This window comes from Barbus barbus (assembly GCF_936440315.1).
Source record: "Barbus barbus genome assembly, chromosome: 45".
In the NCBI taxonomy this organism is placed as follows: domain Eukaryota; kingdom Metazoa; phylum Chordata; class Actinopteri; order Cypriniformes; family Cyprinidae; genus Barbus; species Barbus barbus.
Genome location: NC_136723.1, coordinates 3461128 through 3574172, shown reverse-complemented (window position 1 = coordinate 3574172; position 113045 = coordinate 3461128). Strand labels below are relative to the sequence as shown.

The window sequence follows — 113045 nt, the reverse complement described above, 5'->3', positions numbered from 1 at the left end:
TAGGGGTGGGGATGAGTTGGTTTAGGGGTGGAGATGAGTTGGTTTAGGGGTGGGGATGGGTGGGTTTAGGGATTAGGGGGTGGAGACTGGTAGGTTTAGGGGTGGATATGAGTAGGTTTAGGGGTGGAGACTGGTAGGTTTAGGGGTGGGGATGAGTAGGTTTAGGGGTGGGGATGAGTTGGTTTAGGGGTGGGGATGAGTAGGTTTAGGGGTGGAGATGAGTTGGTTTAGGGATTAGGGGGTGGAGACTGGTAGGTTTAGGGGTGGATATGAGTAGGTTTAGGGGTGGAGACTGGTAGGTTTAGGGGTGGGGATGAGTAGGTTTAGGGGTGGGGATGAGTAGGTTTAGGGGTGGAGATGAGTTGGTTTAGGGATTAGGGGGTGGAGACTGGTAGGTTTAGGTCTATGTAAGGGGGGAGGAGTTTCATCTAGATCCAGCCACGCCCCCTGGATCTTGTGTTCTGCAGTGAGAACCATCTCGGTTTTGTGGTCCATGTTAGTGTACATTCACAGATAATAAAAAGCCCAGTATGTTTCAGACTCACACTGAAAGTTATTTTCAAGTGTCAATATTAATTGCTCATTTATTTATTTAAACACATTTAAAAATGTATAAATAGTAAAAAAAAAAACACCCCCGAACAAGAAGACTGCACTGACGCTGATCTTCCACGGGATGGCGCCTCGCGTTAATTAGGGACGCGCACGCACGGTCACGTGACTCAGTCAAAATGGCGTCGGGGCAACAGTGGGTGCTGGTAGAGATGGTGCAAGCTTTTTACGAGGTAACTACAACTTTCTTCTTTTGTTTTTTTGATTTTTCAGTTAGTCGAAATATCGACATGTTTTGTCAAGTTCATTCATTTAAACAGCACCGGGCTGTGTGAGTGTTTCACATATAATCGTAAGTATTCTCTGCTAATGTAACTCCAGGAAGTGAACAGTAATAACTCATTAATGAGCATTTACTGCATTAACCTCACAATACTACACTCTGTTACTGTTATTGTGAAACCGTGATGATTATTAGAGCTCTCCTTAAAACTGTAGCTCAAGCTTTCAAGATCCGTGTTTCATTCTGTGGCCGATTCCAAGTCATTGTAGTAACTACAGCTGTATTAATATTTCGATATAAATGGATGAAATAGTTTTTTTGGGCTGTGTGCTGTTTATTCTTAATGCTGTAACTCCATTTATTTTCTCTTTGTGTGTTAGGATGAGTGATTAAACTGTCAACAAAGATTTATACGAGAAATAAATCAATAAGCCACAACACACTTTCCTTTCAGTGATCTAACAGTGTTACAATACTCAGCTTACTGCAAAGTATGTGAAACAACTGCTGTAACACCATTATAATACGAGACAGTAAACAAGATGATCAACCTCTTAAAAAGAGCAGATTCACACACACTAGGGCTTTATATTAGTGCTGTCATATTACATAATTATGTATATATAAATACACACACATACATGTATATATTTCAGAAAGATGTTATGTGTATATATTTATTATAAAAATATTAAATATTTTCAAACTATATACTGTATGTGTGTATTTATATATACATAATAGATATGCACAGAGCACACACATATATAAACAAAAACCTTTATTTTGGATGCGATTAATCATTTGACAGCACTAATATAAATGTTACAAATGTCCAGTTAAAACATTGATGTTCGTTTATTGAGCTGATGCAGTTTGTGATGTAATACTCTTGTTATTTTCTCCTCTAGGCACCAGCATATCATTTGATTTTAGAAGGTATCCTCATTTTATGGATTATCAGACTGCTGTTTTCCAAAACATATAAACTTCAGGAGAGATCGGACCTCACAGAAAAGGTGATTGCATATCACTTGTTTATAAGTTTGTGTGTTTGGTGATTCAAGCAACCTTATTGTATACCGCTGTTCAAACGTTTGGGGGTCTGAATAATTTTGTAATGTTTTTTAAAGTCTCTTCTGCTCCATTTATTTGGTCAGAAGTATAGTAAAACAGTAATATATTACTGTTTTATAATATAACATGATGCACTGTATTTCCAGCATCATTACTCCAGTCTTCAGTGTCGCATGATCCTTCAGAAATCAGTCTAATATGCTGATTTACTGCTCATGAAACTTATTATTATTATTATCAGTGCTCAAAATGTGCTGCTTCATATTTTTGTGGAAAGGTGACGCATGTTTTTCAGGATTCTTTGATGAATAAAAAGTATAAAAGAACAACATTTATTTGAAATAGAAATCTTTTGTAGCACTACGAGTATATATACTCTCACTTTTAATCAATTCAATCCATCCTTTCTAAATAAACATATTACTTTCTTAGTCTTACTGACCGCAGACATCTGAATGCTGAAATATGTGTCATATTCTGCATATTTTGTATCCAAGTAAAGCAACAAACTGAACTTTTTTCATTCTCATTAATAAAACACTACGCATTTGTGACCCAGGACCACAAAACCAGTCTTAAGCGTCAATTTTGAGATTTACATAAATAATCTTTCCATTGATTTGTTATGATAGGACAATATTTGATACAACTATTTGAAAATCATCTTTAAAGTTGTCCAAATGAAGTTCTTAGCAATGCATATTATTAATCAGAAATTAAGTTTTGATATATTTACGGTAGGAAATGTACATGGAACATGATCTTTACTTAATATCCTAATGATTTTTAGGATAAAAGAACACAACTCATTCACAACTTAAGGTCCCATTAGTTAACAGTAGTTAATGCATTAACTAAAACTGACCAACAACGAGCAATACATTTGTGACGGTATTTATTAGTCTTTTCTAATGTAAGAAAAATACTGTTGATTGTCAGTGATTTTGATTAAATAATATGAACAGATCCAACTTTTGATTAAAATAATGTATTGGTAGATGTTGAAATCAACACTAAATAAGATGAATAATATTTTTCATTGGTAGCTCATGTTCAGTAATGCAGTTGCCTAGTATAACCCTGTAAAGTGTCCTTTATTGCTGTGTATTTCAGGAGAAGGAGGAGTTGATTGAGGAGTGGCAGCCTGAGCCGCTGGTTCCTCCCGTGTCAAAAGACCATCCTTCCCTTAATTATGATGTGGTCACGGGGTACGTCTTGTGTACCATTAGCAAGTCCTGAATAAACCTCTCATTTGAATCCATCACAGCTCTGTCTGCTGCGTATGGTATAATAATGGCTGTGTGCTGTGGAAACCATGCTGACTGAAGGCCGTGTTTTTCTTTTACAGGCCTCCAAGCCACAAAATCATTGTAAATGGGAAAGAGTGCATTAACTTTGCCTCGTTTAACTTCCTGGGTCTGCTCGACAATGAGCGCGTAAAGGTTTGTAGCATTATGAGCGCTTTTCCATTCGTCGCATTTACGTACATCACAGCTGCTCCTGATTGTAATGTGCAGTTTGCTCTTTAATGCTAAAAACAGCTTGATGAATAAAAATATCAGTGGCGGATTTCATTTGAAAGGTCTAATTTAAATGGCACTTACACTTACCAGCTGTACGAGTTTTTTAAATATTTACCAAGGCTGTATTTATGTGATTAAAAACTGTAAAATTGTGAAATATTTTTACAATTTAAAATAGCTTTTTTTAATGTAAATCTATGTTATAATGTAATTTATTTCTGTGACGCAGCGCTGAATTTTCAGCGTCATTACTCCAGTCTTCAGTGTCACATGATCCTTCAGAAATCAGTCTAAAGCCCGGTACACACCAAGCCGACGCCGACGAACTAGTGGCGACGAGAGCAGACTGCGGGGTCTGGGTCCAGAGTTGCCCTGACACACCAAGCCCACGCTCGACACACGACGGCCAAGTAGCACGTCTGTTCTGAGCTTTTCTCATGCACTGGTTCACCAGCTGAACAGCCAATCAGAATGATCAGATGGCCCGACGGACCGACGAGCTCCGACGCCGATTCAACATGTCGAATCGGCCGAAAAAAGCCGATGAGGACCAACTTCAGCCGACGTCACAGAACACACTGAGAAAACCTAGTCGGCCGACCGTCGGCTTGGTGTGTACCGGGCTTAATATGCTGATTTGCTGCTCAAGAAATATTTCTAATTATTTTCAGTGTTTCTAATTATTAAAAAAAATAGAAAAAAAACAAAACAATAGAATTTACAATCTTTTCTTACAATTTAAATGCTTGTCCCGTCAATTTTGATCAATTGAATGCATCTTTGTTTAAAGTAAAATCTTTCTTTCAAAAAAAGAAAAACTATGAATGGTAGATAAATAATAGTGCTATCAAATGATTAATTGCAACCAAAACTAAAAGTTTTTGTTTACATAATATATGAGTGTTTACTGTGTATATGTATTATGTATATATAAATACAAACACATGCATGTATATATTTAATAAAAATATGTTCTGTTTATATAGTAAATATTTATATATATAATATAAAATATAAGGATATAAATTTATAAATATATTAACATCTATAATATTAATATATTAATATTTTCAAAATATAAACTGTGTGTATTTATACATAATAAACACAGTAAACATACACGATATAGGTACGACATTTGATAGCACTAATAAATAAATGTTTTGTTTTGTTTTAAAATGTTCAACTAATATAATGACAGAGAATCAAATTCATTCTCTTCTGTTGAACTCAGACTTCTCAAGGTAACATTAAATCTCAGTTGTCTCTATTATCACCATAACCTTTGAACAAAATGTAATAATTGTTCTGTTTCCAAACCAGCTTAACGTTTTAGTTATTGCCACTAAGCCTGGCTCGAGCAATGCCAAGGTTGTGGGTTCAGTTCCCCGGGAGTATATCAACTATGCATTTGGATAAAAGCCTAAATAGAAATATAAACTCGGCACTGCTACATACCACATATACCTTTAAGACAACATGAAATGGCTTTCACAGTAGTTTTCCCTATTTTTACTGCTGTGTTGTGACGTTATAAACATTGAAAACATATGTTTTATTGGAATAGCGTACACTTTGAGTCAAGAACAATGTGATGTGAAACATGCATTAAGCGAAGTAAATGATGACAATTGTGATTAACTCAATGAGGCATGTCAAAGGTGATTAAAGTCCATTATGAAATTCTGTTCCTGATTAAAATCTCTCTGTACCTTAACAAAAGCATTAATCCACAGAGCCTCATTTGTTTTCAGTTGAAGGCTTTGTCGTCGCTAAAAAAGTATGGTGTGGGAACGTGTGGGCCGAGAGGCTTCTACGGGACCTTCGGTTGGTAGATTTATCATCTCAAGTATTTGTCTGTCTCGTGTTGCTGCGTCAGTTTACACACTGAAATATTCCACAGATGTTCATCTGGAGTTAGAGGAGCGATTGGCGAGGTTCATGAGAACAGAGGAGGCCATTATCTACTCGTATGGCTTCGCCACCATCGCCAGCGCTATTCCAGCGTACTCCAAGAGAGGAGACATCATCTTTGTGTAAGATCCGTTTCCACAGAGGACTGCCTCCTCACCCGGGACGTCCTGAGATGATAAAGCGTCCTGATCTGTTCGTCTCTCTTGTTTTCTCAGCGACGAGGCAGCGTGTTTCTCCATTCAGAAAGGCCTGCAGGCTTCACGCAGCTTCGTCAAATACTTCAAACACAACGATATGGAGGATCTTGAGCGCCTTCTGAAGGAGCAGGAGATTGAAGACCAGAAGGTGAGGAGGATTTGACCAGCTGACACTGAAGAGAAATTCACAAACAACATGTAGTTGATGCATATTTCCTGGTGAAACATGGAAGGCCAATTCAGTCAAAATTAAATCAATGTTGAAATATAAAAATAAATCGTCAAATGCATAATTAAAGACATAAAGAAATGCATAAATAAATATTTATTATTTAATGATTTATTTATATATTTCAACATTTAATTTTGAGTAATTTGGCCCTCCATAGAAGCATAGTGTATAAATATTAAAGTAAATAATACAGACTTGATTTTAAGGTAGCATTAATTTTACAGTGTCCTTCTTACATGTTACATTTACTTATATATAGTCAATAAATTATGTACAATTGCAAACAACAAACCCTAACCCTGTATTTAGTATATTTTGTTAATTAATATTACTCAGTACTTATTTGTGTACACTGCAACAACAGCACATTAAAATAAAGCATCGCAGATTTGACTGCAGTGAAAAGTGACTTTATCAGTTATAGTATTTTTCTCTGTCCATGTGGCCTTTTTGTCAACAGAAATGTTTTTGAAGTAGAGAAAATTGTTCCTTTTTGATGCAAGAATACAAAAACTTTACTTCTTTAGTAAAGCATGCACAGATGAATAATGTGCAGTAAGATTGACATGATCTATCCACGCTAACAACCACTCAAAAGACTTTAGCAGCGACAAGCATTCACTGAGCACAACAGAACAAGTAGAGCTGTTGCACAGCAGCTGTTTATCTGATGTTTCACTATACAGGTTTACACGCTTGTTCATGCGTTCTTATTATTTCTGTGTGTTTCTTTAGAATCCACGTAAGGCGAAAGTAATCCGGCGGTTCATCGTCGTTGAGGGACTCTATATCAACACTGCAGATCTCTGTCCACTACCGGAACTGGTAAGCTTTTAAAAATGCTTTCAAGTTATCACAAATAATTTTTTCGCTTTATCATTAGATGTGACCTTGGAGCACAAAAGCAGTCTTCAGTCGCTGGGGTATGTTTGTAGTAATAGCCAACAATACATTGTATGGGTCAAAATTATTGATTTTTCTTTTATGCCAAAAATCATGAGGATATTTTGTACATTTCTTACCGTAAATATATCAAAACTTCATTTTTGATTATTAATATGCATTGATAAGGACTTCATTTGAACAACTTTAAAGGAGATTTTCTCAATATTTAGATTTTTTTGCTCCCTCAGATTCCAGATTTTCAAATATTCAGCCAAATATTGTCCAAACCATACATCAATGGAAATATGATTTATTCAGCTTTCAGATGATGTATAAATCAACTCAAAATATTGACCCTTATGACTGGTTTTGTGGTCCAGGGTCACAGAAAAGCTGAATAAAGCTGAAACAACAAAATATGAGGAAAAAAAGCACTGTTTGTGTCATCTGACTCTGTGGTGTTTGCTAAGGAAAGCATCACTAATACTATACTAAAAAGATTTACTTTGAAACAAGTTTAACTCACAAATTGAGAGTATATTTTACAAATAATTTCAAAGAAACATTGAATTAAAGGGATAGTTCACCCCAAAATTAAAGTCCTGTCACCCTCGTGTCATTCCAAACCCGTTATACTTTTGTTCATCTTTGAAACACAAATGAAGATTTTTTTTTTTTTTATGAAATCTGAGAGATTTCTGTTCCTTCGTTAAAAATCTATTCACCCAAAACTTCAAAACACTCGTTAAGAGATTTAAATAAATCCATATGAACTGACCTGTTTAATCTATGTCTTCTGAAGAGACACGATCACTTTATATGATGAACAGTTTTAGATGAAATGAGAGTTTAAAGATGAACGAATGGGTTTGGAACGACATAAGGATGAGTAAACAGTGACAGAATTTCCATTTTTGGGTGAAGTGTCCCTTTAAAAGTGAAAAGAGAAAGATTGAATGCTATTTTCTTGTAAAACAGGCTTCAATCATATTTGTGGGTTTTTGTTTCGATAATATTGTTTTAACTTTGAAAAATCATATTATTGTGTGTAAGTTTAACGGGATTTGAACGAACAGCTAACCCTAAATGTTACATTTCCGCACTTTTGTCCTACGGAGATAATTGATGCCTCAAATTGTAAAACAGGTGTTATTACTTTTCTAAAGGATATAATTTCCATCTTTTTGAGAATGGAAACTTACATAGACCTACATCTCATCCACCAAGAACACATTAAAAACAGTCAGAACAGTATAATTTATGTTTATGTCTGAAGTGCTGCTATTGCAATATTGCACTGGTTATGACTTCCACATAGACTCATGTTTTAATGGCTGCGTCTTCTTTTCCAGGTGAAACTGAAGTACAAATATAAAGTGCGAATCTTTCTGGAGGAGAGCATGTCTTTCGGAGTGCTTGGAGAACACGGAAGAGGAGTCACGGAGCATTTTGGGGTCAACGTACGTAATATAATCTTCTCTACCGTTTCAGGAACTCAGGTGTAAAATAATGATTCGGCAAAAACTGCATGTGTGTTTTAAAAGTCCCATATTGTACACCTTTCTGGAGTTTTATTTTAGGTTTTGATGTCCTTAAGAATATATATTTGTGGTATAAGTACCAAAAACCATCTCATTATATTTTTATAGCTCTGCTTTCAGGAGCTCTGCTAAGAACAGGTCGATTTTGGCCTGTCTAATTAATATTCATGAGCCTCTCTTTTGATTGGCCTGTTGTTTTCTGAGTGACGCACAGCTAGGCCAACCACAGGTAACTAGTTAGGGCCGACGTCACAATTACGTCACCGCGCTAGCTGGAAGCAAAACAAAGGTAGAACTGGAGGCGGCTGCATAAGGAGCTTAAAATATCATCTTGTTGTGATGTCGGGTGCCAGATTCAATGAAATACAGCCTCAAATTAGAAATTTTATCACATACCTGCTGCCACTGCAAGACAAAAAACCAATGACAGCTGCGATAAAACAAGTGGACTGGACAGAAACGATCGTCAAAAATGCTCGCGTTTACAGCGGTTTAGAAACGGTTCAATAAAGTATTGTCTTTTGTTGTTATGGGCGTGTCTGAAGATTTCTTGCATCTCACGACTATATCGTGTATGAAATAAAGTCTGTGTGCATGTGTGTAAAACAACAAACTGACGGTTTATAATCATTTGTAATTGTATATACATTGTCGTGATTAATTGTGGCTGGAGGATGGATGGGACGGTGGGCGGTGCTCGGGGCGGTGACTGAGTAGTTCGGACGTCACATGTTTACGGAAGTCACAAGGGCTCGTGAAAAAGCACAGCTACTTTATGCAGGCTGTGTGCATTTTACTGTGGACTGACTGTTACATAGCCCCTAGACCTCATGAAAAAAGCCAGGAAATTTCAGTTTTGACAATATGGGACCTTTCATTTCAGATTGATGATATTGACCTCATCAGTGCCAACATGGAGAACGCACTGGCGTCCATCGGAGGGTTCTGCTGTGGACGATCGTTCGTTATTGATCATCAGGTATGACTACAAAACAGCAATAACTGATCTGCACCATTGTGCATACTTTATTAAAGGTATATTCAGTCTACTATAGCGATCCATTCAACTCAGAAAGACTGCAAAGCTAATGGCAGTGTCCTGTCTTTATGCGTCATCAGCTTGACGTATCTTGAGCAACTTTATGATCTGAAGTCAGAGATATTGCATATCCTACATCCGACTTTGAATGGAAGCCAGAAAGCAGAAATCCTAATTTTTATTTACATCATCTGTGGCTCGCGGTTCATTTTTCCACAGACAGTCATTTTGACTCACTGTATGTCCATCTGTAAATAGAGGATGTGTTTACAGCAAATAATCTGAAATATCTTAATATTTGATGTCGGGTTTGACTTTGTATTCAGTAAGCAAAGGATTTTATTAGTGTGTATTTTACATACTCTCAAAAGGTTTTTCTTTCTGGTTATTGTTTAAATGATCAAAATAAGTTTTCTTTGATGTATATTTCTATGCATATGGTTTCTATATTCTGAAGATATAACTGTAATTATATACATATGCATTTTTAAATCTGGACCTAAGAGCACAATTATCCTCATGTGACCTATAGTGGCTGAAATGTGATCCAGATCCCTAGAAAAGCCGAAGCTCTTGCATCAGTAACCCTGTCAGTTTCTTTAGACTATCTAAGGGTTGCTAATCGACAGGAATCCTCTGATATGACACATTATGGATTATGCCATCCTCTCTACATATGAGTTTTGATACACTAAGTGCTGTGACGAGAGATTTATTATTTTCCGTGCCTGTTTGACTTTCATATAACTTCTCTTGCGAATCACACGGATCGTGTCAGATCCATTCTTCCCTTTAATGATGTGAAGGAAGTGAATCCACACGCTCTGTTTAAATGCATATGGAGCGTCAGTAATCTGAGCAGCTCGTGCAGCGTTTGCAGTCGCTTTCACTGATGAGAAAACGGTTGCTCTAGAAAACGTACGAAAATCAAAGTTGAAATGCATAATAAGCATAGCAGCAGGCTGCAGCAATTACAAGATTAACTTCAGTTGAATATCAATATAACATTAAAATAAAAACATTTAAATTCCTTATTGTAAAGAAATATTTGTAATATGCCAGTGGATTAATGTTCTTGTTTCTTGTTTGGTATTGACATTAATTACTTTGAAAAATGCCCCTTGATAAGAATTCCAAATTTTGGTGAAGATTTGACAATTTGTGCTAATTATTTTTTCCGCCAAAGATACGTTTCAAAGTGTTCCATTGGTTTATGATGTTATTCAAATGGATATCGCTGACCTTGATGAATGTGGTATTGTTACTATAATCACTTTATATCATTCTCCAAGTTTTTTTTTTTTTTTTTTTTTTTATGGAAGCCCATCTCCACTTTTTGTTTTTTAATTAAAAAGGTAATTGCGACTGTTTATCTAAAAATTCTTGAAAAATTTAGAAAAAAAATTATAAAATTCTGACTTCATAACACACAACTGAATCTTTATATCTTGCAAATTTTAGAAGAAAAGTCAGAATTGTGTAATAACTTGCAATTCCCAATAAAAAGGTCAGAATTGTGAGATTTAAAGTTACAGTTGTTTTTTATTCAGTGGCTTGCATATTTTTTCCACCAGGAACCACTGTATCCAAACTTCTCATGTACAAATCATTGTGGCCCACCAAGCTTTGTTTAAATATGTGTTATATAGCCTTTATGAAAATCACAAATCCAGAAGGATCCTTCACTGCTTGCCTTCTAAAGAAGATTTCCCATAGTTATTGTACTCAGAAATGAACATCAGTATCTTACAGTGTGAGTTGGTAATTGAATATGAATGTGTTTTGTCATGTTGTCAGCGTCTGTCAGGTCAGGGTTACTGTTTCTCAGCGTCTCTTCCACCCATGCTGGCCTCTGCTGCTATTGAAGCCCTCAACATCATGGAGGAAGATCCAGGTAACAACACTTACATTAACAAAAACAAATGCATTATTTTATTTTTTCCAGTAATTTAGTATATTATTACCTTTTTCATTTGCTAAATCTGCCTCCTCATATATACACGTGGAATATGAGTGTTTTCCTCCTGTAATATAACACGACTGAGCATTTGTTTTCTGTTTCCGCTAACTGAACTGGCTGGACTTTAAAGAGACCCTCTGATAGTCAGCTGATCCAAACCTTTTGCAGCGACACTCAAAACATACTTTCATATAGAAAATGGACATTATTTTTAACCGTATTTGCTAGGCTAGCATTACTTTTATTATTAGTCGCATTAAGTTAAGCAAATAGTAGTCCTTGTGTTCACTTTTGAATGCAACAGCACTGAAATTGAGTTGAATTAAACTACATATATTCACTTTCTTGTGTAGAGCATGTATTAGGCAAAACATCACATTAATTGCTGTACTTTTTCATTTTCTCTCACAGGCATTTTCAGGGTGTTAGAGCATAAGTGCAAACACGTCCACAAAGCACTACAAGGGCGAGTCCATTTTACCACCTTTTTTTTTTCATGAAAACAAAAAAATTCAACAATCTGTAAAGAAAAATCAATGTTATCTTAGTTTACATGAGCAATAATAATAATCTAAATGCCAGATATCTTGTGTCCGTGAATTAGAAGTCATTCCTGACCTCGTATACTTGGCTGGTTGTGTTTGTTGTGGACATTAGTGATGATTTCAGTGGTGTTTTTTGCAGGACTCCAGGGCTGAAGGTGGTCGGAGAGCCTTTAGCTCCTGCTCTTCATCTGCAGCTGGAAAACAGCACCGGATCCAGAACAGATGACCTGAAGCTGCTCCGAGCGATTGTCGATTACGTACGTTACAACAGCAGATCAGCTGTCTTAGTGTGGTTATCATGGCATTTGGTTGAATCTGTTACTCATGTAATAATGAAAATAACATTGCCGTAAACAACATACTTTCGTAATATGAAGTATTTACCAGTTCTAAAAGACAACGAAGGGCAAAAAACTTTCATCAATTGGGTATTACCTGGATTAGGGATGGGCGATAAGGACTATATCACAATATTTTCTGGTATTTATTGCAATAACTATATCAATTACGATCATTTGTAATGTAATGTCTGTTTCATTCATACTGGAAGCTAGAGGGCGCCCTCGCGCTGAAACTGCACATACATCACAGAAGTAATAACTGATGACGGTCCAGGAAAAAGACATCCAGCTATCGCTGAGTAAAAAGAAGATAGAAACGCTTAAACTGATCAAACGTGAAGACAATAAACACATGACTGTGACATTATGATTTATCTGTGTTTTTCAAGCCATCTAGGGTATCTTTATAAGAATAAAGTATAATAATAATGCAAAGCTAATCGACATAGGATTGAAACCAGGTCTAGTCACAAAAGTAAGTTATTTCAAACATTTGACTGATGTTATAAAGCATGTCAATAAATCTCTTTGTTGGACAAAAGGTTTGTAAACAGGCTCATGCGAAACTTTATCGCACATGTGCTTCTATAGTAACGGGACATTTATTCATTGTACAGCCCTGACCAATCCAGACTGTAGAAGAAGCTCCTCGTTTAGCGATATATTTATCCTCGGTTTCACGACCGGTCGCACACAGAAATATATCAACAACTAGGTTTTATCGTTATTATCGCGGCGAGAATTTTTACCGGTATATCGCAAACGATAAGATATCGCCCATCCCTAACCTGGATCATGAAAAGTGAACATTAAAGACCAAAATGAAGCTACACTACCATCCAAAAGTTTGGGTTCAGTAAGATTTGTATTTTTATGTAATTTTTAGTTTAAAAAAAAAAAAGTAATACTTTAATTCCACAAGGATGCATCACAAGAAATTATATTTGTCAATATTGCTGTATTTATGTTCTTTGTGAACACTTTTCAATACCTTTAAAAATCTCATCAACCCCAAGCTTTTAAATGGTAGTGTATAGTTGAAGAAAAATGGTTTTCAGAGATATTTCTGTCTACAGAGCATTGTCGTCACTATGCATAAAAAGAAATGCACACAATATTTAAATAGCTGAAAACATTGCTACACAACATTACCTCCAAATTAAATTTTTATAAAAATCTGGCGGTGTGATTTTCTCAATATATCAGCCTGCTCAATATAGTTACAGTGGCATGCAAAAGTTTGTGAACCCCTTGCAGAATCTGTGAAAATGTGAATAATTTTAACAAAATAAGAGAGATCATACAAAATGCATGTTATTTTTTATTTAGTACTGTCCTGAGTAAGATATTTTACATAAAAGATGTTTACATATAGTCCACAAGACAAAAAAATAGCTGAAATTATTAAAATAACCACATTCAAAAGTTTGGGAACCCTTGGTTCTTAATACTGTGTGTGGTTACCTGGATGATCTACGACTGTTTTTTTGTTTTGTGATGGTTGTTCATGAGTCCCTTGTTTGTTCTGAACAGTTCAACTGAGCTCTGTTCTTCAGAAAAATCCTCCAGGTCCTGCAGAATCTTCAGTTTTCCAGCATCTTTTGCATATTTGAACCCTTTCCAGCAGTGACTGTATGATTTTGAGATCCATCTTTTCACGCTGAGGATGATTGAGGGACTCAAACACAACAATTAAAAAAGGTTCAAACATTCACTGATGCTCCTGAAGGAAACACGATGCATTAAGAGCCGGGGGTGAAAACTTTTGAACAGAATGAAGATGTCCAGATTTTTCTTATTTTGTTGAAATATCATATCTTTCCATTTAGTACTGGCCTTCTGACCCGACAGAAGATAATTGCATGTTTCCTGGAAGACAAATGAAGTACAATTTACCTTGATCTTCAAATTCAAAAAGTTTTCACCCCCGGCTCTTAATGCATCGTGTTTCCTTCAGGAACATCAGTGAATGTTTGAACCTTTTTTAATTGTTGTGTTTGAGTCCCTCAATCATCCTCAGCGTGAAAAGATGGATCTCAAAATCATACAGTTACTGCTGGAAAGGGTTCAAATATGCAAAAGATGCTGGAAAACTGAAGATTCTGCAGGACCTGGAGGATTTTTCTGAAGAACAGTGCTCAGTTTAACTGTTCAGAACAAACAAGGGACTCATGAACAACATCACAAAACAAAAAAACAGTCGTAGATCATCCAGGTAACCACACACAGTATTAAGAACCAAGGGTTCCCAAACTTTTGAATGTGGTTATTTTAATAATTTCAGCTGTTTGTTTATCTTGTAGACTATATGTAAACAAATTTTATGTAAAATATCTTACTCAGGACGGTACTAAATAAAACATAACATGCATTTTGTATGATCTCTCTTATTTTGTTAAAATTATTCACATTTTCACAGATTCTGCAAGGGGTTCACAAACTTTCGCATGCCACTGTATAATCACAGTGCAAAGAATAAAAAACCAATATAAGATGCTCCAGTGTTCTATAAATAATTAAATGTATTTTTATTAATAACTAGAATAAACTATTATTTCATCAAGTTTGATTTTAGGCTGTTTTTGGGTGGCAAGTAAAAATAGCAACTTAACTATTCAATATAGAATGTGCTATCAGCATTTATGACAATTTAAACATGGCTCATCCAATCACAATTTAGAGTTGGAATTGCCAATTTTATAACATTAATAACCCTTGGTTATGTAACCAGAAAAAGAAAGTCATTTCAAAAGCATAGAAAGTTTAAAAAAAAAAAAAAATTCTGTAGAGAAATGTATCAGAAATGTATTAAAGGTACATTGTGAATTCCAGTATAGAGTAGTAAATGCTTTGGAAATAATCTCTTATTTTTGGTCATTTCTGTAGAGTTTGGACAAACAGATCGCACTCACTTTGGCTCGATACCTGGACAAAGAAGAGCGTTTTCTTCCACTGCCAAGGTGATTAGCTGAGCTATAAAACCTGTATGAAAGCATGCTTTGCTGTGAAGCTGATGTTTTTGAGCATGTGTGTCCTCAGCATCAGAGTAGTCGTGACTGTTGAGCAGACGCTGGAGGAGATGGAGAAAGCAGCGCAGTGCATTCGAGAAGCAGCAGTTAGGATCCTAAAATGATGACGTGAGATCAGCAGAGACGTGACTGTGAGAGCCATCCTGCCTGATGGCTCGGTGACCTTTGACCCTGAAGACCTCGACTGCACACAACTCAAATGGATGAATACACTGATCGAACCTGCTTGTATTATATTTATGTTTTCCAAACCTTCTGTACAGATAATGTTGATTATTTTAGTCTTCATTTCACATTAAAATAAATGCAGCGCTGGTTGGTGTGCACCATCAAACCTATTTATGTTGTGTTTAGAGTCTTGAATAATGATGGGACATCTGGACTAATCAACAATAAATATACCATTAAAAAAGAATAAGTATTTTATATATGAAGTCATTTTTATATACACTAATATTTGCATTCCTTTGACCAAAGAGTTGCTTCTTTACCCAATCAAATCATTTCACCGTGTTTATGCAGTTGTTTCTGATCCATACGGTCTGAATAATGCACTTATTCTTATTTGGACTCTCTTGGTAACTCGATGCATTGTGAGTGCTCTGGGCCACACATAGCGAATTTGATCTGCTTTTGAATCTTGTCAAAATGTAAATAAATTTCAAGAATAAATGCATTTCAGCCTTTAAATAGTATTGTTGCATTAGTTTTTATAATCTTTCTCCCATAATAAATTGCCTACTGAATCATATTTGAAACCTGCGATGCTTTCCGTCATCAAAGGACTTTAGTGTAACTACAAACGTCCACCTTCAGATTAAGATTCATGCCTGTTTTTGCTGTAAAATCTGATGTTTCTAAAGTAAATATGAGAATAACTTTTATATTGTTGGTAATATTTCCAGATGAACATGTACTGGATTGAAGCAGCTTAGCTTTACTTGATCATCCAGACATTATTATTATTTATTTTTTAATTATGTTTAACTCAAATATCATCAAAGCTTTCAAGTTTTAAGTATGTTTATTTGTTCACTTCTCAATCATCCCAGTGATAAATTATATTTATATCCATGTTATGTAAGTATCCACTATACTTTAATAAAGATCTCATTACAAGCTGTCAGAATTGAATCTTAATTTTTGGGAAATTTTTGATCATTTAAAATAACTCTGAATATCCTCCATAAAATCCTGAATTATAACAAATATGATATTCACCAAAACCCTTTATTATAAGGTTTTCTAAACTATTAAAACTAGATTTTGACTAACTGTTTTAAATGACAGATGTCTGGTCAGGTTTTAAATGTTGAAAACGAGCATGGAACGTCTTTTTATTTATTATTGGATTTTATTAATTTCTAATGTTAAAAACACTTGCACTGCTTAAAGTTTTGTGAAGATTTTTTCTGGATTCTTTAATTAATAAAAAGTTCAAAGCAACAGCATTTATTTGAAATAAAAATCTGTTATAACAACCTAAACCTCTTGACTATAAATTTCGATTAAATTAATGCATCCTTGCTAAATATTTTTTTTTTCTTTTAATTAAAAAAATGAATAAAATTTCACCACTAGGTGTCGTATTGTTTCGAATCCCATTCCCAATCCACTAATCCTACTATGGCTAGAAATTCCTGGTAACCTTCTTGCCGTGACACGTGACCTGTTTAATATTCATTAGCCAATCAACATTTGCTTTTCAGCAAATCGAGCGGGCCTGTGGATTGAGGCTCATGAATATTAATGAGCTGCGCCTGTGCTGTATCAGGATTCGCTGGATGCGTCCTGCGTCACGAGGAGCTGGAGTTACTCGTTCACTTTTCTATTAGGAGACTTTGGGACACTTGAACACCTCTCGATTGAGCGGGATGAGACGCGTTATTCTTTTGCAAACGAACCATCAAAAAGAGTTTGATTCACTGCACACCTGAGACGCGCTTTGTTCGCACGCGCAAGCTCACCTGGAGAGTTTAAAGGCACTGATTCCCAAACCCAGCTGCATCAGAGGAACGCTCCCAGTAAGGATGCACATACTGAGGATTACAGCCAGAACTCATCTGTTGCTCCTATCCATCCTCCTCACAGCATTCACGCGCGCAGGTAACACTTCCCACCTTTATTACGAGCTTTCCTTCAGTTTTTGTGCTTGGAGAAAAAAAAAAAAGAAAGTATTTATTTGAAGAGTTAATGCAAAAATAGTGTTTTTGCTGTTCAACACGCTTTTCATGAAGTTTATTCAAACCTAAAAAAGTTGAAACTGAAGTAGCCTTTAAAGTCTTGAAGACTTTACTACTATATGAATTTCGTCATATTACTTGAGCAGATCCAGATCATTTTATGTAATGCACCTTTGCTTGACTTTGATGCATGTTTCTGGTTGTAGCACTTCAAGTTCAATCAGTGTTACACCAGAGCCATCGGCTTTGTTTGTTGAAACTGGCTGTTGATAATCAGATGCATATTTTGGGAGTGATTTCTTGTTAATTCATTTCCCTCCCTGCAGGAGGAGGTGACAGATGTTGAGATTTCCTGTTTTGAATTTGCCCTCTTTTTTTGGCCATTTGGCTGGAGTTTAAAGGGGGGTGTCTCCTACTAACTTTATCACCCTGTGCTAAAACGGTGCCAGCAGCTCTTGAGATTGTGGGCCTGGAGCAGTGCAAGAGTCGAGCACATTATTGATTAGGTCTGCAGTTGTGAATGTGTGCGTTTGCAGTGTAGACGGCTTCGGGGCGTTCACACTGAATGCGTTTATAAACACGAGAAGTAGGACTGTGGAACAAAAAACAAAAGATGTATCTATGCTTTTTTAATTAATTGATTTATTTATTAAAGCAACTGTGTGAACGGCTCAGTTTGCAAAAGGTTTTTATTTAAAAATTGGTTGTAAACTGACAAATATAGATTAAAAGAACCTAAATAAAATGAAAACAAAGTTAGACAAAACAATACAGTATTTAAAAATGTTAACATTTCACCGTTTTCTTATTTTTCCAACTTTATCTTGTTTTTAGGTGTTATGCCTTCAAAACGGTCTGCGCTTAATGCACATTATTACATCATGACATTAATGTTTATAATTTCTGAAAAGAGTATTACTGTTAACTACAGCCCAGCTGGTTTAAGCTGGAAGTAGCTGGTTTCACCTGGTCTCCAAGCCTAAAGAGGTGGTCAGAACCCCTTTAAAACCAGCTGAACAATCTGCATCGGTTACGTTCTGTTGAGTCTTCCCCTGGATTGTCTTCAGTCTTGATGTGTTTCTGCCTGTCCGCAGGAGGTTCAGCTCTTCTGACTCACACTTTCAACCATCAAAAAGGTGTAGGAGATCTCCAACAAGCCCATTGACATGCTAATTGATTCACTTGCTAATAAAAGTCCCTGAAGCACAGACAACTGAATCAGCTTCAAACAATGCAGAGCCTTGACTGAGTAGTGGGCTTGTGCTTTCAGACAGTCAAGTCTTTATTTGCAGATCCTTCACTGTAATGCCTGCTCCTTTGAGCTTAATGCCTGCTCCTTTCAGCCGTTTGCATATTTACACTTTCCAGTTTTTGGAGGTTAATGCTGAATTAATGTGCTAATCATTAAAAAACAAAAGGGGTTGGTGTAAGGCAGGGGTTCTAGGCGATATTCAACCCCCCTCCAAATATCATGATCCACTTTAGAAGGAACCCTTTTCTAAAATATAAAGAGAGGAGAAATTTCTAGAAAGACAACAAAGGTACAAACCATTTTTTTTGATGCTTTCAGAGATTATTTATTTTTGAGATCAAGGAGAAATGAGCACATCAAATAATTTAATTTAATTTGTTGATTTTTTTTATTATTATTAATTTAATGTTTTAAATGAATGAAAATTTTCAAAATTTCCACAGACCTTACAGTTCCTTAAGGGGTCCCTGACAGTTAATATTAATTGTAGGAAGTATTGTTTTAGTATCACTGAGTTTGTAGTTTAGTTTTTACTTTTTCATATTGTAATAGCTTTCATTTTTGTATTTTTCAGTTTTATTAGCTTGTATTTTATCATTTTTGTTAGTTTTTAAAAATGTTTTAAGTATTGTTATATATCTAAACTATATTTGTCAATATAGTTTTTATTATATTTATTTCCGTTTTAGTTATTTTATTACAACATGGAAAATGAAAACAAGAAATTTTGACTAGTATTAATAAAACCAAGCTCAAGTTTTAGTAATAAGTAATTAATAAGGACTATGATTTCTGGCATCGTGACAATATGAGACTGTTTAAAATGTTATTTAATAACTATAATAATAAAATAATAAAGTGCAGATGCATTATGATAACGGAAATCCAGGAGTATGGTAAAACGCGCAACTGTTAGAAAATAAACAAACAACAAAAACAACTTTTTTTTAATATGATAGATGCCCTGAACATGTTTTTATGAGACCCACCCTGCTATACCTTGATGGTCTTCCATCAGAAAAGTCCTGACTCAAAGAAAGCCGGTTGTCCAGCCGGTTTGCCTTGATTTTTGAAACAGAAGCGTGATCGGTTGTCCTGTATAAAGGCCGTCTGTGGACCCCCGTGAGCAGCGCTGCTGTTGAGCTGTGAAATGAGCTGGACATGATTGTAGAGTTCAGTCAGTTAATCCAGAGTTGACCAGGGCAAGAGGAAAATCTTCAAAGCACCCATCATAAAAAAAGAGCGGCAAGACAGCTGATCCTTTTAATACTTTTGGAAAGAGCCAGTTTAGCCATGGCCCATGGGAAAGACCTCGTCACATACCCGTGTTGGACGCCTTGATGTTAGTCATTCTGGTTCTGCAGCATCTCTGTACTAATATCAAGGAGGTATTTACCAAGAGTTTATTTGAAAAAACGGATAACTCCGTTTTTATTTATTTTCACAAATCAAGTTTTTGTTTGTTGTATTGTTTTGTTATTATTTAATCAAAACAACCCAAATGCTGTTTGATTGATATTAATTGGAATGCAGAATAAAAAACATGATTTTTGAATATTTTTAAAAACTGAGTTTTTGCAAATGAACTCTTCTTACATTAAAAAGGGTTTGCATTAAACAAAGTTTGGGGTCGGTGAGATTTTTCTCATGTGTTTGAAAGAAGGTTCTCCTGCTTCCCAAAGCTGCATTTATTAGCTCAAAAATACAGTAAAAATTGTAATATTGTGAAAAATTATTACTGTTTAAAGTAACTGTTTTATATTGTAATATATGTTTTAAAATGTAATTTATTTCTGTGATAAAAGCTGAATTTTCTGCATCATTACTCCAGTCTTCAGTGTCACATGATCCTTCAGAAATATTCTGATATGCAGCTGATTTTCCATTTTGAGTTGTTTATTATTTTTGTGGACACTGAGATTTTTTCCAGGCTTTTTTTCATGAGTAGAAAGTTCAGAAAAACAGCATTTACTTAAAATATTTTTTGTAACAATGTAAAAGTATTTACTGTCACCTTTGATCATTTAAATGCATCCTTGCTGAATAAAAGTATTAATTTCTTAAACAAAAAAAAAAAGCTTACTACATTTTTGAATGCAGTGTAAACTTAAAAGTTGAAACAATATTTTAATGAATTGTTGTTTGATATGTTTTAATTAAATAAAGGAACAAATGCGGAAACATACTTATAAATCTAAATAATTGTAAATATTACTAATATACAGTGGTGTGAACAAGTGTTGGCCCCCTTCCTGATTTTAATTTTTTTTTTTGCATGTTTGTCACACTTTCATGTTTCAGATCAAAGAAATTTAAAAAATGAATCAAAGATAACACAAGTAAACACAACATGCAGTTTTTAAATGAAGGGTTTTATATTTTTTTTTATAAAGGGAAAACAAAATCCAAACCCACATGGCCCTGTGTGAAAAAGTGTTTGCCCCCCCTCCCCTATTAAAACCTAACTGTGGTTTATCACACCTGAGTTCAGTTTCTCCAGCCACACCCAGGCCTGATTACTGCCACATCTGTTCACAATCAAGAAATCATTTAAATAGGGCCTGCCTGACAAAGTGAAGTAGACCAAAAGATCCTCAAAAGCTACGCATCATGTTGAGATCCAAAGAAATTCAGGAACAAATGAGAAAGTAATTCAGATCTATCAGTCTGGACAAGGTTATAAAGCCATTTCTAAAGCTTTGGGACTCCAGCGAACCACAGTGAGAGCCATTATCCACAAATGGAGAAAACATGGAACAGGAGTGAACCTTCCCAGGAGTGGCCGGCCGACCAAAATTACCCCAAGAGCACAGCGATGACTCATCCAAGAGGCCACAAAAGACCCCACAACAACATCTAAAGAACTGCAGGCCTCACTTGCCTCAGTTAAGGTCAGTGTTCATGACTCCACCATAAGAAAGAGACGGGGCAAACATGGCCTGCATGGCAGAAATCCAAGACGAAAACCGCTGCTGAGCAAAAAGAGCATAAAGACTCGTCTCAGTTTGGCCAGAAAACATCTTGATGATCCCCAAGACTTTTGGGAAAATACCCACCCCAAAGACTTTTGGGGTGGTGATGGCGCAGTGGATAAGACACATGCCTTTGGTGTGAGAGACCCGCGTTCAAATCCACTGTGAGACACCAATGTGTCCCTGAGCAAGACACTTAACCCCTAGTTGCTCCAGAGGCGTGCGACCTCTGACATGTATAGCAATTGTAAGTCGCTTTGGATAAAAACGTCAGCTAAATGAATAAATGTAAATGTAAAATAATCTGTGGACTGATGAGACAAAAGCTGAACTTTTTGGAAGGTGTGTGTCCCATTACATCTGGCGTAAAAGTAACACAGCATTTCAGAAAAAGAACATCATACCAGCAGTAAAATATGGTGGTGGTAGTGTGATGGTCTGGGGCTGTTCTGCTGCTTCAGGACCTGGAAGACTTGCTGTGATAAATGAACCATGAATTCAGCTGTCTACCAAAAAATCCTGAAGAACAATGTCCGGCCATCTGTTCGTGACCTCAAGCTGAAGCGAACTTGGGTTCTGCAGCAGGACAATGATCCAAAACACACCAGCAAATCCACCTCTGAATGGCTGAAGAAAAACAAAATGAAGACTTTGGAGTGGCCTAGTCAAAGTCCTGACCTGAATCCTATTGAGATGCTGTGGCATGACCTTAAAAAGGCGGTTCCTGCTCGAAAACCCTCCAATGTGGCTGAATTACAACAATCCTGCCAAGATGAGTGGGCCAAAACTCCTCCACAGCGCTGTAACCGACTCACTGCAAGTTATCACAAACGCTTGATTGCAGTTGTTGCTGCTAAGGGTGGCCCAACCAGTTATTAGGTTTAGGGGGCAAGCACTTTTTCACACAGGGCCATGTGGGTTTGGATTTAGTTTTCCCTTCATAATAAAAAACTTCATTCAAAAACTGCATGTTGTGTTTACTTGTGTTATCTTTGATTAATATTTAAATTTGTTTGATCTGAAACATTAAAGTGTGACGAACATGCAAATAAATCAGGAAGGGGGCCTACACTTTTTCACACCACTGTATAATATATATGTATTTACCTCTAAATAAAATGCATTGAATTGTTGCTATGCTTTGGTTAGGATTCATACCATGCACTTTGGGGCTTTATTCTGTATATTTAGCTATATAACTGACTAGTAAAAAAAGACAGATCACGACTAGTATTAAAAATGCCATTTTAAGGTAATTGCAAGATGGAAACAAATGTGGAAAACTGAAATGGAAATGAGTTTTGGTGGACTGATGAATGCAAAGCAGATGATTAACGCAGTGGAGCTGATTCAGTACAGCATCGGCTGCAGCAGATGAAAACGCTTTCGCTGCTGTCCATAGAGACATCAGAAAGAGGAAATATGTCCCTGACTGCCAAGCCAGTTAAGAGCACTGCGGTCCGCGCACGTGCTTGTGGAATGGAAATGTTTTTGTAACATTATTGAACCCTTGCATCCCTAATCCAAAGCATCTCTAACCAAAACATGGCAACAGAGGTCAGCACCATCACTGTCCTTCCTGAAGAAGACGAGGAGTTTGGTGGAAAACAGCACCGCTGTGGATCATAAGCCCATGCAGGCAGAAGATCTCAGCGGTGCGTCATCAGGAAACCTCATCAAAACATGTAACGGTGGAATGATGCTGGAATAAAGCAGTGCAGACTGATGAGATCGCAGCAAATGAATGCGCTCTTACAGAGCTTGTTTTGCTCAAAAGTTTGAGATTAATGAGGTTTTTTTTTAAATTAAATACTTATATCCATGAAGGATTCATAAATTCATCAAAAGTAACTGTAAAGACGTTATATTTAAATAAGTTATATTTCAAATAAATGCTGTTGTTTTGAACTTTGCATTTATTAAAGATATAGATATAGTTACACTGATAGTAATAAATGTTTCTTGGGCAGCAAATCAGTATATTATAATGATTTCTGAAGGATCATGTGACTGAAGACTGGAGTAATGATGCTGAAAATACAGCGCTGCATCACAGAAATAAATTACATTTTCACATATAAAAGTGATTTTAAATTGTAATATTTCACAATTTTTACTGTTTTAACGTTATCAAATAAATGCAGCCTTGGTGAACATAAGAGATTTCTTTCAAAAACATCAACCCCAATCTTTTAAATGGTTATATGCAATCGAAGTTGCTTAGTAATGTAATGCAATGTCAAGTTCTTTGAAGTATAATGGAGGTGGACACGTTTATTGCAAAGAAGTTATTAGCTTTGTATAAATTATAGAAACATAATGCAATAGCAAAGTGATTTATTTTTTATGTTTGCCATAACATATATTACTCTGGGCAAGTGTTGTGATGACAGATTTCTCTTGCATGCTATATTGCGGTTTTATGCATTAGTACATTAAGGGCGTGACTTTACAGTCGGCTCCACGTTGGTCCTCTTAGCAGCATGAAAACAAAACTCTTTCATATTTTGATTCAGGTCAATGACTTACACGAACAAGACGTTTATGGCTTTTCCTGTAATCTTTAACATATTACTGCACTCTTCCTTCTTCCTCGGTCTAGAATGCTTGTATTTTTGAAAAAGAATCACCCGTGAGCCATTTATTTGATACTGATTATTTAACCACATTAAATCAAAAGGCTTTTTTGTGCTACTTTCATACATTTTGATCTAATGTGTTTGAAAATATGACCAAGCAGTTTGTTGTTATCCTAATTTTGCTGAGTCAGATTTTTGGCATAAAATAACCAGACATTTTAAAGCCTATTCTGTAAGTGCTAACCTACACTGTAAAAAAAAAAAAGAATCTGTAAAATTTACGGTAAAAATACGGCAGCTGTGGTTGCCAGAATGTTACTGTAAAAAATATGGTAGCAACATTTTAGGTTTTTACGGTTTTAACTTAAATTTCATTTCAATACCATAATTTCATTAACTGATATAATGTTAATATACAAACCTAGTGAAGTGTGGAAATCTGTTTAGTGCCTTTGTAATGCACTGATAACCACCAAAAGCAGGTGGTGATTTGATTGATTCTTTTTCACTTCCAAAAATGGTATACTACCGTAAAATTACATGTAATGTCCAATTCAGTTTTTCACTGTATATAGTGGCACTTACCGTTAAAGGTGCACCAAGTGATTTTTGAAAAACACTTTTGACCGCAGTGTCGGACCAAGTCCCAAAACAAACTTGCAGCCAATCAGCAGCAAGGGGGCGTGTCTTGCAATGACTGAGAAGAGAGCGCTCAATTTGAGTGTACAGGACGGATATTAGTAGATCGACTATAGATAGAAAGAGGAAAATATCAGAAACAAATTTTTAAAAATTTCAAAATAGGGGCGAGGTCCTGTCGGGTCCTGTCGTGTTTGTTTGGTGCTTTCAAATGTCAACATCTTTTGGCATAAATCGCTTCGTGCACCTTTAAACATTTAACAGGTTTTTACTGTAACATTTTACAGTCTTTTACCGTTAAAATCACGGTAATTTTTTACAGTGTAGACAAGAAGCGGATGGTCTAGTGGTCAGACTGACAATCAGATTAAATGGTAATCGCAATTTCTCACATTTGACTTTATATCTTATACTACTGAGGAAAAAAGTCAGAATTGCGAGAGAAACTTTATAATTCTGAGACTATTTTTTGTTGCAAGATGTAAACTCAAAATTGCTGACTTTTGCGACTCTTTTGTTTTTTTTCTCAGAAATGCAAGTTTGTATCTCACAGTTCTGACTTGCGAGAAATACAGTCTGAATTATGAGAGAAAAAATCTCAATTACCTTTCCTGGTTGAAACAGGCTTCCGTAGATAATGGCCTCATTGTCAAGTAATAAAAAAATAAAAAAACTAGGTTTGATTTTATAAATTTTCCATTTTGTTCCTTTTATTTTTGTGGCCATCAGTGGTCTATATATCTGCTCATATTTTACGTTCATATATCTGCTCATATTTTACGTTCAGCGGTGTGATAAACAGCCTCTCCGCTGTGCGCCAAACATGTCCTGGGATTGTTCTTTAAGTGCCTGTTGTTGGACATCTTTAGTCGGTAGACTCCCACAGCTATGATTGTCCTTGACACCTTAAGGACCCTGATTCGTCGAAGCGCCACATTACACCAACAAGGTGAAATTTTTCCAGAGGCCACCCAGAGTTAGATTAGAAATAAACTTTAACGTTGAGCAGAGCCTCAGTACTTCAGCACTAATCTCTCCTTGGAGGAGAAGGACATTAATGTGGTTGCCTTCTGTTGGAAAATTGGCCTGAGTCTCTGTCTTTGGTGCCACTCCGCTGCTTATGTTGGAGTTATGTTTTTCCACTTTGCATGACAGATAAAAATACAAATCAGACAAAAAGCAAAATGCTTATTCATGCTTATGTCATATTCATATGGCAGCATTGAGCTGTGTCTTTCATTAGAGATATTAGCTCAGCCAGATGCTTTTGAGAAGACTGGAGCTGAAGAAGCGCACATACTCAGATTTATCAATGCTGGAGAATTGAATTTCATGCAATTTAAAAAGATATATTACAAATTTCAACTTGCAAACAAACAGGTGTGGTAAAAATCTACTTGCATAAATATCACATTTAAAATACATTTTTGGGAGATAAAAACTGACTTTAATGGAAGTATTCAGTCATACTGTTTTCACTTGATTTGCATTACAAGCTATCACAATCTTACTTTTTGCCATATAAATATCATTATCTGTACTAAATTGTGTATGTTTTGCTCAGTTTGGGCTTCTGAGCTCATGCTGGAGCACTGTATCATACGAGCCATAACTGCTTGATATCAAATGATACTAAAAAACACATGCAATTTCATTTTTTTTTTAATATTTTGTCTTAAGGTTCCGTAAACTGTTCAATAAAAATGTTATTTCATATGTCAGGCGTTACAGGGTTAAACACCATTGAGCTGCCATGGGTCCTTAATGAAATGGGTTAGTGTGATCGTCAGGTTAAGTTGTTCAGATACAAAAAGAAAAAGTGCAGCATTGAAATGCTCATAAACATAATTTCTCAGCTATTGAGCTTCTCAGAGTGTATCAGAGCCTCGGTGATGACAGAGCATTGTTCAGTTCTTATGGAGCTGTAAGCCGCTTCATTCAGTAACTGTTTAAGTGCAAGTTCTGGCAGGAACTTCTGTCTGTGCTTTGGACACTTCAGTCTGAGGAATGAAACCGTACCTGTAAAACATCAGCACGTTTTGTTTAGTCCAAATTTGAATGGAACAAACATATTTCATGAGGTGTCAATCCTGCTGGGCAAAGCACAGGAAAAAGCAGCTGTCCGCCTCCATAAATACCACTTGATGTGTTTAGATGAGGAAATGGCCGATCCTCTAGCTGATGTGTGTTCAGAAACTGCAAGAAACTGCCTTTAATCTAGTGCCTTGTAAGATGTTAATCAACAGTACTTGTTTGTGCATGAGCATTGCTGTGTGTGTGCGTGTGCGTGCGCGTGCGCGTGTGCGTGTGTGTGTGTGTGTGTGTGTGTGTGCATGCCTGCAGGCAATGTTGGCAGTCTTTCCCAAAGAGAAAGAGGGTCAGAAAGCTGTGTGTTCAGAAGGGAGGGTTGTGGGTGTAACTTGCAAATATGGATAAAAGGAAGATTGTGGAATAAAGATGACTTTCAAGATATGACATTGAACAAACATCCACTGAACTAGATGTTCAAATCAAGACATGTCAAAAAAGCAGGTGTTACTGTTATCTCAGATATTTTGTGGAGTCCCACTACAGCAGCATTTATGGAAAGCGTTTCTAACGCCAACCTGAACTATGACTTGTTAGTTACGGTCATGAACTGCAAGTATGCATGCTTGTGGACTTTTGAGAGTAATGTGTCCTAATCCGGCACAATGCATTAATAGCCCCGATAAACTCATGGTAAAGTTTTTCATATTTTTTCCCCACTTTCATTATCCAGGATTAGAAAGAAATGTGAAATTGCTGTGAGGTGGTATACTGTTTTCGACACTCCAATGTATTGATTTTTTTTTTTTGTCTAACCTCAACAGACTGAAGTAAAGAACCAAAAAAAATCCATGATTAACAACGTAGAATACCGCCATCTATTACATGAACCAATGGCAGTTTGATTGTTTTTAAAGCAATAGTTCACCTAAAAATGAAAAAAATCTTGAAAGATACTTGCCCACAGCTCATCCAAGATGTAGATGAGTGTGTTTCTTCATCTGATTTGGAGAAATGTATCATTGCATCACTTGCTCACCAATGGATGCTCTGCAGTGAATGGGTGCCGTCAGAACGAGAGACCAAACACTGATAAAAACATCACAATAATCCACACCACTCCAGTCCATCAGTTAATGTCTTAAGAAGAGCAAAGCTGCATGTTTGAAAGAAACAAATACATCATTAAGATGTTTTTAGTTTCAAGTCTTCACTTCTAGGCAAAATATGAGTCCATAATGCGTAATAATGCTTCCTCCAGTGAAAATCTCCTGTTGTCTCTCACATCAAAATCACCCACAAGTTAAAAACACTATAATGATGGATTTGTTTCTTACAAACACGCAGCTTTTCTCTTCTCGAGATCTTAACTGATGGACTGGAGTGGTGTGGATTATTTAGAGGTTTTTATCAATGTTTGGACTCTCATTCTGACGGCACCCATTCACTCCAGAGCATCCATTGCTGAACAAGTGATGCAATGCTACATTTCTCAAAATCTAATGAAGAAACAAACTGGGATGGTCTGAGGGTAGGTAATCTTTCAATATTTATTATTTTTGGGTGAAGTCTTCCAGAAGTTTTGAACCACTGACTCAAACTCCAAAGCACCTTTTGTTTTCACCAGATTTAGTCTGAAGTATATTGAGGCCTTGGCTAATGCACTGTCAGGTGAAATCTCATTTAACCATAATCCTGCTTCATTATATCATTAACCATCATATTTTTTCATGGTTGTATAAAGACAGAACAATAACATATATATATAACTGAAACAATCAAAAACGTAATGGGTCATAAACTGGAAGCCAATGTTTCATTGTGCATTTTGACAGTTTCATAGTGCAAAAACATCAATTTTTATGAATGGCACTTAAATAAGACATTTGTAATTCCTGTAGATCTTTCATTCTAACAGGAATTTACGAAACATCCTTCCCTCGACCGCTCCCACAGAAAAAGAAACAAACGTCTAGCTCGCCTGTCCAGATAAAGTTTGCTTTTGCAATCCTTCCGCCGTCATGAATCAAGGATCTGTAGAGAAGCTTGCGTGGAAGCTGCTGGAGAAATGAAATGTGTTATGGCCGTCAGCCAGCGATAGATCTGTGCGTTCATCACCCATCCGTCATCTCCAGCGAGGCCTGATTCATGTCTGCGGCGGCAGGTGTTCACCGCGGATCACTGCACTCCATCAGGTGACGGAGACGACAGATACTTATCCTCAGAGCCTCTCAGCGGGATAAGCCAATTGTGACAAAAAAGTTGCAATTACCCAATTTACCTGATATCAACTCAGATATCAACTTGCAATGGCAGGAAAAAAGTCAAAATTGCAAGAAAAATGACACAATTACCTTTTCTGACTTTCTGACTTTATTTCTCAGAATTAAAAGTTTAGGCCTATATCCCACAATTCTGAGAAATTGCGACCTTTTTTCTTGCAATATTGTATTGTTCTCAGAATTGCAAGATATACACTCGTGATTCTGAGAAATTAAGTCACAATTCTGGGTTTTAAAGTCCGAATTTTGAGGGGAAAAAAGTTGCAATTACCTTTTTCTGATTTATTTTGAGAGTTTGTCTCAATTCTGAGAAAAAATTCAGAATTGTGACTTTTTTTTAAAATTCATTTTAATAAATTATTATTATTATTTAAAAAATCAGTCATCATGGAAATAGGCTTCCATATCACTCCCCAAAATGGTATTTAATTTGAAGGGGTCATCAGATGCCCATTTTACACAAGTTGATATGATTCTTTAGGGTCTTAATGAAAAGTCTATAACATACTTAGGTTTAAAAATGTGTTTTTTACACTACCATTGAGAAATTTTAACCTATCAAAATCAGCTCTGTTATCTAGTCCATGTTTCTTTAAATCTTAGTGAGCTCTGCTGACTCCGGCCCTGTCATCCGTGGAGTGATGAGCAGACCATAGATGTGTAGAGTCCCTATTCGACCGCTCCAGATCCGTTGACGCGTCAGCCATCTCGCATTCATCATAAAATCAATAGGGATGCACGATATTATCGGACTGATATCGAAATCGGCCGATAATGACTTTAAATGTAAATATCGGCATCTGCCTGATATGCAAAATTATGCCGATATGTCTTGCCGATAAGAAGAAGGGGTTAACTCGCATGTGCTCAGGGTGTGCTAGCGATTAGATCACGTCAGCAATGTGGCTCATTCTTGAAGCAAAGTTTTGTCTGAATGATGAATAGATTGACTGTTTTGGATCGCTGCATTTAATGTGTGAAGGCATGTACAGAAAGACGCGTTCGGTGTGGGATAGAGTAAACCGTTATAGCACAAGCAGGGGCAGCAGTGACAGCCTCCCCCAGGTCCTAATGCCCGTTCGGTAAGGAGTTTTAATAGTAGGGGCGCTGTTGGCCTACTTCTAATTAAATTAAAAGTAAAATAGCCTACACAAATAACATTTAGACTGTGTTTCTGATTAAATAAAGCAGTAATTGATGTAATAAAATAAGTATGTTTTGATTTAATGGTCAGAAGCTATAGCTTACATGAAAAAAAAATCACAAACATGACACTTGTAAATTAAATAATTTTATATATACTGATTTATTCATTAATGTGTAACGTTTTATTTTTTAAACAAATCATGAGCTCTAAAAGATTTTCAGAATTTTTACAACTTTTGTTTTTGACCATCTACAAATGTTAAATCTTAAAATAAAATATTAGGGTTAACACTGCATCTTTCTGGGGGGAAAAATGCAGCGATTGATATAGTTGATTTATATTTATTTTCAAAGCTTCAATGTACTGTTAAAAAACCTTTATTTTTTATTTAATTCTAATAAATAAGTTAACCAAAATGAATAATATTTTGCTTATAATTTCTGCACAGGAGAGACTTGGTGTTGTTTCCAAACAAAAGGAAATATATCGGTATCGGCATCGATATCGGCCAAAATGAGTTGAAAAATATCGGCATATCGAATATCGGCAGAATTCCAATATCGTGCATCCCTAATATTCAAAGATATACAAGCCTATAACTTGCTGTTGTAGACGCACACAGTCAATGCGCTCAAAGATTCGCAGACCATTCCAAAAATGGCGGATGGCTTGCGTATCGCGGCCTATAGAAACAGTTGATAATGAGGCATCTATGTATCTATAGAGCATACCAAACTTCAGCCACGAAACTGGCTAAGTTGCACATTATCAGGAAAGGGGATTTGCAAAGATTCATAAAAACCCTTATGCTCACTTCTTCTGTAGAAGAAGCTGGATCACAAATGATTCGGGCGAACATAGATGCATTTATGTAGATCGGGATCGGCGCATTCACTTCAAAACGAAAGTAACGCTAATCCTCTGCGTCTTCAGCGGCTCAGATGTCAGGAGTAAATGATGACTGCTATGTTCATTATTACTTCCAACAACTAAACACTTCAATCGCTTAATCTGAGGCATTTTGTCTTCCCCTGCGCCGGAGGTGGACCGCTCTCAGCTCACTCAGGGCGGTCTAAGGTAAGACTCTAGTGTCAATCAACTCTCGTGGGGGCGGCCTGTACAGAACTACGTCATTCTGACAGGAATCTCAGGACAGCCTGATTTGAGAGAGAGGATTTTAAAATAGGAACTTAAAAAGAAAAACACTGGGTGGATTTTTATCATTATAGGATGGATGTTCACACACTTCCAACACGCATTAGTTCAAACAACTTGAAAAGAGAATTTTGCATCCGACGACCCCTTTAAGCATTTATTTAATTTTTTTTACAAACTATGGCCGAATATATAGCAGAAAGTATACATTGTAAACTGATTGGCTGCAAATTCTTCAAATCAAAGAACGATTCATTTGTGTAGTTTAGATTCTTGCAGAGACATTATAGCTGTTTTCCAATTGATGTAACTGATATAAACCCGTTCCTCTTGTAAGTTCGAGGACGAGTGTGTGGCTTTTATGTTGCATAGTGATGTGATTTGTTTCAGTCTTTCCACCTTTTCTTCCCTGCAGTTGTCTGAAAGCAGTATTGAGCCATTGATTTTGATTAATACCTGCTCTGATAGAGATGGAAGTGTGTTTTCAGCAAACTGCTGTTTCATGTGGAGCTGCTGAGATGCCGGGCTCTTTAATGATACGCTAGGAAATCTGTTTTTAATTTGCCTCATGAACAGTCACAGGACATTGCCTCATGTTTAATACTGCATACTTCCACAAGTATGTAACGGTCTACCATCGCCTGCCTCTTTTGGATTGGGATGTATATTTTCTTCTTGGACTCTGGACTCATTTTAGCTTCTCTTTATCATAAACCTGTGCAGTTCAGTCTCACATTGTGATTGTCGTCTGCAGCTGTAGAAAAAACCGGTCGACTCATTTTCCTTTGAGCTGTTTTTGTTCAAACTCTTAATAGAATTGTTGTTTCAAATGAACTGCACAACAAAACAGTTTCATATGAAGAGACCAAGATTTTCTTAGATAAGCCTTGAAAGTTAGCTCTGTTCCAAAACCGTAGACCATAATCCCTCATGTTTGGGCCGTAGGATATGTTTGTTCTCAATATTTAGAAGAGAAGGAACTTTCAAAAATAATAACCGTAAAGGGAACAGGTTGTGAGGGAGGCCGATTGGCTTTCGGGGAGGTGTGTGTGTGTGTGTGTGTGTCAGTCAGATCTCAGCAATATCATCTTATTAGGTGAGAAACAATTGGAAACGATTACACCTATTACATTAAGAGAATTTTTGTGTTTTATGTCTCTTTATGTTGTAAAACCTTAATATGTCATGACTGGGTTGTGAAAAGAGTGTTTCATAAAAGAATAAAGCTGGGTGGGATCAAATGTTAGAGGGATTCATGCTGAAAAGGAAAGTCATTTTAGAGGTTATTGCATTTTGATGAAAGACACTTTTTTTTTTTTTTTTTTTTTTGTAATAAAGTGCACAAATGAATCTCTCTCTCACACACACACACACACAGAACATGCAGTAAGTTTTGATTTAATGTTGACCTTTTTTTTTTTTTTTTTTTTTTTTGTAATAAAGTGCACAAATGAATCTCTCTCACACACACACACACACACACACAGAACATGCAGTAAGTTTTGATTTAATGTTGACCTTTAATATTGACCCGGTTATGATGGACAGTTTTGTTAACCCAGCCATTGGGATAAAATGACCATCTGTGAGCTACCTTGATGATAAGGTTGATGCTTTAGCCGTCTGTTGATAGCATCTGAGTTTGTATTTGGAGGAAAATACCAAGAGTGTGCAGACAAGTCAGTATTATGTGATGAAACCTTTGTGTTGCCCTGCCGTTGGTTCTTTGTGTGTTTGCTTACTGGCTCAACTCATGTCTGATTTGCTAGCATTCAAAAAAATATTTGTTAAAGAAATTAATACTTTTTAAATTGATCAAAAGTGTCCGTAAACACATTTATAATTGTACATAAGATTTCCATTTCAAACTTTATATTCATCAATAAAAAAAATAAAAACTCAAGAAAAATTTAGTATTAACAATTAAAATGTTTGAATGAACTTCAGGAAGCATAATGAATGATGTGATTAAATAAAATTAATGACTTGCATTTTTTTTGTGGCAATCTTAATATATAAATATATATTTTATACATAAATTGTATATACACTACAGTTTTTTTTTCAGCAAGGACAAAAATGAATTGATAGAAATCTGTAATATTATATATTTTATTTCAAATAAATGCTGTTCTTTTTAACTTTTTATTAAAGGTGCCATAGAATGCATTGATACAATATTTTAAATTGTTCTCTGATATCTACATTAGTAGGTATGTGGCTTAGGTAAGGGCAAAAATGATCCAGAAATAGTTTTACATGTCCATTTACAACCCTAAAAATTCTCCCCAGAAAGAAACGGTCTGTTATTAGCTTATTTGGAAAGGTTATGAATAATAATGTTGAGCTCTGGTCTGATTGGCGGGTCATTTCAGTAGCTCACAGGGAAAATATATATTTCAATACTTTCTTGTGCAGTTATATCGTTGGGTAATTATACTGCAAATAAAATGCGGGCATCAGTGAGCCGTTATTAATATGCGGGGCACTGAAACTGCTTTGGAATGCACGATCGCTTTTACTTTCACTTTCGAGATTCGCGATCTCTACTATGGAGTATAAACTCCTTACTCTGTTTATGTGGTAAGTGAAATCTTATGTACTGTAACAGGCTACCGCTAGCAAGGAGCTAACCATGTCCCTTTAGTGACTCGCTTTATTTTATTAGAACGCGTTATTTGCTTTCCGTGCCTTTCTGAATACAGACACCAACCCATTCCTGCACTTCACACCCCCTGCACAGCCTGGAACATCCCAGCGGGTGTTTGGTTAAATTTTGGCTGCGACGTCGGGTGACCAAAATTCAATGTAAATTCAACGTCTAATGTCAATGCTAAATTGATGTCCAATACTGACGTCCGCTGACGTTGAGATTTTGTTGTTTTTAGGTTGTGTAACCAAAATCCAACGTTGTCAACATCAAATTGATGTCAAATGTTGACGTCAACCCGATTTTAATTTTCAACCAAAATACAACATCTGTTCGACGTCAAGTCCAACGTCAACCTGACGTTACATAGACGTCTGGTGCCTGCTGGGATAACATTTATTTCCATGATCTGCCATTTTCTCTGTTGTCCTTGCTCTTATTTCTTCACAATACCTGCAGATCTTCTGATGATTTGGCCCGGCGGCTGGCATAGAATATGGGCGGGTATATGCAAATGTTGGGGGCGTAACTATTAGTGATCCGACTGTTACGCAACAGTCGGTGTTATGTTCTGATTTGCCTGTTTTTCAGTGGTCTTTTTTATTCACGAGATTTATGTAAGTAGGAAACAATGGTGTTTGAGGCTCACTGTATATCATTTCCATGTACAGAACTCTTATTATTCAACTGTGCCAAGGTAAAGACAGTTTTCCATTGTATGGCACCTTTAATCAAAAATATTGTAAAAATATATCACTGTTTCCACTAAAAATATTAAGCAGCTCAACTCTTTTCAACATTTATAGTAAATGCATATCAGTATATAAGAATGATTTCTGAAGATCATGTGACACTGAAGACTGGAGTAATGATGCTGAAAATTCAGCTTTGCATCACAGTAATATTGTGAAATGTTTTATATTTAAATATTTTAAAATGTAATTTATTTCCAGTTATACTGTATTTTTCCTTAAATACCGCTTTGGTGAGCATAAGAGACTTTAAAACATTTAAGAACATTTTAAAAAATATTCCTGACCCCAAACGTTTTAAAGGTATGCAATTAGGTCTCTATTTTTTTTTTTATTCGTTTATTTATTTTTATTTCTTTATTTTGGAGGTTTCAGTTTCTGCCAGACAAAAATCATAAATCTGATCACTTACAAAAGTAATAGCACTCTTCTCAACCAGTTGTATATTAGAGGTATTATTCATGTCTGTAGCACAAATAGTGCAAAATATACAAGTTAGAAGTCAATGTTGGTTCAAAATCTTGTGCGTTTACACTAGCACCACTAATGAGAACCTTCTAGAAAGCCAAGCGATGTTGGTCATTTTATCAATAAGATGGCCTCAAGCATTTGGGCCTTAATGGAACCCAGACAGTGAAACTAGATGTGCCTCTATTTATTGAAAGTGTACACAATGACATCTGCGTTTCATTTCTCGGCCAGTGCAATCATTCGTGGCTTATGTTATGAGCTCTCTCTCGTTCACTTTCTCTCTCATGTATTTGATCTCGTGATGTTTACCTTTCCCTTTTCTCTGATTGAAATCAGCACAAACACACACAAATGCACACATCTCCCTCAAACCTTCCCAGGGTGGAGTTTAAACCTGAAGATCGGTGGTCAAACAGTTGTAAATTTATCTTTTTGCCCGGTTTAGACACACAAGCCGCCTCACACCGTGTTCTTTGAGCACTGTTGGAGGCTTTACCGTAGTAATAAAGACCAGATGATGCCGGAGAGAGAGAGTCCGTAAGTAGCTTTGGCTCCAGCTGCCTGTCCCAGTAACTGTAGTGACTCATGTTAGACGTTTAAAGAACTATATTACCCAAAAAATGAAGAACATCATCCTTGGTATTCTGTCTCCCAATATTATTTTCTTTATTCAGTAAAATCTGAATGCCCAAGCTGTTATTTTCCATTCACCAAAAGTGGATGTTGATTTATACTGCCAAGCTCCGCAAAGGAGGAAGAAACATTTCTTTCTTTCTTTTGAACACAAAAGCCCTATTTTGAAGAATGCTGATAACCAGACAGTTGATGGTTGCCATTGACTTTCTTTTTGTTTCCATATTATGGAAGTCAATGGGGACCAGAAACTGTTTGGTTACCAACATTATTCAAAATATCATCTTTTGTGTTTAACAGAAGAAAGAAACTCATTCAGGTTTGGAGCAACTTGAGGTTGAGTAAATGATGACAGAATTTTCATTTTTGGGTGGTTTCTCTTTAGTATATTTATACCATGGTCTGTCTGAATACTGGATTCTGATTGGCTGGCAGGTATGCAGTAAAACCGTTTAATGAATAGGTAGTTCCAAGTCAGTTTAATCACCGTTCTGTATTAATGCACTGCTTTAATTGATGCACACTAACCAACACACACACAGAGAGAGAAAGAGAGAGAGAGGTCGGAGATTGTCAACGCTTCCTTGCGATTTTTAATAAAATAGCCTAGATACTAGATTGCAACATTATATTCCTCATCGCTGTTTTGTAGTACCACAGCTTCATTGTTTGTAGAGAGACTCGCAGACACAGCACACGCAACTGTCATCTCTCTCTCTCTCTCTCCCTCTCTCCCTCTCTCTCTCTCTCTCTCTCTCTATATATATATATATATATATGTATATGTGTGTGTGTGTGTGTGTGTGTGTATATATCTCTCTCTATCTATCTCAATCAATAATTCATTGACAAATGCTATAATTCATTCAAATAAATGTGATCTTATCGCATTATTTAATCCGTGTCTGATTTGAAGCGAGCAGAATGCTAGCGCTAACAAGCCGTAATTGATGAAAATAACCATTATTTTTACCCTTCTGGTCAAATGTTGCACTGAAAACATCATTAACAGCTTTAACTTGTCAGTGCTGACAAATGGCCATGGTATAAGCGGGATAATGCACGGCTAGCTGTGCATTAAAGGTTAATGCACTTTGTGGAGACAACCACCGTGTCGTGCATTAAAATGGTTTAATGCACAGCTAGCCTTATATAAAAAAAAAAAAAAGTTTATGCTAAAAATACGAATTTATTTCTTTAAAATCTTTTGAATGGTGTATTTTAAAGATTCTGGTGAACCTGTTATTTCCTTCAAAACAAAAAAGTAACCTTAATTTTACAACCCGAATTCCGGAAATGTTGGCACATTTTTTAAATTTTGAATAAAATGAAAACAAAGACTTTCAAATCGCATGAGACAATATTTTATTCACAAAAAGAACATAACAAATGTTTAAACTGCGAAAATTTTACACTTTTATCCACTAAATTAGTTAATTTCAAATTTGATGCCTGCTAAAGTTCTCAAAGTTGTCACGGGGGAAACAAAGGGCTGAAAAAGCAAGACATTTTGAAAAGATTATGTAACACTTTAGAATAGGTAACACTTGATAGCTATTAACTACGACTTTTCCCTCAATAAATTATTAATTTGCTGCTTAGTTAGTAAGGTAGTTGTTAAGTTTAGGTATTGGGTAGGATTAGGGATGTAGAATAAGGTCATGTAGAATAAAGCATTAATATGTGCTTAATTAGTACTAATAAATGGCTAAAATTCTAGTAATATGCATGCTAATAAGAAACTAATAGATGTAATCTTAAAATAAAGTGTTACCAAAGATTCAGCTGGGAGAACATCTAGCAACTAATTAAGTTAATTGACATCAGGTCTGTAACATAAAATGGATGTCTTAGAGAGGCAGAGTCTCTCAGAAGTAAAGTTGGGCAGAGGCTCTCTAATCTGTGAAAGAGTGCGTAAAAAGACTGTGGAATACTTTAAAAACAACGTTCCTCAACGTCAAATTGTAAAGGCTTTGCAAATCTCATCATCTACAGTGTATAACATCATCAAAAGATTCAGAGAAACTGCAGAAATCTCTGCGTAAGGGACAAGGCCAAAAACCTTTGTTGGATGCCCCGTAGTCTTCGGGCCCTCAGACGACACTGCATCACTCATCGGCATGATTCTATCATTGACATTACTAAATGGGCCCAGGAATACTTCCAGAAACCACTGTCGGTAAACACAATCTGCCGTGCCATCTGCAGATGCCAACTAAAGCTATATCATGCAAAAAGGAAGCCATATGTGAACATGGTCCAGAAGCGCCGTTGTGTCCTGTGGGCCAAGGCTCATTTAAAATGGAAATCAAAGTTTCAAAGTGGAAAACTGCTCTATGGTCAGACTAGTCCAAATTTGACATTCTTGTTGGAAATCACGGACGCCGTGTCCTCTGGGTTAAAGAGGAGGGAGACCTTCCAGCGTGTTATCAGCACTCGGTTCAAAAGCCAGCATCTCTGATGGTATGGAGGAGCATAAGTGCATATGGTATGGGCAGCTTGCATGTTTTGGAAGGCACTATGAATGCTGAGAGGTGTATATAAAGGTTTTAGAGCAACATATGCTCCCCTCCAGATGATGTCTATTTCAGGGAAGGCCTTGTTTATTTCAGCAGGACAATACAAAACCACATACTGCAGCTATTACAACAGCACGGCTTCGTAGTAGAAGAGTCCGGGTGCTGAATTGGCCTGCCTGCAGTCCAGATCTTTCACCTATAGAGAACATTTGTCCCATCATTAAACGAAAGATGCGTCAAAGACGGCCACAAACTCTTCAGCAGCTGGAAACCTATATCAGGCAAGAATGGGACCAAATTCCAACACCAAAACTTCAGAAACTCATAACCTTGATGCCCAGACATCTTCAAACTGTTTTGAAAAGAAGAGATGCTACACCATGGTAAACATGCCTCCATCCCAACTATTTTGAGACCTGTAGCAGGCATCAAATTTGAAAAACTCATTTTGTGCATAAAATTGTAAAATTACTTAAGTTTAAACTTAAGTTTGTTATCTATCTTCTATTGTGAATAAAATATTGGCTCATGTGATTTGAAAGTCTTTTAGTTTTAATTTTATTAAAATTTAATTTTATTAACATTTCCAGAATTTGGGTTGTAATTAATTTAAAAAATAAGTTAATGTTAGTGCCCCAAACTTTAAAAAGCATAAATCACTGTCTACTTTTGTAAAATGGAAAACAGAAGCTTTGACATTCTGTGACTTTTGAACGTCTCCTTTTGCGCTCTACAGATAATTTTTTTTTTTTTTTATATTCTCTTGTTTCCTTTCAAATATGTTTAGATTATTCTTTTCAAATGTTTGAGTTCAAATATTTTATATTGTGTATGTTCAGCTTTCTGGTTCTGTTAATGTCCCGATGTCTTGATCTTATCAAGGCTTTGACAGCAAGCAGATCAGCTTATATGAATGCTCTTTTAAGTGGAAAGCCCTCATCTGATCAGGATCATGATACGGGATTGTGTACAAGCAGGGATGACAAGCCATGTCAACTGAGAGGTCTTTGCCCCTCTCCAAGTAAGGTAGGAAGAGTCTTCAAGCATTTATAAGTAACCCTTTTTAGTTATCATTATCAGACCGTCATCCCGGACGGTGGCAATTAAAGTGGAGTCTGAGTCTGTTTGCGTCAGACAGCGACTCTGGCTAATTACAGGCTTGTCTTTGTGCAGATATGCATGACAGAGATGCTCTGTTAAAGCATTAGTGTACAGTCAGTGTGACTCAGATACTGAGGAGCCTCATTAGTCCCCCTCCTCACTTCCTGTGCCCATGTTTCACCTCGCTTTTGCTCTTTAAGCACTCTGTGTGTGTCATACACACCTGTCCAGAGCACCACAGGTTAATGACATCTAATAGTTTTGTATTTTTTAGGCTCCATTGAGGTCATCTATTTGCTTTTGGGAATACACTAGTACACTGGTTCTCACTTCTAGTCCTGGCGACTCACTGCTCTGCACGTTTTGTATGTTTCTCTCATCTGACACACTCAATTCAGTTCATGGATCTCTCTCCTAAAGAGCTGATGATCTGAATCAGGTGTGTTAAATAAGAAAGGCATGCAAAATATGCAGAGCAGTGGACTGGAATTGAGAACCAGTTTATTAGTGAATTCCCAAAAGTTGACCAAAAAACATCTGCTACGCAGCCAATAGAAAGTAGCAAATCAAATGCATTACGCGTTTTTTATTTCTTTTGTTTGTTTGTTTAATGTGAGGGGAAACAAAATAAAACTCTAAAATAGCAATAAAAAATACTGCTATTTTACAGTAAAACAATATTGTGATATATTACAATTAGAAAAATGATTTCCTATTTGAATGTTTTAAAATGCATTTTTTTCCTGAGATCTAAGCTGTATTTTCAGCATCATTACCCAGTCTTCAGTGTCACATGATCCTTCAGAAATCACTCTAATATACTGATTTGCTGCTCAAGAAACATCATATTTTCAAATAAAAACATTCTGGAAAAAAATATGATAAAGGAATTTATCTGGATTTTTAAAAATATATATTATTAGTGTCTTAACTGTCTTTTATTTTTACTGTCAATTTAATGCACCTTCTAAATACGTGTTAATTTCTTTAAAAAACAAACAACAAAAACCACAAAAGATTGCTCAATACATGCAATCTTGTACAGAAATCCATGCAGATGACGTTCCATCTTCCTCTTGCAAAAACAGCTGAACCACTTTAATGTGATTGTTTAACATCAATGAATGCATGTAAGCGTAACAGGATTGAATGGCAGATGCGACTGTTTAGTCTTACAACAGAAATCTCCAAGTTCAGAACAAATCGATCGTTACTGTCCTGGCCCTCTCAACCAGCATCATGCTCTCAAGGACGCTTCGAGGTGAATATAACGTCTGAGGGGTACATTTCTTTGGCGACGGAACAGGGTCCTGGAATGATTTTTCCAGACTCTGTTAGTTTTGTGCTCTCCAGGACACCTCGTGTCTGCTGGTTTAATCGTTCAGGGTGTTAACGGAGAGCTGCACTTCACACATGATAAATTTGAGCTGCTCTTTCGGAGAGCACCGGTCCAAAGGGACTCCCTGGCTCTCCATGTTCTCCAATTCTGACTCTGTTTTTATACGGCAGCCTACAACTATCTTGACTCCTTGCACTTTCTGTGCCCCTTTTTCCTAAAATAACACATTTGGAGTCTCTCGCTTCACCTCACGCGATGTTTTTGTTCCGACATCATTTTTCCACTACCCAATATTTTGTCTGCTCATGCACTTTTTACATTTCCCAAAATAAACCGGTTATTATGGAGGGATTTTGGAGTAGTTGAGTGTGCAGATCTATGAACTGCTCACTCACACAGAGAGCTTGACATGGATTTTACAAATCTGGTCTCTGCAGGTTTTCTCCTTGGTTTTACACAATTGCTGGTTGTCAGAGATTGCTAGTTTTTATCAGTATGCCTGGAAAATGTTTTATTTTATATTCAAGAATCCTGGAAAAAAGTAACACACAAATATGAAGCAATCCTCCTCGCTCTCTGTGCTTATATTGTAGACTCCAATACCTTTCTATTGTGCTTCCCTAGAAACACGTGTAGTGTCCTCTAAACTTCTGTCAGCTGACGTATAGATTTTGTTTAGTTACAATATTACAATAATAATTTTGTTAATATTTTTATTTGGTAACAATAACAGCTATTATTATTATTGTGGTAACACTTAACACTTACTAACAATTAAAAATACTTCTGAAGCATTTATTAAAGTTATTTTTAAAATATAATTTTTTAACATTTGCTAATACATTATTAAAATTAAAGGTTGTGTTTGTCAATATTATTTAATGGACCTGAGCCAAAATGACCAACAATGAATAGTTGTGTGTATTAATGAACAATAACTCACAATTAACAATACATATTTACAGTATTATATATCTTTTTAATGTTAATTAATGCATTAACTAAAATGATTATTAATAATAATGCAAACAAGCACCGTACATCTGGAACTTCTTTTTTTTTTTAAATCACAATAAATTGCTGTAAGAGATTTTTTTTTAAATTATTATTAGAATCAGAACCCGATTACTTTCTTTTTAAAAATCTGTAATTCAAATTTAAATCAAGTGTGTTTCTTGCGAATAATGCAGAAAAGACCTTGATTTAGAACTTATTTGTAAGTATAATTTATTAAGTTAATGTTTTTCTTTTCTAAATTAATATCCTGAAATCAACAATATCACAACATTTAACTTTCTGGATTTTTAAAAAAAATGAATTATTGCTATAAATGTGTATTACATCTCATAAATGAAAGTAATTGTTAAAATGCCCTAGGAACCCTTTCAATTCTTGGAGGCAAGCAAGCTGGATTCAATGCGTTTAGTCTCTGTATTCAGTCTTCAGTGCTTTATTTGCATATCATTTTGCCAGCTTTTAACTGGTCCTGAAGCATATTGGGAGTTTGATAGAAGCAGGATGGATTCACACACACATTTCTAGAATCTAGTTTGTTCCTTCTAGCACAAGTGGTGCGTTGTTCCCTTACAGTCCTCATGAATTTGGAGCTGTGTGCGTGTAATGAGGCATAGATCAGAGCAGATGTTGACGAGGGGTTTCTGAGCAGCTCCTCTCAGACCGAGCTCTTGTCCTGAGGGCCGCTGGTCTGTCTACATGCACTTTGACATCTTGACAAAATATGTTTCCTACTCATGAAAGATCTTTCAGTTCTGTTACTGAACCGAGAAATCGGTTTTACTTTTGCTATGCTAGACATTTATGGTGTATTAAGAGAAACTAATGTCTTGTGTTAAAGACACAGAGCTTTGTATCTAGAACCATGTGATTACTAGGTTAAATTATTTATTTTTTAATAACTGTCAGATGATAAAATGTGAAAATCTATCCCATTCCGATCCCGTCCACACCTGTGGCAATTATTTTAATCTGATGCAGGTGTGAGGCATAAGCCAATATTTTATCCCTCCCACTTTGTTTCCTGAGTGCAGTGATTGGCTGCCTCTGCTGTGAAGTAACACAAGGCAGCTGTGCTCTTTGTCCAACTTGCCAGCCTGCAAACAATTTGAAGTCTGTGACCGCCGGGAGTCCTCGCTCTGAGCGTGTAGAAGTTAAGCTGCTGGGAAGCTCAGCAAACCCAGGGAATCGGTCTGAATCCCCTCAAGAAAACACCAGAGCATGCTGAATATCCTGTTTCAGTCCAATAGGAGGTGCTGTGGAAGATGAAGACGAGTTATGGTTTCTGTGAAATATGAAAATTAGAAAGTAGAAGAGTGGTACTAGTGATGACATCAGTGATTCCCAGGGGGAGGGGCCTCTGATGACATTGGCTGTTTGCTTGTAGTGGATGTGGTTTATGGTAGGCATGGTTTGTGTTTGTGATGGGTGTGGTTTATAGTGAGTGTGCTTTGTAGTGATTGTGGTTTTTAGTGAGTGTGGTTGTTGTGGGTGTGGTTTACAGGAGTGTGGTGGGTGTGGTTTTGTGGCAGGTGTGGTTTGTGATGGTGTGGTGGGCGTCATTTATGAGGGCGTGATTTGTAGTATCGCAGGACATTGTCAGATACACTTGGCCAGGGCTTCTCGCTTAGAAAAAATGACTTACCCTGTTAAAAAAAAAAGTACAGGAGGAATCAGTTTGGCATCTTGTTGCACAGAAATGAGTGTTTATGTGTTCCCTGGGTCACTATTACTCTCTGTGTAACCTGAAGGCCTCGGTTGTGTGGCTCACGGTCTGTTTATTTTGCAGGTATGTAGAAAGTATGTCTCACGGGTGAAGTGGAGCCGCTGTAAGTTCTGGCAGCCCTTGCGGAGTTCGCACCCGGTAAAAAGGCCACAGTAAATCAGATGGGCCCCAGCGAACCATATTGTAGGTCTCATGCAGATTTATTCTGATCCCTTATTTCCTACAGAATGTCATGGTTTCTCCATTTGAAGTTGTTATTAGACAGACGCACCTGGGCTGTCAGAGAGATAATAAGCACAAGACAGCAGTGTCTTTAACTGAAGACTTATTTGGGGAAGGAGTGTTAAGCATTAATTTATAGATCATTACATGGTGATTTTTTTTTTTTTTTTTTTTTTTTTTATATGAATTTAATTGTTCAGATTATTAGGACAGTCAGAATCTGTGAAGAATCCAAATTCTGAAAAATAAATTAAAAGACAAAAATTAGCAAAGCATATTTTTAGGGCTGCAATAACTAATCAATTAAATTGGTAGTAATCTGTAATGAAAATAATTGGAAACCAAATTGATGAATCGCTACACACTTCGAGTCACGTCATTTTACAGCAGTAAATAATGCATTTCTTCATGCTCTTTGTTTTTGCTAGAGCTCTAACTGACTTCCTCTTTTCTTTTAGCATCCAAATCACTTGCGTTTCTCTCAAAGTCAGCTCCCTCATCTTCATCCTGGTTTGTGTGTGTCATTATCGAATGCAAGATTCAGAATACAGAAGTAATGGATATAACTGATACGACTAGGGATGTAACGATTACCGGTTTAACGATAAATCATGATAAAATTCCCTACGGTTAGTATTACCGTTTAATATTTTAATTATCATTAAAACCATATTCAATTACCACGATTTGAACAACTCAACTGTCCTGCATAAAGCACAGTTTTAAGGTTAACAGTCTCACGAGCGCACCGCAGCAGAGTAGTTTCGTTTTGAGTGAAAATAGGGCGGAAAAGCTGGGAGGTTTTAAAAGACTGCTGAGGGAATTATGTAAATTAATTTATGAATGAATTAATTAGATGAATGTACCTCTGAAGGTTCTGAATGTCTTCAGAAACTATTCGATGGCATTTTGTTTTCATCTCAGCTCCATGTAATGCCTAAAGAAGTGTTCTTAATCTGCTTTGTTCACGGAGGTTACTGGAAACAGCTATATTCAGCTTTTCCATATAAAGCGCTACCTGCTGTCAGAGAGTGGACTTACAGACACTTATATTTACATTCAGCTTCTGTGCAGTTTCTATCTGGCCAAAAACGGACCAAATCTGTATGCCCTGCTGTAAATTTTGACCGACTGATGAAAAACAAGCTTATGTGGATTCTACGCATTTAAACAATTCAGATGAGTTATCTAGAATTACTTTTGGAGTAGATAAAATACATATAATCATGTATTAATCAATTATCATTTTGACTTAATCCTTTTCTTTATTTAAAGGCTGAAATGTGAGGTTTACATTTTTTATGAAACTTTTTCAAAGCTTTATTTGAACATTTACATTAGATATTTGAACATGCTATGAAACTGGTGTCAGTCAAGTTGTCATTTAAAATCCGAACATCATTGGTCATGTTATTGTTTTAGTGATTATGCAAACAAAAAGTCATTTTATTTGTTGTTTGTTGATTTTTAAATAAAACTTGAAGTGATTTATGTGTCTGTACTTTTTGAATATCTCCAGCACATTTACATTTAGTCATTTGGCAGACTTACAATTGGGGAATACAAGAAGCGATTCATCTTGAAGAGGCAATCAGACAGAGGAAGTGCTCGTAACACCAAGTCTCAGTCATTGTTCAAATAAGTACAAGCTAGCAAGGGAAGGAGAGAAAGATAGAGGGAAAGATTTTTTTTTTTTTTTTTGAGTTTAGGATGAAGTCAAGTACTGCCGAAAGAGATGAGTTTTCAGTTGTTGCTTGAAGATTGACAGGGATCCAGCGTTCCGGATAGGGGTGGGAAGATTATTCCACCAGCCAGGAATGGTGAACGAGAATGTTCTGGAGAGTGATTTTGAGCCTCTCTGTGATGGTACCACAAGGCGTCGCTCACTAGCAGATCTCAGACCTCTGGAGGGGATGTAGATTCGTAATAGTGAGTGGAAGTAGGAGGGTGCTGAGCCTGTGGTCGTTCTGTATGCAAGCATCAGTGTCTTGAACTTGATGCGCGCTTCCACTGGTAGCCAGTGCAAGGAGATGAAGAGAGGTGTAAAATGCGCTCTTTTGGGCTCGTTGAAGATCAGTCGTGCCGCTGCATTCTGAATCATTTGTAGAGGTTTGATTGTGTTTGATGGCAGTCCAGCCAGAAGAGCATTGCAGTAGTCCAGCCTGGAAACGACAAGGGCCTGGACAAGAAGTTGTGCAGCATGCTCTGTCAGAAAGGGCCTGATCTTTCTGATGTTGTGTAGTGCAAACCTGCAGGATCGAGCAGTCTTTGCAATGTGCTCTTTGAAGGTCAGCTGGTCATCAAAGATTACACCAAGATTTCTGACCGAAGTTGATGGGGTAATCATTGATGAGCCTAACTGAATCGTGAAGTCATGCTGTAGAGTCGGAGTGGCAGGGAAGACGAGAAGCTCCGTCTTTTCCAGGTTGAGCTGTAGGTGATGTTCTTTCATCCATGCCGAGATGTCCGCCAGGCAGCCTGAGATCCATTCAGCTACCATTGGGTCATTACATTTACATTTTACATTTATTCATTTAGCTGACGCTTTTATCCAAAGCGACTTACAATTGCTATATATGTCAGAGGTCGCACGCCTCTGGAGCAACTAGGGGTTAAGTGTCTTGCTCAGGGACACATTGGTGTCTCACAGTGGATTCGAACCCGGGTCTCTCACACCAAAGGCATGTGTCTTATCCACTGCGCCATCACCACCCGGGTCATCTGGTCGAAAAGAGAGAGCTGTGTGTCATCGGCGTAGCAGGGATAGGAGAAGCCATGTGCATGTATGATGGGACCCAGCGATGTAGTGTATGTGGAGAAGAGGAGGGGTCCAAGAACCGATCCCTGAGGAACTCCAGTGACCAGTTGATGTGGTTTGGATACCTCCCCTCCCCAGGCCACCCTGAAAGACCTACCGGTGAGATAGGATTCTAACCAGCGAAGTGGAATCCCAGTGATGAGAGGGTAGACAGGAGGATCTGATGATTGACAGTGTCAAAAGCAGCAGAGAGATCCAGCAGAATGAGGACTGATGATTTGGAATCGGCCTTTGCAATTCGCAGGGCTTCAGTGACTGAGAGTAGCGCAGTCTCTGTTGAATGGCCACTCCTGAAACCTGACCGTTTACCATCCAGAAGACAGATCTATATTAAGACCTACTGTAATGCATGGATCAAATATAATGTTACACATCAGATTTTCCCCCAACTATTAACTAAACGTTCATGTCAGTCATAACAGATTATGATGCGACTCTCGCCAATACATATTTCTGAATAATGTACTTTATAAGGGAGATAGGGCGCTCACGGAAAGGCGTGTCTTAGGCACTTATGCTTTGCAAATGTCAGTCAGCACGATCGTCATCAGCATGGGTTTGAAAATCATATTTCACTGGTTTGGAATCATGTCATTGAGAATTCAATATGAATATTAACAAAGCTGGAATGCTGAGCTTTGCAACAATAGACTTACAACTTGTGGTGAGAAGCAGCAGCAGTCGTCCAGAAGTGCGCAGAGAAAAAGGTACTCAGAAAACGTACAAATAAAGATCATTTTAGATGTTTAATTACCATTTGGAGCATTGGGATCGCTAGAAGAGGGCTTAATGAACTCATTTTTGTGAAAACCTCAAATTCGACCAAAACTCATTGGTCATTGAAAAAAATAATTTTTCACTTCTTTTGCCTGTAGCTCAAAATTAGCCCGTGCGACTTCCGACTCATTTCGCCAGAACCATCAGTTGCAGCCCTATGATTTATTTGTTGCAGCCATATATTGCATATATTTGAGATGACAGGTTCTCTCTCTTGAAAAGAAGACATCTAATTGCTTTATTAACACAGTACTGGCCACGTTAGTTAGTTTTAAGCCTTTCTTACCTGAAAGCTTGATTGCAGACAAGTGTTAGCCTAATCCTATAAACACCTTGTTTAATGACTGTTAGAATGGCGTGTTGGACAACTGATTAATGCTGTGATTTAAAGCAGTTTTTATATTTTTAAGTGTGAAATGGTGTCCAGATGTCTTGCGACGAAGAACCAGAGGCTTGTGTCATTCACTGGTGACAATTGAGTGTGTACACAAATGATCAGTGGAACAAGATTTAGTCCACAGGAAGTTACGGTTCATTATCTGCAAGCCTGAACGTTCACCCTATATTTTACTTGATTAATGCACGTTTCTGTTCTTATAGGGCATGACCAATCTGTGCATGTTATTTTAAGTAAATGCAATGTCTGTTTTCAGAATATAATTAAAATGTAATAACCTTCCGGACCTCTGAAACAGCTTTTCATCAGATGTCACAAATCCCTCTTACTTTTTCCCTCTAAACACCTGGCTCTGGAATGTAACACCCGCTTTTCTAAACATGAAAGTATGAAGCTGACCATTTTCTGCATCAAGATTATTCACAGTTTCCACAAAGTTGTCTGCCAAAGTAGTTTTTCTTGTATTTATTTTATTTTTTTTTCAGCATCCAAACAATTAATCAGCTTTGCTTCCAAAAAGGCATATTACTGCTGTATGATATTTCAGATAAGGGTTATTGCAAGAGTCTGAAATGTGTTTAGGTTTAAAAGTTGACATGCCTGTGTTTTGCGCCAAGCATTCGGACCTAAAGCTAAATTGTGATTTTTATTTATTTATTTTTTTTCTTCTGTGATTTATTGTTAAAATGTTAACATTTTATGAGTTTTAATAGATTAGACATGCCATTTAAAACAGAATCCAGAAATTTTTTTACGGAAAACACAGTAAAAAAAAAAAAAATTAAATTTAAATAGAATTTAAGAAAAAAGCAAAACTGATTTCATAGGGCTGTAATCATGTCTGAAAACAATGGCTAATTGAATGGGACTGTTTGCTTGTGCAGTGACATAATGAAAGGAAGCTTCTGTGATGATGCTCTATCCACACAAACAAATTACTTTAGAATATGCCGTACCTCAAAATCACACCATTGGTTAAGATAGAAAGTGACGTGCTAGGCTGAGCGGGTCACTCAAAACCAGTGTTGGGGTAATGCATTACTAGTAAGTTGAGTTACATAATCAATTACTGTTTTTACAAGTAGCTAATAAAATAATGCATTACTTTTTAAATTTACAAGAAAATATCCGAGTTACCTTTTCAAATAAGTAACTGCAGTTACTTTGTTTTCCCGTGTATTGACTAACAGCTCTCCTGAGATATTAGGAGTAAGTTCAGAGGCATTGTGTGTGCTGTGTGAACACATTACTGTAATTCCAGACTAAATGTTAACATGCATTTACTCACTTGCACAAAAAGAGATTTAGTATTCCTCAAAATGAATAAAAACAAGCATTACTTTCCATAAAAAGTAACTAATGCAATTAGTTAATTTTTTGGAAAGTAAAACACTATTGTAATGCATTACTTTTAAAAGTAACTTCCCCCAAAACATCATAAAGAACTAAAACATAAAATTGAGGAAAAAAGGCTTTAATGTGAAGAGGCCTAGTGAGTCTTGAACGCAATGTCCCAATATGATGCTTTCCCAATCTCATTCCTCCCTCTCCACTCGTTTCAAACTGTGCAGTCTAAAGAAAGCCAGAAAATACCTAACTTGCAACAAGTGTTCATTGTCACTTTACAGCAAACACTAACATGCATAGATGTCCTAACAAATCATGATGCAATAGTGACTAACAATTTGTCTGTATACTGAATGGAGTTTTTGCACGATAATAGACCATCACTAATTTAATATATACAGTATAGCTAAAATATGTGACCCTGGACCACAAAATCAGTCATAATGTACAATCATACATAATCTGAATAAATAAGCTTTCCATTGATGTGTGGTTTGTTAGGATAGGGAAATATTTGGCCGAGATATAACTATTTGAAAATCTGGAGTTCTGGAGTACATCTGAGGATGCAAAAAAATCTAAATATTAAGAAAATCACCTTTTTAAAGTTGTCCAAATGAAGTTCTTAGCAATGCATATCTTCATGGAACATGATCTCTACTTAATTTCCTAATGATTTTTGGCATAAAAGTAAAATCAATAATTTTGACCCATACAATGTATTTTTGGCTATTGCTACAAATATACCCCAGCGACTTCAGACTGGTTTTGTGCTCCAGGGCCACATATAGTTATATGTGGCAGGATTTTGAACCAGTGGGATTTGACAATGGATGTGACTTCCAAGTACAATGCTGCAGAAACTTTGGCTGCATAGGATAAAAACTTGACATTTTATCTCTGTCATACCTTAATTTGCAAACACTTGTTTTTGATCATTCTGCCACTAAATATCAGTCTGAAAAAGTTATTTCATGGTGTATCCAGTATACGTCAGAGACAAGGCCATCACTATAGGTGTTTGCTTAAAAAATGTTGATCTTGGCATATTTCTGCAGGCTACTCTTTTAATCTGTAATATTGTAAAGCAGAGATGGCAGCAGCTTTTGACACGTCTAGGCGGGTGAGATTGGCTCTTAATCCCGAGCACACTGATCCGTTTGGGCTGTGTTTATGTAGAGAAACTGTAAACTTTGCGTGAGGTGATGAAATATGCACCATTGAAGCCCTATAAGCTGGGAGAGGCACGCTTTATGAAAACAACAGGGTGAAGAAGAAAACCCAAGCGCTGGCCGACCACAGAGCTCTGTGTATATGGAAACTCGAGTCATGATGATGTTATACGTGGAGAATAACGAGGGTCCCAGGACGGTTTATCATCAAAGTCCTGCGAGGCAGTATAGGACGCACATCAGCAGTGATGGATTTATCACAATAGTGTGTGTGTGGTCTGCTCTGAACAAGAGTGTCCTGGGTCACGTCTTCTGTCCATATTTGGGAACTGCTTTAAAAAAAAAAAGCTTCTGGTGGGTTGTGACCCAATAATAGGCTAATGGACAAAGAGTTGCTGACATTAAAGTCCGTTCTCGGTGTCATTTTAGCACACAATTTATATTCAAAACAATAAAAACATTTCAAACATTTTTAAAATTCAGTTTTTATTTAGCTTGTTAATAATTTTACATGCTGTGCATATACAGTAGGGCTGAACATTTAATAAAAAAAAAACTGAAATTGCGATTTTATTAGATTATCATGTATTTTCAGAGCGAAGCGCGGCACTGTGTTCTTTTACATGTGAGCAGCTCATGATTCAGCGTTGTTCGTAGTAAATGCTGCTCCACACGAATGCATTTCTGCATCCGCTCTGAGTTTAGGTCACTTATAATGTGCATTTGGAGAGCAATATGTGCCAACATCTTCCCAAACTTGCCAAACCTGTAATGAGAAGCATTTACAAGTTTGGGAAGATATTGGTGCAAAATTTTATCTGTTCAGCCAAAATAAAACATTGATGGTTAAATGCTTGTAAATGAAGAAGTTAATACATAAATAGTAGGATTTTTAGTTGAATTTTAAAATAAAATTAATTAATTTTTTTTACAGTAGTAATATTTCAATTTTTAAATAAGAAATTAATAATTTATTATTATTATTATCATTATTATTATTATTATTATTATTATAGTCATATATAGAACCACAATATTTTTGGCCTAATTGTTTAGACTTAAAAACAAGCTCATTTTAAATCTCATTTTAAATTTATCAAAAAAAGCGGTTTACTGATATATTAATATATTTTCCTCAGTGAAAGGACATTTTTGTTTACTTTTGTTAAATAAACACTTTTGGCCCTGTGAATCGCCACTTGATGTTCGTGTAAATCACGGTCCTGAGAAGCAGTGGTTTATATCCTGCACCAACAATTTATTTGCCTAAGCCGGGGCGTTATTTAGGCCAAAAGGCTCTCATTGTGACTGAAAGTAAATGGTGCTTTGTTAAGGGTCGTTAACAGTGCTTTGACATGAAGGAAGGTGAGGGCTGACACACAACAAAGAGATGTACAGAGAGGGAAAGTGGGGGAGATCCAGAGAGAAAACAGCTTGAGCGAGGATAAGGATGGCAGTAGATGGGCCGGTCAGATGCCGTCAGTCTCAAAAGGCTCTTTCATGACCACAGTCAGTGATCGCAGGAGCATTGCTCTTAAACTCATGCCTACCTTTCTATTCATTTAGAGAGAGAACATTTCTCATTTATCTGCTAGATCAATACTAGAAAACTGCTCGGGTGTAAGCCGGTACAAAAAGACAGAGATTGGTACAGGTTTTACTGAATAGGAGTGAGCAGTATGACCAAAACCTTGTGTATGATAACAGTTTAGAAAAAAAAATCCAACTTTTATTTCTGAGTGCTCAAATTGTGCATAACTTTTCATATGTAAATTTAAAACACTTATCCCAGAAACCGTTTAACCACAATGTGCATGCATACATTTGAAATCTGAATTAAGCATTGAGTCCACTGTCAACTCTAGCACTTTCAGCAAATTTGTGAATCTCACTTCACGCTGTCGATCTTACAATACCAACATTGCCACAATTTTTTTTTTAATTAATAATAATAATAATAACAATTAATCAATTTCATATAACTGCTGTTCTTTTGAACTTTGTATTCTTCTGAGAATCCTGAAAAATAAAGTATCACGCTTTCTACAACTTTTCCAACATTAATAATTATAAATGTTTCTTGAGCAGCAAATCAACATATTAGAAATATTTCTGAAGGATCATGTGACACTGAAGACTTTGCTCATCCAGATATATTACATTTTACAATATTCACATTGATGGCATACATTTAAATTGAAGTGATATTTGACAATATTACCTTGGTTAGCGTAACAGACTTTGTTACATTCATATCACTTACATATTTAAGTATTCTCTTTATGAAGAACTTAACAGGCACAAATCAAAAGATTTATGAAATTAAAAAGTGTCAAATTATATAACATGCTCAGAGTTTACTTGTTAAATGCAAATGGGAGCATTTGAAAATGAATTGAGCTGGTGCTGTATATTACTGTTACTGCAGGTTGATGGTGTTACATTTTAACTATTTCAGTATTGCCTTGATACTGAGGAACAGGTACTTTTGACATACGCTGTCATTACATTCAGTCTATATGGTATCACAATGGCATATGGAAAAAAATAGACTAAACTTACAAAACACTCAACTTTTTGTTTGTGGGTGCTAATGGGTAGCACAGTGATTTATTTCATGATGTTTTTTTTAATGCAGAATTAAAGCATACATAAGGAGCTGCACTCAGTTTGAATGAATGAATGAATGAACGAATGTTGTTGACCTGTGTTGTTTGCTGGTTTGGGCTCTTTTAAGTTTAATTGCGGTTGTTCACAGACAGTAAAGACTTCCTCTAGTGGCTTCTAAACCATAAATGCTTCCTCTGAGCCTGTCCTGAATTTTGTTTTTCATTCGTAATTCAGTAACTTTTGGTCAGAAATGTGGTCTATGGCGTTCCAATGGAGTCAGGATAAAATCAAAGGAAATTGGACTTATCTGATCTTCGTCTGGGGGCCATTAAAAGGATATGAGAGAGGGGGATATGAAAAGAGCTGCAGCACACACTGGGGGTAACACAACACATCTATACTGCTTGCTGAATATTCCTCCTGAAAATTTGCTTTTTCGTTGCACAATGTAGCGTAATTTTCATTTTATGTTGACTTTGTGTTAATGGCGTTAATCCGTAGCATTAAAGAGAAGAAACTCTCTCTCACCCAGAGATGGTATGTGAAGGGTCAGGAAAAAGAGCGGCTCTGTCTGTGAGCCGTGCGTCTGTTCATAAGAGGCTGTTTGTTTTGGGCTCCTCTAAACCCTCCTGTGGTATATGGAGTGCCCTGCTGGTGTGTCCACGCTCGTAGATCTACAAGCCCTCACACCACTTTTATTCCCAGCCAAAAGCTGAAGCGACCGACCTGAAGTCAAGATGCAATTCTGTTTGCCCTTAAAGTTGGTTCTAATTTGATTGAAGGTGGTATTTGGCCTAAAAGGTCACTAAGCAATTTGGAGAAAACTTGTCAACCTTGTGTTTGACATGGTTCCTGAGTGGATTTAAGTCGTTTAAACGACCTAGGCTCATTGAAAAAATGTGCTTCTACCTACATTTCACAAAACTCCAAAAACATACATTAAAATAAATTGTGATTTTTAGGGCCAGATTGTCGATAAATAAAGAATAATTTTCTTGTGCTTCCATGCTCAATACTATGTTATGACCTCAAAACACTATTATTATAATGCAGGATTTGTAAACTAACACATTTTGATGTTTGGATCACATAACCAGCTCCGTATGTATGTTTTTTATTTTTGGCATAGTAAACTTGCTCGGTAGCACACCTGGTACAACATAGCACTTGTGATGAAAAGGGCTCACAAGTCATGGTAAAAGAGCTCATAGACTTCCAAGTGAGCTAAAAGGGCATGGTTGTCTCAGCAGCCATGGTTTTTATCTCATGTTAACACTATTGGTTAAGTTTACCGTAAGGTTTGTGCCATGTTGTTATTTTCAAAAGCACTATCCTTTTAGCATCACTCACCACACATTTTATTTCCAAACTGATACAATACATACAACTGCCAACATAATAAAACCTTGCCTGAGTCACATTAATATGTTTGGGATAAAAATTGAACACACTCACTGGACTTTTTACTTGCAAAACATGCAAGAAGCAACATAATATCATTTTGCCAAAATGCCACCACAGGCACGTTTTTCTGGCACGTTGGGTTGAATTTAAAGTAAAACATTTAGTTTAGTCTATTTAGTGTGAAATATATGAACTCTGATGGAGGCTAGCGCTGTATTTGGGACAAACCATTATCATTTATTTAAATCTGACATGAAGGAAAACAGATTTCTGGAGTTGTGAGAGGAGCTTCCTGGCTTTGAGAAGTGGGGTCAGACTTTTATTAATGAGCGTTGAGGTTGTACGCCGGATATTGTCAAGCCACTATACAGAACATGTTTGAGTTACGAAAGGAAAGCCCTTGTTTTCCCACATCTGCTGAGCACATGGCACTGCCGCTGGAGAGACAAAGAGACAAAATTCTAGCTAACAAATGTACCGTGTTATGTGGCCTAATGGCCATGTTTCATGTTGTTGATGTTGTTTTTTTTTCTTCTTTTTTGGTGCTGCATTAATATCATAGCATACGCTCTTTAAAAAAATGGTGCTATACAGCACTAAAAGTGGTTCTTTGGCTCGTAATCCTAGTGGAACCACTTTTGGTGCTGTATAGGGCCAAATCTTGGTGCTTCAGCGGTTCTTCATCGGTTCTTTGGCATGACCGAGGGGCTATATAGCGCCGCTACCATATATACAGAACCTGTTAAGCTCCTGTATGGTTCTTCAGCAGTTCCTCAGTGGTTCTTTGGGGTTTTTAAGGTGCTATATAACACCACTGCCATACAAAGAGCCTGTTAACCCTTTAAAGGTTCTTTACGAGCCAAAGAACCACTGTTGGTGCTGTTTAGCACCATTTTTGTTGAAGAAATACAATGCAATATATGGTTCTACATGGCATCAATTGACAAAGGTGCTGTAATATACTGTCATAGTAAGGCTTCACAAAACTGTACTTTTATGTCTGTATGTGTGTTTTATGTAGTTTTGTATTGTTTTTTTCTGACTTGAACAAACAGCATATTGAGCATTGTGTCTTTGTCAAAAATACGATTGGCTCTGCCTGTCTATTGTGTTCTGATGACATCGGTTCTACATTATCATTTTGTAAACTATTTGTGTTTATTGCAAATGTGTTGAATGAGATTGCTGACAAAGATTTGTGGCTCCTGTCTGCCTCTTGACTAAAATAAAAAAGTGAAAGTGACGTGACATGACATGTGGCCAAGTATGGTAACACATACTCTGAATTCGTGCTCTGCATTTATCCAAAGTGCGCGCACACAGCAGTGAACACACACACACCGTGAACATACACACGGAGCAGTGGGCAGCCATTTATGCTGCGGCGCCCGGGGAGCAGTTGGGGGTTCGGTGCCTTGCTCAAGGGCACCTCAGTCGTGGTATTGAGGGTGGAGAGAGTGCTGGACATTCACTCCCCCCACCTACAATCCCTGCCGGACCTGAGACTCGAACCCGCAACCTTTGAGTTATGAGTCCGTCTCTCTAACCATTAGGCCACGACTTCCCCAGAAAATACTTTCTGTCTGTAGCATAACCCAATAGGTTGTTTGCACATGACGTCGTTGCTGTGGCGCGAAATACAGCTGGAGGACAGGAAGTAATATTTTCTCCATAGGAATCAGTACCAGAAACTCAAGATGCCTGTGTTTTGCATTGTTTATGAATGCTCAAATCGGTGAAATGGAGAAAACACAAGGAGTTTTCATCGTGTACGAAAATGTGTTATTCATAAGGGGAGAAAAGTCAAGAAATTGACTGAAAAACGCAGGAAAAAGTGGCTTGTAAACCTGCGTCTGCAGTCAGGAGGAGCGATCGGATAATGCTCGTGTGTGCAAATGGTTAATATAAGATATAATATTAAGATATTAATACAGATATAAATAGATAATCCAAGGCTGCCACCTCAAGCATTCAGCGTTAGACAGAAGTCACACATAGACGATGTAAATAAGATATTTGCAGTTCAGAGAGCTTCATTGATTATAACGGAGCATTGTGAGATTTCCATAAACTGAAGTGAGTGACAGCTTTTTTGTGATTTTATATAGAAGCGCTATTTACTCTCTGTCTAGGCTGTAAACAATTCAGAATAGGAGTAAGTTTTGCTTTACTTGCTGCTAGGACCAACGTACACAAACCGTCAGGAGTGACTGAAAAAAAAGAGAATGGATGAGATCTCGGTAGAAGTCCGTACTGTACTGGTTTAGATGATATAACAATAGAAAGGTATAAACAATAAAACACAATGTTACGTGATCCTTATGTTTTTAACAGGAGCGATTTTTGGCCGTGGGTGCTGTTAGCAGCATGTAAAACAACTTTTATTTAAATTCTGATTTGATTATAGCCTAGAAAACGAGCAAAAACGATAAAATCTCCTTTTGTTTTCTCCGTTTGACCAGTTTGAGCATTCATAAACAACGCAAAACACAGGCATCTTGAGTTAGCTGCTACTGATTCCTATGGAGAAAAATTACTTCCTGCCCTCCAGCTGCATTTCGTGCGTCATCAGAATCACGTGTTTGCAAACAACCTATAATTGTTGCACTTCTAATGAATCTGATTTGGCTCAATCTTTGAGATTTGATAAATGGAGTAAACTAGTTGAAGGTGATATTGGTTAGATTCTCAGATTAAAGTTCAATCCATTGTTTTAAAGAGTTAGGTTCATTTTATTTACAAATTTTGCTGGCTTAAACGTAATGAAATTAAGTTGTACCAATGTCTAAGAATAGCATTGCTTTAGCTCATTTTAATTAAGTTCAACGGGTAGAAAAATCTTTTTTTGAGTGTTGACCAGGGATCATATTGAATCTGTCTGGATGTTGGGCAGCTTCAGGTCTGTTTGCAGGTGGTTTTGCTTATGAGGATAAACTTAATATCAGATTGTTTATGTTGTATGCAGTATAAATGGAGCATTTGTTCTGGTCTTCATTGTCTCTTCATTTGTTCTCTAGAGGAAAAATGATACTTGTGTCTAAAGCGCCAAGAAGAACTAAAAGACCAAAGTATTTAAATCTCAGTGCCTCTGAGAGCTGATTTGGCCATTTCACAAGCCAGAATATTAATGGTTGTTTAAAAATGACTTGTAGCCATTAACCAATGAAGTGCTGGCTCGTAACCACTAGAGTAACCCTAATATATGAGAACCGAAGCTCGGACTTGGAAAAACCTTCATGAAGCACATAAAAGTTCATGGAGGTCTGGAATTATTTGCTGAATCAAAACACTGCAGAATTTGATTTAAAGCAAAACTGAAAATGGGAGGAAAAGAGAGAGGTACTTGAGGAAATGAACTACTCATGCCATGAAGTATTGGTGTAGATAAAATACTGATAAAATATATAAATCTAATTACAAGCAATAATTTGTGTGCATGTGTAAATGCTCTTTTTGTGATGCAATAATGCTTCTAAATGTAAAAGTATTGCAATATTTAATATAAAAAGTGAAATGAAACGAATCTCAGGTAAATAGTCCATTAAATAAATTGTCGAGCAAAATCGTTCACGTGTAACTAAAAGCAATTTTACATTAGTACAATGGTGCAATGCATCTTTAAGCTGCTCTGCCAATATAATTACATTTTTCAGGTTTCTGTAGAGTTCATTGATTGTATTTCCTTGAATATTTTGAGTTATTTCGAGAAATAACAAATCTTTGTGAGAGAGTCAGACAATATATGCAGTGGTTTTAGAAATGCAAAACGAAGCTCAAATGAAATTGGCTTGTTATCACTGGACTGTTGTCAGCTGCTCCATAGATATTGTTTTTATATTGAAAATCTTGTTACTGCTGAAAATGTGGTATGAAAAGGCCTTTAGCCACAGTTTTTTACAGCACAGTTGTTTTCAGGCAGAGCTCGACCAGCGAAGCACCAGTGCAGTTATGACTGAACTTATTTGGCAAGACTGAGTTGATTATCTCATTACAGGCCAAGTGTAAGAAATCCACAGCGGTTTACACTAAACCACAGAAAACAAACCATAAATTCAGAGAGAAGAACAATGCGCAGTAATTGTGTGATTCGGGGGATTTAGCAGATTGATGTGGATGATGAACATGTTCCACAATCTAGCTTTTTGTTAGCTTTAAAGGCGAGTTAATACAAGATTCAAAACTATTCACAAATCCAATAGTTGAAAAGTTTAATGCCTGAAACCTGTCAGGTGTTTTTGAATTAATGTTGTTTTGAATCTTGTACTCTGTGTTTTTTATGACGCCACATTTTTTTGTAGGTTTGTTTATGGTCTTTGTAGTTCTCTTTCAGTTTGTCCTAATTGTGTTTAGGTGTTCCCTGTTTTCCTGTGCTCGGTTATTTTTAGACTTGTGTTTGCCATTGTCCTTAGTGAATTATTGTTTATGTTCATGCACTGCGTGCCGTTTCCCAGGTTTCTCTGTCCATGTCATGGGTTGTTTCACGTCCTCGCTTTGTTTTTCACAGCACTTTACAAAACCCCTGCTCACCTTTCCAATTATGCTAAAGCTGGAGGTTGTTCAAAGGAACTCAAACGAGTGGTCTGCCTAACTAAAACTAGATAAGCTACTTTAATATAATCTTGTAACACAGTTCGTAGATTGGGAAGGAGGAGGCGGTAACCGGCAAACATTTAACGACTTTAATAATAACAGAACGGCAGCCCCTCATAGACGACTGCCGCACACACTACACAAAATAAAGTCCAGGCCTGGTCCTCTCTCGTCTTCCACTGTCGTCACTACTCCTTTTATCCTTCCGGAGCTCCTCCGTGGGACTCGAGACCGGTGAGTGTCGCAGGTGTCGCTCATTATCATCAACTCCACCGGCATCGCTCCGTTCCCACGGCTCTCGGCCCCGCCCACTCACTACAAATATTTATCGTGTCCTATTTCTGAAAACACTTTTTTTTAATTTTATGTTTATAGAAGTTGTTCATCTGCAAAATTAACGTTGGTTTTTGTCTGAAAACAGTAGTGTTGTTGTACGACCGTTTGTTTATTTTGGCTACCAAATTACCTTTGGCTTTTGTCTGCAACATTTTGTTGGTTTTTGTCTACAACACTTGTTTTCAGAGTGGCAGATGGATGATTGTGTCAACAATTTGTACATTTGCAAGTTTCAGTGCATTTTTTCCTCTTTTCCAATGGAAATCCCGTATGTTTCTGTGCGTCAGTGTATGTCTACTGTATAGGGCATTTAAGGCCATTCTCAGACTGTTATAGACCGTTTTATGCAAATCTATGCCTCTGCTTGTAATTAACTTTATAGATATTTGTGTAAACAACAATAAAGCTAGTCTGTTTAAATGCAAAAGCTAGACATTATGCAACTGTCCATGAATCATTACTGTCAATCTTCAAATGGATTTGTGAATATCCATTATAAAATTATGAATTATAACTTTGTTGCAGATTTAAAAAATGTTCATGTATAATAAAACACTAATATTTCAATGTAATTTCCGAACTGTAATATTGTCAAATTATCCAAAATGTTCATAAATATTTATTTGTGTGTAGATTTTAAATATCCATTGCATCTAGCAACTGTACAGTTTCATGTCTCCTAAAGACAGGGTGTCTTTACTCTGCTAAAGTGGTGAAGAAACTGCTTCGGAAGCAGCATAAATACCACGGAAAGCTGTGTTTATACCATTGTTTCCTAGGGAGCTCTGATTTTGCAACAAGGGAGCCATAATTGGTCCTAACTACATGAAAGTGTATATTTAACTACACATTGTCTCATAAACGTCCAGTGAATCTTTTTGGCCAATTCATTTAATGAATGGACTTATAAGAGTTGTTTGGGAATCTGGTTACACTGAACACACTTTTTGTGTACAGATCAAATATGATATTCTGTCCACATTTACAGAAGAACAGTTTACAGATTACAGTTCTGATAATGGAACCGAACATAATAAATTAAGAAATGCATAGAACGAGTACAAAGACATTTTAACACTCATAATATCTGGAGAGAAATAGCGCAGATGTTGGACAAGGATGAAACTTTCTAGTGTGCATGTGTTGTCTGCAACTATTATGCCTATTTTTACAATATGTTATACAAGTCTCAGGTGTCCCCAGAATGGGTCTGTGAGGTTTTTTCACAAGCTTTCAGAGAAAGGCTTTCAAAAAATATATACTGGGTTAAACCTTTTAACGTTTCTGGGTTGGTAGATGCACCGGGGACCCAATTATAGCACCTAAACATGGAAAAAGACAAAAAAAAAAAACTTGAAATATAGGCTCTTCCTATAGAGCTTCTTAGAGCCTCCATGTTAGTTGGACATTCCTGGCAACACTTTGAAATGTTGGCTTGCATGTAGTTAATCATGCAAAAGCATAACAGACATACACAAGCTTGCACAGTCTTTCCTTTTGGGATATTCTGGTTTCACAACAAGTTCTGAAAGATGCACTCAAAGCATGTGTTCGCCAAACTGTGAACAAAAGGTTTATTAGCGCTGTTGGATGCACATGAAAAAGGAAGGTTTTGAAACTCTGGTTTCCGCATCTGTTTGAATGCTTGTGTGGGAGTTGTGAGGGTCTGTCCCCAGAGGCGTGTAGTGTGCTATTGACAGGCTGGAGGTGATGAAAACCAGAAGATGTCTCAATAAAGGCCCAGTGCTTCTCAGACCTGCTCCAGCAAGTCCAGCAATGCACGACCAAGCATAACATCCTCCCATTTATCCTTCACTGCTGTTAATGAACAGGTGGCATTCATCTCTTTATGAGCTCTAAAAGAGAGTTTCTTCTACAATAAGGCATCTATGTTTTGAATATGTTATACAGCACCTCCTCTGTTATATGTAAACTATATGACCAAAAGTATGTGTACCCCCCCTTCTAATGATCTAATTATGGTTTCCTATTCCAGTATTTTCTTTAAGGACAAACCTTAAATGGATATTTCACCCACAAATGAAAATTCATTATTTTTGGAATAACATTATCTTTTTTTCTCCATCCATTGGAGGTCCACACTAACAAAATTGTCAAACTCAATATGAATCAAACAGTTTAATTCAAGTCTTCTGATAAGAAATGAACAGATTTAGGCTTTTATTCATGTATAAACATTGAGCAACACACATAATTAGAGCACATGGATTACTTTTGAATTTTTAAAAATTAGTTTGGACACTATATTTATATTTACAGTCATTTACATTTAGTCATTTAGCAGATGCTTTTATCCAAAGCTACTTACAAATGAGGACAATGGAAGCAATCAAAATCCACAAAAGCGCAACGAGTGCTATATACTTACAAACATTCAAATATAACACAAAATTATAAAAATGGGAGACATTTACTTGCAGATTTCCTGATTTACTTATTTTTTTAAAGGATGGTGATGTCATTGAATAGTGCAACATTTTATTTTATGGAGAGTTTGAGATGGTAACAGATGTTTTAATAAACCCAGACGTTTCTGCAACAAGACAATTGTATGATTTTATTTAATTTTTTTTAATTAAAGGGGGCATAACACACACTGTTTCACCAAATCTCATGTTAATCTTGAGTACCTATATATAGAGTAGTATTGCATCCTTCATATCTCCAAAAAGTTTTATCATATTTATAAAAGAAAGATACAGCTTTACGATTTTCGTCTCTGAGCTCCTGGAGGCACGCCGTGGGTGGAGCTAAAGATTGACGAGCACTTGAGCGCAGATCATGAACAAAACAGACATTTGATGCCGTTTCACTTACCATCTGCAGTTCTGAATCATGACCGGGATCTTTTATAGCTGGGACTGCTCCATCTTTCAGTATTAAACGCTGCGCAAATCCAGCATCGAACTGGGCCTTGTTTATAAAACGCTCGTCAACAAACACACTTGAGAAACTCTGTTGCTGCCCCAAAAAAAACAAACTGCATCCACTGTTTACGTAACGCTGGGTTCTTCGGGAAGCTGAACAAGGTTATCTTTTCCTCACAACCAAAAACACACTTCTTTAGAGACGTTCTTCCCGAGCGAGTCCCGTGCAGCCAAATGAAGCGCGTTGATGAATGAAGCTCTTGCGCTCGTTCTGGTCGATGCAGGCGCGTTCTTCCGGGAGAAATGCCCATATAAGGAGTTCCACCCTCGTTTACGTCATGAAGAGCCACTCCGAAAAAATCTCTCTGAAACTTGTATTCGGGTATTGAAATGCTGTTAGGGGAAGTCATGGCCTAATGGTTAGAGTCGGACTCGTAATCGAAAGGTTGCGGGTTCGAGTCCCCGGCCGGCAGGGATTGTAGGTGGGGGGAGTGAATGCCCAGCGCTCTCTCCACCCTCAATACCACGACTGAGGTGACCTTGAGCAAGGCACCGAACCCCCAACTGCTCCCCGGGCGCCGCAGCATAAATGGCTGCCCACTGCTCCGGGGGTGTGTTCACGGTGTGTGTGTGTGTGTGCATTTGTTCACTACTCACTGCTGTGTGTGTGCACTTGGATGGGTTAAACGCAGAGCACCAATTTCGAGTATGGGTCACCATACTTGACAATACGTCACGACTTTTTTTATACGTTTTTTATACGCTTGGCATGAGAATCCTAAACTCTTTAAGTGTAAACGACTCTGAATGCATGAAACTGCACTGTACCCCCCTTTAAAGAAGTATTCTATGGCATCTGCTATATTTGAAAGGTTACATCTTTTTTTAGGACCAACGATAAGAACTGCTTTCAAAAGTAAAGGTCCTTTTATTTGGCATCTGTGGCTCCATAAACAACCTTTAACATCCACACTATCTTTCCATTGCACAAAAGGTTCTTTATAGTGGAAAAAGATTCTTAAACTGATCTCCACATTCTGTTAAGATCTCTTCATTGACAGGATGGTTCTTCTGTGGCTTCGCTGTGAACACCCACTCTTGGAGAGCAGAGTGTTTTTATTTGAGGATGGCACACAGAATAGTGCGACTCAGTGGCCACCTCATGCGAATGGAATTTATTGCTTTGCTCTAATAACAGGATGGTTTCTAAAATAAACTATGTTGGCAGACGGTCCACAAATCTGGTCTGCAACATGTCAGACGAAGCACTCTGTAAGTTTTCTCACTGTCCTCGCTGCAGAATATTGCCCGCGGCCCTATTTTGGGGGGCGATTTTGCCAACGTCGTCATAGCCATATGAGCGTGGCAGAGTTATAGACTTTGGAGACGGCTCTCCGGGGTGGAAAGTTTAAGTTATCCTTGTGTCAGCGGATGTAAATTGCAGCATGCTGTCTGACACGAGCCAGTGAGGTGGGCTGTAATTGCCTGACGTTTTGTTAATGTAAGTTTTGTCAGCTTTCCAGCTGGAGTGTTAAACACTAGTCATTCCTGAATGTGAGAGCGCCTAGGCAGGTTGACACAGTCATGTTTACATTACCATGTAAAGCTCAGCTTTACTTACAAACCTGACCATGCCTACTTTGTGACAAGTGAATTTTTCTGCCAGCCAGCAATTTTAGCACAATTTTAGATGTTTATTTTATTGTATTTTATCATTTTTTATTTATTACTCTACTTTAAGTGACAAGTGAATTTTTCTTCCAACCAACATTATTTTTATTTTATTTTATTTAAAGGATAAGTCCACTTACAGAATAACAATTTCCTGATAATTTACTCACCCCCTTGTCATCCAAGATGTTCATGTCTTTCTTCAAACGCAAAGAAATTAAGGTTTTTGAGGAAAACGTTCCAGGAATTTTCTCCATCTAGTGGACTTCAATGGTGGTCAACGATTTAAAGGTCCAAAATGCAGTTTCAGTGCAGCTTCAAAGGACTCTACATGATCCCAGCCGAAGAATAAGGGTCTTATCTAGTGAAACGATCGGTCATTGAAAAATTAATAAATAAATATATATAGCGACATGGGGGTGAGTAAATTATCAGGAAATTTTTATTCTGGAAGTGAACTTATCCTTTATTTATTTGTTTATTTTTTTTATTACTCTAAATCAGGGTTTACCAAAGTGGGGTTCGCGAACTCCCGGTGGTTCGTGAGTGAATTGCAGGGCGTTCGTGAGCTGGTATAGGGTGTGCCTACGAGTGTATACCATTTAGCGAATTAATAATAATAATTAAAAAAACTTTAAAACGTTTTTGCAAACAAATGTTACAGGTTAATACAGTTGTAATGTAAATGTTAAATCTTAAATGTATACAAATAATTCTCTTTTTGGAAAACCCTGTATTATTATTATTATTATTATTATTGTTATTATTATTATTATGCAGTTATTATAAATAAATATTGCTGAAATTTAAAAATGAATCCTAAAAATGAAATGTTTTTAAAATTAAACATGCAAATTTGCCATTAAATTATTGAAATTTATAAATTATTATTTACTTAAAATATCAGGGGGTACTTTAAGTAAATAATTTGTCAAAGGGGTTCGGCTGACAAAAAAGTTTGAGAACACCTGCTTTAATTGACAAGTGAATTTTTCTGCCAACCAACAATTTTAGCACAATTTTAGATGTTTATTTATTTATAGTTTTTTGTTGTTGTTGTTGTTTTTTGCTTATTGTATTGTATTTATGGCATGAAATCAAAATTGGTTGTTGGTAAGAAATCGAAATTAATCCCTTTTTTTTTTTTTTTTTTTTTGAAGTTGTTCGAATTTTGGCAGCCACTTTAGTAACGCTCAGCGTTATTCTATAGAGTTGAATGCATTGGGCAGTGCTGTGGTCTGCATTACATGATCTCTTTTACACTATACTCCTCATTTTAAGTGATGACCTATTACGCTTTTTATATATTTAGTCTTGTTATGACTACCAGCATTCCTGCAGATAAACACAGTGCCCAGAGGGAGTTTGTCTGTGGAGAGAGCTGTTATTATCCCATCATTTGTGTGGAAGATCTGAGCAAAGCTCGTACGATGCCATGTAATTACACTTTTGTCCTGAAAAATACACTGCTCTGTTGGAATCACATCTCTGCTGAATGAGTTTGTAGTGTGAAAGACTGTTTCATGTTCTGCACTTCCCTTCTCTAAGACCGGACTTATGGCATTTCACATGTACATGCATCACACTGGCTATTCTTTGCATTGGGTAGGTGGATGAATGGAAACATCTCTCTCAAATTTACATCTTTTTGGCAAATTATTAAATTTACATTTTCCTGTAGAATTGATTTAAAGATCAGAATTGCCTTTGTCATAGCAGCATTACATTTGTCAGATTTGGATTTTTTATATCTGGCAGGGTCTCCTCAATATCTCTGAATGCTGCAGGCCTACAAACAAATGCTTGCTCTTACCGTCTCTTTTGAAGTCTGTTTCCAGTGGCCCGGCCAACGCTGAGTTTACTGAGGGTGGTCCTCAAATTCTTTCATTAAAAACACATTTGATTGATTTTCTATGTAAGAAGCCCTTGTGAACACTTCCGTGTTTTTCTGAAACTGAGTAACTGAGTTTGTTTTGGAAATTTCTTGTTTGATTTGATGGCTACTGAAGGACAGATCAATTAAAACGGTTGCTGGATGTTCTCTTTTAGGCATTCTCCAGGAATGAAGTCCTGGACACTCTTGTTAAATAATCAGCAAAAACTTTCAATCATTTGCCGATTTGTTTGAAAGATTGAGAATTATTACATAGCATCATGGTGAAAAGTTCGATCGATTTGCATTTTGCCTGTGTCGAGTAACCGGCAAAAGTGGCGCATTCCACGGACGAGAATCCATGAAATGCGTTATTAGTAGTGCTGTCAAACACTTAATCGTGATTAATCACAACCAAAATAAATGTTTTTGTTTACATAATGTGTGTACTTTTTATATTTATTATGTATGTATAAATACACACACATACAGTTTATATTTAGAAAATATTTACATGTTTTTACATATTTATATTAATATATTTATATATAAATATATTTAATAGGGATGCACCGATACCACTTTTTCCAGTACTCGCCCGATGCCGATACTTTTATTTTTGGTACTTGCCGATACCGAGTACCGATACTGATATTTTCATTGCATTTATACATTTTTTAAATATTGGGTACAGAAACCAAAAGAGTATGTATAGTGTTAATTGGTTAACTTTATTTATCAAATAAATAGTCTAACCAAAATTTATTCAAACACCTTTAAAATTTCTCACATTATCACGGTTTATTCGCTATAGTTTAGAAAATTGTAATAAAATATGACAAGAACTCAAAGTAAATCTGTGTCTGAACAAATTCAGCTTGATAATGTCAGATAACTTTGATAGAAAGGTACATAATGGATTACAATCAACCAAAAATTATTCAGACAGCTGCTAGTATGACAATATTTACACAACTATCAATACTCTGTCGGGCCACCCTTAGCCTTAATGACAGCCTGTAATCTCCTGGGAATGCTGTAAACCAGCTTCATGCAAACCAGAACTTCAGTTTTTTTCCCAGACTCGGTCTGAATAATTTTTTGTCCCAAATTTGTATTAATTTTACTGGTAGTCCACTGTATGAAGAATTTTTGGTTATAATATGTCACAGCTTTATTTTAATTTGACTGTATAATATCTTCGGTTATTTTCACACTTAATTATGGCCATTAAAATGTATTTTACAAGTTTTTGTTACTTTCACTGTTCATTTTTTTGCTCTATGGTACATCATCTTTAATTTAATAATATTAGAGCTGCTCCATTGCAGCGGCTCAGTACTGTAATTACGCGTTTTGCTGTAATAATGCAGGGAACCACTCGTTATAAATCTCCTAACTGTGATATTTTCAGAAATAAAAGTTGCTTTTTTTCATCTGAAACGTGCTGCAATTTATATTCCAAAGCCACTCATATAATGCATAATCTTAGCCCATCAGCTCGCGCACATCCGCTATACAGGCATCAATACTGAATGTTTAACATTAATTTCATTGCATGCATATACTTCGTAGACATCCTCAATCTCTAATAACTCCATTCTGCTGTCTGTTGTTCTGTTGTCTGTATTTCTTTGTCTGAATATGGCACTTATCACATGCTGTGTTGTATCGGCGTTTGGTATCGGGACATTTTAACGAGTACGGGTACGAGTACAGGAGCTCAGTATCGGGACCGATACCAGTATCCGTATCGGTGCATCCTTAATATTTAATATACAAACATAACATTTTTCTGAAATATATACATGCATGTGTGTCTATTTATATGTATATATAATAAATATACACAGTTAGGGGTGGGCGATATGGCAAAAATACCATATCACGTTTTTTTTTTTATATCACGAATCACGATTCTTTTTCATGTTGGTTTCTTTATTTTGCAAGTTGTCTGAGCATTACAGCCGAACTAATTTCCCTATGATAAAGACAAAGCCTTTCAAGGTAACAAAATATAAAAAAGAATGGTGTATATTTAGGCCAAAGTGGGCAAAGATAAAAAAAATCTTTGTCATTTTTATCTTTTGTTATTAAAAAATTAGAACAAAGATACACATTACAAATACACATAATATTCAAATAAAGCAAACAGTGCTTTATTTTCAGGTACAATAGGTGTATTTAGCAGGAGCAGGTGCATGTTTGACGGCACTAGTTATTAGACCCATTTCCAAGGCTGCATGATATATTAAACGCATTTAAAAATCACAAAGCACAATGCTATTGTGAAATCTCAAGTGCTATGATTGAATTGAATAAAAATGTGATGCAGGTTTAATATGCGCTTTAATTACAGTAGTCAACATTTGAAGTGGATCAAAAAAGTTAATCAGTTGTTCGAAGACAAGAATGCATTTTGGTTTAAGGTTTTAGGACATCTTTGAAAGGTTTTGATCCACTTCAAATGTTGACTAGTGTATTTACATGCATGAAGGTTACATATGTGCGTTGTCAGTCAGAGCGGCTCCGCTCACAGTAAATGCTGCTCCACACAAACTCTTATCATTTATTTACATGTGTGGAGTGTCTCAAACTCCATCTCTGCATATTGTTGTGGGTTTATTGACATTTATCTGGGAATGCAGCGTGCGCCATTTCATCAAGGCAAATCATTTCTAAACCTACGTAAATACAGGAGAATACATCAATATCTTTCTCAATATGCTAACTGTTCATTGCGATTTCAAAAAAAGCTCAATCTCGCTCTGAGTTTACACGTTTTGATGTCCACATATTCAGGAAATTACAGTGGCTGTAGCATTTCTGTCATAAAGAAATGGCCAGATATTAAAGATTAAGTGGACATTTGAAATAAATGTTATTTAGTCAATATTAAACAAGGATTAGATTGTGCAGTAAAGTGTAAAAACAATCGTCAGGCCGCTGGCGCCCTCTGTAGTCATTTGTTATAATGCATAATGTACATTAGCTCTATTGTTTATAATACATTATAGCAGGGATCCTCAAATATGGCCCACGGAATCCACTTTCCTGCAGAGTTTAGCTGTAACCCTAATCAAACACACCTGACCATGCTAATCAATGTCTTCAGGATCATTAGAAAATCACAGAGAGGTGAGTTTGATCAGGCTTGGAGCTAAACTCTGCAGTGGATTGGCCCTCCATGGTAAGATTTGAGGAACCCTGCATTATAGTATATTTAACAGTCTTGTTCAATAAAACCATATAATTGCTCGCTTTTGATACTTTATTTGAAAAAATTATTATTGCCTCATTACTATATGTATTAAGTAATTTTAAAAGCTATTGTTCGCTTAGGTCTTTTTTTTTTATCACCAAAAAATTTATTATAATTATGTGATTACTTGATTAATCGGCAGAATAATCGACTGATTACTCGATTACCAAAATAATCGTTAATGACAGCCCTATCTACTGGTGTATCCAAATACTGTGTCCAAATACAGGACAAGTGGATTGATGGATGGATACGTTTGATGTGGTCAGGAATTGCAGGACTTGATTTGATGTTGTCACATGATATTGTGAGATTGGATGATGAGCTTTAGCGAATTGACGGCATTGGTGACTGTTCTGTATTAGATGGCAGTTTAGAACAATGCCGGCTTTGATCCACTTCTCAGAAGTATTGGAACAAGTACATTTCAAACTAATGAGCCACCGCTGGCCTCACTAACCATATCAACCAGCTGTTCTGTAACTGTCAGAGAATGAAAAACCCCAAAACAAGTTTCCTTAGATCCAGAGTCGTAAAGGAAACAAACTGTTCAGGAATGCTGTGACGCTCCCTTAACCAGGTCATTGCTTATGTGGCCTGTGCCTGTTAGGAATCACCACGAGCTGTTTTCCATGCTTGTCACCTCATGATAAGTACATCTGCAGATGTGCTGGTGAACCAGGTCTGGAAGTGGATCATCTTGGTGTCTTTTTGCAGATCCATGATTGCAGGCCAGAACTGACGATTGAGCAAATGAACGAATGAACAAGTAAAGCCAGGAATGTGCCCAGTCAGACCTGAAACACAAAACGTACTGATCCCTCTTTCAAAGCTAACACAGTTGCTCGTATATGGTCAGGGCCAGAGCTGGGTAGTAACTGATTGCATGTAATCTGTATTACGTGATCAGACTCCAAAAACTCACTACTTGTTATTCGGTTATGAGTATTTTAAAATGTAATGTAATTAGACTACAGTTACTTTTTTATTGATTACATGATTACATTTTATTCACACAATAGCTATAAATGATTCATAATTTGATTTCATCTTTTAAATTGTCCTTTCTAAAACAGCCTACTCTTTATATACATTCAGAAAGTTGTGCTGGTTTGTGGACATTCACACAAAGACCAGTCACTAGTCAGATGGCTATAATTACACAGAAAATTGAGAGGCCACACTCAATTTTAGCACTGGATTTAGAAAAATCATTTAATGCTCTTGATGATGTTAATAATAACAAATAAAATATTTTCTTTATCTTTGTATTTTTATATTAGTACGGTACAAGTTTATCCTGTTTAAATCAATGTGATAAATGAGTTGGGTCAGACGTAATCTAAAAGAAATCAAAAAGTCGTCTGATCATATTACCTAAAGTGTGTAATGTATTGGATTATGCTACGAACTACATTTTTTTTTGTCAGGTAGTTTGGAATCAGTAGCAGATTACAATTTGTAAGTAAATCTACCCAGCTCTGGTCAGAGCGTAAACAAAACATCTCATCCGTGGAAGAGAATGCAATGTTCTTCTCAATTTACTTCATGGGAAGCTACAATTTATCTATATGGGTTTTTAGCGGTGTTGTTTTTCCCAACGAGTTCAGCTCTTCCAAAGTTTCTCCCCTTTATCCCGCTCCTTTATTTTATGAATCTGGCAACCAGTTCCGGACTAAACGGTTCTCCAGAGAACGAGATGGAGTGTTAACAAGCTTCTACATTCTCAGTCTGGCCGAGGGTGTGCTGCCCCCATCCTGGAGCCGGACTCTCCCACGGGGGTGGCTCGGCGCGCTGCAGCCATCACCTCTTTATGAGAGCTCCGAGCGGCCTGCTTGCCGACAGTTGCCAAGCGAGTAACTCGCTGAAAAAGGAGAATCCGCTGTGAAAGGTGGTGATTCAGAGGCTTGAGTGCTCGCAGGCACCCTGAGCCAAAATAATTAGATCAGCGTCTTTTCCCAGGTCCCTACACTGGCCCTTTTGTTGGCCAGCCTCCAGTGCAGTGGCAGCAGCCTGCTGATTACTGCTGTTGGCCGCTAACACGGGGGTTGAAGGTTCAGTCCTAAGTAGAGGTGACTTGGGAACTGATAAGATGCATGATCATGGACGTTACAAGAAATTACAGAAGAAAAAAAAAGCATTTACGAACATGACTCGCTTGAAGATGATTCTTTTTTTTAATGAATCCAGTCTTTAATAAGAGGCAGTGTTGGGAAGGTTCGAGATTACAAGTCATTTTATTAAAAATTTTACAATTTATTAAAAACAACAGTGTAAGTACACATTGGTACATAGTATCTACAGCTGTAATATTTCTGTAACTACATACATGTAACAACCCTCAGAATGGTATGTGTAAGTACAAATGTGTAAAAGGACATTGGTAACAACACTTTTTTTTCACTTCACTAAGTACTCGTGTAACAGGAATTATATAACTACATTTTGTAACAACAGTATGTATAAGAGTAATTGGAACAATTTGATCCAGGGGGTGGAGATGGGTAGGTTTAGGGATATGTAAAGTGGGAGGAGTTGGATCTTGGAGTCGGTGGACCACTGTAATACCAGTGTACTTGCATGGTAAATCCATAGGAATTGTCTACTTAATATAAAGTGTAACACTTACCAAGAACTGATGTTAGTCCTGTTACACATTTGTACTTTCATTACCAAAAGTGTCGTTACCGGGTGTCTCTTTGATCGCCCCCTGGTGGCTGGCTACAGTACAGGTCATAAACCCCGCCCTCTCCATATAAACGAATGGGACTTCAGTCAAAATAAAAAAATAAATTACACTTCCAATACAATTTTCCGAAATATGGTTTTGGTCATTTAATGTAGTTATCACGCTGATATATGTTCAATTGTTCATTTTTGTGATGTTTGATTTTAGCTAGTAATTTGAAGCTATAAAAATGGGGTGTGTCGTTATGGTTGATTGGGTCTGCGGGAGTTTGGGCGGGAGTTTGATTCCGCTGCTCCAGCTCACGACTCTACTGACTCTGGCTCCAAACGAATCTCTACTGCGCAGACTCGGGCTCCAAACGAATCTCTACTGCACAGACTCTGGCTCCAAACGAATCTCTACTGCGCAGACTCGGGCTTCAAACGAATCTCTACTGCGCAGACTCGGGCTTCAAACGAATCTCTACTGCGCAGACTCGGGCTCCAAACGAATCTCTACTGCGCAGACTCGGGCTCCAAACGAATCTCTACTGCGCAGACTCGGGCTCCAAACGAATCTCTACTGCGCAGACTCGGGCTCCAAACGAATCTCTACTGCGCAGACTCGGGCTCCAAACGAATCTCTACTGCGCAGACTCGGGCTCCAAACGAATCTCTACTGCGCAGACTCGGGCTCCAAACGAATCTCTACTGCGCAGACTCGGGCTCCAAACGAATCTCTACTGCGCAGACTCGGGCTCCAAACGAATCTCTACTGCGCAGACTCGGGCTCCAAACGAATCTCTACACATTTGTACTTACACAAACCATTCAGTGGGTTGTTACATGTGTGTAGTAACACAAACATTAGAGCTGTAGATACTATGTACCAATGTGTACTTACACTGTGGTTACATACTACATACACTTATACTATGTAAGTACACAGGTATTAAGTACACAATATAAAGTGGGACCCTCTTTTTACTTTGAGGTCATTCTGAGGTTAAATACTGATTTAAATTCATAAGAAACGGTTTAATAGCTATGAGGCTGTTTTTAAAAATCAAATCTTTGCGTAGCTATGACAGGATACACTGGCATCTAACAATGCTTTGGAAAAAAACCCCAGTTAATCGCATTCGTGGCCTAATGGTTAGAGAATGGTTAGCTTTTAGTAGCTAACTGTAACGGATTACAGGTACATTTATTTTGTAATTAATGTAATTCCCTTACATGCAACTAATTACTCCTCAACACTAAATATAGGAGATGTCTCAGAGACGTTCAAAATGTGTGTTGTTGAGGCCTCCAGGAACAGAGTTGAGAACCGTAATTTGTATATTAAGCGGAGATTAGGGTTGGGAATCGAAATCAATTCCAATTCCAGAATTGGATACGTAAGGTCAGGAATCGGATACTTGTACAATTCAAATTTCAATTCCACCTATCAATTCCTGTGTGTGCATCTTTTATTTAGTTGGTGAAAAAGGCTGCTAAAAATGTATTTGTCTTTTGAATCATTAATTCAAGAGATTCATTCAAAAACACTGATTCATCCAGTAATGAAGCAAGTAAATCTTGAGTAAGTCATTGAATCATTCCATCCGTAAATTCCGTAATATTTTGTTTAGTTTAATATTTTTTCTTCAGAATTGTGAGAGAACTAAAACCTACATTAAAATAAATAAATAAATACATTTATCTTAATTTATCCAGAATCGTGCAGCTCTGTTTTGCACACAAACGGCTCTTAATCGAGTCCAGTTTTTATGTAGCCTGCTGATTTTTGTTCATGGTATTCAGCAGCAATTAAATATTTAGCAAAAAGAGACACAGAATAAATATGTTTGATATCTAAATGTTTGACCTTTTTTTTAACCACGTTGGAATCGACACTGGGAAACGATAAGAATCTGAATCAATAAGCAGAATCGGAAGTGGAATTGATCAAATTCAAACAATACCCAACCCTAGCTGAGATTGGAGAAAGTAGTTTAACAAAAAAATGACTGTAATGTTTTTAGTAGCATGATTGTTGTAGTGTGTGCAGAGCTAATTCAAGCGAGCTCAAAACCAGTTTGTGAACAGTATGTGTCAGTGTCCATGTAAATTTCCTTGTTTTCCAGACAAACAACATATGCTTTTTCATCTCGGGTTTGCGTCCACAACTCATTGGCAAAGTCAGCCTACTTATTCACTTTGCCTTTGGCTTTTCCTTTTGCACATGATTTGAGAGTGGAAACACCTGTTCATGGCTCAGAGGTGCTAAACTACATGTGTTTTTAATTTTAATTTTTTTGTTAAAATTAAACAACCTTAATTGTGGTTCTACAGAACATGGCAGATGGGCCTTAGCTTTCCCCATAATCTGACTCAATTTTTACATTTGCTATACAAATCTGCTTTATTTGTATTGACTTAATGACTTCAGACTCATTAACGGCAAGAACATTAATTATATTAGCGTCCACACCAATGAACGATAACTTTCTGTTTGTTATAAGCATGCATGCAGTTCTGGTCTGCCGCTTTAAATGCTCAAGTAGTTTTGGGTGTCAGTGTTTTCATCGTTCATCACCTGGAAGAAAGTGTTCTAATAGCGTATTAGCTGTAGTATGACTTCTCTGTTCGCATTTAATTAGCGCGATTACAATAGAGCGCATTTAAACGTTTTGAATTTCACATCTGTAGAGCAGGTATTATGTTCTTTTGCAACTTTCCAGTTCTGCTGTGATTTTCTATGGCGCTGATTCCATTAGGATACCATTAATAATCCACAAATGGATTCATGTAAAATGTGTGCATTCAAAAGCATCCTCTGCTTTTCTGTGTGACTCATGTTTTTGGATTGTGCATTAGTTTCAGGCGCTGGAATGTTTGAGATATTTCATATGCCAATTAAACTTCACCACCATAAGAGAAATGTGTCTGTAAGCCTAGTGTATGTGGGTTCTGCCACGGCCTTGCCGGCTCTGAAAGACACCATCTGTGTGTGTTATGGCAGATAATCATTCAATAGGCAGTGAGGCGGCATAAAATAAACCTACACAACCAATGTTTGATTAGCGGAATCACCAACTTCATCAAGATCCTCCTAATCTTTGCAGTTCTTTGTTTTTAGCTCAGATGAATGTTAAATAGTGTATATTTTGTGTAAATAGTTGGCTGAATTGTCTTTTGGAGAGCCAATCTGATTTGTTACACAATAATGATTTGTATATACGTTTAATCTTTCAAATGTAAAGTTGTGGTAGTAATATAATCATTTTATTTAAAAAAAACAGGATCATTTTCATTACCGTATTTCAGTGCGTATGGGGTAACGAGCCATGTGGTGTGTTTGTTAGGACTGTGTGGATGAGTCCTAATCACTCACTAATGCTTCAGCTGGCAGCGCGTTATGGAATATTGCTTGAATACAGCACTGTAATTATGTGGAAGACCTGGACCTGCTGTTTATAGCATGTCAAATGTGGTTTTTGACACGCACATTCCCAACTTACTTTAATTTGAGGATAATGTGCCTAAAAAAATTTAATTTAATGGAACAGATGAAACAAAGAAATAATTGCAACAACATATTAAGCAAGCATAATTTATGTCCCATATGTCATGGTTCTCACGCCGTTTTCAGTCTTAGAAGGAAATCACTCCACACGGTTAAACAAAGATGTAATTTGCCTTTAACCACATACAGTGAGCTTGTTAAACACCAGCCCAGTTACCATCTGATGATTATATTAAAAAACTCCACTCACACTGTGATTAACTCAATTTAGGGTATTTATGGAGCATCTCAGAAACCACACTGTCAGCAGTAATGTATTTTATGATAAATGAGATGCTCTTTTTGTAACAGATGAAGGACGAACTAAACGCCGTTTCAGATCAAACACTCTGAAGCCTGAAGCTGCTTTTTCCTTGCATCACAATTAATGCTCATTTTCCAGTGAAGAGAGCCCTTAGTCGTGATTTTCTTTATTTTGCTGTTGGTGCAAAATAATATAATCCAAGAAGATAAACAGAAGAATTCTTAATATTTAAATAAAAAAAATGTAGCTTTAATAATGCACATGTATCTCATTGTGATTTCATGTGAAAAATGACAATTTTCTGCCTTTTGTTTTTTTTTTTTTTTTTTGTATGAGTTGACACCGATTCCCTACAGAAACATTTGATTTTAAATGCCTTACAGGAATATTGAATTAATATTCACTGTTCACAGTAGAAAAGTTATATTCAAGTCACTGTATGAATTGCATGTTTGTGTATTTCTATAAATGACCTGTTAGTAACACTTTAGAATAAGGAACACATTTTGACTATAAACTTTTTAGTTTTCCCTCAATAAACTCCTAATTTGCTACTTCTAAATGGTTAGTAATGTTGTTGTTAAAGTTTAGGCATGGGGTGGATTAAGGGATCTAGAATAAATGCAGAGTAATATACAAGTATATATGCTAGTAATATGCATGCTAATAAGCAACTATTTATTAGTGAGAATTGATCCTTAAAACAAAGTGTTACTGACCTGTTTAACCTGTCTTTGAATTTTAATATGGGTTTAAAGCTGCTGTTGTTGCATATGTGTTGCGTATACTCTAGAATTACAAGTTATCAGTTTTACAAGTTACTTTTACCAATGCTAAGGTTCAGTTATTCCATTATAATAATTTGATAAGAGCACATCTTGCTTGTTAGCCCTAGTTTATTTGAGCACAGGTCTTGACTAACGGCGTACTAACAGTCTCCTGTCTGTTGTGCAGCGGCTGAAGTGACCCTGTCGGAGTCTGGAGAGATCGAGGCTGTAGCTGAGGCCCAGAGCGGAGGACTGCCAACAGCTGAAGGTACAGGAACACAAGGCCTGATTAAACTCTATCCAGAAAGAATCATCCTAACACTGTGTATTCGTATGACCTTATATCATGCAGTTTCATTTTACTCAACTTTGGCATTTTTATCACAATCTCACAAACCACCAGTTTGGAAAATCCTGGTATACAGCTTCTAAAAGAAAAGTTCAATCAAAAATGCAAACTCTTGTTTTTTGATAATGCTCAATTGCTTTTTTTTTTCTAGTGGCATCATCAGTTAGCATCACATACAATGGGTCCAAAATCCTACTCCACATAGCTGCATATTAAACATTTAAATATGTTCTTTTTGGCCTTTAAGGGCTGTTCGCACCAAGAACTAGAACTAGAACTTTTATTTTTGCCCCCATTTTTTCATGAGCTGAACTCAAAGATCTAAGATTTTTTCTATGTACACAAAAGGCCTATTTCTCTCAAATATTGTTCACAAATCTGTCTAAATCTGTGTTAGTGAGCACTTCTCCTTTGCTGAGATAATCCATCCACCTCACAGGTGTGGTATATCAAGATGCTGATTAGACAGCATGATTATTGCACAGGTGTGCCTTAGGCTGGCCACAATAAAAGGCCACTCTAAAATGTGCAGTTTTATCACGCAGCACAATGCCACAGGTGTTGCAAGTTTTGAGAGAGCGTGCAATTGGCATGCTGACTGCAGGAATGTCCACCAGAGCTGATGCCTGTGAATTGAATGTTCATTTCTCTACCATAAGCCGTCTCCAAAGGCGTTTTGGAGAATTTGGCAGTACATCCAACCGGCCTCACAACCGCAACTCTATTAAAAAAATAAAACAATGAACATGTTTCTTGTAAGTGTGCACTAGAGTTATGTCATCTGCTGCTTTATATGCTCAAGTTGTGTTTTTAAGCTGTTTTTAATCGCAGTGCCATTTAACTGTAAAATTATGCAATTTTTGTTAATAGGCTTTCATTCTGTTGGCAAGGCTTCAAAATTATTTGTTTTACTGTTTCTTACCAGATGGTGCCACTTTTTTCAGGTTTGGTCTACAAAGCAAATACTAGCTTAATTCCTGTTTTCTGCTTCTTTATATTATAGAGCCAACTAGATAAAAATTGCAGCTATAATTGTGTGGGTGTGTTGGTATGGATGTCAGAGTGTGGTTTGTATGCGTTTCATAAAAGAATTGTGTGTGTGCTTGTAATATTTGAGAGAGAAACTCTACTGTAAATCATAAATCCAACCACTGTGTGCACCAGCGGACTTTTGCTTGCATATAATGGGGAAAATTTGGTACTGCGCCCAAACAAAATCTTACTGAAAGCTCATTTTTTGAGATATCAACCTCCAATTTGGAACACAACTTGTTTAGATTTATGGCTTTGATTTTCTAGCAGGTATAGAGTTCAACATGTTTAATAAAATAAATATACCGTGTGTACGGAAAGTATTCAGACCCCCTTAAATTTTTCACTCTTTGTTATATTGCAGCCATTTGCTAAAATCATTTGTTATTTTTTTTCCCTCATTAATGTACACAGCACCCAATATTGACAGAAAAACACAGAATTGTTGACATTTTTGAAGATTTATTAAAAAGGAAAAACTGAAATATCACATGGTCCTAAGTATTCAGACCCCTTGCTCAGTATTTAGTAGAAGCACCCTTTTGATCTAATACAGCCATGAGTCTTTTTAGGAAAGATGCAACAACTTTTTCACACCTGGATTTGGGGATCCTCTGCCATTTCTCCTTGCAGATCCTCTCCAGTTCTGTCAGGTTGGTTGGTAAACGTTGGTGGACAGCCATTTTTAGGTCTCTCCAGAGATGCTCAATTGGGTTTAAGTCAGAGCTCTGGCTGGGCCATTCAAGAACAGTCACGGAGTTGTTGTGAAGCCACTCCTTCGTTATTTTAGCTGTGTGCTTAGGCTCATTGTCTTGTTGGAAGGTAAACCTTCGGCCCAGTCTGAGGTCCTGAGCACTCTGGAGAAGGTTTTTGTCCAGGATATCCCTGTACTTGGCCGCATTCATCTTTCCTTCGATTGCAACCAGTCGTCCTGTCCCTGCAGCTGAAAAACACCCCCACAGCATGATGCTGCCACCACCATGCTTCACTGTTGGGACTGTATTGTACAGGTGATGAGCAGTGCCTGGTTTTCTCCACACATACATACCGCTTAGAATTAAGGCCAAAAAGTTCTATCTTGGTCTCATCAGACCAGAGAATCTTATTTCTCACCATCTTGTGGCCCTTCAGGTGTTTTTTTGTGTCTTGCACTGAGGAGAGGCTTCCGTCGGGCCACTCTGCCATAAAGCCCCGACTGGTGGAGGGCTGCAGTGATGGTTGACTTTCTACAACTTTCTCCCATCTCCCGACTGCATCTCTGGAGCTCAGCCACAGTGATCTTTGGGTTCTTCTTTACCTCTCTCACCAAGGCTCTTCTCCCCCGATAGCTCAGTTTGGCCGGACGGCCAGCTCTAGGAAGGGTTCTGGTTGTCCCAAACGTCATCCATTTAAGGATTATGGAGGCCACTGTGCTCTTAGGAACCTTAAGTACAGCAGAAATGTTTTTGTAACCTTGGCCAGATCTGTGCCTTTCCACAATTCTGTCTCTGAGCTCTTCAGGCAGTTCCTTTGACCTCATATTCTCATTTGCACTGACATGCACTGTGAGCTGTAAGGTCTTATATAGACGGGTGTGTGGCTTTCCTAATCAAGTCCAGTCAGTATAATCAAACACAGCTGGACTCAAATGAAGTGTAGAACCATCTCAGGGATGATCCGAAGAAATGGACAGCACCTGAGTTAAATATATGAGTGTCACAGCAAAGGGTCTGAATACTTAGGACCATGTGATATTTCAGTTTTTCTTTTTTAATAAATCTTCAAAAATGTCAACAATTCTGTGTTTTTCTGTCAATATTGGGTGCTGTGTACATTAATGAGGAAAAAAAATGAACTTAAATGATTTTAGCAAATGGCTGCAATATAACAAAGAGTGAAAAATTTAAGGGGGTCTGAATACTTTCCGTACCCACTGTATATTTTTATATTTTTCATAAAGCGTTTTTAAAAACTTGTTTTTTTTTTTCTTCACTTTTTTCACTTTTTTTTACTTCAAAAATAATCTGCCATGGGTCTTCTTTAAAATGAGACCAATGAGCTCTGTGCTCCCAAGCTTCAGATTTTTATGATAGTTTTTTGACATGGACATTTTTGTCCACTATGGACCAGTGTGTAACTTTTTTTTTTTAATCGATGCACAAGGGTTAATATATATGGTTTAGAAACATTATTTTAAACATTATGCACTTTTTTCAAAGATAGTCGTATTATTTTATTACTTTGAAGAGAATTGCATTAGTAATATTTTGCTTGATGCACCCACTTGTGGCCTCAGGAGAGAAGCCAAAAGCTTTTCCCCCCAACAGAAATTATGCCTTTTTAAATTTGAATATAATTTGAATATTGATATTTTAGTACAAAATTCGAATTTAGTTTTTCAGCCAATTTGACAGCCCTAGTGGTAACCCTTTAGTGGTAACCCTTGGGAAGTCGTAGCCTAATGGTTAGAGAGTCAGACTCGTAATCCAAAGGTTGTGGGTTCGAGTCTCGGGTCCGGCAGGGATTGTAGGTGGGGGGAGTGAATGTCCAGCGCTCTCTCCACCCTCAATACCACGACTGAGGTGCCCTTGAGCAAGGCACTGAACCCCCAACTGCTCCCCGGGCGCCGCAACATAAAAGCCTGCCCACTGCTCCGGGTGTGTGTTCACGGTGTGTGTGTTCACTGCTGTGTGTGTGCACTTTGGATGGGTTAAAAGCAGAGCACAAATTCCGAGTATGGGTCACCATACTTGGTCGTCCTTCACTTCTTCACTTCTTTATTTCAAGGACCAATTCTCACTATTAACCAGCATGCATATTGGCTGTTTATTATAAAGCACATATTAATACCATATTTTACCATATTTTAGATCTCATAATATTACACCATACCGAAACTTAACTACCTTACTATTAATAAGCAATTAGGCGTTTGATGCAAGTCGAAGTTAATGGTTTGATGGTTTTAAAAAGTGTGACCAAGAATCAGTGAATAACTGCATGATACGTGTTCACGGTAAGGTTTGGATCATGAAATGCGGCCTGCTGTGTCTGTCAGGAGTGCATCTGCGTTTCTGCTTTCCGTGTGCATAAATCAACAGTTTCAGGAAAAGCCACCACTTTGCTCTGGCTGGCCTGTTTAATAGCAGCTCCGAATATGAGCACTGCAGATACTATTTGTGTTGGCCACGGGACCAAGGGGTCTGGGACCGAGAGGAAGCCATAATAGTTTTCAGGAGAGTGAATGAACGTGTGAAGGGCAGCGTTTCTAAACCATGCATTGCCAATATGAACTTGAAGCAAGAGAAAATCTCACAGTGGCTGTGGAACACGTTGTAAGCGAAATGTAGAAGAAACAGTCAGAAGTTAATTCCTTTATCTAACCAGGTGCATGATAAAGCATTGTTCAGTAAATAATGTCTCCATATTCAAAACCAGTTGTGACAGTCAACTGTGTTCTGCAACAAGACATTTTAATAGATTTTTGGTTTCTGTTTTATGGCTTTAGGCTAATTAGCTTCACCCACAGAAACCTTCTGAGGGAGTTACAGCGATCAGTCGTATTACATTAAAGAGCATTAAAACATTTATTTTTTGGAGTTTTTATTTAAAATTGGCAATTTGAAAGCTGAGACTTTTCTCAAAAATAACAAAACGCAAAATATGTTGCAATGTTGATCAGCAAATGAATATATCAACTGTTAACTTTGGCTCTCCTTGTAAAAAGTGTGCTTAATTGTATTGAATGTGTAGTATACAGTCGTGGTCAGAATTATTGGCACCCTTGGTAAATATGATCAAGAAGGCTCTGAAAATAAACCTGCATTAATTCTTTTGATCTTTTATTTAAAAAATCGAACCTTTAGATCTAACCTTTCGTTGAACTAAAACAATTGAAAATGGGGGGAAATATCATTATGAAATATGTTTTTCTCAAATACACGTTGGACACAATTATTGGCAACCCTAGAAATTATCTCTGAAGTATAATATCTCTGATAATATCTCTGAAGAATATTCCCATTCATATTCACAATTTTGAGCACTCCAGGGGGATTAAGAACATGAAATTATCCAGCCATGGCTTCCTGTTTCACTGAAATATAAATAAGAGGGAAAACAAAGCCCAAATTCCCTTAATCATCAAATCTTAAATATGTATTAAAAAAGTACTTGCAGATAATAATGAAATAAAAGGCCACTTAAAGTACACATTTATATGCATATTCCTCCGTTTGAACAATGAAATATGATGGTATGTTTGACCAGCAATAACTTTGCAAGATCTGGTACAAATGATGTTCATTGAACTTATATTTACATATCAACTGAAAACAACCGTAGACTAAAAGATTGCTCTTGGGATTGAAGAATTGTTTACTGTTAAAATGGTGATTGTGAAGCATTGTAAAATCATTAGTTTTATCCACCTATCTTATAATCTACTTAAAGTTATTTTAGCATTAAGTGTTGCGTTTGAATGCTAGAGGTTGGTTATATGGCGAGTTATAATGGCTTGTCAGCAGTGCTTGTGTTGTTTATCGTTCCAATCATGGATCACCACTTAACCTCGCATGCCAGCTGCACTCGCCAATCCTGGGCTACAGAGAGATCTCGCTGACTGTGTTTTAGTTTTTTTGCATAAGTGGCTGCATGATGGTCCATTGTTGTCTTCATCTTCATTTTTCTGCAATATTCTTCTGCATTCTGAATCATAGGACTAATAGGACTCTATCTAATTTGGCCCATTGATTTACCTCAACTTGCTCTTTTTTCTTTCAGTAGTTAATGCTTTAGTTTGTGCTGTTCACAGTATGTTGTGCTTTAGTGAAGTGACGAGTACCGCTTGGCATGTTGGAGTGGGGGCAGCTTTATACTTTGTCTTGTTTGCTCTTTCAGTTGCACTGGCATCTATGCATGAGTAATAATGGATTAGTGTAGTATTAATTTCACATTCTGCCTGTTCTAGCACGCTGACTATACCTGACTGTAAGTCTAGCCGCAGACAGTCACTGATGTTGAACATGTTGATGTACAGTAGTGGCTGTCTCATGTCACGTCTTCAGAGCGTCAGCTGAGCATGATCACAACACCCTCGCTCATGTTTACAGATAGCAAAGGGCCTGTAACAGCTTGCCTTTATCACAGTGAGGTTGTATGGACTCATGTGTTTTCACGGCTTCACTTTCTCAATCATTCACAGTTTGGCTTTGTGGCACAATTGGGCTTTTCATGCATCAGCGTCTTCGCAAATCTTCTGTGATGTGATGCAGATCTTGTCAACTCTGCCTTGTTTTGACGGTGCTCATTTTTCTTTGTGCTGTTTCAGTCTTTTGCTGTCGTCTTTTGTTGACTGTAGCATTATCTGCTGCTAGGGATTATTACTGTTTCATGTTGTTCCTAACTGAACAATGTGTTTCAACTTAAACCCAAGAGTATACTTTAGTTTTATCTCCAGAGCTGCTCTGAAAGTCACTTCAGCTTTACACGGTTTCATTTTGAGAAAAAAACTACCGTCAGATACTGAAACACAAGAAAATAAAATAAAAGTTTGGTTTAACTTGAAGAAATTATGATAGAAATATGTGACTACCGTATACTAAAATGTACTTCTGAAAGTAGTAGTAGTAATAATATCATTTTAAGGAATATCATACAACCAAGATATTTGTATCCATGTCTGTTGTGCAGCATCTTATTTGACAAAAAATACAAATACAATGTTTTGTTGGAAATTATTTCAATTTGATTACATTTTAAAAGATTGGTGAAAAAAAACTGATGTGAGATAAACGCAACTCTAGTTAAAGTGTACACCATTATCTTTATCAGCAGTTCAAACTTCAGGAGAGAAATAGTGCAGACACCAGCCAAAGATGAAACTGTTGTGTGCATGTGTCGAGTGCGTTCACGTGTTAATGGAGGGTCCATTGAGAGGCTACGTGTTTGGCTGTGTTTGTGTAAAAAAAAAAATTAAGTATACTTTGCAAATGCTAGTCTGTGGCAAAAAGCTGCTTGTAGCAAACTAACACATTTCACACTTGTTTGAAACTGATGTGACCGACCAGCATTTAGGACAATGATTTAATCTATGCCTAGTTTGTGTTTAGTTGTGTAAAATGGTCTCCAGCACAACAGAAAACAATAAACTGTGAGGATTAAATGTGCACAAGGGGCGTCTTTCTGCCTTGCATGCGCTTGTAATCATTCAAGAGTAGGTTGGACAACTTGGCAACTGCGTGTCAACCCATTTAAGGCTACATACCACCCTTATGATGGCTGTGGGTTGGGAGATATGATCTCAGATCAGGTTGGAGAGCGCAGGGGATTTCATGTCTGCTCGATAAGGCTGAGGCCTGTTCGGCTGTGTTTATTTGAGCTCCGTCTGGCTCTCTACTTACTATGAGCTCACTCTTCTCAGGCTGATCTTAGCCAGGCCCGACGCCTCTTCTATTTGCACTCTTGCTGTCACTTTCTCTGTTTTCCCATCATGCAGTCCTGTTGCATTTCTCACCTCCGCAGCATCGCGTCATCTCTCATGTTTCTGTGAAGAGCCTCAGACTCAACACACTGGGGCCAGACACTCTTTTTAAAACTAAGAGTAATCCTCTATGGACAAAACTTTAGTAATTTGAACTAAAATGTGGCAACTTGGTCTTAAAATGTATGAATGTGTATTTGTCATGATAAACAAAACTTGAGACATAACTGGTCATTCAGTATTAAAACATAAAACTCATTTGTAGTAGTAAATTTTTGATTTAAGTTTTTCTGAACACTTTTGTACAGATGATTACAGATTTGTCCGTTTCCCTGCACTCATATTTCGAGTGATTTTGTATTTGAGTTTTATTTATTTATTTGTGAGCACAAAATATACAAATTTTAAATAAAAAATTGACTAACATTTTTTTTCCCCCAAAAAATAACCAGAATAATAGTGTATTGAAAATCTGATATTGTGAAAGCCCTACTTCGAAAGAAAGTTCAAGTGTTTTGTTAGCACAGTCACCTTGTGTGCATTTGGATTGAACATGTTTTAGTTGTGGGGGCGTTATGGGTCTGGAGTTTGGAAAGCTCTGCCTTACCATTTTTTTTTTTCTGTTTTTTCTTGGTTTGTTTGCTACATTGCAGAGGTCTACAAATCATAGGTTTGCCAAAACAAACAAATCCCCTCCTGAGACTTTTCTTTCATCCGCAGTTGTCAGGATGGGACCACTCGACGGAAGATGTTTGTTTTGATCTGAAGCTTGAGTTACTTAATCCAGATGTGCTTTCCCAGAGTTGAGTAATTCTGCTGGCAAACGCAGGGGTCAGTGCTGTGGCATTTTGACCTTGATCAGTCGGCTCGTGTTTATCTTGTCCCATCTGAAAATCAGACAAAAACTTGCTGGAACCAAGCATTCTGAAGCAGCTTCAAACATGGCTCATTCATTGAATTTTGATGTTAATAAAGCGATATAACACGAGCCAGTGTTTTAGAATGGTTCATAGAACAAGTATGTAAACAGGACAAGTATTTAAATAAGAAAAAGATGAAGATCCGCTTGTGGGAACGACTGTCTTGCGCCACAGATTTAGGATCTGCCAACTAAGTTCAAAATTGTCCCAGTTTCTGTTACCACATTGAAAGTCACATTAGAACTGACAACAAGTGTTTAGTAACAAGGAGACAGCACAATTGTAATCTTGCTTTTATGCAACAGTTCAATAAATAAGTTGAAATTGTTGAAATTGAGTAACTTGCATTTTTAGAAACAATGGACCCTTTTAATACTGGCAATGCAAAGTTTTGCTATCCATCCATCCAATAAATACATCCATCCATCCATCCAATAAATACATCCATCCATCCATCCAATAAATACATCCAATGAATCCATCCATCCATCCAATAAATACATCCATACATCCAATAAATACATCCATCCATCCATCCATCCAATAAATACATCCATCCATCCAATAAATACATCCAATGAATCCATCCATCCATCCATCCATCCAATAAATACATCCATACATCCAATAAATACATCCATCCATCCAATAAATACATCCAATGAATCCATCCATCCATCCATCCAATAAATACATCCATACATCCAATAAATCCATCCATCCATCCAATAAATACATCCAATGAATCCATCCATCCAATAAATACATCAATCCATCCAATAAATACATCCATCCAATAAATCCATCCATCCATCCAATAAATACATCCAATGAATCCATCCATCCATCCAATGAATCCATCCATCCATCCAATAAATCCATCCATCCATCCAATAAATACATCCAATGAATCCATCCATCCATCCAATGAATCCATCCATCCATCCATCCAATAAATCCATCCATCCATCCATCCAATAAATCCATCCATCCAATAAATCCATCCATCCATCCATCCATCCATCCAATAAATCCATCCATCCGTCCGTCCGTCCGTCATTAAACTACAAAACTAATAAATAAATAAAATCGTTACCACTGCTGCAAGTGTGTTTCTAATACAATGGCTGATTGCCGTAATCAATCTCTTTTATAATTTTTCCATCTCTTCATCTTTTCTTTTGCTATTGGATTAAACTATAATGTAAAAATCACATTTGCTGTAGTTTCCTCATTTCAAATTCCACATCTGACACCCTAAGTGATCCACCTTGACTTGATTCAGTGACTTTGGACAAATTGGTTGAGTGAATAATTCAGTGACTAATAAAGGCAGAGCAGCTTTACTGCAAACTGAGACCCAAAAATACAATCCTGAGCTGTTCCCTTGTAAATGAATACTTGGCCATGTTTCACTCTGAAATGCATTGGAAATGTATTTGTTTTATTGTATTTATAGCAGCCTTTCAATTTGATAATCACGTTGTCATAATCACATTGGTAACACTTTATTTTAAGGTCTCCATAATAGAGTAATTACCTAGTTAAGTTCTTAGTAGTAACCATTGTACTTACATGAAACAAAATGTACTTGCCATGTAACTAAGCTATGGAACGGCCTGTAATTACAGTTTGTAATTATGTAGATGTAATGGGCAGCTACTGTTACACATATGTAACAAACCGAGTCTGTTACACGGCTACTTGTGTAACCAAAAGATTGTTACATATGTGTTGCAGACTTTATACAACGTAATTATAAATGTAAGTACACAGACATAAGCTACTTTAAATAAAGTGTATCAAGATTGTACTTAAGTGCACTAGTAGCTGTGTAACAGACTCGGTTTGTTACATATGTGTAACAGTAGCTGCCTATTACATCTACATAATTACAAACTGTAATTACAGGCTGTTCCATAACTGAGTTACATGGTAAGTACATTTTGTTTCATGTAAGTACAACGGCTACTACTAAGCACTTAATTAGGTAATTACTATGTATTATGACACCTAATAATAAAGTGTCACCTTTACATTTTCTCGATTTGTTCAGCCCTTGATTTAATCAATTCTAAAAAAACTTTAGTATGTGAATGTATGATGTAAAATTGATATTTAATTTGTTTCCATTTTTCTTTGTGATTTTGAGTCCTGATGTGTGCAGAAACCCACACAGCAGTCAAACCTTTAAATGGTTTCAGTGTCTCAAGCTGCTAGTATCCATCACAGCCATTTCAGCGAGGATGGGGGGTCGATTTCTTCTCAAGCCTGCATTGATGCTCAGGGTCCTCACCTTTGACCCCTCTAACAACCTTCCTTGCCCTTTTCCCTCAGGTTATTTCCTGGAGTTTGTGGAGCCACCAAACAATATGACTATAGTGCAGGGCCAGACGGTTACTCTACACTGCAAAGTGGCGGGCTACCCGTGGCCCAGCATCCGCTGGCTTAAGAACGACGCCCCGGTGGTGCAGGAGCAGGGCCGAGTCTCCATCCGCAAGACAGAGGCTGGATCCAAGCTCCGCATTCAAGACCTGGACACCACCGACACCGGATACTACCAGTGTGTGGCTTCAAACTCCATCAAGGTCATTTCGGCTACAGGAGTGCTGTATGTGCGACTGGGGAGTGGAGGTAAATGATTGCTTTTTTAATCTCATTTTAATTATTTTTTGAAGACTCCAAACCAACTCCAAACCAACATTACATTTAAAGCAAAATGTTATATTAACATTGGAAAAAAGGTCAAGACAAGATTGTCTGGTAACACTTTAGTATAGGGACCAATTCTCACTATTAACTAGTTGCTTATTAGCATGACTATTATTAACATATTGTCTGTTTATTAGTAATTATAAAGCACATATTCTGCATGAGCATATTCTACATCACTAATCCCACCCAGTACCTAAACTTCACAACTACTGCACTAAATATTAATAAGCATCAAACTAGAAGTATATTGAAGCAGAAGTTATAGTTAATGGTTTGGTAATAGTGAAAATTGGACCTTTAAAATAAAGTGTGACCAGTTGTATATTTAACATATTATTTAAGGAGAAATTACTGGATGTGATCAAATAATGAATGAATGAATGACTTGATGAAAGACAAAATATGTAAATATATACCAATTTATTTGTATACTTATATGCACTGTTTTTTTTTTCAGCGAAGACAGATTAAATTGATCAAAGGCATTTATAATATTACAAAATTATTGCTGTTCTTTTGAACTTTTTATTCATCAAAAAATATAGAAAAATGCTTCACTGTTTGCACAAAACTTAAGCAGCACAACACTGACAAAAGAAAATGTTTCTTGAGCACATGTTAGAGTGGTTTCTGAAGGATCATGTGACACTGCACAGCAAAATTCAGCTTTGATCACAGCATTAAATTACATTTTTTAATATACTGTAAAAGAAACCCGTTTTTCTAAACTGGACAATATATGGTGTTTTGCTTTCTGATTGGTTGAGCTCTCTTCAGAATTATGGGTAGTGTAGTTCTTCAGGAATTCTTCAGAAACATTATATTAAAATCACATCGACTTATAGCTTGAGCATATTTCATTCTTCAACTTCGTAGGTCTCTCCTGAAAGCTTTATACACTGTCATTAAAAATCAATTTCTTTATGGATAAAACGAATGGGATTTTTACTTCCAGTACCCTGCTGTTGCACTCCATGGGAAGACGGTACAAATTTCCATTTATTTCTGTCAGGCCAGAGATTTGTTGGCCAAGTTTGTGCTTTTAATGCATAGTTATTTCTGGAAATGATTGCCGTCACATGAAACCCAGCTCAATTAAATATACCTGTGTGGCATCCCAATATAAACCCCTCTCAGACTTTTAGTTGCTCACATCGGGGACTACAATCAATGCGTTCTCTTTCTGTCATAGCTCTAGTGTTTTCTTTCCTGTTCACCTATTTTGGGAGTCTGCTGATTTACAGACAGACTAAAGCAGCAGTGTTTTACAACCATATGCACCAAATCTCACCCTGGCATCCCTGTATATTTCTAGGAAAGCATGCATAAATCTCAGTGTTCCTGCATTAGGACTCTACTTAAGAAACAACTTCCCACTGTTAACTTCTGGGGGGAAAAATCCCTTTTATGTGCGTATGGTAAATTCTCTACAAGGAGCGTGTCCGATGTGAAATACATTATGATTTTGACAGGTTTAGGAGCTTGCTTGCGCCATGCGTCCTGCTTCTCTGAAAAGTCATCTTGGCTTAATAACATTGCAGCTTCCCTTGAACTGAAACGGCAAATTAGGGTTTGTGAAAACAGCTGCCCCCGAAGGGAAGGTCGTGTTAAGACGCTTGTCTGTAATTCCTCCTATCTGTGTTTTACAGGACAGTCCCCGGCCCATGGAGGAGAAGACTCGTAAGTACTGCTTTTGTCAGTTTGTGTCCATGTGCATTCGCATCTTTATGCTGTTTGTGTTTCTGTAAATAAATGTTTCATCATTTCCACACAGTAAATTGTTTATTCCAACCCACTGACCGCAAAAATACACACCCAAAAATGTGCCTAAGATTTGATGAATTTTAAGAATTATTTTTGAATAGAGTCAGATGTTGGCCAAACTTTGATATGGTCCCATTGTTTAAAGAGTCACCACTTTTCTGCTTAAAATGCCCAGATCTTGTGTGAACTGCAGCTTTAGAAGATTATCTGATTGATTTGACTAATTTTGTTTAGGGCAATGCTCTTTGCTGACTGTTCTCTTAAAATATGGTAAAAGTGTGTCATCTACGTATTCATACTCTTTCTCGTACACTCTTTCTATTTGCTCTGTTGCTACGCCATATATAACCTGATTTGTGGAAATAAAACAGGACCTGCTTTTCCAAAAAAGAACAAACACAGACATGTATCCTCGAAGCAGTATATCTGACTTAAGTTTCTTAAGAGGGCTGGCAAGCATCTTCAGTTGGGGAAGTTTTGTGGCAGGTCCTAATGTTTCCTTTTCCAGGTTAAATAAATGGTAGTAATGTCTGTGGGGGTGTTTTCAGGGCAGTGTTCATATTAATAGGATTTAGCCTTCATTCCTGCATGACATACTGTAGAACAGTGCTATAATGGTGCGGTCACATTTCTGTTGTATGGCAAATTTTTGTGGCCAGATCCAGTCATTTCAATAAGAAATGACAAAATCCAGAAATATGTGTGAGGGTGAAAGATTGGTTGACTGCATTGACTGACAGAAAGCTGTTTGGTTTAATAATGACTTCTGTGTGAGCTGTGCTTCATATATGGCTAGACTATTAACAATTAACTTTTTTTCCCGGTGAAGTTTTGCCAGAATCTTGCTAATGTGACCGCATCTCAAGTCAAGTTCAGTAAATGGAGTTGGACATTGATGAGATCCAGGAACACTAAATACATAAAAGTAGTTCAACACGTATGTGTCAAGCCTTCAGAAAGAGCAGGAGTAAAAGCATATTGAATGTATAGTTTGTTAATGTATGTTCATTTTTTGGAGCAGTATAGTATTTGTCCCTAGTGATGTGACGTTCGACACCGAGGCTTCGGCTACTGGAGCTTGATTCGTTTTGCCATAACCATGTGATCTGTGAAGCGTTTTCTCACACAACCACGTGACTGCTTCGTTTCAAGTGTCATTCACTTCTTTAAGAATAAGTCATAGTACAAATAAATATGTACATGTGTAATTTTCTGCATGTTCATTTTGTAGTAATCCCCGCTTCACAAGCACTTCAAATGAATAATTATATTAAGATAAAATAATAATAATAAAATTAATCATATTAATCAATTTAATATTCTTATATCGATATATTCTTATATCGACTTTTTGTACTTAAGCATGAAGTACATATTTGCTGGAAAGTCTAATGTAAAACAAAAACTTTTCTTCAAATTGCGAATGAAATTAGCGAGTTAGGAACGCTTCCTTTATAATCGCTGGAGCTGTCGGTCAGTTCAGTGCAAAAACTCCCATTTTTATCATTGAATCTGACTAAACTTCTCAATTAATCTTATTTACATGGTGTCTCTGCTTTGTTATAATGAGAGGATTTGTGTGCATGCAGAATTTGCGCTAAAAACTCATTCAGCGTTTTGAGAGATACTAAGCAGTTTCTCACAATCGGTAACTTAATCATCTTGGATTAGTCATTGTGTTAACACCTTTATTTTAGGTTATCTTAACTATTTGCTTATTAGCATGCATATTACTAGAATATTAGCCATTTGTGACCCTGGAGCACATAAACGGTCTTAAGTTGCTGGGGTATATTTGTAGCAATAGCCAAAAATACAGTGGATGGGTCAAAATTATCAATTTTTCTTTTATGCCAAAAATCATTAGGATATTAAGTAAAGATCATGTTCCATGAAGATATTTAGTCAATTTCTTACCGTAAATATATAAAAACGCTATTTTTTCATTTGGACAACTTTAAAGGTGATTTTCTCAATATTTCGATTTTTTTGCTCCCTCAGATTCCAGATTTTCAAATAGTTGCATCTCAGACAAATATTGTCCTAACAAACCATACATCAGTGGAAAGCTTATTTATTCAGCTTTCATATGATGTAGAAATCTCAATTTTGAAAAATTGACACTTAAGACTGGTTTTGGGGTCCAGGGTCACATTTATTAGTAGTAATTAAGCACATATTAATGCCTTATTCTACATCCCTAATCCTACCCAATACATAAACTTAACAACTACCTTACTAACTATTAATAACCAGCATATTAGGAATATACTGAGGGAAAAGTCGTAGTTAATAGTGAATAAGTGTTCCCTTTTCTAAAGTGTTATCGTCATTGTTTTCAATAGAAATTGGCTACAATGCTCAACTCTGAAAAATCACATTGTAAATAGGCACAACTCCAGCACCGATGAACTCATATAATATAACAACCAGATCGCTGTAATTTGCTTGTTTTTTTTCTTTTATTAAACCGTTACACAAAGTAAATCCTGCAATAAAATTATACTACTTAGCATTGACCTGACCAGGCAGTCGCTACACCCTGTGAAACCCAACTGATGCCCCTGAGCACAAGGGACAAACTGCTAAACTCTTATGGGTTTGCAAGCACATGAGGGCGATTAAGACCCTGTTTACAGCTGAATTAACATGCATTTCAGATGAGTCTTCTGTCATATCACTTGTCTTCAAACAGTGTTACACATCTTATGTGGAAGAGATTGAAAAGGATAAGGAGGGAAGCTGGGATTTCTACCAAAATCCATGTTTTGGTACAGCATAGTGAAGTTAAAGCACTTGTTGTGGTGCGCTTTCTCAACACGTCCCAGAATGATCATGTGTAAGGGATGCATGAGCATTTATGCTACACGTGCAGTGTAGTCTCAGGTACCTTGTGTTATTTTAGTGATCTGATCACACCTGTATTTTTCACTCGCTGCAAAAAAAAAAAAATGCATGTGGATTTCGGGTTGTCCTGTTTCCGCTGGGTATTGAGTTGAGATGAGATTTGCAGTCAGATGTGTGGGCCTTCAGCAGGCACAAGCATTTTGGTGGTAAAATGTAGTGTCTTCCTTCAGTTCCTAGTACTGCACGTGTAACTCAGCTAGACAACACGTCCTGTTCAGCACTTAGATCCACACTCTAGTGACGTGAGGTTCAGCAAACGCCTTGATATTAACCTCCATGTTGACTTATCTTCCTGCACTGACTGGTTCAAAACAGATGCTTTTATCAGGAATACAACATTTGTCCAAGTGTTAAACACGTAAAAATGGTTCCTGGCTTTATTTAAATGTAAGGAGAACATACCATGTTGTGCTAGAAAGTGCTTTTCCCTTGTGCAGTGCACAGTTTCTTTGAAGTTATATTGTCTTCGAGCTCTCTGCATGACTGAAGGTCCCAGACTGCATTTGTTCTGTGGGATAATTTATGGTTCGAGTCATTAAAAAAAGCTGTTATCCAAGTAGAAGAGCATCGAGAAACTCTAAGACCACATGTACACACATTTGATAAAGGCAGAGTATTGTTTTTCTCTGCATAAATGGTTGCAGATGAGCATGAGAAACACAAATCTCCAGTCGTGTTGCTTACAGCTTGACAGCCTCATTGTCTTTCACACTGATGTGTGTGTGTGAATGTTCAAAATGTTGTTCAAGCCTTTCTTGAAAGGGCACACTTTTATGCAAAATGAATATCCAGTTCTTGTAAACTTTGCACTGCTTACAGCCATCAGGGAAAGAATGCTTTGCATTTATTTTATGCAATATTTTCAACAAAAAAAGTAGGAAGTAAATCTGAATCCTGTTGGGCTCGAGTGCTCACACATTAGCTTGAGAGAAAATTCCTTGCTCAATCCAAACTGCAGTGAAATTGTAACCATATGTGATATTGAGGCTGGCCGTAGAAGTAGTTTTGATGGTTGCGCTGGCAAAATGCCACAGTTAGGAGCAAAATCAAATGTGAATTGCTAAAATAACTGCTCTCAGAAGGAATTTTGCACACAGCTTCACACTACATCTATTCACAACTTTCACCATAGGTGTGCAATTAATAAGTGTTTGAAAAACACTGATTAGGGATCTACTAAAACGTCAAACCCAAAGGCTGATGAGTGAAATATGATTTGCTGCAGGCTCTGGACTGACATGTTTCCTGTGCTGTTTGTTTCTGATCATGTTACACATGGCTGACACTTTCAGAAATGATGTTTGTACTTCAGTAATTTAGTAAGATATGTATATATATATTTAAGAATTGGATTGGTAACAGATCAGCTCTGTTTGCAGTGGATTAGTCTCAAGCAAGCAAAACAATGCAGTCTAAACATCTTATTTTTAATAAGTGCAGCCATTTTTACCATAAAAGTGCGAGGCTTTATCATAATCTTAAACTCGCTGGTTTGTAGCCAGGTTTTCAAACTAAAGTAAAAGACCGCATCTTAAAGCAGAGAAGCTGAACATGTTGTATTCTTGTAGAAAAAAACATGCAAGTCCTGTCAGAGACAGCTTTAGTTTTACTTTTCTTTTTGAAAAGCTTCTTATCTTTGCTGTTTACCTCACGCTACGCGATGGAGGCTTTCTTTAATATTTTTTTAATATAATTATTTATTTGATTCCTCAGTGTTTGCTAAACATTCTGTAATTTATGAGTCGGTATATAATACAGCATGTGATGTGTATGCCATGCCTCGTCTTATTAATTTGTGTTAATAAATGTTATGTAAGCTAGTTTGTAGGGATGTAACGATTCGCTCAACTCATGATTCAATTCATTTCGCCAAATTATAAATTAAATGTGTCCTTTTATTATTGCTTGGACAAAATGCAGCACGTTTCTTTGTGAAATTGAAATGTAGCACTTGCATATTATTGCTCTTTTGTTGGTTTTGATTGCTTCTATTCTCCTCATTTGTAAGTCACTTTGGATAAAAGCATCTGCTAAATAACAACATTTAAATACCATGTAAATGTAAATAACAAAACTAAATTGAAATTTTAAAACAAGCTCCAAATCAAATAAATAACACAAATAAAATAAATATCTTCATGTAAACAAAATAAGGCTTTGTCTGTGCTCTTTCCATTTAAAATGAGGCAACCACTTCTAAAAACCACTGTATAATTTCGAAATTTGAAGCAAAAACAGAATGACCTGACTTCAGTTTTGTGAAACTATACATAAAAAACATCTGCATGAAATGAAACCGCAGACGAGCTGAATGATACGCAGATTCGGTCTCTGCCAGCAGGTGGCGCTTACAGCATTTCCTTGGTTTCCGCTGTAAACAAAGCAGCGCTGCACTTATGAACTTTAATATGCATTATACAGATGCATGGTGAAAAGAAAAAATACCATCTAAACTTATCTAAAGACAGTAAGTTCCCCTCAGACATACATTCATATAAACTCCTAACGTACCCCTAATTGAATCACAATTTGTTTAGCATCTCAACCGATTTGAATCGTCACACACACTCGCGGTTAATCGTTACATCCCTACTAGTTTGTCGTTGTAACGCACTGTTTTATTGTTGTTGTGCCGTTTAATTGAGAATAACAATGAATCCATCTTTTGTTTTAGTCTTAAAAAGTGAACGGTGTATAGATACAAGCAAAAAAGACTATTCTTTTCTTGTAAAACATGACACCAAGATCGCGAATTTGAAAGTGAAAGTAAAAGCGCACGAAAAAAGGAATTCCTGTTCACAAAATTTAAATCACAAATAATACTGATGAAAAAGAACGGGTTGAATGGTGAACACTTTCGTTACTATATAACTATAAAAATATAAATGTTCATCAGCATGCATTGATTAATCAAATGTTGTAGCAAAAAAAATAAAAATTGCGACCAAATTGTGCTTGTGCGACCAACTCAGAAAGTTAGTCGCAAAAGTGAGATCAGTGGGAAGAATGAGTCTAGAGCCCTGTTTGTAGCATAAATAAACTTCCCGTTTACTGCATTTATTATTCTAGTTATTTAGCAATAGAAATTGAAAGTTTCATACATTCACAGAGAAGAGCTTACTTCCGATTTGAAAAATAAGGCCGCTATAATAGTTACAAAACCTCTTGTAAACATTCAAAGGCAACATCAAGTCATCAGAGACATGCTCTCAACACAAAAGCTGTTTCAAAAGAGTTATACTGTCTTCTGGCCAAATTCAAACATAGCTTTTATTAGGGGTGTAACGGTACATGTATTTGCACTGAAAATCTTTGGTATGGTGCACGTGTACCAAACAAATACAGCATTTTAAACACTGCACGAGTGGAACTTCTTTGGAAACTAGTTTTATATATTGTTACTTTTGATAAAGACTCACCTTTCAAATGTTGTCTTTTTTTTCCAGGAAATTCAAACAATAAATGCAATTTTGGCGCTCTTTGATGTGGCGTGACCGATTGCTGTATAAACGCCTCAGTTCAAAGGCAGCACGATCATCACTTTCTCTTTACTACTAGTTTTAACGTGAAATAAACATGAATGAACATCTCATGCCTAATGTAATCGCTCGATCAGTGTTTCAACCGCGGAAAGACGTCAAAACAGAATGTCACGTAGCATTTCATTTACCTCCGGCATGTCATCAGTGTCCAACATAAGCAACTTTTCAACTACTACAATAAAAATCCTATCTGCCCCAACTTTTGAACAGTAGGTGGTACTTACAACTCATTTCATATAAAATTATAGAGTAAAGCCATTTGAACAGCTGGAAATTAAGCGTAGCGTTAGTTCTGGCAGGTCACCTGAGTCAAGCTTGCTTCAGCTGATCACATCTACCTATAGGAATACGACACCTATCACGACATCCTTACATAAGTATTATTCAGCAGCTTGCTTGCTCGGGAGCAAATTACCCTCCTCCATCCCCAACTCCTCCTTTTGCCACAGTCAGGACTTGGCTTCTGACATTCCTGTTGAATCAGACTCCCTAATCTGTAAGTGTAAGATATCTGTATCTGTAAGTCTGTAAGAGTAATGTGTTACACTAAATGTAATTAAGTACGTTAATGATATCTGCTTGGCTCTGTTCTGTTAACCCTTGGGGGTTTATTATTACTGCTCTCCCTGCTCATTCATGACAGGCTGAGGAAAACACAATGTCTCAAATGCATTAAACTGCACAGATATATTCACTGTTTGTCATGGTGGATCGATTTGATCCATGTTAAGAGCTGCTTAAGAATAAGTGTGCACAAATTAGTGAGATTGTGTGAATTTAATTTGTCATTTATGGAACCGCTTTTGCCCCGATTGATTTGTTAGGTTATTTCAAGTGAGAGAACGCGCTTGAGACACAGTTTAGAGAGGAGAAATCTTTCACAGATTAGTCACTTTCTAAATAATAAAAGTATAGCGCATCCACTAGTAGTTATATATAAATAAATAGATTTTTACCGATGCAAATATGTTAGAAAAACGATACATCGCGATATAAATGTCAACTTGCTGCCGATGCATCACATCGTTATCTTTTTATGCCGATGCACCGAGCGAATCAGGGAATCTTCCCATCCCTAGTGTGTACTGTGTATTTTTATGTTTAGAGTTATCTTGCTAACGTCATGCTCTTAGTTTTAACCACCAGAGTTTGCGTTCGTTCCAAATCCATCACTTACAAGGTTTTATTTCAGTTGGGATGCTGCCTTAGAAGAGAGACAGGAGACTCGGTTTGGATCAGAGCCTGCCTCGGTATCGTATTTTAGCTCTGGAAATCTCTGCTGTTGTGGGTTGACGGTTCATTGTGAGACTAAAACAAATGTGTCTGTTGTGGAGATGAAAGAAAAAAAAACTTCAAGGCATCAAGTTCAGAAGCCTTCAGAATCCAACTCCTGAGTCATCACATAAAGCCATTTGTGTTTGGCCACTTTTATCCAGTTGGTAATGGCATAAACAGCAGATATGGATATCCTGAGCAGCAAATACTAGTGATTTTGGTCACTTCACGTTCGGATTATGATGAGAGAAACAGCAAAGCCCAAAGGTAGCGTAATAAACAACCACTGAAACTTCTTCAGAAGTGCTCCAATCATAACACTCAAACCGCAGTCTGCTGTGAATATACTTCTGTATCGGCTCAATGTGAGCACCTAGATTTCATGACTCTGTGAACAAGAGGTCATGAGATTCATAGAGACTCCCCATTAACGTGGTCTCTTTGCTGAAGCCAGCAGGATATTCGTTTAACATTAGCTTGGTCAGTCTAGATGGCAATACCCTACACAACTCACATCCTTGAAAAATGATTAACAACTTCAAATTATGACACACTAAATATAATACAAAATTAGCGGTGAAAGGTCATAAACACGTGTTTGATGTTATAAACTCAAAATCATTGTCCTTCGTGGACCTGACTGTACAGTGTACCTCTTTAGACAAGTTGACTCACTTAATATCAGCTCTGTGTGTCTTTCAGGAAAGTTCATCTTGTTCATTACTGTCTGTCATTTTCTTTTCTCAGAACGCACGAGAAGGGCTTCTGCCAGCCGTACCGCGGCATTGCGTGCGCTCGCTTCATAGGGAACAGGAGCATCTATGTGGAGTCTCTGCAGATGCAGGGAGAAAGTGAAAACCGCATCACTGGTGAGCACTGCTGTCCAGAAACCACTGCTGGGAACATCAGCACATACACACTGTATAGGTCAAAATTCAATTCAAGTTTATTTGTATAGCGCTTTTCACAATACAAATCGTTGCAAAGCAGCTTTACAGAAAATTTTAAGTTTCTACTTTATATTTAGGAGTAGGTTATTAGTGGTGACTATGACAGAAATACAGTAAAAATCATGCCGTTAGTTACAAATTGCATGTAATCAAACAGAACGAGAACAGTAGGGCTGAGAATCGATTCTTCGATTCCGAGGCGTTGGGAATCGAATCTATTCCAAAGGCTAGAATCGAGCCCTTTTCAGTTCAACAAAGCTTATTTATTGGTGCCTCTAAAACGGACGGCTGCATCCTACGAAGGCTGCACACACTTAAATTCACGAAAATAAACTGAACGGAAACGAGTCGGTATGAGATCATCTGAATTTGAGGAAGCAGCCTTCCGTTTGAGAAGCACCATATTTCCATCTAAAATACTGTATATTTTTTTCTATCAGCCAATGATAATTCTAAAAGAAAAGGTCACACAAGCATAGATCAGTGGCCGAGCATCTGATTGACAGATAAACCACGAGCTCTATCAGTGTTATTGTTAATGATCTGGTTATTTCGTTTCATGTACAGTTTGTTAATTTTGTGCAAAGCATACAGTCAAAGTAAACTTCATCATTCAGCTGAACTGTGCACATTTATTTTAGGCAATTCATGTCTTGTTCATTTCATGCGATAAATGCATGTCCCTGCTGGGCTGTGACTAATTTCACGGGCAAAGCAGACAAAATTACAACTTAAAAATCAATCAGAGCTATAGAAATGTATCGGGTTTTTTATACAAATAAAGCTTCATATTATGAGAAGGATACTTTCTATGAACTTTATACCCTGCAATCATGGCGAGATTAGATTCCTTCAATCTAAAAAAAAAACAAGAATTGAAAACAACAGCGATTCTTGCGATCGAATCCCATTCTGGAGTCGGAATCGAACAGCCCAGTGAACACCATTAACTGCAATGATTATATGTTGCGATTAAACTTATAGCAAGGTTTTGTATGTTGTTCCAGGGTTAGCATCATCCAAAAGTTTGGAATAAGTTGTATCAAAGCCTATTTAATGTTAAAGATAATGGCTTTCAATTATACTGTAATGATGAATAGCTATAATTAATGACTAAAACTGAGGGAAAACTGCATTTAATAGATGCCATTATTATTTTGTTTCTACATTAATTTGGAGATTCAGTGTGAAATTGACTATCAATATATTAATGTGTTCTTAATCGCTGTTAATTACAGAAAAATGTGTGATTATTTGTTTAATCGATTTGAAAAATGTCATTTATGCAATAAATGTAATATATTGTAAAATGTAATTTATTCCTGTGATGGTAAAGCTGAATTTTAAGCAGCAATTACTCAAGTCTTCAGTGTCCCACGATACTTCAGAAATCATTCATGATAATCGTATCTATGTTAATACTGGGTCTTACAATATCAATTCGGGATTCTTTCATTAATAGGAAGTTCAAAAGAATAACATTGATTTTAAAAATAAATCTTATGTAACATTTAAAATGTCTTTATTGTTACTTTTGATCAATTTAATGCATTCTTGAAAAATAGTTTTCAGTATTTATGATATGAAATATGAAAAACACCAAATCAGCAAATTAGAATGATGTCTGAAGGATCATGTGACGCTGAAGACTGGAGTAATGATGCTGAAAATACAGATTTACATCACAGGAATAAATGATATTTGAAAATATTTTAACATTAAAAACTGTTTCGCTGTTGTTTTTATCAAGGAAATACAGCCTTGGTAAGTTTAAAAGCCTTCTTTCAAAACATTTGAATTATTCCAGGTACACGAGGTTCCAAAAAGGGGATTTTTTTCAGAGTGATGCCATGCTTAGAAAAACCATTCTGGATTCCCCAAACAACCTATTAGTGAACAGTTCTTCAAATAGAAATTATAGAGTGAAAAACATTTAAACAACATTCAAAATAATCAAAAGAACCATTTCCTTCAATGTTAAAGGTTCTTCATGGAACCAACAATGCCTGTAAAGAACCTTTCATTTAAAGAGTGTAGTGTATCATGATCATAGACACACTATGTTGTTTTTCTCTAGCGGCCTTCACAATGATCGGCACCTCAACCCAGCTATCAGACCAGTGCTCTGAATTTGCCATCCCGTCCTTCTGCTATTACGTCTTCCCGTTGTGCGAGGAGGGCACCAGAGGGCCATGGCGGCGCCAGCTCTGCCGCGACGAATGCGAGGCTTTGGAGAACGACTTGTGCAATGCGGAGTACACTATCGCACGCTCCAACCCTCTCATCCTCATGCAGCTGGAGCTGCCCGCTTGCAACCTGCTTCCCCACCCCGGCTCGCCAGAAGCTGCCAGCTGCATTCGCATCGGCCTGCCACCGCAATGTAGGTTGACTTGACTGAACTCGAAACCGTAAAATGGGGTTTAGAGCCATGGAAGACTCAAGGGAGGGTTTAATAAGCATGAAATCCAATGTAATTGGCCCCCAAACACCCTCAATGAGCAGTTAAAGCGAGAGGGCCCTCTTGTGGTGCATCTAAAATGACTTGATGTTGCATGAATGAATGTCACTATGAATGACTGTCTACAGCTCATGCACACAAATTAATATTTCAGTTACTCTGATTTTTATTTCATGTTTTGAGAGAAAACCCCTAATTTTCAATCCTTGTTAAAGATTCACCCCCAAATCACAGCTGTTACAACGGAAGTGGCGCCAACTACAAAGGCACGGTCAGTTTCACGAAATCAGGCTACCAGTGCCAGCCGTGGAGCGCACAGTATCCACACAGTCATCATCTGACACCTGTTGAGTACCCTGAGCTCAGAGGAGGCCACAATTTCTGCAGGAACCCTGGAGGGCAAATGGAGAGCCCTTGGTGTTTCACTTTGGAACCTAATGTTAGAGTGGACGTCTGCGACATTCAGTCCTGCAGTGAGTAGAATAGCTTTATGACCCTCGTGATGGACAGGGAAATAACTCATTTGGGATTTTTGTTGTTCTAAATTCTCTTTTTAATTTTTTTTTCCCCAGAGCCTCCAGAGAAAATGAAGAAGGAGATTCTGTACATCCTAATCCCCAGTATAGCCACCCCTCTTGTTATTGCTTGCTTATTCTTCTTGATCTGCATGTGCCGCAACAAACAGAAGGAGTCTGCTGACACCCCCACTCGCCGACAACTCACTGCCTTACCGAGTCAAGAAATGGAGCTGCCTCTACTTAACCAGCACAAGCATCAGGTAATCCTCCATCACTTTAGCTTTTGAATTTCATTTGAAGTTGAATTCAAAAGCTGCAATTTGTGCATTCACATGTCAGTTTGGACCCAACTGAACATAAAATTATAAATTAGTAATAACTTTTTTCTTCAACTAATATTTTGCACCTGATGATCAGTAACTTGAGTAAATGCCCAAAAATGTCAAAGATTTGCATATTAGTGTTATTACCATGTTATTACCATGTTACTACTCTATTATCTTTTTAGTAATGAAAACATTTAGACATTTTTTGAAATTGTGATGCAAGGTCAATTTTTTTTTAAATTTAAGAATATATAATTAGAGTTTGCAATATTAAAACAATTTAATAAATAATTCAATTCATTTGTAATTACAAGTTGACTGCTCAAAAATAGTCAATTTATTAATTTTCTAACACATCAATATTACTCTTAAATGTTTTCAAATAAAATATATTCATTTTATTCATTAATTTAATCACGTTAAGAAAAATTCATTTTTCTTTCTGCAGTGGTTCATCAGTAGGTGTGCACATGTTTATCAACAAAATCCAGTTCCAAACATGAGATATTGGAATGAGGCTAAATACATTTTACTGAACTGCTTTTGAGACAAATGTAAAAAAAAGGCTGCATAACATCACATCACGTGTAAAACCTCATTTCCAAATGTACTGAAACACAAAAGGTGCAATTTTTTATCAAATGTTGTATCTCTTAAAAACTCTTTTTTTTTTTTTTTTTTTTAATATTGTGTAATACTTTAAATACTTGTGGCTCATTTGCAATGTTTGGTTTCCTTACGAAGAACTATGCAATTTTAGAAGTTATTAATCTCTGAAAACAAACCTTGATGTATCATTCTGCTTAGTGAGCTAATGCCTATTAAGTTTTGTTATCATATCCGATGTGTAACTGCACATTTTGCCTCTTCAATTGAGCACAAGCAGACTTGACGATGGCTTATTGTCTTTAATTCCTAGGCGAAGCTACGAGAACTCAACCTGTCTGCAGTCCGGTTCATGGAAGAGCTTGGAGAGGACCGTTTTGGAAAAGTCTACAAAGGTCACCTCTACGGTACGGCTCCAGGTGAACAGACACAGGTGGTGGCTATAAAGACGGTCAAAGATAAGGACGAGGGACCTCTACGGGAAGAATTTCGCCACGAGGCCATGCTCCGGTCCCGCCTACAGCACCCCAACATCGTCTGCCTTTTGGGTGTGATAACGAAAGAACAGCCCATGAGCATGATCTTCAGCTATTCGGGCCACGGTGACCTCCATGAGTTCCTGGTCATGCGATCTCCTCACTCGGACGTCGGCAGCTCTGATGACGACAAAACCGTCAAATCCACTCTGGAACAGGCAGACTTCCTCCACATCGTCACACAGATAGCAGCCGGGATGGAGTATCTTTCCAGCCACCACGTGGTACACAAGGATCTGGCTGCTCGTAACATTCTGGTTTGCGATAAACTCAACGTGAAGATCCTGGACCTTGGGTTGTTCAGAGAGGTCTACTCAGCCGACTACTACAAGCTTATGGGAACCAGTCCCTTCCCAATCCGTTGGATGTCCCCGGAAGCCATATTGTACGGGAAGTTCTCCACCGATTCAGACATCTGGTCTTACGGCGTGGTGCTATGGGAGATATTCAGCTATGGCCTCCAGCCGTACTGCGGCTATTCCAACCAGGATGTGATTGAGATGGTTCGCAACAGACAAGTCCTTTCCTGCCCAGATGACTGTCCAGCCTGGATTTACACACTGATGCTAGAGTGCTGGAATGAGTTCCCCGCAAGAAGGCCGAGATTCAAAGACATTCATGCCCGGTTGCGCACCTGGGAGAGCTTGTCCAACTACAACAGCTCGGCGCAGACCTCAGGAGCGAGCAACACCACTCAAACCAGCTCCCTCAGCACAAGCCCTGTCAGCAACATCAGCAATGCTCGATACGTTAGTCCCAAAAAGTCTTCCCCGTTTCCCCAGCCTCAGTTTGTGTCCATGAAGGGCCAGATGCGCCCAATGGTGCCACCCCAGCTCTACATCCCAGTCAACGGCTACCAGCCAATGCCGGCTTATCCATACATGCAGAACTTCTACTCCATGCAGATCCCAATGCAGATGCCTCCACAGCAGCTGCACCCACAGTTGGTCGCCAAAGCTGGATCGCACCACAGCGGCAGCGGATCCACCAGCACCGGCTATGTGACCACGGCACCCTCCAACGGATCTGGCACGGAGAAGGCGGCCCTTATGAATGAAGACCTGAAGGCGGCGGAGGAGGATTTCGCTGACGGAGCCTCTCAAAGTGGCCTGCACAACGAGAACCTTTCTGTTCCAGAGACAGAGCTCCTGGGGGACAATGACAGCCCACAGACCAAGGACAATGAAATCAACTTGGAAGCGTAGATGATCTTTTAGATTGGTTAGATGAGAAGAATCATGTTCTGAAGTTTTTCTCAGTTGTACAGGTTTAAAAAGTGAAGGGAAATCAGTGAATGACACATGAACGTAGTGTTATTTATGGTTTTTTTTTTGTTTTATCAGCAGCCACTGATGCTGTTGGAGATATTTTTATAAGAAATGTCAGCTTCACCCATGAGCTGCAATTTTTGTAGTCTATGATGAAGAATCGAGCTTTCAGCCCTTCTGCTTTGGGGTCGGTAGCAGATGATACAGCGGAGGACATCTATCTTGTGGGTTTAGTTTTTTTAATCAAATTGTTGCGAAGCTATTCAGAAGAATGCATGTTCTTACTGTTGCTGTGCAACATGAAACCTCATTTCAAGCATGTTGTGGGAACCATTCATTAATGTAACCTCTTCTCAGTTGGTGGTGTCATTGAGAACAAGTCATTAAAGGATTAAATGTATTTCTTGCTTGAGGGCTTTGGTAAATGATATGCATGATGAAAGCTCATCATGGATCACGATATTGGACTATAAACGATGTGGATGTGCAGAGACATGGATGCTGACCCCAAGACATTTGTGTCCTTTTTTTAGAAGTTGCTTTTATAAAACTCCTATTGAATTCCTGTTGTAAAGATTTGTAATTTATGCCATTGATTCTCTTGGAAGATTTGTTTGTAATGTTCTTTGTCTTATTTTGTGTAGCCTGTAGTATTACTTTAAACTCATACCAACCAGAAACTTGCTTTCTACGCAGATGCTATTAACAAACATTAACCATATATTTTGTTCATCCAGGCACGTGGAGAATCCAATAAAGTAATACATAATGTGATATTACTTGTGGGGTTTCCTCGACTTGTATACAATCTAGACATTGGGAAAGCATTTTGCTATGATATTGTAATTAAAATAGCACAATGGTGTATTTTAAATGACTCATTATTTGTACTTGGTGAAAGATTAACTGAGTGAGTGATGTGTGCTGGTTCATGTTCACCAATGACTGTAAAGTAGGTGTTCTTATTTCCCAAGAAAGGCGGGACCAAAGTAATAACTGATATATTCTCCACTTTTGGCAGACAAACTGCAAATAATTTACACTTGCATACAGAACCGATACTTGTGCAGTAATACACGCTAAGATGTCAACAGGTGCTTGTTGCTCCACGCGTGATGAACTGGCTTGCATCAGCAGTTTACGGAGTGCCTACCAGTTTCACGCGGCGCCCAGCCTCCGCGCAAACAGCGCGACGCGACGGGAAAGGCAGTTTACGCCCGATGAGCAGAAAGACAGTAATTACTGGCTCAAACGGACTCGTAATAACGAAGCTGCGAAGAGGTCTCGCCAGCGCAAGAGGATTGAGGGACATCTTCTGGAGACGCGCGCCGTCGCGCTTCAGCGAGAGAATGACAAATTAAAGGCTGCGCTCTCTGCAGTCCATCACCACAGCACGGCTCAAAGTAACCCGATGGATGCTGCTTTTGGGTTCCCTCTTGGACTGCCAAGTGATTGTTATCCGCGCAGTTTTGCCGTTCCTACCACTGCGCAGTCTGCCACATTGCCCATTTTCTGGTTGTTGCGGAACAATATGTCCTGAAACAAATCCTTTTATTATAGTGCCTATAATAATACTACGAAATCCCCGCGCATCAGTTCATTGGATGGTTATCATCCAATGGGCAGGTACAGTCATGGAACCAATGCATGCACCAGCGGAGTGTATGTGAGGGACAGAGATTTTGCGAATGGAAATGACTCTGCTCAAACGATGCACGAGCTGCCGGAGAACAGAAACCCATCGGCCAACCTGTCGCGCTGTTATAATCCCAAAACATCGTCTTTTGATACGGCGCAGAATTACGCGTGGCAGCCTGGACCGATCGGCGGTGAAACGCAAACAAATGCAGCGGAACGAACTCGTCGACAACAAGCGACGTCCTGCTGCCGCACAAACTGCGCTACGAAGTTGGTAACACAAGGTTTGCGTCCACGAGCTTTCCATCTTAATGGAAACCAAGAAAGGCAGACATGCGTTAATGCTACTTTTTCCCCATTACAGTTACTGTCTGTCATGAAAAGACTCATTTTTATTGCATTTGTTTAATTGCTCACATTTAAGTAAAAAATAAAAAAAATCACTTACCTTGCACTGTGAATCTGTAGTTGTAATACCTCTTAAATAAAAGGTATTGTTTCTGCACAACAAGTGAGTGCTTTGTGTTATGCATTGAACGTTTTTCTTGACTGCATGATCAACATCAAAACCTATGCATCTTTCAAAATGCATATGAAATGTTATAAAAGAAAAATCGATGCTTGTTGGTATAATATTGTGTTGGGTTGTTTCTAAATGTGCACTTGAACGAATGCCAGCGCATTTGAACCGTTTCTTTTTCCACTGGATGGCGCACTCATACACCTCTTATTTAATGTAGGTCATCTTGGGCGCCACGTTGTGCAACTCCTTTAGTTTTAGGTTACATCACATCCACCTGTTACATCACATCAACCATTAGACAACTATACATTAGATGTTACATGTTGACAATTTCATAACACACGCATATGAACTAGTTTTAGTTGATGCATAACGCCATTTATGCACGTCTTTGAAAAGGATCATTCTGCTGTAAACTTTTCCATGTTTCTTTGAATAACACAAGGTGGCTTAATTTCTTTCTAACAGATGTGTCTGCTTATATTTTGGTACCAGCTGCATACACGTCATCCAAATTTGAAGTAATTAAAATTAGACGGGTAATGGTTAGAATAATTGGGTTTTATTAATTTCTATATTAAGATTATGGCAGTTATTTTAATGATAGCTACTAGTTCTGCTACTATCTACAACATCAATATCCTAATAATAAAAATAATGAAGTAATAATGAACACTGTCGTGTTTGACATGTAGACATTTCTGGATGGCCATAAACAAAACGCATTTAGAAAGTTTCACTGTAAGCATTTCTGATAGCCTATAAAAACATACACTATAGCCAACAGGGTTTTCTCAGGCTGAGACGTTATTGCTGATATGAAACAGATTATTAATGAGGATCTATCATTGGCTCAAATCGGAAGATGCTGTATTTGTATTGGTCGCGAGATGCGCCAGTCATGCACTTCTGGAGTGACCTACTAACACAGATCCATGAGGCAGCAGTCACTCCGGCAGGAAAACCACAGGAGAAACACAAGTATTACTTCCAGATGGGATATTATTACTGCTGATGAAACACTTTGAATGTTTTATATGCATTATTTATCCCGGACATCCATCCATTTGGACCTTTGCTTATAAGAGGTAAATGCTTCCTTCTTTACGGTGAGGCTTAGATGAAACGGATAGGGCTCGTTTGGGGTTTTTCAACCGGGAGCCGGTATATGGGCTATATCAGATTAATACAGTAAGGCAACTTTCAACGTGGTCTATTTTCAATATGTGCGCCATACTTATTTTTCGCTCAATGCAGACATGTTTTAGTGTTTAACCTAAACGCTTATGGATTATTGTTACTTATACAGTGCCTTATTTTTGTACCGCACATTACTTACTATTTTTATAAATCAAAACATAATACCGGCATTGGGAGAAGGGGTGGCACAGTGTGGGGTGAATCAGGCTCTCAGGTCAATACATGGTGAATTTAGACCTTATGCAATTTAATAGAATGTAACATAGAAAGATATTAAATAAAGATCTGTGTTGCATTCGTACTGAATTTTGCCGTTGCTTTAATTGTAGGCTAAATGTTAATAATAAGTACACGAAATTGTTTCCGTTCAAAAGCGGACGCTTGTTTGCATTTATTGTGTAACTGTGACTGATCATCTTACAGTCCTTGCACAATAACGGAAGACACTTCTGACAAAAAGACTGCAACGGCAGAGCTGTTGTTTAATGCCCTGCGATAGCTGTTGTTTATTCGGAGCATCTGTAAAAGCCGATCTTTAATGTATCGCTAATGTATGTTTCACGCGCACAGATCGGGCTGTCCTGAATGTCTGTGTCGGGATGGGGTGATGCATTAAAGGCCTGTCAAATAACAACACAGCGGTGTATACGCCTTTGCACTGGAGGTAGCATTTAAAAACCTGAACTGATCACTTCACGCCAACCAACATTGTTGTAGCCATCTTTTTATTATTCCTTGGAGACGCAGCCATGGTTGAATCCCGAAACATTAACACTCACGCATGTAGTCTCTGTTTCACTTTAAAAAATAATGTGTTGGCATGAACCATTAGAGCAGAAATAATACAAGCCCTTTCCTTGATTGTCGAGTTGCGAGATGTTTCGGACACATTTATCTGGCGCTCTTGTATTGATGAATGTGTCTCTGTTCAGCCACGTGTGATGCTGGCTGGTGGCATTCCTTTGTTCCCTGCGCTCTAGTCTGCGCCTTTACTGGAGCCTAAGATCACGCCTGGCTGTGTTTACAATCTGTTAATAGTGTTGTGATCAGCGCACTGATAAGTTACTACAGAAAACTTACGTTTATGGCCTCAGCCAGGTTTAAATGAGGTTTGATCTGCACGTTAAAGGTCATAGTTAAGTCTTCAAATTTGTCTCCTGCACCGTACTTCTTGGAAAGGGTTGCCAGATTTGAATGTAATCACGACCACATTATATTAGCCTACATTATGCGTCTGAAGGCGTGAGTTGGCTGTTGCATTACTTGCATGCGACCCGCCTCAAAAATGGTGACATAATGGGCAGAGCATAATTTGAAGATTACTGTAGGCTACGTTTTAATAGTCACGTTTCGACTTGCGTGACATCACGATGTAAAACTTTTTAAAATTCCTGTCCATCTTTTTAAAGTAAGTCCGCTAAAAATTATTTCCCAGATGCTAATATTTCAGGCTTTTCAGCAATCACATCCAGTGTGTTTTCTGTCAGCTGTTTATGATCAGAACTACAGATGCCAGACCTAATAGGTCAAAAGGGTTTGCAAAGACATCTGAAATTGTTGGCGATTCATGCTGACACGTTTACAGCGGTTTCTCACACAATAATGGAATACTTTATTAGCCAGAAAACAAAAAGATTGCTGGATGAGTTGGATATTTACATACAACCAACTGTAGGAAACAAAACTGGCAAATGTCTTCTATCCTTTGTGAGCGATAAAGCAGCTCTTTAGTTATATCCATAACCGTATCAAAATATGGGGACACTTTTTTGATTGGGGTGTCTAATGTGTCTCTGTTTCTATCTCACCAGATCCATTTCAAAATTCTCTGGAACTGACTTCACAAAAGAAGACACATGACTTCTATAGCACACGGTCTACGATGAGATGTCTACTTAAAACCAGAGTCAACTAATGAGCTTATGCAATCTTGATGACCACATTGTGTAATATGCAAGCCATTAAGAAGGAGCCCTCATGCACTGGGCCCTACAGTGGAGAGGATGCCCTGGTGCTGGCAGTGGCTTTGCAAGGGACAGACAAGGACCTGATTAACCACAAGCTGTCCACCATGCCCTTTAAGACCAAGTCCAGCAACTGTCGCAGAAAACGCGAGTTCATACCAGACGAGAAGAAAGACAACCTATATTGGGAAAGGAGGCGCAAGAACAATGAAGCAGCCAAACGTTCACGAGAAAAACGCCGACTCAACGATATGGTTCTGGAGAACAAGCTCATGGCTCTCGGGGAAGAGAACGCATCGCTGAAAGCCGAGCTTCTGTCGCTTAAACTCAGGTTTGGCTTAGTCAGCTCAGCAGTTTACGCTCAGGAGGTGCAGAACATTTCCAGTTCCACTGCTGCACTCTATCAGGACCTTATCCCAGCCAGTCCCGCCAAGGGCTCCTACCCAAGTGAGCTCGAGCCAGCACGTTTAACCAGCAGCCACATATCAGTCATCAAGCACTCACCTCACAGCGCCTTGTCCGATGGATCCGACTCAAGTATGATCACCCAGGGGAGCCCACTTATAAATACATCCCGAACCCCTGACAGCATCAAACAAGAACCCCTGGAAACCGGCAGATATGCCAAGGACAGCACAAGTCCATATGAACTGTACAGGAACTACCTTAGTAGCCCTTTCCATGGTAGCTACTCCCAGCCATCGCCGTTCTTGCAAATCGCCAGATCGTCTAGCAATTCGCCACGAACATCTGACGGTGATGACGGGGCCGTAAGCAAGTCCTCAGATGGAGAGGATGAGCAGCAGGTCCCGAAGGGTCCGGTTCCACCCAGGGCCGATTCACAGAGTGTGATTGTGTCGACTCTCAAAGTGCCAGATGTCAGTACCTCAGCTTTGCCCCACAAGTTGAGGATCAAAGCCCGGGCCATCCAGATCAAAGTGGAGGCTATTGATCCTGACTATGAATCATCTGGCAAGTCCATGTCTACAAGTAGATGCTACCAAACGAGTCAGTACGTTTCACCCGAGTACATTCAGTCATCTTTGAGCCCGATGTCATTCCAGATGAGCGATGTTCAGGACTGGAGTCAGCAGCCGAAGGAATGGCACAAAGATCACCAGGAGGAACCAACTAACTGCAAACACCGGCACTGTCCAGACTCACCGAGACCTATGCCTAACCAACTCATCGCCGACCTTAAAAACGACTCGTATGCTAGCTCCGATTCTGAGAACTCGTACTTGAAACAGGGCATCGCTGATCTGTCGGCAGAAGTGGCCTCCTTGAAAAGACTGATTACTAAACAGCAAGGGTCTGTTATTGAGTCCACGAAAAGCACTACTGAAATTGACTCATTATGAAATCTCAAACTAAGTTCCCTCTATTTGCACAACGCCTGTTTTCCACTGTGTTCGCTACTGCACTGTGCGGTTGTTATGTGTCAAAGAGCTGCACTTAATTGAGAAGAATGGTGTTTTGTGCACTTACTCTTGTAGTTTGGCGTGTCTTCTTGATGACTCCATTTGTAGCTCAAAAATTGGGCTAATGTTAATGTCTCAATTTATTGTACATTGTATGTTCTCTTTTGTTTACAATAAATACAAGCACTGAAATGCTTGAGTTTTTTCCATCTTCCTTGCTTATTTAGCAAAGTATATACATTTTATCCAAACTTTTACAAGAATATTCACTCTTGAATATGACATATTCCTAGGAAATAACTAAAAAGGCCACACTTGCCAACTGTAGCTATAGAATATAACAACAGATATACTCTTAATAATTCAGAGTGCTCATTAATGCAGTGTATAAGTGAGCATTTAAGATCGCATAATGCCTTATAATATGTTGAATCATCTCATGAATAATTGTAATAACAGTTATAATAATTACACTTACCTATTTGTGGTTATAGCTTTTAAAAAATGATGATTCACAACACACAATGAACACACTGTATGCTCTTAAGCCACAAAGGATTATAGTTCTCATAATGTTTTATAAGCTTATGTCTTGATGGTTTAAGATCTACACAATAGCTTGTTACATTTTATGAGTGGTCGTTTACTGTAAAGTTACAAACACAGAGCCTTCTCTTAAACATCCAAATGGCTTTATAATGTCATAATATTTATGTGGTCTTTGTCTGCCTTAAGTAAAGTAACAGGTAAAATTAAGTCTTTTAAACAGAAAATATCATGAATGGTTTATATTGCACATTTGCTGTATTTATTATAATATCAACACAGTTATATTACATTGTTTCAGATGTAAGAAGGCTAGCATGAGTTGAACTAACACACAGGTAAAATTTACATTAGCCTCACTGGAAATACTCAAATCTGAACAACTACTGTTAAGATTTAGTCAAATAATATGCAGATCTTTACCAATGTCAAGATATGTGCCTTATAATACATTATAACTATACATTATGCATATCTTTTAATGTGTTAAGAATATCCTAATAATGCATTATAGTATGCATTAAAGCAAAGGGAAAACGGTATCGCGAGCTAATGTTTGACTGAAATGCAAAATAAATGGAGCGTTGTAAATGAATTAGTAGGTGTGAGCATGGAAAATATGTGTTGCAGAGATAAAACAGAATCAAAGTTCATAAGCTTCTTTTACAACTCTCATTGATTTTTGCAATGAATAATATCTTAATTTTTGCAATTCTTTATTTCTGTTTGCAAAACATTTTTTTTCTCTCAATACTTTAGTTGTTTTCTTTTGCAATACTTTATTTTTCTTTTGCAAAACTTTATTCTTTTGCATATATATATATGTGGCATTAAATTGACTCCATATTATAGAGGCTTCATAGAAAGTTATACCTAAATGTTTTCAGTGTATGATGTCATTTTTCTATTAAAACATCAATAGCAAATTGAAACAATGCGTGACTTTCTGTAAGGACAATTTTAGGGAGGTGGGAGGTGACAGTTCGACTAAATTTAAGAAAACTGTCTTTGGACAATCAGCTTTATCAGGTAGAGCAGCAGAAAGATATGCTTATATTAGAGAGTGTACAACATTTTGTATTTTTGAAACTACACTAAAGTATGGCTTAAGCCTAAAGGAAAACCAAATATGTGAGTATGATGGGATATTGTATGTTTTGTGTGTGATGGAGTATTGTAATTTTGTAACAACATCCTGCTAAGGCCCCAGGGACTGCAGAGGCGAATTGGCTTTATAACTAACTCTGGCACAATACTTGTGTTGTGCATGGTCCCTGTTAAATAAATGAAATAAACTAAAAAAAGAAAACCAAAAACATGGAAAATTGATGTCCTTTTGATAATCAGCCTGAACTCTGGTTATGTAGAGAACTACTGGGCTTTCACAATACTGGGTGTAAGCTATTGCTAAGTCATAGGTGAGGCTTGAAATAATGTTTATAATGGTGGTTGTCAACTAGTAAGTACTTGCGTCAGGAAACCAGATTTACTTATATTTGTAATTAATTATCAGTGACTGTACAAAGGCGGAATAGGAGAACGGACACTTTTGGAATCCAAATGTCTCTGTTGTTATGAACAGGTTATAAAATGCACTGGTATTGATGTTTTTCCTTGCTGAGAGTGAACCTATAACATTAAACTCGTTGGTCTTATATAAGTTTGCCAATAATGAGGAAACTTTGCATACATACTTGACATTGTGTGATGCATGTTGCTGGCTCTAGATTTGTATGCTAAATAAGTAAAGCTAAATGTCAATGACAAATGGCGTACAGGTCTTTATAAATTTACCATATGAATCGTGTATAGGCTGTATATTTTACCTAAAGATCAGTATGCTGAAGTTCTACATCCCTCTCCTTATTTCGTAGAAATCCCATCGCCGCAGAGAAACCGCGGTCACGTTACCTGAAACTAACACGTCACTCGCAGTTCAGAGTACTTCGGA

The 113045-nt window shown here is 37.3% G+C and overlaps 3 protein-coding genes across 5 annotated transcripts; all 3 read left to right on the top strand.

The window, feature by feature from the left end:
- Nucleotides 1-725: 725 nt before the first annotated feature.
- Nucleotides 726-16245, top strand: LOC306864185 (serine palmitoyltransferase 1-like). 3 transcript variants are annotated; one of them, XR_013783755.1, is made up of 15 exons: nt 726-785; nt 1747-1854; nt 3026-3120; nt 3261-3354; nt 5190-5262; nt 5339-5471; nt 5565-5694; nt 6514-6701; nt 8016-8123; nt 9088-9183; nt 11041-11137; nt 11615-11669; nt 11888-12005; nt 14976-15049; nt 15129-16243. XR_013783755.1 is itself a non-coding variant. In XM_079407962.1 (15 exons), the coding sequence occupies exons 1-15, from the start codon at nt 732-734 to the stop codon at nt 15220-15222; spliced, it is 1419 nt and encodes a 472-aa protein (XP_079264088.1). In that variant the 5' UTR covers nt 726-731; the 3' UTR covers nt 15223-16245. The 3 variants fall into 3 exon arrangements, 1 of the variants encoding a protein (XP_079264088.1); XM_079407962.1 differs by having other exon boundaries at nt 6514-6603; nt 15129-16245; XR_013783754.1 differs by lacking the exon at nt 11615-11669 and having other exon boundaries at nt 6514-6603.
- Nucleotides 16246-16890: 645 nt separating this feature from the next.
- LOC306864184 (tyrosine-protein kinase transmembrane receptor ROR2-like) lies at nt 16891-105946 on the top strand. Its single transcript, XM_079407961.1, has 9 exons — nt 16891-17224; nt 76364-76444; nt 87275-87571; nt 89302-89332; nt 97888-98009; nt 100168-100470; nt 100764-101021; nt 101121-101326; nt 102312-105946. Exons 1-9 carry the CDS (start codon nt 17149-17151, stop codon nt 103737-103739), a joined length of 2802 nt encoding a protein of 933 aa, XP_079264087.1. The 5' UTR covers nt 16891-17148; the 3' UTR covers nt 103740-105946.
- Nucleotides 105947-106868: 922 nt separating this feature from the next.
- Nucleotides 106869-112017, top strand: LOC306863713 (nuclear factor interleukin-3-regulated protein-like). The gene is made up of 2 exons (XM_079407225.1): nt 106869-107051; nt 108975-112017. The coding sequence occupies exon 2, from the start codon at nt 109097-109099 to the stop codon at nt 110486-110488; it is 1392 nt and encodes a 463-aa protein (XP_079263351.1). The 5' UTR covers nt 106869-107051; nt 108975-109096; the 3' UTR covers nt 110489-112017.
- The last annotated feature ends 1028 nt before the right edge of the window (nt 112018-113045 follow it).

Coding starts and splice junctions, on each gene's coding strand:
- LOC306864185 (XM_079407962.1), top strand. CDS start 732: ATGGCGTCGGGGCAACAGTGGGTGCTGGTAGAGATGGTGCAAGCTTTT. Junction 3,121..3,260: donor AATTATGATGTGGTCACGGG/GTACGTCTTGTG, acceptor TTTCTTTTACAG/GCCTCCAAGCCACAAAATCA. Junction 11,138..11,614: donor CATCATGGAGGAAGATCCAG/GTAACAACACTT, acceptor TTTCTCTCACAG/GCATTTTCAGGGTGTTAGAG.
- LOC306863713 (XM_079407225.1), top strand. CDS start 109,097: ATGACCACATTGTGTAATATGCAAGCCATTAAGAAGGAGCCCTCATGC.
- LOC306864184 (XM_079407961.1), top strand. CDS start 17,149: ATGCACATACTGAGGATTACAGCCAGAACTCATCTGTTGCTCCTATCC. Junction 17,225..76,363: donor CACAGCATTCACGCGCGCAG/GTAACACTTCCC, acceptor TCTGTTGTGCAG/CGGCTGAAGTGACCCTGTCG. Junction 98,010..100,167: donor AAGTGAAAACCGCATCACTG/GTGAGCACTGCT, acceptor GTTTTTCTCTAG/CGGCCTTCACAATGATCGGC.